Genomic DNA, 144179 nt, shown 5'->3' with positions numbered 1-144179 from the left:
TGTACTCAATCTTGTTTCTATAGAGGGTACGCCATTTCGGTAGCCGGGCTATCTTCTATTTTATGATCTCAAAAGTTCTTTGAAGTGTGTGGTTGCCAGTGCCGGAACCTTAGTCCACAAAAACTCTATTTCAGAACTGAGTATAAATGTCTTCTGCAAAACGAGTAAATGTGCCTGTCGGTAAACGATGGGTACCTAAAATTTCACTTCCTTCCTTCTCTTCCCTTTTTTACTCTCTGCCTCACGAACTTCAGCTAATCATTTGGTGTAAGTCTCACTCATCACGAATAGGGAATGGTCGTAGTACTTTTGCTCGTAAATGACGTACGCGAAAGATGGGATGGTGTATGCATTGTCAAACACCCTTCTGTCCAAGTCTTGACTTCCTATCCGATACTAGCCAGTTTAAGGTATACTTTTGTCTGACACCAGCTGCGCATGATAATCTTCGTCACCGCGCCGTTTCTCCCACGGGTTGGGAATCTTCTTGAAAATCTGGCGTTAAAAGACTCGCAAACGTCTTGAGAATCTGACATTAAAAGACTCGATTCGTCTTGAGGATCTGATGGTAAAAGACTCGATTCATTTTGAGGATCTGACGTTAAAAGACTCACCTTGTAGATATGTATATATTGTTGCCTTTTATAAAAAAAAAAAAAAAAATCCCTGTGCATTAAGTTGTGCACATAGAGATTCATGTTCAACCTCGGATATTGCATACTTGGAATACGAACGGGCAATGGATTCCACCAGACCAACCCCTAGAATTGGTTACTTTGAGTTCCCTTTGGGGCAGTTTGAGGATAGTCGTATGTAATAAGGGCAATATTATTAGACCGTAGCGCGCACGGTCCAGGATGGTATCGTCCTGCACCTAACCCCATAATACATAAAGGTAAAACCACAGTCTGGCTGGATTGGGTTCATTCCAAAGTCGACATGACAGTTGCCTATGAAATTAGATGGTAACTCTTATGGACATCCAGTGTTTTTCACGTAAATCTCCCTTGTGTATAAATAAAAACTTTGTTTATAAATAAAACACCCCTCCTTCTTTTCAAAAAACTCTTATGACCTTTGAGAATGACTCATATAATTGGATATCATTTTTTGTGCCGATCATTTCGATAGCTTATTCATCCAATTCGGCGTCCGAACGAGTTTTGTGTGAGCGTTTACATTTTTTAGGCTTATTTCGGGCTTTAGGCTCGATTTGGGCTTGAGAAATTTTTTGGGCCCAACCAAATCTCATATTCTCGGTCCATTTAAACTCGAGACAACCCACCACACGCGTCACCCTTACAACCTTCGTCTTCCCGAAAATTCAGATCTAGTCCCCCTCCGCTTTAGTCTCGCACGAGACAGGCCCACGTTATATCCAGGTCTCGCGCGCGACCCCTACAGCTCCGAATCCAATTCCCTTCCGTCAGCAAGTCCCATTTCTCCTCTTCATCTCAAATCAATAGCCAGCCTCTTCGTACGAGCACTAATAGCCGGAAACAGGCGAATTTCGGTGGAGAAAATTTTTGGAGTTCTATTCGAAAATAGGATGTTTGCTCCATTCTTTGATAATGAAATACACTTTAGAGGATGGGAGTGCTTGTTGTATGCTAATGGCGGGCTATATTCTAGGGATTTGGTGATAAAATTTTACGACAATGGGAGCTTTAATGGCGACCATTTTTGGGTTATCGTCGACGGTGTGCGCCACGAAGTCACACCCGTTTTGATCTCCGAGATCACGGGTATTCCTTTGGTCGACCACGTGCTAACTCAGCAGCAGTCCATGTACCCTCAGACTTACGACCTAATCCTCGACATGCTAATTGAGGGTGAGTACAACATAGATGGGAAATACGCGTATCAGCACTCGGTGCGACGGAACTAGCTGGCTGTGACTCAATGGCTGGGACAGAATGTCATTGGCACCTCGAAGCCCTCGGACATCAACAAGACTTCCTCCACTTTCTCTGGATCCTCCAAGAGCGCAAGGGTAACTTCTGTATAGTTACCTTTCTTTTTTATATTATTATGCATGCCACTCTCAGGTCAGCCCCTCTTGCTGTTCTTGTAACACAAGTTATGGTTAATTTGGGTTTCCCGTCTGCCACCCCGTTACTCCATATGCCACTATATGAGAATATGCTTGTTTTCAAGAAATGCATACTGGCCCCTTGGAAACGCACAACACCAATGACTGTTAAGCATGCTAACGTAGGCCCATCTCACCCACCCTTCTTTGATGAGACTGCTATGAGTAAGATGAGCCACCTTATGGATGCCTTACATGCTATGAACAGTGGCATGAGAGACATGTACATTCGCTAGGTATCGATGAAACATGCCTTGGGCGAGTTAAGGACGGATATGACCACTCGCCACGACTCACTGACAAACAACATGGGCAAATTTCAGCAGGAAATGCGAGCTTCCATGAATGTATTTCAGGACCAAATGACAATTCGCCAGAACAAGTTCCAGCGAATGGTCATGGCGAACCAGCATCAGTTTCAGGCCCAGGTGATGGATACTCTGGGTGATATCTAGGAGCAGTTAGCCTCCACAGGAACTCGTCCTGCACACCGTCGCAGGACTCCTGGTTCTTCTTCTGTAGCCCCTGAGGATTCTCCTGTAGCCCCCGAGGATTCTCAGTAAATAGTTTATTTTCACCGTTCTTGTATATTATTTATGTCAGATATTTTATTTACGTGTTTGCATTTTTATTTTCGAACTTGGGACGTCTGTTAATTCCTACATTCTCCAAAATTTCTGCCTTGTTAAATAGTATATTAGTTATCTCCAATATTATATTATATAGGTAGAAACATATATAATAATATTAGTAATAATAATATATATAAATATATAAATATATATACATATATATTTTTAACGTCACACTTAACGGCAAATTTTACCGTAAACCAACGTTTTGCAAAACGGCTAGGAAACGGTCAGAAAACGGTCATGAAATCGCATCCTAAAAACGGTCAAGAAATCGCTTCCAAAAATGGTCAGAAAACGGCTCAATTTTCTTCTATAAATAAGTTGAACACATTCTTCACATTTCACTCCTTTCATCTTCTCCCCTCTACACTTCTTATCTAAAAATCATTTTTGGATCACTCCAAGTTTCAAGATTCATAGATGCACTAGAAAAGTTTGAGCAGCAGCAAATTAAATATGCTACTCAAGTTTTCATGCTCGGTTGTTTTATTATAGTAATGTTGTTTATGTGGCATATAGTTCTATCTAATATTTAAGTTTGTATTTTATTTCCCGTGTCATTATGGGGTGTTTTCACATCTCTGTACGTTGTTACATCTTATTGTGATATTATATCTACATTTTCCTTGTCCTTCTACTTACGCTATTTTATGCAAAAAAAAAAAAAAAAAGGCACTCCATGTTACTTGCCTCATTCTTCTCATCCACACTACATTAACGTTTGTGCCATATTTTAGAAGATACACGTAGTCTAACTACCCTATGACACCTTGATCCCTATTTTCTACATCTTCGGACTGGTGCCTATTTATAAAAAGGATAGACACCTCTAAACACCAACTTCCCTTTTTCCGCTAAATTTTCTTCACCACTCCATCTTTAATGGCCCTCACTCGAATTTTCGTGCCTGAGCAAAATTTTATGTAAAATTTCCAAAACTGTCTTTTTCATCCAATTTTTGACACTGAAATTTTACGTCGAGGATGGTACCCTCTTTTACATCATAAGTAGGCATTTTTTTTCCAGAGAATTGGTCCTGCTGTTCTATAAATACGGTTATTTCCAAAACGGGCAATTCTTTGTCCATGCAAACGGATGTAAGCGTGAATTGACTATGGAACTTATCTCTGAGGTACTTTAAATTCCCATTACAAACCAAGGGGTACACCTTTAGGATTCACCATTCGACAATATTAGGCATCTGATGTTTGCAACTATCCTTCACGGCGAATACAACTGGAAAAATTGTGTTGTTTATCAACGATCCTTGCAAAGAAACCAATTATCTGTGATCCAATGGTTAGCTCATAATGTGGTCGGAACATCTAAAACTTCCGAAATAACAAAACCCCTTCTCCATCTACTGTGGGTCTTGCAGACTAACTGCAATAATTTTTGCATTATTAAATTTCTCTAGAACGCTATGGCACGTGCCAGAAAAAAGGCAGCTCCTTTGCCAACCATTGTGACACTTATCATGATGCGTTGGGGTTTTTCTAGTACTTCTCCTAATACACCTCTCAGAACAGCTAACATTCTTACCATTCACTTTCGGTTTGTAGGAATGGTTTTACGGAATCCGACGCGTTGCAAAGAACCATGCCAAGATAGAAATCGAAGAAGCTTGTTCGGTGACAACATCTTCGAAAATGCATTAAGCAATGTATTTAATCCTATGGAAGGCCTTCGTTTAATTCAACAAGGACTGATGACATTATACAAATGTCAGAACATTATCATCACCAGTCTCCTTGAATTTTACGACCTGCGGACAATACAAGAAGAGGAACAAGCACAATTCTTGCACAGCCACAACCTATTCTCGGCAAATCACACTCTCATAATGGAGAACCACGCCGAGATTTACCAGACACAGAGTGAAATTATACAATGAGCTGTTGCACGGATTGACGGCATCGAAGATCTTATAAATGGATTCCTCTCACAAAAGGATCCTCGCCGTTACTTAGGCCCATGACACAATTTAAATTTTGCAATTTTATGTTCTTTGTCATTTTCTTTTTAGTTTTTAAATATAGTGCAATTTCCCTATGGTAATTTGTTTTTACTTAATCATTCTCATCATATTCTAATATTTGTTTATCTTTGTCTAACAGGTAGCATCTTTCTTCACACATCTTCTACAATGGCAGCTCAAAAGATGATTCCAGAACAATCTTTCTATTCGTTGCTGAATTCTCCTGCATATAGACATCTTTTCAGAGACTTCATCACTCGAGTCGGTTGGAACTCCCTTATTCTACACCCGAAGTAGACATACTCCCTAGGTTTGTCAACTTATTTTTACGATCATATGGAAGATCTACCTGCTGTACATGGTTTCCCTTTGACGGATTTACAATCCGTATTGGTAACACCCGACACCCTTTTTACGAGCCAACAGTTGCTATGGCTTTGGACCTTCCTCCTCTTCAGCCAGACATCCCCATTCAATACATGATAGAAAACAACTTTAATGACTATTCTCGAGAAGATTTCGCAGCCCGTTATGGCGATGGCCTTGCCCAAGTCAATGAAAGTGCAGAAGCTGACCGATGGCCAGACATCACTATTCCACTAGCCATTATGACCATGAATGTTGGAACTGCCATGTTATTTATTCTTCTGAACATCATGGGGGATTGACATTTTTCCACTGCATCAAAGTCAGCTTGTAAGACATCTATGCACTGGCCCAGCAACATACCGCCTTCGACATCACAGACTTAGTAATTGAGAACCTTAAGAGGGCTCGGTCTTTTCGGCAACACTATATCACCTTGCCAGTTACAGCATGCAGGATAGTGAGGACGTACTTCCCACAGTTTGCGGCCACTTTTCAGGACTGGGTAAAGGTCGACTCTATATGTGTCCAACAAACAAGATAATTTGTTTTTGCGATTTCGGACATGGCGGCGCCCTGCAAGGTATCTAAAGAAAGTTCGTTCCTTCCCTGCTGATGATAAAATGATAGCTCATCTCGACACTGCAAAGAAGAGGAAGTGGAGCGAAGTCTGGAAAGCTATGATAGATTGGCGTGACGCAAAGGAATGACATTTCTACAGAGACGAAGTAAGGATGGACCATCCCCCAGTTCGTAATTGGGACAATGTGAGTTGATGCATGTACATATTTGTTTTATGTTTTGATGTGAAATAAATAAATAACCTAACAATGTGCCAATCGAATAGTGTGCTTTCACTTTTATGATGTATAATATATAGTATGTTACAATAAATTTATGTGGAAGATGTCAGCTATATATTTGCTCAAAGCCTCTCAGGTATACTCTTTCTTCTTCTTAACACTTTGAGGACACAACGTTCGTCTGTTTGGGGGTGGTGAGAACCTTTCACAAAAATTAAGCATGCATAGTTGTATATAGTTTACTTTATGTCTAAATAAACGTATTTAGTGATAAATTCTCGTTTCTTTTTCTGTGATGAAAAAATATTTAGAAATCTCACCCTAGCATCAGAATTAGGACTTGTTCTTAGAAACTTAATTTAATACGTATGCAATAGTTTTTACATCTTTTCATGAGCATTCATGCACTGACTATCATTAAATATACAAAGCAGTAAGTTTCTAGGACCCACGGTTAGACAACTTAGTTTCCATATCCTGTAAGAATCTAACCAAAAAGCCTCAAAATGTGTGATATGTGAGTAATGACACAGAGGAGTAGTTTTTCCGAATAGAGAAGTTCACACGTCTATTTACTTGATCACTACCCGAATCCTAGGCAAGAATTTAGGCTTTCTTTGGATCGATATAGCCAAAAATTCACACCTGTAAAAAAAATTTTACCGCTAGTCGCCCCACTGAATCTTTCATTAATCCTTTCTATTTCACCAAAAAAATCATTACCCATCTATTAGCCACAAATAAATAAGCCTACCTAGATGATGAGTATGAGAAATAGGATGAAATGCAGAAAAATGAAGAGAAAAACCTTGTCACAAATCAAAATCAGTTACCTGCTTCAGAAGAAAAGAAAAAGAAAAATAGAAATATGTTTCCAAAAATCAAAAGAAATATCAAAGTTAGAATTCCCCCCAAAATCAAATCAAAAGGGAATACAAAAGCTTGAAAAAGCCAAGTATGGAAACCCATGTTAGAAGCAGGAAAGAAAATAAGGATTTCTCTAGTATAAATATCTCGAAGACCTTATTCTCTCATACTTATCATTTTTTTGAATTTTCCATTCCATTTTCTTCTACACTACCTCTTAAGCCCCATAACACCTAATAAAGACCTCTAGTTCAATTAGGAGTAGGATAGTGTGATAATAAGTAGTAGTTGTGACTTCTCAACCTCGGCTCCTCTGACTGTCATTGAGTATGTGAGGAAACGTGTGCCCACTGCACAATGGAGTTAGCAAAACTTACGTAGAAAAATAAGAGAGGAATTGTGTTTCGACACATACCTGTGAGAACCTACTTAAGGATGCTATCCAAAGGATCCAGAAACGGCCCTGCTCGTACATTTCATTATAAAATCACTGCATGCATGCTCATACGTAGATGTTTTGATTATTGTATGTATATTAACTTGAATTTCAAAAGAATTAAATCCTTGTTTCCCCTGCAAGTGAGATGCATATATATCTGAGATTAATTAAGGAAACAGGCCTTTGTTACTGAGTCGTTGTAGTATAAATGAAGTTTGTGAGTATCTTTCTAGAAAACTCTCACGAGGCTATAACTCGTCCACTAGGGAATTCCTAGTGGTTCAAGGCCTTGTTGCATACGGTCAATGTAACCACACTCTGTGAAATGAGACTTAACTTAGGACAACACATTTTTTGCCACTTATCATTTTAATGTTTCTTCTTTGCTTGAGGACAAGCAAAATGCTTTTTGGGGGTGGTGTGATAAGCACCCAAAACTATAATATTAAACCCCGAGAGACATAGCATTTTGGTCGATTATGTGTTCAATAATCATGTAATAATTATATTTTCGTACTTTTGCAGGTTTCCACAGTTAACATGAATATAATGATAAAACATGCATCGAAGTATGGGAATACTGGAATATCTGAAGTCTTTCCACTCAGCCCAGTGAAGCCTAACAAAGCCTGACTAGAGCCGAAATTCCCAAAGGAACAAAACCAGTGTAGAACGGGTCCACATATACAGAAGCAGCAAACTTTTGAAGCTCACATCTTATAAATCTGAATGCCGACGTTGGCTAGTGAACTACGTGAGCAACAGTATGACAAACTCTAAAAAAGGCAGAAGTTGTAAAACGCCAAAATCGGCGCCGCCACTAGACACACCACGTGGACCCACTCTACGGGCCCAAAAGGCATGACGAGTCAGCATAGGCAGGTGGCAAGTAATGGTCACAATTTGGTGCCACCTTGCAATAGGAGAAGACATGTACCAATTCAAAGTAGGTGGTTTAAATTGAATTTGGCTGAAGACAAAACATTAATAAGGAAAAGACAAAAAGCAAATTAAACCAGGTAAAGCCAAAACTTTGTATTTCAAAGTTTTGAATGTTTCAATTAACAAAAAGACAAAACCAATTTAAAGGCTTCACGAGGGTCTCCAGCCTATATATATATGAGGGGGTCTTCAATATTCCTCCTTCAGCATTTTATGCTTTAGCCTTGCTCAGTATTTAGTTAGCTTTAATTCCAGTACTTTACATTATGTCATTTTCTCTTCAGCAGCTTCAATACTGTAAGTTAAGTAATTTCTTTTCAAGTTTAATTCTTGTCCTGCATTTACTTATTTATTGTATACAGCAAGTTTAATTATTCCTTCAATGACCATGAGCTAATCCCCCCCCCCCCTTCAGGGGGAGAGTTATGCTGCTCGTGTGAGAATCCGGATTGACTCATTAATATTCTAGAATCACTACTTAGGAATTAGGTGTAGATTATACATCTAGCCCAAAATGACGGAGACTGTACAAATTTGGAGTGCTGATGCTCCAGAACAGTCTCGCGAGAGACCCAAAATGTCTTGCACGCTACTCTATAGTGTCAGACAGCTCTCCAATTTGTCCAGCTGATGTAGAATCGAACCAGGAGCTGAAATGATATTCCAGAAATGAAATATTAGTTCAACTCCTTATGCTAGTGCGATGCGACTAAGAGTTGTGGGCATTTCGCTAGGGATCAATACTCGACGTCGTCTCGGGTTTGTCTATGAACTCGAGACGAATTAGAGCTGTAGTGATGTGGTAATATAAACTGTTGAAAAATAATTCTTGCATGAGTATGATTAACCCTCTCCCTATTTCTCTATCTTTGTTTATTTACATCGAAATCACCGTTAGTAATTTACATTATTTGCATTACCGTTAATTTAATTAAACCAACTAAAAAAACCTAAAATCCTTCTCAGCAAAAGTTGTAATTCCAGTTGTACACCTTACCGAGCCCTAAGGTTTGGACGATCCCATACTCGACCTATCCTACCAAACCCACGTGAGTAAGGTAACTTGACTAAACAGACGACTATACGGACTTTGGACTTGGAATTTGGTCTTCGGACTTCGGACTGTGGACCTCGGACTTAAGTAAGAATAAAACCAAAATGTGGATTCAACGTTTTCTCAATCTAGTTTCGATCATTTAGTTATAAATCATTTCTTAGTGCTAATTTAGTTTCAATTCTTGTTTAATTCGATTGGAATCATTAGATTATTATTGATTAGATCAAATAAGTATATTTACAATCTTTAATATTATGCTTTGTTTAAATTCAATTAGAAATGATAGTTTGATGACTCTAGGCTAAATCCTCCATTAGAGGGGTTTGAGGAAGCCTTGACGAAAGCTTAATTGTTGTTAGCGTAGAGTAGTCGTAATTTCTATTCCAATCTAGAAAGTAATTAGTTCACCATGAGAATAGGTTTGATTGCTTCACATGCTAGTTGTTAGTTGGTAGAGATTACCATGAACAATTAGGGATTAGAAACACCCAATTGTTGTAATTCGGATTACGACGAATCTTCGCTAGTTAATTAAGTCGAGTTAAGGTAGAATCAATCTCCCCTAATTCCTTACCATATAGTCAAATTAGAAATTCTGTAGTTTAAATTATTATATCTTGTTAGTATAAGTCACATCATAGTATAATTCCCATCATTACTCTCATTAACTTTGGATAGACTGAAAATGCTAATTCTAAAGAACTAAGAGTGGAACGAATCTTCTGCTCCAACTCTATTGTGATAGCATCGAGAGTAGAAAACTTTGATAATACAATCTAAAATAGTTCTAGTTTTACTTGCGTTGAGTTTAATCGCTTATTTGTAGGTAAAACTATCGTTTTATATTTTATCAAATGGCACCGCTGCCATCTTAGTTCCCTTTAGTATTGTTTGTCTTCCCAAAGTCCCATTAAACCCACCCACCCACCCTTGTTTGTTTCTAACAGTGATTGTTGGGTTCAGAAAATAAAAAAATTCAAAGAACAAGCTGGCGAGCGCCGCCCTACAACAAGGATAACTTCGAAATTTCCTAGGCGCTAAAGCACTGGAACTTCGACTTGACTAAAGCGCAACCTGCACCCTAGCAAGACCAAATTTGAGCGCCCCCGGTGCTGAAGCGCCTGGAACTCAAATTGGACTTGAGCGCGACCCGCGCCCTACCAAGGCAAAGTTCGAAGCGCCCCCCGCGTTGAAGCGCCTGGAACTCGAGTTGGACCTGAGTGCGACCCGCGCCCTACCTAGGCAAATTTTGAGCGCGCCCCGCGTTCTCTTTTTGAACCACCCAATTTTCACTGGTTAGTACAAACTTCCATTACTTCAAGTTATTCAGTGTTTCTAACTTGTTACACACACTGAGCTCGCGTATACAAGACGTTATTCATAAGCGAAGCAATGAGGCATTCTGGTACTTCTTTCTTCCACTCCTCGCATATCCTGTTAGAGGTTTATACTAGCATATCAAGATTGTTTTGAGTGTTTTCGTGTTTAGTTAAGATTGGTCTTAGCCTTGCATGAGATTAAGGTCATGCCGAAGAAAAACGCCTAACATAATCAACCGACAACGTCAATAAACACGCCTTTCTAGTATACCACTCACTACACCTCTAGCTAATATACCACACACTCCACCTGAAATAATGGCTGAAGAAAGAGAGTCTCCTCTCTCTGACTTTTACAAAGCCTTGAACGATAGCCCAAAATCTTGCATCGTTCTATTAGACCCAGTGGGAGATTTCTGAATCCCCCCAAATATATTTAATTTGTTACCCATTTTTTATGGGTTAGACCGTGAAAAACCTTATCAGCACATGCGTAGGATTGACCAAGTCCTTACTACATTCTACCATCCTCTAGTTGGTGCTGAACAAATTAAACTGAGGGTATTTCCTTTCACCTTAGCCGATAAGGCGGTATCTTGGTTAACTGCCCAAGCGCCTAATACTGTGGACTCATGGGCCAAACTTGTTCAACTATTTATGGAACATATTTACCCACCATTGAAGACAGATGAAATGCTTTCCAAGATTCATTTCTTTCGACAGAATCCTCATGAATCATTTTCAGAGGTTTGGAATCGTTTCACCAATCTTCTTATAGAGTGTCTACACCATAACGTCGTGAAAGACACGTTAGTTCGTGCCTTTTTCAAAAGACTTTTACACCACCATAAAGAAGTCCTTGACATAATGAATGGGGGTAGTTTCCTCAGTAAGGGAGCCTCAGAGGCTTATAAATTTTTAGAAGATCAAACAAAGCGTAATAATAACTGGGGGTGGTAGTGACGATATCTCCTGTTTCGCTAGTTCTTCTACAACAGTTAAGGCCGCCGGTATGTTTGAGATGAAACCCGATCCTGAGCTTAAAAATTTAATCGAATCTCTCATTAAAAAGGTAGAGGCTATTTCTGTTTAACAAAAGCCTATCCCCGTCATGAATGTCAACCCCAATCCATGTAATTTCTGTTTGAGTCCAGAGCATCCCGACTCCTATTGTCCTCTCGCCTATGAACAACAACAATCACAACAAGATAATGTTTGTTCCATTAATAGGGAACCTAACACACCTTCGCGACAAAACCCCAACTTTGGTTGGCAAAATAATCAACAACCTCCAAGGTTTAATAACCAAAATGTTAGGCCAACAAACAATTACAACCAAGCTCCACCGAGGCAAGGGCAAGGATAAGGGAATTATAATAATTATAATAATAATAATTATAATGCTAATAGAGGTATCGTTCAGGTAAATAATAACTATTAAAATCCACCCATTAATAATCAACGTGACATAGTTCCTGTCACAGAACCTATAGTTAACACTCCTCCACAACCGGATCGTTTTGACGCCTTTATGCAAACCCAACAACAGATTTTACAAGTTATCCAACTTTCCTTACAGTAGTTAGCACAAGAGAAAGTGCAACCCAAAGGTGTGTTTTCAGGTTAAGCAATACCTAACCCTAAAACAACAAACACAACCTTTAAAGTAAATGGTATTACTAGTACAGAAATGCAAACGTAGGTGAGCTAAATTCCATCACCACTCTCCGTTATGGTAGAGTGATTGATAACAACATAATTATGCCTATAGTTACCCTGCCAGTGGTCCTTACACCAGATATTGTATTAGATACCGACGTAGAAACTAAAGATCCTACCCCTGTAGAGGTACCAGTTAAACCACAACCTAAGAAACAGAAAGCCAAGGTTAAACATCCTGTTGATCTATATGCTAAATATAGAGAGAAACCACCGTTTCCTTAAAGATTAGCTATATTAAACAAGGATACAAATTTTGATGAGATTAGGGAAGCTTTTAAAAGTCTAATGATAAACTTACCTTTTCTTGAAGCAATTAAAAAGGTACCTCACCATGCTAAGTTTCTCAAAGGGTTGTGCACTACTAGGCGTAAGACAAATATTCCTAAAGACGCCTTTTTAATTGAACAGTTTCCAACTTTAACTGAACACATGGAATTGTTAAGTACAAGGACCCTGGTCGTTCTACTGTACAATGCACTTAGGGGATACTCACACGGCCACTGCTTTATTAGACCTGTAGGCGAGTGTTAACTTACTCCCTTATTATTTATATAAACAAATAGGTCTACAAGAGATGCAACCTACAAAAATGACGTTGCAATTAGCTGATCAGTCTATCAAGTATCCTAAGGGTGTAGTTGAAAATGTGCTTGTTAAGGTTTGGGATTTCTACTATCCCGCGGATTTTGTTATCCTCGATACAGAAGTCGCTGACGACTCTGTTCCGATCATTTTAGGGTGCCCTTTCTTGGCAACTGCTAACACGTTTATAAACTGCAACGATGGTTTGATGTCCTTGTCCTCCAGCCATCTTTCTGTTGAGGTTAATGTTTTTAAAACGATGAAACATTTTTCTGATACGAATATCGATGGAGAAGTTAGCATGATAGAGAGCTTAGCTCAAGAGTATTTTAACAACACGTTTCCTGAGAATCATATGATCCAATTCATTTCCTTCGGAAGTTCTAATTTCGACAAGGACTCCCTGGACGTAGATGAAATTGAGGAAGATTTCCTTCAACTTTTTTGCAACTCTTCTTTGCCACCTCGCGAGTCCCCACTTATCAACATGCATTCATCCCTCGACGCCATGACAGAAGAAGAATTTTTCACCCTCTATCCCAGTAATTCTTCTTGCCCACCTATTGAGGAATGTCTTGCATATCTTAAAGATTCTGATGATCTAGAACTGAGAGCAATAGGTGAGCGTCATTTACCTACTTCATATCATCCAGTCACTCATTCACCTTCCATCAATGTTCCCCACCCTACACCTTTTCAAAGGAACCTTGAGTTTGTGCTTGGCCCTCGTGCTTCTTCTGTGCTTAATGATTTTTTAAATCCTCCTAATACGGAAATAATTTCCAAGGGAAAGGCACTTACCACTGTCATTTTCAGAATTGAGACAATTCCTACCTACACCATGAATGAATTTTGTGCTAAACCCACATTCTCATTTCTTCAATTCCTTACTTCTAAAACTTATCCATATACAACATCTCTTCCATAAACATATATTTTCTCATGATCATTCATTTGGACACCCCTCTCGTTCAAAGATGAAGATGAAGGTGCATTCTCGGTTACGTTCTAGATCTATTAAACTTCGTTTTTATTTCACTAAGTTGCGTCGTAGAAACTCTTGGTGCTTGATTCTGTTTGGAGGTGTATCCCATGTTATTTATTTATGAAAAGACCCACAACTTTTTAGGTTGTTGATATATGGTAAACTGCATGTTCATTATATACATATGTTTTAAATATAGTCTTGAGTATCTGACTATAAAAGACTCATTTTGATGTTTGGTGTACTTCCTTTCACTTCCATATATTAGTAAGTGCACCATTCAGATAACCGGGCCCTCCCTAGAGAGTGTGTGGCTGTAAGTACCGAATCCTAAGTCTACGGTTAACATAATTCACGTTTTCCACTCTTGCATATTTTCTCAATTTTTGAGTCATGTTTCTCTATGGTGTGAATTATGCATTTATTGCTTTATTAATTTTCTTATATTAAATCTTATTCATAAAAAGTAAAAAATATCAATACCATAAAAATAGTAATCTAGGAAGTCTCGGGAATTTGACTTTAAAAGACCCACGTTCCAAACAAATTTCCTAATCTTCGTTACCAAAAATTTGTTTGGGGTGGGGTGTTGGTTTTCCATCCGTGATTGCTAAACTTACCATTTGTGTTGCTTATACCATTTTTCGATTTGGGTTGACATTATCTATTAATTTAGATTTCATTCGTTCGCATAACTTACGTCACGCTCGCACTTTGAGGTATTTTCCATCTTCTTATATGTCACCCACAGTTAGAATAGAGTGTTTTATGGATCATTGGATTGGAAATTCTTTCCTGATCGTTTCCATATCTCATTTGCAAAAAATAGACTGGTAACGAATCGGAAATTTTAGTTTGAAGTTGCGCGAAAAATCGGAAAAAATTCGGAAAACGAATTGGGCTTGGGCCCAAATACCGCACGCACGTGCATCTCCTTCCTCAAGCCAAAAACAGATCGCGAGTTTTCTTCTCACTTTCGCCATTACCAAAGTTTAAACCCTAGCCAAAATAAATTAAAAAAAAAAAAACCTAAACTCGACCCCGCCAAAAAAGTTGAACCCACTCCACCCTCCCCCCCCCCCCCCCATTTCCTTCATTTTGCACCACCAAAACATAACAAAATTCATAAAAACTTGAACCACCACCGTGCCTCCTCCTAACTATTTAGTGAGTTTGCTTCAAACTCGACTCCTCCACCTTATTCATACCCACAAATCGTTTCAAAACTTCAATGGCTCTCAGACGAAGAATTTTGGCGGAACAAGCTTTTATTGCCGCCCGCTTTGCACCATTTTTTTTTCGTGATGAGATGATTAGGAGGAATTGGAATAGGTTGTGGTACTCGACAGATGATTTCTACCACTCCGATTTGGTCGAACAATTCTATAAGAAGAGAAAGTTGGAGGGTCATAAAATTTTCGTGAAGGTGGCTGGGACTAGGAGAGAAGTATCGAGAGAGTTGTTGGCTGAGATTTTAGGCATTACGCCTGAACACCACCTCGAAGCCACTTTGCAGGAATCCCAGTATACAGGGGTTCCTGTATTGATGAAAGACACTTTCATGGAGAGTCAGTACAATTCAAATTCTAATTGTGTTCGACAGTCATCTCTGCGAACCAACCAACTGGCTGTAGCTCAGTGGATTGGTAGGAATGTCACGGGAAAAGAGAAGGTCAGTGACATCAGTCTGAACTGTCTTCATATTTTTTGGGTATTGCAGGAGAAGAGGTATAACTTTTGGATCCTCGAGTTTATTTTAACTATGATTAGAGGCGTTGGAAAGAGTGTCGCGCCTTTTTCGGTCTTGATCACTAAGATCATGCTGTCTTTTAGAGCTAATACAAAATCTGTTCGTATTATGCTAAAATTGCATTCAAATGCAATTATTTATAAGGAGTGTATCCAAAAGACTTGGAAGTTGCCGGAGGATATGGTGGTTGATTCGGATGAGGAAATGGAGGATATGACATGTTTGGATGAAGATGCCTTGGAGAGGTGTACTTCTGATTTAGAACTCATGTCAATGCTGCATACTGGCTTGTGTTGTGTTTATGGTATTTGTGAAGATGTACGGGATAGGCAGATTATAATTCGAAATAAACAAAAGAACCTTCTGACGAGTTTTGAAATGCTCGACAAGGGTCAGGAGGATCTCTTGTGTAACATGGAGTCTCTCGTACAGCGTCAGAATGCGCATTATACAGAGATGAAGGCAGAGATGGAAGCACAACGCCTATTCCGAGTAGAGATTCTACGACGCATGCCACCCCTGGGGGGTTCGGTTTCAGATGAGTCTGAGAGGTACGAGCGTCATCGCCAAAGGATGGATGGCTCAAGCCCTTCTTCATCTCAGGCCCCATTTTCATCCCAAGCTCAATCTTCATCTTAGGGTCCATCTTCATCACGTGGCTAGTTGTTTAGAAAAATTTGTTGTTTTGATGTTATTTAGTTGTTTTATTGTTTTTATTAGTTTGGATATTAAGTGGTTGAATTCAGTAGCTAAATTTGAATTTGGTAGTTAATTTTAATTTGAATTTCGATTTTAATTTAATGTGATTATTTTCAAATTATGCATTGATTTTTGTGTTAATCCCACCTTCCCGAATTATTAGGGGGTGATATTATTTCTTCTAGCATGATTTTTATATGATCCACAATTTTTAGAAGTAGTTTTACGGTGATTGTTAGGAATGCTGCCAATATTGGCATGCCTATGATTAGATTTTGTGGTAGGATGAAATTTCAAAGAGTTAGGAAGTTACTATTCTAAAGTCAATCATTAAGATATTAGGTTTGTTTTAGAATAATGAATATGAGTTGTTTCTGTTTTAAGTTTTGGAAATATTTTGTTTCCGAAAACTGCCTTAAACCTTTTTGGTAACTTGTCGATTCGTTTTAGTAACTAGAACCCTATATAAACTTCCTTCATTCTCCACACAAAACCCACACATCTCACTTTCATCTATCACCTTTCACTCCCAATTTTTCCTTTTTTCTTCTTCACTTCAGCACTTAAGCTGCATGGAGCGCGCCTGCGCCTCAGTTGAGCGCCACCTGCGCTTAAACCACCTGTAACTCGATTCAATGCGGAGCGCGACCTGCGCCCTACCCAGACCAACTCTGAGCGTGCCCCACGCCCAAAACATTATAACTCGAAATTAACCTGAGCGCTACCTGTGCCCTACCCAGACCAATCTGAGCACGCCCCACGCTCTGACATCTGTAGGCACGAAAAGTTTTGATTTTTGGTGGGTTGTTCTAGGATCATTTGCAGTTGTTCTAGAGAGTAGTCTGGTGATGACATCCCCTCGTATCATACCGGAACAGTCTTTTGAAAACTTGTTCCAAAGTGACACCTATGGTGCGTGGTTTCGCAAAGTAATCATACAAGGAGGATGACAATTTCTAATGGTAAGTTCTGATGAACTTTACTCTCCTACACTTACCTTGTATTTTTATGACCATTGTAAATTCTTTTACTCTCCATCAACATTGATGACAAAACAATGGAAATAACCAAGTTCTTGTTGGCTTTTGTTGTTGAGCGTCCTATACCTGCTGAGATTCAAGACCCATGGGGCTACATAGTTGATAATTTCTCTTCCTACAACTATGCGCTTTTGCATGAGAATTATGGGGCCGGCATTTTCCGTATAGAGGACCAAGGGACATATAACGTAGCCCTTGGTAGCTTGTCCCTTAATGTGGGCACAGTCATATTTTTTATCATACTAAACATATTAGGGGATTGACATTTTTTTTCTGCGAATGACGCCACTTGCGATGTTTTCCTTGCTCTAGCTGAGGAACGCCTGCTATATGACCTTCCCAAGACATTAATGTCTAGTTTAGCACGAGCCCCGAGTATGAGGCATAAGTACCTTCTTATGCCTGTTTTAGTTTGCCGTATTATGCTATGTTTCTTCCCTTGTTTTTGTGCCCGTTTCACAGATTGGGTTGGGGTCGACATTGTGAGACCCACCAATTGTATTATTCGATCTTTCCGTGTTATGACTTGGTCGGGATGGCAGGTGCAACCTCATTGGGTTGCCCCCTACACCCCATCCGACCAAGTGGTGCTAAACAGGTTAGCGATTGTAGATGATAAATGGCGTGAAGCTTGGCAAATCACCATGGCGTGGCAGGATGCGAATGAACCTCATTTCTTTATTGAAAAGGATGAGGGTGATGCTTAAACGCGGGAGATAAAGTAAGTTTTTAGTTTCAGTTAGTGTCTGCTTATGTCCTTAGCAATTTGATTCTTGTTAACCCCATAACGGGTGGAACTCATATAAAGTTGCATCTATTTTTATTTTTTCTATATTAGTATGTTTTAACCTTGTTTTGCAGATATTCCAGAATTTCACGCGTTTCTATAGTATTTTTCTACCCTTTTTATTTCAATACTTTGAGGACAAAACATGCTTCTTGTTTGGGGGTGGCATAGAAACACGTGTAATTATGGCATCTGTTAGGACATAGATATGTACAATATGCAGTTGTTTTCTAGTAAAACATCAAAAATTTCAAAATTTCAAAAATATAAATAAAAAAGTTTATGCTATACACTTAGGAATATTGGTACTGTTTTCTTTATATATGCTCTTAATAATCTAGAAGTCTCACGTAACTTTTGCATTAGAATAGTTTTTGGAAACTTAGGTTAATATGTAGGTAATAATCTTTGTATCTATCTATAAATATATTACATGAGTATCTATGATTGTTTGACAGTAAGTTTATGAAATTTATGCTAGAGTACTTATTCTACAAATCATGTGAGAATATAGCCTAAAGCCTTATATGAGTGAAATATTTGAGAAATGACACAAAGGAGAAGTAAAATCCGGATAGAGAAATCACACGTCCACTTGCTTGATCACTATACCATATCCTAAGCGAGAATTTAGGCCCCTTTTGGATCGATATAGCCAGTAATTCAAACCTATGAATTATTTTCCGCTAGTCGCCCCTCTGAGCCTTTATTTAGCCTTTCATAAACCGCAAATCCTTTACCCTGTTAAAAAAAAAAAATTAGCCTAGCCATTATAGAATGAGTCTGAGAATAGGATGAGTGAAGAAAAGAGAAAGGAAAAACCTGTGTAAACAAAAATTAGTTTGTTGCTTCAGAAAAGAAAAAGAAAAGAAGTTTCCATCCAAAGAAAAGGAAAGAAAAATAAAAATATAAACAAAATAAAAACTCCAAAAATAGAATTAAAGGAGTCAAAAAACCAAAATAAAAAGGCTAAGGATGGAAATAAAGTGTAGAAGCAAAAGAACAAGGGTTTCTCTAGTTACATAATATGAAGACCCTATTATCTCAGAAGACTGGTCTCCTCCATTTGAAGACAGAAGACTTAACTCTTAAGCAATCTAGTTTGTAGGTAGCCATTAGCGAATAATTTTTAGATCTAGTTTTTAGTTTCCATTAATTAGTTTTTTATATCTTGTTTTAGATCTAGTGATAACTTTCAATTAATTAGTGTTAGAATAAAAGTAGATTATTATTTTAGAATCATGATTAGTTTTACAATAAAGTATTAGTTTTTAATTCCAATTAGTTTAGTGATTAAATTCTTATTAGTTTTAGTATTGTTAAATTCATAAATTAGGTTTTCTTCATTTGAAAATTAGTTAATCATAATCTAGTTTTAATTATTAAATTACTTAGATCTAGTTTCGATCATTTAGTTATAAATCATTTCTTAGTGCTAATTTAGTTTCAATTCTTGTTTAATTCGATTGGAATCATTAGATTATTATTGATTAGATCAAATAAGTAAATTTACAATCTTTAATATTATGCCTTGTTTAAATTCAATTAGAAATGATAGTTTGATGACTCTAGGCTAAAACCTCCATTAGAGGGGTTTGAGGAAGCCTTGATAAAAGATTAATTGTTGTTAACGTAGAATAGTCATAATTTACATTCTAATCTAGAAAGTAATTAGTTCACCATGAGAATGGGTTTGATTGCTTCACATGCTAGTTGTTAGGTGGTAGAGATTACCATGAACAATTAGGGATTAGAAACACCCAATTGCTATGTGAAAGCATTGCAATTCGGATTACGACGAATCTTCGCTAGTTAATTAAGTCGAGTTAAGGTGGAATCAATCCTCTTTAATTCCTTATCATATAGTCAAATTAGAAATCCCGTAGTTTAAATTATTATATCTTGTTAGTATAAGTCACATCGTAGTATAATTCCCATCATTACTCTCATTAACTTTGGATAGACTGATAATCTTAGAAAATGCTAATTCTAAAGAACTAGGAGTGAAACGAATCTTCTACTCCAACTCTATTGCGATAGCATCGAGAGTAGAAAACTTTGATAATACAATCTAAAATAGTTCTAGTTTTACTTGCGTTGAGTTTAACCGCTTATTCGTAGGTAAAACTATCGTTTTATATTTTATCAACAACCTACGTGGAGGTGAATAATAGTGGCTTGCATTGGGAATGCTCTCAAGATGATATATTTTTCTCTTATTTATTTATACAAATGCACCCAGCCACCTACCTTTCTATTTATAATTCAAATATGAAAATTTTACCTATCACATTCTTATATCTATAAATACAAATGCCGAGTCCTTTCAACTCAACAAAAACAGAATTACAAAACCACCTACACATGAAATGTATTCTACTCTTATAATGGTCGGTTGGAATTCCGAAACAAACACAAAGTACTTAATAAGATTATTTTTCTCATGTTGAAAAGAAATGGTGGAGAAAACACATTCTATCCCTAATGTAGATCTACTTGAATGGCTTCTAAGATGTATAATAAAATATTGGATACCGTTAACCACATAAATTCTAAATAATGTATTATTATAAATTGCAAAATGTCTTCGTTCATATAGAGAGTGATGAGTCGACGGAATGCTTAGACAGTACTGAGTATAGAGTTTAGTTATCAGTGTTGTTTGTGTGTTATGAAAGAAAACATTGTAATGATAGGATCCTCGAAGAAAAAAAAAACACACATTGTAATTTGCCCATTCTTAGAAGTCAACTCTACAAGTCTACTTGTTTTAGAGACAACAATTTTGAACTAATCAAATAGACTATCCAATTATGTGTCACCTTCCCTAAACAGCTAGACCACGATCTATCAGATGACCTCCTCTCTGATCCTTGTCAAAGCAGCAAGCTAGATAAACTACGAGAACACACCTTGCAAACCTTTGACGTTAACAACATATGCCTGGATCATATCTTCGTATATAATCCTGTGAATTTTGTCCTGCACTTTTTCTTACTTCCAATCGTAAAATCTAGAATTTGAATATAATAATAATCAATCAATTGTTGCATAGAAGCAAAATCACCACTGGGTCTTGAAGTGGCCCAATAATGAGAGGTGGACTAGGTCCACAGGACAATGAATGGGATGTGATATAATAAGGGAAGTCGAGGAGTATGGGATCGTGACTGCGGATGTGGCGTAGGTACGGTGAAAAGAGGAACCGAGGGATGAAAAGACTGATGGATGATCCAGATGAAGATGGGAAGGGGTATAAAAAGAAGAAGATGGAGAGAAGAAAAGAGGAGGCCGCACAGTGAAGAGAGAAAGAAGGGAGGAAAGGGAGAACGAAGAAAAGAGAGAAAAGAGAGACTAGAGGAGTTTGGGTTTTGAACTCTTCGGTTCTTACTTGTAGTTTTTAGGTTCATACATTTGGCGCCGTCTGTGGGAACCGGAAAGATTGCATAAGGCAGAAATGGCCCCGAAAATGAAGAGAGCGGTAGGTAGACCAAAGAGGGCAGTGGTGCAAGAGCCAACACCAGAGGCGGTGATTGATGAGAAGGGAGATCAAGAAGAGGAACATGAAATAGAAGAGACCCGACTTATGCGAGAGGAGATCGTGAGATTGAGAGAGGAGAACGAGGAACTGAGGAGAGAAAAAGAAAGAGCGGAGGAAGAAGAAGGGGAAGAAGCAGGTGAGGAGTTTGACGATAAGGAGGGTGGACCGAACCTTGTCAAAAACCCGGTGGCTGGCTTGACCATGGAACAAGTTCAGGAGATGATAGATAATGATAGAGAGGCGAATCGGTGGCAGGCAAAGGGTCGTGGGGGAGTTGCTAGCCAGGTGGTAGTTGGACTGAATCGCAATCCTTTAGCGGACAACATCTGGGTGTCAGAGGTGCCGAAGCGTTTCAATCAACCTAGGTTCAAAAGATACGATGGCAAAGGAGACCCGGCTGACCACATCCATCATTTCCGACAATAGATGCCTCTCTAGCAAGAGGCTCGGTATGATGGACTACGGTGTATAATGTTCCCAGCTAGTCTGAAAGAAAGGGTGTCGGACTGGTATTACCGGTTTCCAGTGGGAAGCATAAGTAATTTCCAAAAATTGGAACAGGCGTTTATAGATCACTTCATACACCAGAAAAGGCTAGTGGTGGATATCGCGGCATTATTCAATGTACGACAAAGAACCGCGGAGTCAGTGAGGGAGTATCTGTGTCGATTCAAGGCTGAGACATTGAAGGTTGAAAATCTGGATGAGAGAACCGCATCGATCGCATTTGAAAGAGGGTTGCGGCCAGGAATAGGAGTACACCAGTCTGTGGCAAAGAATGAGATTACAACCTTGCATGAGTTATATCCACAGGTGAAAAAATATATCAGGTATGAGGACACCATATAAAAGAAGTCTAAGAGGTCAGTGAAAGCAGTGCTATCGTTGGAGAAGGACAAGGAACACTGAAGGGTGGGGGCGTTTGAAAAGGGAAGTGGTGGGTATCATGGATACCCCCCAAGGGCAGAAAGAAGCTGGGAGGGGATTCGAAGGGGGAACAGAGAAAGGAAGCCATACTGCGAGATAGAAGTGACGCCGCTGATTAGACCTCTGAGCAAAATATTGTCGTTGATTAAGAACCTGTAAGGATATGAAGGGCCGTGGAACACACCAATAGAACTGCTTGATAAACTTTTCTATGCCTATCATCAGATACGAAATCATGAGACCGATGACTGTTATGCACTAAAGTGGTTGGTTCAGCGATTGGTGGAAAAAGGGAGGATGAGGGAGTTTGTGAGGGGTGCACAGAATGAGGGGCGCTAGCTGCGCCAGGACCGAATACTGGGAACTATTAATGTTATTTTTAGTGGAGAGGTACTAAGTCATAATGCTCATAGAGATAGGGTATGGAGAACCGCGAGCATCCAGCAGATCAATGACAGGACAGACAGGCCGCGACCAAGGGTAGGATCAGCGGAGGACAGAGACAGGATCGCCTTTAGCAATGCAGATCTACGGGCAGTGGATTCTCCCCATGAAGACGCGTTGGTCATCACAGTAGTGATGGGCAATTACATGGTGAAAAGGGTGTTGATCGATTGTGGTAGTGCAGTGGATTTGTTGTTCAAAGGAGCTTTGGAAGAAATAGGGATTGATCCTAGGCAGTTGAGGCCTCCGTGAACTAACTTATACGGGTTCAATGGGAGTATGACGGAGCCTATAGGAGAACTCGTATTGCTGGTAACCATGGGTCCAGTGACGGTCTTCACACGGTTTATGGTGGTAGATTCTTCTTCTCAGTACAACGTGATTTTAGGAAGGTGGTAGATTCATAAGATGAAGGCTGTCCCATCAACGTACTATCAAGTGATACGATTTCCCACCCCAACAGGTATAGTGAAACGGTTGATCCGCGGACCAAAAGAAGAGAATTCAAACCCTAGGAAGAGGCAAGCATAGCAATTACATTACGCCTCGGTGGAGGGGGAGGAGGAGTCAATGGTGGGTCCGGAGACACTCGATGAGATTGAACCAATGAATATTGGGAAAGGGGAGGAAAAGAGGTTCACATCGGTAGGGTCTAGTTTGCCGGAAGAGTGGAAGAGTAAGTTAATACAATTCTTGTCAGAGAACAAAGATGTGTTTGCGTGGGTAATTGAGGATGTTATGGGATTAAACCCAGAGTTCACGTGTTATCGGCTACACATGAAAGAAGATGCCAAGCTAGTGAGGCAAAGGATGCGGAGGGCATTCGCAAAGAGGTTGAGCGGTTAAAAGGAGCTAGAATAATACGAGAAGTGGAATTCACAGATTGGCTATCCAATGTGGTCGCGATACCAAAAAAGAATGGCAAGGTTTGTATGTGCATCGATTTTACAGATGTGAATGTAGAGTGTTTGAAGGATAGCTATCCCATTCTGCGGGTGGATGAATTGGTGGATAGTACAGCAGGATTCAAAATATTTTCGCTCATGGATGCATCTATGGGGTATAACCAGGTCGCGATGTACGGACCGGATCAGGAGAAGACATCATTTGTCATAGAAGGCGGCACGTATAGCATTGCTATACAAGGATGCCATTTGGATTGAAAAATGTCAGAGCCACTTTCCAATGGTTGGGAGAGAAAATGTTCGAAAGCAAGATTCGGAAGGGGATTGAAATATACATTGATGACATGGTAGAGAAAAGCATGTCTAAGGAGGAGCATTTAGAGGGCTTAAGAGAGACATTCGAGATACTGCAAAAGTACAATTTGAAGTTGAATCCAGATAAATGCACATTAGGAGTGACCACGGGAAAATTCTTAGGCTACATTGTTACTCATTGAGGGATAGAGGCTAATCCTGAACAGATAAGAGCCTTGGTGGAGATGCCATCACCACAGAATGTCAAGGAAGTGCAGCAGCTTGTGGGTAGGGTTGTGGCTTTGAATAGATTTATTTCCAAATCATCTGACAAATGTAGACCGATGTATCGGTTACTGATAAGCACCCTAGATTTCTTGTGGACATCAAAATGCGAGGAGGCGTTACAAGAGTTGAAGAGGTATTTAGGCAAGGCTCCCTTGCTATCACGACCAGAGCATGGGGAGAAGTTATACCTGTATTTAGGTGCTACTGAGTATGCAGTTAGTTCAGTTCTTGTCCAGCTAGTCGACAGAATGGAGAAGCCAATGTATTTTCAAAGCAAGACATTGTTGGATTCAGAGACACAGTATAATAGAATAGAGAAGTATGCCCTTGCTTTAATCTTCTTGGCCCTAAAGCTGAAACCCTACTTCGAGTCACACTCAGTGGTGGTGGTGACTAACCTACCTCTCAAACAAGCATTAAGGACAGAGAAATTGGGCAGAATGTTGAAATGGGCAGTGATGCTTAGTTCATACGAGATATAATACCAGATAAGAACCGCGGAGAAGGAGTAGGCTGTAGCAGAGTTTCTGGCAGAATTCCCCGCAGAAGATCCCACTTGGGGAGAAGAGATGGTCATGGAACCGGAGAGGGATGTAGAGCCTGACCTATTAGACCCTTGGGATAAGAGGAATGGGTGGAGAGTATTCGTAGATGGATCTACCACGGACGCATGCAGTGTCATAGGGGTTGTGTTGGTTACACCTGATAATAACATAATAGAGCAGACCATGAAACTAGGGTTCGCGGTATCAAGTAACGAAGCAGAGTATGAGGCAGTGATAGCGGGATTCAGAATGGCCGAGGGCTTGGGAGTAAGAGAACTGATCGTGTATTCCGATTCTAATCTAGTGGTGTGTCAGGCAAATGGAGGGTTCACTGCTTGATGTCCGCGAATGGCTAAGTATTTAAAGGTGGTGCACAAAAGGTCCAACAAGTTTGCGAAGCTCAGATTTGTACACTTGGGTCGCGGTGAGAATAGGCATGCGGACGCCCTGGCGTACGTGGCTGCAGCCATACCTGGGTCCAAGGAAAGAAAAATACGGGTAGGAAGATTGGAGAAGCCAAGCACAGAGGAGGTGATAGAGGTGTGTCAGATTACAGAAGAAGAAGGAGGATGGATGGATCCCATTAAGCAATTCTTGGAGGGAAAAAAGGTGACAGATAAGAAAGAAAGAAGAAGGTTGGAACATGCTTCTCAGAGATATGTTCTGTTGGAAGGTGAACTGTACCAAAAGAACTTTAATGTGCCATTGTTAAAATGCCTAGGGCCGCGGTTAGCCTTAGAGGTGTTGGCAGAATTGCATGAAGGGGACTGTGGGAGCCACTCCGCTGGGAGAACTACGACACACCGACTATCGACGCAAGGCTACTTCTGGCCCCACATGAAAAGGGATGCGGTGGAATTCGCTAAGAAATGTGACAAGTGCTAGAGATTTTCACAGCTGATATTCGCTCCCACAGAACCTCTGCATAATGTCTCAAGTCCGTGGCCTTTTGCTATATGGGCGATGGATATCGTAAGATCACTGCCCATGGCTAGCAGCAAACGGAGATATATGCTGGCAGCCATGGTCTACTTCACCAAATAGATAGAAGACGTACCTTTGCAACAGGTGAAGGAGACGCAGGTGATTAAGTTTCTATGGGAGAACATCATATGTCAGTTTGGGCTGCCATATGCCATCATTGCGGACAATGAGACACAGTTCATGAGAGCAAAGGTGACTGAGTTTCTGCAGGCATACAAGGTGAAATAGGGGTTCTCTGCCCCCTACAACCCCGAGGGCAATGGACAGGCTAAATTTTCCAACAAAATGATAATGAACAACCTTAAAAGGAAGTTGGAAGACAAAAAGGGCGCGTGGGCAGACGAGGTGAACCATGTTCTTTGGGGTAATCGAACTACACCTCGGACTACCACCAAGGAGACCCATTTTGCCTTAACCTACGGCGTCGAGGCCGTGATTATTTCGGAGATGGTGGAAGCTACCATGCGAACCAAGGTCATGGAGGAGGGATCGAATTGGCGCATCTTGGTAGGGGATTTGAATTTGGCAGAAGAGAAAAGAGACTCAGCTCGCATTCAATTAGAAGAGTATCACAGGCGATTACAGAGGCAATACAACAAGCGGGTCAAGTTGCGGCAATTCAAGATAGGAGAGTGGGTGCTACACCGAGTGACTCCAAGTACAAAGAGGGAAAAAGATGGGAAGTTGGGTCCAAATTGGGAAGGGCCATACACTGTGGTGGAAGTAGGAGGTTCTGGTACTTATAAGCTAAGAACAATGAAGGGAAAACTGATAGAAAAGCCTTGGAATGTAAGAATGTTGAAAAAGTTTTACAATTGAATGTAATGAAGTTACAAAGCAATGTAGTGATAGTCCAGAGCAAAGGACTCGAGCTATTTGTAAATATATAAGACCACAACACTTTTGTGAAAGGAAATTTGTTTGTTATGTGTGATGTCAAAATAGGAATGCGGATCGCGGATCAGAGATGCGGGAGACACATGGGGCAAAGAGAGTGACCCCTCTCAGGCTTCCACGCCCATCAGAGGGAGAGGTAGCGTAGGGGATGAGCCTTTCCCTGACACCAGAGTTGGAGGGAGCCTGGATTAAGTTGAGTTGTTCCAGCAGGCTTCATGGCCTGATCGAGCACACGGAGAGGGATGAGCCCTTCGTGGATCAAAGATGCAAGAGACATATGGGGCAGGAGAGTGACCCCCCTCAGGCTTACACACCCATCAAAGGGAGAGGCAGCGGACGGGATGAGCCCTTTGCTGAGACCAGAGTTGGAGGGAGCCTGGAGAACAAGATAAGTTGTTCTAGTAGGCTTCATGGCCTGATCGCTGACACTAGAGTTGGAGGGAGCCTGGAACAAGATGAGGTGTTCTAGCAGGCTTCATGGCCTGATCGAGTCCGTGGAGTGGGATGACCTCTCTGCGAATTAGAGATGCGAGAGACACATGAGGTAAGGAGAGTGACCCCATTAGGCTTCCACGCCCATTAGAGGGAGGGGTAGCAGAGGGGATGAGCCCTTCGCTAACGCTAGAGCTGGAGGGAGTCTGGAACAAGACGAGTTGGTCTAGCAGGCTTCATGGCCTGATCGAGCCTGCGGAGTGGGATGAGCCCTCCGCAGATCAGAGAGGCGAGGGAACTCATGGGGCAAGGAGAGTGACCCTATCAGGCTTCTACACCCATCAGAGGGAGAGGCAGCGGAGGGGATGTGCCCTTCATTGAAACCAGTGCTGGGGGGATCCTGGAGCACGATGAGTTGTTCCAGTAGGCGTTGGGGTCTGCGCTAGTCCATGGAGTGGGGTGAGCCCTCCATGGACGAGAGATGTGCGAAACACATGGGGAAGCGCTAAGGAGAGGGCAAAGGACTGACCAGAGACATGAAAAGTTACATGTGGAGATACTTTGCAAGTTAAACAAATAGATAAAGTTCAAAGATAAAAAGACAACATGCACACTGAGCAAAATCAAACATCATAATCGCTAAACATGGAGCGAGAAAAATTACGAGTTTGTAACAGTGTCTTAATACAGAAAAGTTCTTAGGGCATTCCCAAGGTGGGCTCATCAACAATCATCTCATTAGTAGATCCCTCGGTGGCTGCAGCGGTGGTGTCATCAGTGGCCGCCGCCTGGGAAGGGTTTCCTTCTATCACAAGGTGTTATGAAATGACATCAGGGGCCAACACTTCTTCCCTTGCGATCTCAGGGGATTTGACCACCGGGGTAGGAGGCCTTTCGGGGAGAAGTCGACCTTCCTGGGTAAGCCGCGCATGTTCCTCCTGGATCTTCTTGGCCACCCTCTTGTCGGCCAGAACCTTGAAGCGGTCGCGAAGAACAATCATGTCCATTTGGTGCTGCTGCAGCAGTTCGGCGGTAGAATCCTAATGCTTCTAATTGAGGGTGTCCACGGCTGCCTGGTGCTGTTGAGTGAGGGCATCCAAATTAAGCTGGTGTTATTAGAGGAGCACTTCCCTTTGGTGGCTCAGGCATTCGTTGACCTTATCCATATATTGTTCGTGAGATGACTCTGTGGACCTGAGCTCGTCTTGTGCCTTGACTTTAGCCAAATTGGCAGCTTTGAGATCGGATTGGAGGCCGGCATAGGCAGCTCTTAGTCCAGCAGGACCATTAAGTTCTTGCTCTAGGGCTACCACCTTATTCTTGGCACTGAAAAGGCCACGGATCATGAAGGAGATGTCCAAGCTCACCTAGGATCAAAGAGAAAGATGGATAAAAAAAAAAAAGTTGTACCCTCTCCCAGTTGATATACAAAGAAGTACGGTGCTAATCAAACGAACCCCCGTCAGCATATGCTATGTCCTTGGGCAAGTGAGCATTGTAAAATAGAGAGGAGGCTATGGCCGCATTGTCCAGAGCGGAGTCCGCAATGTTTACCTTACGATTGTACACCTTAAAAATCGGACAAAAGTCCTCTGCAGCTGCAAGTTCAGATGCCGGGGCAGTAGGAGGAGCTAGTTCTTTGCTAGGCTGGCGTGTGCGGGGGGAGGAGACAACATGATGAAGTGGTGAAGTGGTATGGGCTGGCTCTTCAGATGCGGAGGTCCGCTGAGTGGAGGGGGCAGGTTCTTCAGATGCGGTGGTCCTCTGCCTTTTGGATGGAGTCTGGTCAACAGGAGCCCACACCTCTATGGAGGGAACCTCCATCACCTCATCCTCGTCGAAATCACTATCGAATAGTTTTTGTTTACGGACATCCATATCGTTGGGAGGGGAGGAGGGTGAAGTGTACTAATCGTCCCAGTTAGAGATAAAGCGGTATGAAGGGACGTCTTCAAGAGCCGAGGAGTAGGGAGGATCGTGAGATTCAAGGGAGGTGGGGGAGCGCGAGGAAGTTCAGGGATGATGGCGGCGGGAGGTATGGGTGCGAGGCCTTTTCCTTGGTGGAGGAGATGCTCTGGGTTTTCGCTCTTTGGGAGGGGGAGAACGATAAAATGGAACAGAGAAACCGCCAATATTGTGTAGATCGGATATTAGCAACAGAGGAGTAGTGGTAGTGGGATGGATACCCAGGCGGTCGGCTTGAGCAGGACCGAGTTCGCGAAGCCTTTGGAAGATGGGACAAGAGATGCTGGAGTAGATTCTGGACTTGGAATATGGCCGCCAATCTGTAAAACAAAGAAGAACCGCAGTTTAGTGACAACAGGAGCAACATATCAAGAGAGAAGGGATGAGATAAGGCACTCACCACGTTTTATGAAGGCGAGGTAGGTAAGAGTGAAATCAAAAGGAATGTCTGTGGAAAGAAATTGACCTGACACGTATAACGGTTAGTGGTGCCACACCTTGTCAGAGGTGGTGACACGGAGTACAAAAGATTGCTTCTGAGGGCGTACACAAAAGGATTGGTACCCGACACTGACATCTTTGGTATTGGTTTTGATATAATATTGAGAGTAGATGTCGTGGCTCGTAATCTTGGGTTCGCTGGTCTTATTGTACTAGTTTACAGCGTACATAATTCTCTGAAAATTCCCTATACCTTGGTAGGGGGAATATTGAAGTGATTGCACACCTCAACATCTAGAAGGGTGAGAGGAAGCCGTAGACCTGCGATAATTTGACCTACAGTGATTATAAAGTATCCCGGACGTCGGGGAACCAGATGTGGGTAATGTGTGACAGATGGCACGTGTTCTAGCACTATATCGGATAGAATACCATAGGCAGCCCTAATTGCGGTCAAATTAGGTCTACGACATCTAGATGGGGTTGGTAGTAAAGGGGCCTGACGGCCGGAGGTGGAAGGGACCGCAGCAGGGTCAAGAGCGGGTGGAGAAGCTACTCTGTCGGGTTGGGAATAGGAAGAGTCACCGGTTTTGGAGCCCGACATTGGGTAAGAAGATGAACAGACGCAAGATATCGAAACAACTCAAAAACACAGTACAAGCAAAAGATAGTAAGGCCTAAAAAACTTACCGAGGGGAGTGAAGAGAGAAGTGATAAGCCCGAAGAATGTGCTGGAAAGAATAAGGAGCCATCGGAGGAACGGTGGGAGTGAATGCAAGTTGGAGGTTGGTCGGAAAAGGAGAAGATGGCAGAGCAGTCGAAAAGTAAAGGGAGAGGGGGAAAACTAAAATGAGAAAGGGAAGAGAAGGAGTTGAGTTTAAATAGGGGAAGGGTAGAAGAGTAATTTCTGGAGATTGAGAAAATTGAAGAGTCGGATAGTAGACCCAAGCAGATGGTGACGCGTGGAAGCTCGAGGTACGAGGGGCTATAGAAAATGCGCATGATAATTGCCATCAACCTCACGCGTGGAAGCAAACCGATGAAGAACATGATGAGCTGTAAAGGTAAAAAGAAAGTGGTGGGAGTTCTCGACCCCGGGTCCATTAACAGAACCACAGAGTCGAGAAGGGGCATTTGTAGTGGCCCAATAATGAGAGGTGGACTAGGTCCACAGGACAATGAATGGGATGTAATATAATAGGGGAAGTCGAGGAGTATGGGATCATGACCGTAGAACCCTAGACCACGGATGTGGCGTATATCACACCCCAAATTTCCAGACAATATTTAAAATAATGATATTCAATCATCTGGAAACCCGAGGTGAAACAAAACCCAATACCTTGTTATCAAACACGATATAAAAACTGAAATCAAAAGAAAACTAAAAGAAACAACTCTTCATCACATTATTAAATTACAAAGAAACTAACCAACTCTATTACATCTGTCTCAAAACAAAACCGTACACTTCAGAAAAACTTAAACCAGAAGACTCCAAGAGCAACTCCAAATCACGTGTCCTCATCCATTGCACTCCACCATCTATGTTTCCAAGAACACACCCACATTGCAAAACAAAGCAAACATGGGTCAGCAAATTGAATTTGCTGGTATGAGTAAGACTAAATATAAAATTTAGGGCTATCATTTTGCAACCCCCAATATACAATTCCAACCCCCAATATACATTTCCAATAAATCTCAGATAACAGTATTTCCAAGAAAATTTAACTAGAGCTCCCCTAAAAAGAAAACATGGTAGGTTATCTAGTTAATTTGCCAAAACAATAACGTTTCCTATAGCCATTGATAAGAACCTAAAACTATAGTTTTAACCCCCTTAATAATACTACTTTTAGACCAATTATGCGAGTAATAAATAAGAGTTAATGCTAATTACGTGCTTTTATGTATTTCAGGCATGGAACTCAATTATGTGCAGAAATGTGCCACTTTGGCAATATAAAGGAGCAAAGGGTTGGTTGCTAAGAAGTTCTGTGATAAAGGCCAAGATTCAAGGAGACAAAGCCTTTATATAATCCCGGTCAAAAGCTGAAAAGTCAACACGGGCAGAAACAGTGCACAAGTCAGCAAAACATTCGAAGACCATATCTTTGGACTCAACCTCAGATTTGGGCCTACCTTACGTCAAAACGACCAGCTCGGAAAGAGATTTCCAATGGTCCAAGACTTGACCCAATCAAAGGAGCAAAAGTGAAAGAAAAGTCTACTGAAGTCAAATCCAGCTGAAACGGGCTCAATGGACTGAAGAAATTGGGCTTTGGGCTCGATTTTCCGGCCCAAAACATGGCTCCTCAGCCCATACACGAAATTGTGGATCTGGTCTCCTGCTTTACATAAAATAGGACTTAGCTCTTAAGAAAGATATAGATAAATAGCTTAGAATAGAAAGTAGCCATTAGAATAGCTTGTAGATCTAGTTTTTGAATTTCAATTAGTAATTAATTAGTTTCATTCCTTGTTTTAGATTAATTATTTTAATCATTGTTCTTCATTCATTAGATAAATAAAATAGTAGTTCTTGTTAATTTCGATTTTGTCATTTAAATTTGTTTAGATCTAATTTCAATTATTGTTTGTTATTCATTTCCTAGTTATTAATTTGGATTCCAATTCTAGAGTAGTTAAATTAGTAAAGTTCAAATCTTTATATTATGTCTAGTTTTAATTCAATTGGAAATGATAGTTTGATGAATCAAGGCTAAACCTCCATTAGAGGGGTTTGATGAAAACTTGATTGTGTAGTATAGAATCGTTGTAAGAATCTATTCCAATCTAGAAGGTCGTTGATTCGCTATGAGAATGTGTGGACGACCTCACATGCTAGTTATAAATTGGTAGAAATGCCATGTATAATTAGGGATTAGGACGACTAATTCTTACCGTAAGAACGTAAGAATTGGTTTACAACAAATCTATGCTAGTTTATTAAGTTGGTAATCAAGGTGGAATCAAATTCCCCTAATTCTTTATCTAGATTCAACTCTTAGCATTCCGTCATTCCGTTATTTGTATCTTGTTATTTGAATTCACATCGTAGTATAAATTCCCTTCGTAAATCTCTCATTAACCTTGGATAGACCATCAATTATAGAAAACTTGAATGCTAAAGGACTAGGAGTGGAACGAATCTTCTATTCCAACTCTACGTCAATAGATTCGAGAGTAGAAAACAAATATCTTTGATAAGTCTAGTATAAGCAACAGTCTGTAGTTTTACTTTCGTTTAGAGTTCATCGCTTTATTCATTAGTAAAACTATCTTTTTACGAATATCAAATGGCGCCGCTGCCATCTTAGTATTCTTTAGTATTGTTTTCTTTAGAATTGATAGTTTTTCAAAGTCCCATAACCCACCCACTCTTGTTTGATTCTCACTGTGGTTATCCGTTTCAGTACTGAAATTTTCCTCGAAAAATTACTCGAAGCACGACTCATGCCTTGGGCAAGCCAAATTAGAGCGCACCCTGCACCCACACGCCTGGAATTCCATTTTTTGCCTGAGCGCGACCTGCGTCCTACCAAGGCTAACTTGGAGCGCGACCTGTGTCCACACGCCTAGAATTCCACTTCAAGCCGGAGCGCGACCTGCGCCCTCCCAAGCCTAACTTGGAGTGCGACCTGCGCCCACACGCCTGGAACTCCAGCTTGACCTAAGCGCGACCTGCGCCCAACCTAGGCCTATTATGAGCGCGACCGCGCCCTCTGCCAAAATTGCCCAATTTCCACAGGTTTGATTCAAACTTCCATTTCTTCAAGATTTTCAGTGTTCTAACTTATTATATACACTGAGCACGCGTAAACAAGACGCTATTCATAAGCGAAGCAAGGAGGCTTTCATGTACTCTTTTCTTCCACACCTCGCATCTTCTATTAGAGGTTCATACTAGCATATTAGGATTGTTTGGAGTGTTGTTGAGTTTCATTCAGATTGGTCTTAGCCTTGCATGAGATTAAGGTCAGGCCGAAGAAAAATGCCTAACGTAATTAACCGACAACGACAACAAACACGTCTTTCTAGTATACCACTCACTACACCTCTAGCTAGCATACCACACACCACACTTGAAATTATGGCTGAAGAAAGAGAGTCTCCTCTCTCGGACTTTTACAAAGCCTTGAACGATAGCCCTAAATCTTGCATCGTTCTATCAGACCCAGTGGGGGATTTCTGAATTCCCCCAAATATATTTAATTTGTTACCCGTTTTTCATTGGTTAGACCATGAAAAACCTTATCAGCACATGCGTAGGATTGACCAAGTCCTTACTACATTTCACCATCCTACGGTTGGTGCTAAACAAATTAAACTAAGGGTATTTCCCTTCACTTTAGCCGATAAGGCAGCGTCTTGGTTAACTGCCCAAGCACCTAATTCTGTGGACTCGTGGGCTAAACTTGTTCAACTATTCATGGAACATTTTTACCCACCACCGAAGACCGATGAAATGCTTTCCAAGATTCATTTCTTCCGACAGAATCCTTATGAATCATTTTCAGAGGCTTGGAATCGTTTCACCGATCTACTTATAGACTGTCCACATCATAACCTCACGAAAGACACGTTAGTTCGTGCCTTTTTCAAGGGACTTCTACACCACCATAAAGAAGTCCTTGACATAATGAATGGGGGTAGTTTATTAAGTAAAGGAGCCTCAGAGGCTTATAAATTTTTAGAAGATCAAAATAAGTGTAATAATAACTAGAGGGGTAGTGATGATATCTCCCGTTCCGCTAGTTCTTCTACAACAGTTAAAGTCAACGGTATGTTTGAGATGAAACCCGATCCGAAACTTAAAAATTTAATCGAATATCTAACTAAAAAGGTAGAGGCTATTTCTGTTCAACAAACGCCTATCCCCGTCATGAATGTCAACTCCAATCCATGTAATTTCTGTTTGAGTCCAGAGCATCCCGACTCCTATTGTCCTTTCACCTATGAGCAACAACAATCACAACAAGATAACATTTGTTTCATTAATAGCGAACCTAACGCAGCTTGGCGAAAAAACCCCAACCCCAACTTTAGTTGGCGGAATAATCAACAACCTCCAAGGTTGTTTAACCCAAATGTTAGGCAAACAAACAATTACAACCAAGGTCCACCAAGGCAAGGACAAGGTCAGGGTAATTATAATTATAACAACCAAGATCAACCACGACAAGGACAAGGCCAGGGTAATTATAATAATTATAACAATAATAATTATAATACTAATAGAGGTATCGTTCCGATAAATAATAACTACCAAAATCCACCAATTAATAATCAACATGACATAGTTCCTGTCACACAACCAGTAGCAAATACTACTCCACAACCGGATCGTTTTGATACCTTTATGCAATCCCAACAACAGATTTTACAAACCATCCAACTTTCCTTACAGCAGTTAGCTCAAGAGAAAGTGCAACCCAAAGGTGTGTTTCCAGGACAAGTGATACCTAATCCGAAAACACCAAACACAGCCTTTGAGGTTAACGGTAATACTAGTAACAAAAATGCAAAGGTAAGGGAGATAAATTCCATCACCACTCTCCGTTTAGGTAGAGTGGTGGATAACAAAGTAACTATGTCTATAGTTACCCCACCAGTAGTCCCTACACTAGATATTATACTAGATACCGAAACAGGAACTGAAGATCCTACCCCTGTAGAGGTACCAGTTAAATCACAACCTAAGAAACAAAAAACAAAGGTTAGACATCCAGTTGATTCATATGCTAAATATAGAGAGAAACCATCGTTTCCTCAGAAATTAGCTATGTTAAACAAGGATACAAATTTTGACGAGATTAGGGAAGTTTTTAAAAATCTAACGATAAACTTACCTTTCCTTGAAGCGATTAAAAAGTTATCTCACCATGCTAAGTTTCTTAAAGAGTTATTCACTATTAGGCATAAGACAAAGATTCCTAAAGACGCCTTTTTAACAGAACAGTTTCCAACTTTAACAGAACACAATGGAATAGTTAAGTACAAGGACCCTGGTCGTCCTACTGTACAATGCACCTTAAGGGATATTCACACGACCACTACCTTATTAGACCTTGGGGCATTGTGTTAATTTACTCCCTTATTTTGTATATAAACAAATAGGTCTACATGAAATGCAACCTACAACAATGACGTTACAACTAGCTGATATGTCTATCAAGTATCCTAAAGGTGTAGTGAAAAATGTGCTGGTTAAGGTTCAGGATTTCTACTATCCTGCGGATTTTGTTATCCTCGATACAGAAGTCGCTAACGATTCTGTTCCAATCATTTTAGGACGCTCTTTCTTGGCAACTGCCAACACACTTATAAACTGCCGCGATGGTTCGATGTCCTTGTCTTTTGGCCATTTTTCCATTGCGGTTAACGTTTTAAGACGATTAAACAGTTGCCTTATACAATTATTGATGGAGAGGTTAGCATGATCGAGAGCTTAACTCATGATTATTTCAAAACCACGTTTTCGAATTACCAGAGGCACAAATTCCTTTCCTTTGGAAGTTCCAACTTCAACAAATACTCCTTGGACGTAGAGGAAATTGAGGAAGATTTCCTTCAACTCTTTTGTAACTCTTCCCTGCCACCTCGTGAGTCCCACCCTGCCAACATCCCTTTATCCCTTGATGCTATGACGGAAGATGAATTTTTCACCCTCTATCCCAGTGATTCTTTTGACCCACCTATTGAAGAATATCTGGCATATCTCAAGGCTTCTAATGATCTAGACCTGAGAGCTCTAGTTGACACTCATTCATCTTCCCTCACTAATATTCCCCACCTTCCACCCTTTCAAAGAAACTTAGAGTTTGCGCTTGACCCTTTTGTTTCTTCTGTACTTAATGATTTTCTAAATCCTCTTAATACAGAAATAATTCCCAAGGGAAAGGCACTTGACACCTTCATTTTCAGAATTGAGACAATTCCCACCTACACCATGAATGAGTTTTGTGCTAAACCTACATTCTCATTTCTTCTATTCCTTACATCTAAAATTCATCCATATCCACCATATCTTCCATAAACATCCATTTTCTCACGATCATTCACTTGGAAACCCTCTCGTTTAAAGGCGAGAAAGAAGGTGCATACGCAGTTACATTCTAGATCCATCAGACTTCGCTTTCATTTAAATAACTTGCGTCGTAAAGAATCTTGGTGCTTGATTCTGTTTGGGGGTGCATTCCATGGTAATTATTTATGGAAAGACCCACAACTCTTTAGGTTGTTAATATATGGAAAACTACATGATATATATATTAATATATCCAATTAATTGTTAAAGGTCTCGGGAATCTGACTTTAAAAGACTTATTGTTAAAACAAATTTTCTAAACTCTGTTGTCTAAAATTTGTTTGGGGATGGGGTGTTTGGGTTTCTTTCATTGATGGTCAAACTTTCCATTTATGTTGTTTAGACCGTTTAATCGTATTTCGATCTGGGTTGATATTATCTATAAAATTAGATTTCATTCGATCGCATAACTTACATCATGCACGTACTTTGAGGTATTTTCCATCTTATTACATGTCATCAATGATCGTACTAGAGTGTTTTATGGATCATTGGATTGGAAATTCTCTCCTGATCATTTTCATACCTCATTCGCAAAAATTGGACCGGTAACGAAGTGGGAATTTTAGTTTGAAGTTGCACTAAAAATCAAAAATTCATTTTGGGCTTGGGCCCAACGCACGTGCGTGCGTTTCCTTCCTCCAAAACAAACAGAATCGCGATTTCTTTCCAATTCCGCCATTACCAAATTTAAAAACCTAACCAAAAATAAAAATAAAAATAAACCTCAATACACCTACGCCCACAATACAATTCCAACGTCAAATCTTCTCCAAAACAGTCCTCCACCAATCCCAAAAATTTCCACCACCGAAAAACACTCAAAACTCAAAGAAACTCGAACTGCCGCGCCACCACTACTGTTTTGTTAGTAAGGGAGTCTCAAACTCCATTCCCACAGCCCAATCGTTCTAAAATATCAATGCCTCAAAGACGAAGGTTGTTGCCGGAACAAGCGTTTACGGCCGACCGTTTCGTGCCGTTTTACGGTGACGAGATGATTAGAAGGGGTTGGAATCGGTTGTGGTACTCGACAGATGATTTCTACCACTCTGATTTGGTCGAACAGTTCTATAAGAAGAGAGAGTTGGACGGTCAGAAAATTTTCATGAAAGTGGCTGGGACTAGGAGAGAATTATCGAGAGAGAAGTTGGCTGAAATTTTAGGCATTACGCCTAGACGCAACCTAGAAGTCACCGTGCAGGAATCCCAGTATACTGGAGTTCCTGCATTGATGAACGACACCCTCATGGAGGGTCAATATAATACGACTTCTCATTGTGCTCGACATTCATCTCTGCGAACCAACCAACTGGCTGTAGCTCAGTGGATTGGTAAGAACGTCATTAGGAAGGAGAAAGTGAGCAACATCGGGTTCACATGTCTGCACGTTCTCTGGATATTGCAAGAGAATAGGTATGAATTCTGTATCCTCGAGTTTTTGCTAAATATGATTAAAGGAGTTGGGAATAGTATCGCACCATTTCCTGTTTTAATTACGATGATAATGTTGTCTTGGGAGAATAAACCAAAAACTGAGCGGAGGATGTTGAAATTGCATGCAAATGAAATCAGTTATAAGGAGTGTATTCAAAAGACTTGGATGTTGCCGGAGGATAGGGTGGTGGATTCGGATGAGGAAATGGAGGACATGACATGTTTGGATGAAGATGCCTTGGAGAGGTGTACGTCTGATTCAGAACGAATGTCATTATTGCACACTAGCGTGCATTGCATTTACGCTATTTGTGAAGATATACGAGATAGACAAATTATAGTTCGAAATAAACAAACGAACCTTCAGACGAGTTTAGAAGTGCTCAAAAAGGGTTATATCTTATGTAACATGGAGACTATCCACCCGCCACCGTGCCCAAGATACTGCGGAATAACGGGCCGAGATGGAAGCACCTGGCCGGGTTCGAAAGTAGAGATTCTACGACGCATGCCACCCTTGGAGGGTTCTATTTCAGATGAGTCTGAGCGGCATGAGCGTCGTCGCCAAAGAACGGATGGCTCGAGTCCTTCTTCATCCCAGGCCCAATCTCCATCTTAGGATCCATCTTCATCACGTGGTTAGGTTTTCTAAAAATATGTGGTTTTGATGTTATTTAGTTGTTTTTATTGCTTTTCTTAGTCCGAATATTAAGTTGTTTAAATTCAGTAGTTAAATTTAAATTCGGTAGTTAATTGTATTTGAATTTCAATTTTAATATACTTTGGTTCTTTTCAAATTGTGCATTGTTTATCGTTAATTCCACCTTCCCGAATTGTTTGGGGGTGGTATTATTTATTCTAGCATGATTTGTTATAGGATCCTCCATTTTAGTAGTTGTGTTGGAGTAAGGGGTGAGAATATTGCCGATATGGGCATCACTATGAATAGATATTGTGATAGGATGAAATATCGATGAATTAGGCAGTATCTAACCTAAATTTAACCTAAAAGATATTAGGTTTGCCGGCCGAAATACAAGACTCATGGGCCTATTTAGTAGATAATATGTACATGTATAACTATGATGATTTGCATGAGCATTACGGGGCATGAATCTTTAGGATAGAGGACCAAGGGGATTATAACGTCACCCTTGGTAGCCTGTCTATGAACGTGGGCACTGTTATGTTTTGGATTATGCTAAACATTAGAGGGGAATGGAGTTATTCTTCTGTGAATGACGAAACTTGTGATATTTTCCTTGCTTTAGTTGGGGGACGTACACTCTATGATATTTCCCAGACCTTAATGTCTAGTTTAGCTCGAGCCCATGCCAAGAGTCATGAGTACCTTCTTATGCTTGTTTTAATTTGCCGTATAATGCTATGTTTCTTTCCTGTTTTTTGTGCCCGTTTCACGGATTGGGTTGGGGTCGACATTGTGAGACCCACCAGTTGTATTATACGATCATTCCGTGCAATGACTTGGCAATGGTGGAGGATACAACCTTATCAGGTTGCACCAAGTGGCGCTTGGCAGGTACCTATAGTAGACGATAAGTGGCGTGAAGCCTGGCAAATCACCATGGCATGGCAGGATGCGAAGGAACCTCATTTCTTCATTAAGGATGAGGAGGAAAATGTTTAAATGGGAATTAAGGTTAGTTTTTATTTCAGTTAGTGTCTGCTTATGTCCCAAGCAATCTATTTCTCATAAACCTCATTTCGGGTGGAACTCTTATAGAGTTGCGTCAGTTTTCTTTTCTATATTAGTATGTTATAACCTTGTTTTACAGATGTTCTGGAATTTCACGCGTTTCAATGGTATTTTCCTACCATCTTTATTTAAAATACTTTGAGGACAAAGCATGCTTCTTGTTTTGGGGGCATAGAAACACGTGTAATTAAGGCATCTATTAGGATATAGATATATATAATATGCACTTGTTTTCTAGCTAAAAAAATTCAAAAATTTTAAAAATATAAATAAAAAGTATGCTATACACTTAGGAATATTGATATTGTTTTCTTTCTCTATGCTCTCAATAATCTAGAAGTCTCATGTAGCTTTTTGCATTAGAATAGTTTTTAGAAACTTAGGCTAATATGTAGGTAATAATCTTTGCATCTATCTATAAATATGTTACATGAGTATCTATGATAGTTGACAGTAAGTTTCTGAAATCTAGGTTATAGTACTTATTCTACAAATCCTGTTAGAATATAGCCTAAAGCTTTATATGAGTGAATATTTGAGAAATGACACAAGGGAGAAGTAAAATCCGGATAGATAAATCACACGTCCACTTGCTTGATTACTATACAATATCCTAAGCGAGAATTTAGGCCCTCTTGGATCGATATAGCCAGTAATTCAAACCTATGAATTATTTTCCGCTAGTCGCCCCTCTGAGCCTTTCTTTAGCCTTTCATAAACCACAAATCCTTTACCCTGTTACAAAACTAAACAAAATTCAAAAAAAAAAAAAAAAAAAAAAAAAAAAAAAAAAACAACCTACCCAATTCTTTGAATAAGTCTGAGAATAGAGATGAAAAATAGAAAAGAGAAGAACCTTTGAAATTAAGAATTCGTTAGTCGCTTCAGATAGAAAAGGAAGTTTCCATCCAAATAAAAAAAATATAAATAATAAATAAATAAAAGAAAATAAAGAGTTAGAACTCCAAAAAAAAAATATAGAATCAAAAGAGTCAAAAGCCAAAGAAAAAAAAAAGAAAAAGAAAAATATGGCTAAGAATGGAAACAAAGTGTAGAAGCAAAAGTAAAGAACAAGGGTTTCTCTAGTTACATAATATGAAGCCTCTATTATCTCAGACTTGTCCTTTTTGAATATCCATTTCCTTCCTTCTTAAAACCATCTCCTAATCCCCGCAACACCTAATAAAGACCTCTAGCTCAATTAGGAATATGTTAGTGTGATAATAAGTGGCAGATGTGTTTGATCGACTCCGGCTTCCTTGTGTGTCATAGAGATTGTAAGGTAAAGTGTGCCCACCGCGATAATTGGAGTAGCTTAAACTTGAGCGGAAAAATCAGAGTGGTTTTTGTCTTGACATTTATGTGAGGACCTACTTAAGGACGTTATTCCGAGTTTTTAGAAACGGACCTGCTAGTTCATCTCATATTATTACTCATTGTATATATGTTTATTCGTAGATGATAGATTATTATGCATATATTAGCTTAGGTTTCGACTTGATTATTCTGTATTTATTGCTAGTGAGATGTATAGATAATTGAGACATAGATAAGGAAACAATAGTTATTTCTGAGTCGTTGTAGTATAGATGAAGTTTGTGAGTACCTTCACTGGAAAACTCTCACGAGGCTATAACTCATCCACTAGGGAATTCCTAGTGGTTTAAGGCCTTGTTGCATATGGTCAATGCAATCGCACTCGGCGAAACAAGATTAGTTAGAACTACATTTTTGGTCACTTATGCTAATTTCTCATATTTGCTTGAGGACAAACAAAATGCTGTTTAGGGGTGGTTTGATAAGAGCCCAAAACTGTAGTTTTAACCCCTTAATAATACTACTTTTAGACCAATTATGCGAGTAATAGATAAGAGTTAATGCTAATTACGTGCTTTTATGTATTTCAGGCATGAAACTCAATTATGTGCAGAAATGTGCCACTTTGGCGATATAAAGGAACAAAGGGTTGGTTGCTAAGAAGTTCTGTGATAAAGGCCAAGATTCAAGGAGACAAAGCCTTTATATAAGCCCAGTCAAAAGCTGAAAAGTCAACACTGGCAGAAACAGTGCACAAGTCAGCAGAACTTCTGAAGACCATATCTTTGGACTCAGGCCTCGGATTTGGGCCTACCTTATGTCAAAATGACCGTCTTGGAAAGATTTTTCCAATGGTCCAAGCCTTGACCCAATCAGAGGAGCAAAAGTGGATGAAAAGTCTACTGAAGTCAAAGCCAGCTGAAACAGGCTCTGTGGACTGAAGAAATTGGGCTTTGGGCTCGATTTTCTGGCCCAAAACATGGCTCCTCAGCCCATGCACGAAATTGTGGATTTGGTCTCCTACTTTACATAAAACAGGACTTAGCTCTTAAGAAAGATATAGATAGATAGCTTAGAATAGAAAGTAGCCATTAGAATCGCTTGTAGATCTAGTTTTTGAATTTCAATTAGTAATTAATTAGTTTCATTCCTTGTTTTAGATTAATTATTTGAATCATTGTTCTTCATTCATTAGATAAATAAAATAGTAGTTCTTGTTAATTTCGATTTTATCATTTAAATTTTTTAGATCAAATTTCAATTATTGTTTGTTATTCATTTCCTAGTTATTAATTTGGATTTCAATTCTGGAGTTGTTAAATTAGTAAAGTTCAAATCCTTATATTATGTCTAGTTTTAATTCAATTGGAAATGATAGTTTGATAAATCAAGGCTAAACCTCCATTAGAGGGGTTTGATGAAAACTTGATTGTGTAGTATAGAATCGTTGTAAGAATCTATTCCACTCTAGAAGGTCGTTGATTCGCCATGAGAATGGGTGGATGACCTCACATGCTAGTTATGAATTGGTAGAAATGCCATGTATAATTAGGGATTAGAACGACCAATTTTTACCGTAAGAACGTAAGAATTGGTTTACAACAAATCTATGCTAGTTTATTAAGTTGGTAATCAAGGTGGAATCAAATTCCCTAATTCTTTATCTAGATTCAACACTTAGCATTTCGTCAATTCCGTTATTTGTATCTTGTTATTTGAATTCACATCGTAGTATAAATTCCCTTCGTAAATCTCTCATTGACCTTGGATAGACCATCAATTATAGAAAACTTGAATGCTAAAGGACTAGGAGTGGAACGAATCTTCTATTCCAACTCTACGTCAATAGATTCGAGAGTAGAAAACAAATATCTTTGATAAGTCTAGTATAAGCAACAGTCTGTAGTTTTACTTTCGTTTAGAGTTCATCGCTTTATTCATTAATAAAACTATCTTTTTACAAATATCAGCCATCCAAATGATACCCCACTTGATTATTTGAAAACTAGGATAGATATACTTAATTTTTCATGTAGAACTCAAAGTCCCAATGTCATTCTATCTCGGACTAAAAATAGTTCAAAGTTGGTAAAAATTCTAATTTTCAGCAAACTAGATTTCTGATGGACTATCTTCTGAATGACACAATACTTTACACAGGTGTCCAAATGCATCGAGGATTTTTTATTTGAAAAGCTAACACACATAAATTATTTTCTTATGTTTTACAAAAATACTCAATCTCATTCTAAATGTTCGAAAAGTAGGCTCGAACACAATGCGCAGAAACTGATTTCTGACGCATTATTTTTTGCCAGTGAAACTTCCAGACATCATAATTAATTCCACAGGCCTCAGAATGCGATGAGGCCAATTGGAATAGAAATCAGACATCCAAATATTACTTTTTCATGTTTTTATAAAAATCTAGATCAAACTCTAACTAAATTAAAATTGGATTTGAACACAGTGCGCAGAAACTGATTTATGACGCACTGTTTTCTGTCAACGAAACTTTCAGACATGATATCTACCACCACAGACCTTGGAATGTGATGAGACCAATTGGGTTGGAAAGAAGACACAGAAAAATCACTTTTTCATGTTTTGGCGAGTGTTTGAATCTAACCCTAACTATGTGAAAACTCGATTCCAAACCAAGCACAGACTCGGCCCAAAAACAAACTCTCACCCAAAGCCCATTTTAAACAAAACTTAAGCCCACCATTCAAATTCGGCCCAAGCCCAATTCAAAAGACTTTAGAGCCCAACCCAACTTTAGGTCGTCTTCTACCTCTTTCCTCCTCAACAGCTCAACAACTCCATCAAACTTCCACCGATCAACCACCACACTTTGTCCTCTCTAAACCCATCGGTTTTAACCCTCACCAAAAACCCAACAGTTTGATATAACAAAAACTCGATTCCCTCACTCCTCAAAAATTGAGTTCGACTCCATTAACACCTTACAGAGCTTCAACAGTTCAACCAAAATAAAATTCAACATACCCAACTCAATCAACAACCAATAACCAACTGACATAAATCAACAACCCATTCAATCAACCAAATCAATTGGTTCACACAACCAAAACACAGGAAAATTTAATGACCTGCAAACTCAATTAATTTAACCTAACAAATTATCGACAATATATAACCATTACATTATAGTCAAGTAATTCAATTTGTTATGAATACCCTTGGTTCAATCAGTGCGAAAACAATTTGACAGGGCATGCATCAAATAACATAGCAGGATAACGCATGTAATGTCTAAACTTATCAACAATTTCATTCTAATACTAACACATTTATATATAACTAGTTTTATCAAATTAGTAAACATTCACTACTAAAAAAAGGGTTTATAAGCTAAGCTAAAAGGTGAGATATTAGAGTTTTTACTTCGGTTTTCTTGGAAAAAACAACCGAGGTAAAATCCACTTAGGTAATAGAGTTCTATAAAACCGAGATAATAAGCTACAAAATTATCTCAGAAGTCTGACATCTTATCTAAATATATTATCTCGGTTTTCTAAATAAAACCGATATAATATAGAATAAAACCGAGATAAATTGTTGATTGAAACCAATTAGTATAGAAGAAAACTGAGATGTTTTTTTATTGAAACCGAGATAATATCAAAAAATAACCGTGGTAAATTCTTTTGGAAAAGGAGATTGTTGGACAACCTTTTATCTCCCCTTTGTCATTTTTTATCATTTTTTACTGGTATTGCTCATGACAATTAACCAGGAAATAAAAACCTGTCCCAAACCACCACATCCCCTTTCATATTCATAAACATTAACACCAATTAACAATTCCCTTTCATATTCATAAACATCAACACCAACACCAATTAACAAAAGCAACCCAACATAAGTAAATTATTTGAAAAACGTATTTCATTAAGATAAGAAAGAACAATGTCGAACATGATCTTAACTTTCAAAGAGTACTAGTGATCAGCCATTTATTTATAGAAAGTCAAATATTGTATCAACTACTATTCTTCGAACTATAATAAGAGATTTTTTTAACCTTTCTCTATATAGTTAAGAACTGAGACAGATGGTTCCTGCTGAATTTCCTTCTTACAGATGGTTCCTGCTGAATTTCCTACTAAAAAAAAAATTGAGAATCCAAAGAATATCTCCACACTCTGGAGCAGAACGCTTGGCAACCGAGGACTCAACTTGAAGTGCATCTTTAGTGGAGGCCCCTACCTTAACAGAATTATTTGATTGCTCAAGGACATCATTACTATGTGTGTCACTGGAAGCTATCTCACCCTAATGAAGCTCTGGTAGGATAGATGCAGGGTCCTCACATTGCTTAATCGCACAATTGCTCAATTCAGATATTCAGATACCGAAGGTGCTATAAAAGAATGTTCGTCCTCCATATATGGGTTGTTCGTCCAACAAGGCCCTTCCTCTTCGTCCCAACCAGAAACAACATATGAAGCCCCTGCTTCCTCCCAACTAGTACTAGGCTTAGCATCAGAGCCATGAGTCTCTTCGAAGAGAGAAGCCCATGTCCGTGTCGTAGGAGGGGTAAATTCAGCTCCAACTGTTGATGCTTCGTTAAGGAACTCAGCAGAAGCACCGTCGTCTGAAGTTAACTTCGGTCTGTCTTCGTTTCTAGGAGCATATCTTTGAAGAGGTCTTCTGATCGGTGCATTGTAGGGGCTAGTTGCAGAAGAAGACTCAAACAAGGAAAGGAGTTGAGCAGTTTGTCTGTGATCAAGTTCAAACTGAAAGCACAGCTCATCCATGTAGTTTTTCTCTAGGACCTTCTTTTACTGGTCCTCTGGCAAGGACTTGCATTGCTTCCTGATACGAACAAGGACCTGGGAAAATCAAACATCATGTGATTAGAATACAGTATATATAGAGATATCACTAATGAATTAGGGAAAAGAAGTATCTTGCTACCAGATTTTCAAGCAGGAAATTGAGTCCGGTTAGAACCGTTATTTGTCCATGCATGTGGGTTGATGTTTAATCGCCATGACTAGTTGCCCGTAAATGCCCGTGTAATTTCCTACCATTGTAGTTGAATAGGAATATCGGCAACCCCGCTCAATATTTTTTATATACAGAAATGCCGAATTGGTAAGCCCGCACAAAAGTTAATAGAGATTTAATGAAAGTTCAAACCAAAACATAGTATAAGTTATTAGAAATGAAAATAAATTAATATGAAAGTTAGATATGTTAACAAACTACAAAAAGTGTTATTAATAGAAAAATCTGGGATTTTAAACAAACAAACTCATATCCTGAAAATTCCAAAATCGCTATGCACCTATGTGTTTTTACTTAGGCCACTACAGAGAGAGCTCGACAATGTCATTTAGTGGATTATCGTGATAATTGAAGAAAAACGGTATGTGTGATATTATTAAGTGGAAGAAAGCCAACAACACACACTTAAGAAAATCTGCCGCAGTTGGTGCCGTGATCTATTAGTTATGTCCGAATTAAAAGATATGAATGTTCTCCGTGATGCTTTCTTTTTCTCGATCAAGCGACTCTCTCCAATAAAATGTTATGGATTATGTCTAAAGCTGAAAATCAATCCGAATACCCCTCATTTATTGATACCCAAAGTGAAATAATGGAACATGTAAACATGTGTGGCTCTCTTCTCCGGGTCTCGAATCAAAGTAGCTTTTCGGGTCAAATCCATCAGATCAACCAAGTCCAATCCGTAAAATGTTAATAAGGGGTGTGTCCTTAATTATTAGTTATATACGTTATCTGTTTTTTATACTACGCATAATTGCATAAACATAATTGAAGATCTACTAGAGAAGTAGTTTAAAAAATCCCAATTTTGGGTAGGCTTGTAGCTAGAGACAAAATAACATGCTTTAAGTAATATGCAGTTAAAAGCTGAAGTACTACTATACTAACCAAATAACAGGTTCCTTAGGCACTCGCCCATTGTCTCATGTTTACAGCCAAATATTACCGCACCAAGCTGCTCTTTCGCATAATGATATGCAGGTGCACTGCTATTAACACCAGGGGTATGTGGAATTCTGTCTCCCAAAGTGTGTGTTTCGTTCTTCTTTTTCTTTGAGTGTGTTTCATTTCTCCGTCCACCTGCCATTCTGTTAAGCCACAGATTGATATAAGAAACCATGACTCCCATACAAATTGAAGCATAACACTTAGAGATACTCAGAGGCAGACAAAAGAAAAACCTCGATCACATGTACTTTTTTTTTTTTTTTTTTTTAGGCATGGAACAAGCAAAATGCTTATAAATTGAATAACAAGAGAAGCAATAATAAATTGCATGAATTTTACAATCGCAGCATTTATCCTTTACATGCAAGATTATGCAAATATTGTACCAGGAGCATCATCTCCTTCACTAATAAGCCATCAATTCAGCAATCGGACCATTTGCTTCACATGACAGAATCGGACCTTCGGTACACATGAAGACCCATTAGGAAGGTCATATACTCCAATTCAGCAAGGCTTGTCCTTATCCATTTTCAAGTGAACGTTGAACCATTTGCTTTTCTTCGGCCTATCCTTTGCCCAATGTTTTTTACGACTGGTTTGGCGTTCTTCTTCCTTCTTGGATTCTTTGAAGGAATCACTGCTTTTGCTACTACTCGAACTTCGTTTCAGAGGAGGAGCAGTTGAGTAGGAGGCATGGATTGTGTTTCTTTGTTTAAGTAGTTCATCAATCTATATTAGTAAGTAAATACGTAACGATCAAGTAAAAATGTAGTTGCTCCAGTTCAATAGTCAATGATGTGGAACAATTCATAAGACTATGAAATCCAAGACGAAGAGTGAAGCTAAACTCACAGCTTGCATTTCCTGTGCATATCTAATCGGGTCATCTCTGTGAATTGTGCCAACACCGCTATGAGAACAAATGTGAGAATGAACTTATCTATACAGGGATAGAAGGAGTGCCTACACAAAAAATTTAACCTCTCTATACTCGGTTTCAAACTTGATACTTCCACCCTTTTAGTCAAGATTCGAGCTTCCACGTACTCGAAGTTTATCCTTTTCTTAAAAAAGGTCCAAAGACAAAGAACTTCTATTACGTAGCTTGCACTTTTAAAGAAGTTGTCACCTGCATGTAAAGAATAAAGACCGAAAAATTTCAGATACCATTCCAAAAGATTAAGAAAACGCCAAAAGGCTAAGAATACAAAAGTAATCGCTTCAATCCAAAAGTACCATTTCCCAAAGATCAAGTAAGCGTAATCCGACCATAAATAGAAAATACATGGGTGCCTGCTTTTTAGCTCGGATATTTCACATGGCTGAAACTGGCCCAATTTTTAAGGAAAGCAAAGATCGGGATCCTTTGTTGCCGCCACCAATTGACCGCTTTGATCCAACCGGGTAAACAAGAAAACCAAGAAAATACATCCTAGCCGAGGTACATTTTCCTATTTTTGCGCTCCTCCTCCGCAATGCCAGGCTTAATCCACTGTTATCCTCCCGGTTCAAAATACAATAGCTTAAACTTGCTCTTGTCCGATGATTGGACTCGATTGCACAAGGCCCGCTTTGTGCTTCTTGTTCGGTTATGTCGACAGAATAAAAGTGAGCACATTGTTTCTCAACCTTCTTAGAACAAGATTGTCCCAGCTAAAGTGGATGAACAGCATGTCTTGTGACTCAAAATTAGCAAGGAATACCAAATGACTTGAGTAAATAAAGAAGGTAAGGTAAAGACTAGAACACAGTATAAGATGGGTTGCGAAAATTTGAAAACATGCAACTTAACACACCATATGACCTTCAATAGACTGGAATGGTGGAAGATGTCTTGTAAAGTAAAACATAGATAGGTGGAATATACTGAATTAAAGACCACATGAGGAGAAATCACATCATTCAAACATAGAGAAATTTGATAACAAGTAAAACTTGCCTTTTTCTGAAGTTCCGACAAATAGTTTTCAAAAAGATCCTCGCGATCTCTAGGACGTTCAATAGCCTTGAATCGCTCATCATCCTCAAACATGGATATCGCTTTGCTAGATAATAATGAAACAATTCATATAGAGCGTTAGAAGTGACATTACATTTAAATAGTACTCTGCTTATGCCGTCTCAAAATACGAATAACATTATGAAATACGTTGAAAGGTTTCAATTTTATAGCAAACTTTACTATCAACACGAAAAATCAGTGCTACTTAAGAGAGAAGACAAACCTCCATCTTGTAGACGATGTTAGTTCTTTGGACTCTTGTCAAGCAAAAGTATCAATTAGTTTCTCATCTTATTGTTGAAAATAATAGATTTGGGAGTACTATCCGTCTTACTTCTAGCATTTTCGTGAATTCTTCTCGAGACTTTTTTTGTTTAATGCGTCTTTCGTTGGCTTCCTGTTTTTTCCTTTGACCCAAGTACTAAAATACAAAAAGTACAAGTAATTATGATATCACTGATGACGAGAAACAAAGAGAAGCGTAGAAGAAAAAGAAAATGAAGAACCATCATTCTGAAGGCTTACCTCATTAAACGCTTTCTTTTTTTCTCCAAGTGTTCTCAAAGTTGCATATCTTTTGTCATTAACTATTACTCTCATGGCCTGTAATATTTTGATTTCATCATTAAATCAAAGTGCATATCTAGAAACTGAAATATTGGGAAGAGATAAATATACTGCTCTCCTACCCAATTAGGCTCAACATTCACAGATTCCAAAAGTTCTTTAAACGCAATTTTTGCCTCCTAAAAGGATACATAACCAAAACTTCTTTTAGTCTGTACAAGTCAACTATAAAAAGGTATTTTCTACTTTATTTTTAATTCAGTACTATAAAAGGAGAATCCTAAGAAAGCACCTGTTTACTAGCATAAACCAAAGGTTCATCATCAACTGACTTTTCCTCCAATGGAGTAATATTTATTTTTCCAACAACCGCCATACCCTTTTTGCTTCCTCGCTAAAAGTAAAAACATCAAAGATGATACGCAAAGGCAAGTTAAATTAGCAAACTAATCACTATATAACTATTAGATTAATAGGATCAAGTGCCTTAAACTCCATTGCAAGTAGAGAAATAAAAGATCCATATGAAACCATATACCATCCCTAAGAAGATTGTACAAATGATGCTTCTCTATTTTGTATACTTATTGACTTCGCAAAGGGAAACAGAATTTAATCAGTTTTTTTCTCGCATAAGAAGGCATCCGATAAGAGAGCTTAACCGAGTACCTCCGGATCCCGAACAGAGGCTACATCAGCAGAATTTGCAACATCTTGAGGAAGTAAATTCACGGAAGTATTCCCGAAACCATTGATAGCGTAAACAACAAACTACGATTATCCAAAATTCACTTCCAACAAATTGTGTAAAATTCAAGAGGACTAAACAGTCAATACGCCAATGTAGTGTTTGCCAAAGACAAAGAACAGAAACTCCATTCCCCGGTGATCGAAGCATGTGAGGGAGAGGACAGATGCCACAAAAGAGTGACCTCCAACAACATTTGGTGCCACAAAAGGAATAACTTGAGTAGATTGTGATCCCAAGGACGCTTTACATGCAGCTTAACTCACAGCAGCAACAATCAATGGCTCAAACGGATGAGGTAGATGGTCCTTCGATTGTAGAAACATTTACTATAATCGGGCAGCTTGAGCGGTCACATCTTCGGGTTGAAATCCCCGACTAGACAAATTTTTACGCTTGCTCACGAGCCAAGTGGAAGCATTATATAGCAAGATAAGAAAGAACGGAATAGGTAACTAAAAATTATTTAGGAGGGGGAAAAGACTACGATATGTGGAGAAACCACAAGAAGAAACCTTCAGTCATCGTGAGGAATCGCCCACTTAGATTGCTATGTGACTTTATTGTAATAGTACCTAAAAAATAAGAGACGTTTAACATCTGGATTCGGACTAAATAGTAAACATAAATAAAGTAAAGAATGCTGAATCAATTAAAACCAGTATAGAATGTCACCCACATTTTTCCATCTGGGGTTGTGAATTCCTTCCAGACAGTGGATGCATCTGCCCTCTGCTAGACCCAAGCACATTACCGAGGCAGCCACGCAGATTGATAACCTAGGTTTACTCAAAGGAGTTACGAAGCAAGAAGTAAATAAACTTAACAAATATATACAGTTATTTGTACGTCTGTATAGATATATTTTTTGATAGGAATCGTCTGTATAGATAAATGCATATGGATACTGTGATGCATGTATACATGAATTAATATAACCAACAAACAAAATGCAGTGAGAAGGAGATAAAGAATGCCTCACAGGATTCACAGGTCAGAAATGAATAAATAGCATAAGAAAGCACAGGATGCACTCTAAACGTAATTAAGTAAAACGTAATGCAAAATTGTTAAAGAGAAACATACTTCCTCAATGCAGAACAAGGAGGGCGCGCTGATAAAAGTAGCAGGGACAACGATCCACCTGCAGTCGTCCCAGAGTATGACCGGAAGGGTGAGATGCCAAAGCACTAGAAACCTTGAGGTCAAGCGAGTGTAAGAGAGAGGAATTGGGATACCAATGAGCTGTTCACAGATAGCAATTCCTTCATGAAAACAAGTAAATTTGGATTCCTGCAGTGCATTGAGCCTACCATAAGCCAAAGCATAATCAAATCGTATGACTCTAATGAAGTGCTTTGCTAGGCCAAGATGGATATACCAAGAGGTCTCTCTTTGAATCCTCCAAAGGTAGCATTTGAAGGCTCTGAGAAATGAATTCTATGATGCAGCGTGGACGATCCTTTGAGTCAAGAACAATGGCTAAGTCATCTTCTTCATGCAAATCCTTCAACTAATACAATGCAAAACACTAATACAATTGACACAAATGAAAATGTTAAAAGTGGTTGGAAACTTGTCAAGTATTATTCAACTTATAAACAGTATGGGAGTCACAACAGGATTTGTGGAAAACTGGAATATTGCACTTAGAGCAAGACCTAAATAACAACATGCTATCATTTTTTAAGCCATTGGATATATTGCTGGCTTAATGCAAGTGCTACCCAATAAAATAGATAACAATTTGCATCTTCAGTGAAACCACTGCCACACCAAGATTGAGAACATTACTAATTTACTGTAGCCAAACTTTAGAAAAACGTGTTACTCAAATCAATATAGAATATGGAGCATAAGTAAGCTGCATCCATTGGAAGCAAGTCTTTCAATACAAGAATGCTCTGAGAACTTGAGAAGGAAGCTCATTTGAAGCATAGTTGCAATTGCTTCTTCAACATAGTTAGGCCGATACATAGTAGGGCGGCTATGTGTTGTCATCTTAAAAATTGCTATATAGATAGTTCAGTTAGTGCATTTAGACATTTAAGACATTTTACTTTCATTACTGTATAAGTTCAATATTATTGCCGAGGGAGTGAGTGTTTTATACTAAAACAGGGGAAATAGGCCACAACTGCCTAGACCATTACATCGCCTTTAGTGGCTAAGTGCCATCACCGCCATGGATTTTATAAAAGGAATTGACAACTGTTAAATATAGTTTATTAAAAACTAGTACTCATTGGAAATATGATTTACGGTAAATTCAATCTTCCTGCAAGCAATCAAACACATCACAAGTGTGCAATTGCTTGCTTATCTTTTTAATGGAGAAAACATGTTTTTAAGCAGTTAAACAGTTATATAAAATAATTTTTACTCCAATAACATGTTACAGGGACTTGTGTTATTGATAGGACAATATGAACCGAAAATCTGTTTGCTGGAGAAAAAGTAACTGTATCCCCCGAAATATGACCAATCAAATAGATAACAATTTGCATCTTTAGCAAGCAACAGTTCACACTTATAAATTATGTATAATTACTTGAATATGAGTGTCCATAGACATACATTCTACCAATAACATCAGTCTGTATACTGGTTAAATCAACATAGTATTAGTCGTTCAAGCTATGAAAGCATAAAAGTCATGTTTCTCCACCAATATTGTTTCCAGAATAGCGGCAAGATAAAACTCAATACTACCCAGGAGGCACAACAACCCGAGTTTATACAAAATGAAATAACTTTTCCTCCTAGTCGTCCTAGAACCAATTTAGATTGTTCACCAAACTCTAATAATAATTAACGGAACATAGTGTTTGATTACCAATGTACTAGTTTTACTTATTTACTAGATTAACCTATCTAATGCTATGAGTGCAGTCTTTAACATTTCCCCGCCTTTCATTGGTACCTTCCTCTATGTAAATTTACTCTTTTAATCTTTGGGGAATGCTAGAAATGAGATTGTTCCTAGAAAAACCAATTCTTCTTTATGCAAAAGTCTATAAATAACAATTAGTAAATATATGGGATTATGATCATATGAAATAAGCTAAATAATTGTGGAGTACTAATTTCAAAGTTAGGCAATGCCTTCTTACTTTTAGCCACAACACCAAAATCTTTTATCTGCATGAGTATAGTAATAAATCTAAGTCATATATTAAAAGTACAAAATGCATATAAAAATACAATAATGTAAACTTTGACATGTTTGCCTTTGTTATCCTTTCTAGCCTTCTCTGATCCAAGTAAATCATGTTTTTCTTCCTACATGAATAAGGAGAAAAAAAAAATTAGTGTATGCATGTCAACACCAATAATCATTACTTTTTGTCTAATAGTTTACCACATTGCCGATTATCACAAATTCTTTTGGTCACGCCACAAAACTATGCCATGCATCCTTAACAAATCTCAAGTCACCAACCGGTACTGGGAGAGGGAGGTCAGGTTTGATTACAGTGTCAATTTGTACTCGAAAATTGGCTTCTCCTAAGGGAATATCATTAATATTTTCTTGAGGTCGAGTATTCTTGAAAACTGAGCCTTTAGCAACGATGTTGCTTTTCAAAGTCAAAGCCAAACTACACTTCACACCCTACAAAAAAAAAATAGTAAATCAATATATAAATATATGTACACTAAAAGCACGAAGTGTTAAGAAGATAAAAATGTTGACCTGTTTATTTGATTTTTTATCGTTGCTAGCCTTCTCGGGTGCATTAAAATCACCATCTCCTTCCTACATAAATAAGTAGGGAAAACAACATAATGAATCAAATGAATGAACAAGTGTAAATCAACCAAATACGTCATTAATCTTTCTATGATTCTTTACCACATCGCCGACTATGACAAATTCTTTTGGCCATGCCACAAAGCTGTGCCATGCATCGCTAATAACGCTCAAGTCACCACTTGGTACTGGTATTGGGAGGGGGAGATCAGGTTTCATTATTAAGTCAATCTGTACTGCATTACATTGTGTTCTCCCAAAGGAATGTTGTGGACTTTTTCTTCTGGTCCAGTCTTCTTGAAAAGTAAACCTTTAGCAACAATGTTGCCTTTGGATCTCAAAGCCAGAGAACACTTAATAGCCTATAAGAAACATGGATATGAGTTAGAGCTTATGCATATATTGTGATAAGAATTATATCAATTTAAAGGATAAGTACCTTGGGTGTACTGAATTCATGATTGGTCGGAGTCTTCTTCATTTTTGGGATACCAACATCTTTCACCTGCATGTTTAATAAAAATAAATCAATATATGTACACCAAAAGTACTAAGTGCTAAGTGTTAAGAAGATATCGGTGAAAAACATAAAATGTTGACCTGTTTCCTTGATTTTTTATAGTTTCTAGCCTTCTCGGATGCATCAAAATCACCATCTCCTTCCTACATAAATGAGTGGGGAAAACAACATAATGAATCAAATGAATGAACAAGTGTAAATCAACCAAATACGTCATTAATCTTTCTATGATTCTTTACCACATCGCCGACTATGACAAATTCTTTTGGCCATGCCACAAAGCTGTGCCATGCATCACTAGTAACGCTCAAGTCACCACTTGGTACTGGTATTAGGAGGGGGAGATCAGGTTTCATTATTAAGTCAATATGTACTCGTACATTGTGTTCTCCCAAAGGAATGTTGTGGACTTTTTCTTCTGGTCCAGTCTTCTTGAAAAGTAAACCTTTAGCAACATGCCTTTGGATCTCAAAGCCAGAGAACACTTAATAGCCTATAAGAAACATGGATATGAGTTAGAGCTTATGCATATATCGTGATAAGAATCATATCAATTTAAAGGATAAGTACCTTGGGTGTACTGATTTCAAGATTGGGCAACATCTTGCTAAGTGTATCCCCATCTTCTACCTGTATGTTTGACAGATCTAATTAAGTCCCACAAAGAAAAAAGAAAGAAATCGAATGCGTAACACAAACATGTCATAATCAGATGCATAACTAAGTTGATACCTGTTGGTTTACTCTATTATCACTTCTAGCACTATTAGATCCAACATTCTCAAGTGGTGGTGACTTATGCATCTCTTTCTTCCTTAATGCACTTTCCTTTTCTAGAAACCTCACCCTTTCTTCTGCTTCCATCCTTCTTGCTTTTTCTTCATGTAGTTGGGTCTCAAGCTCCTCTCTATTTCTCTTCCAAGTACGTCTAGGAAGTTTAAAGTATGTTGTTGGAGTTACAAACCTCCCCTCCCCCCTAACTCTACCATTATGCTCCGGGGTTCCTAAAGCCTGAGTAAGTATATCATTCTTTCCCTTAGTTACTAAATTCCCCTCCTTCTCCTTCAGTTTCAATTGAGCCTACATGACAGAATTATGTTAATACATTTCAATATTTTATATGTAAAAGTAAAAAAGAAATTAACAAAAACTTCAAGAAAACTCACAATTCTTTCTGCAATTTCCATAGTAGCATCATTCACAAATTCACCATTCTTCTTTTGATGAGCTCTTAGCCATTTGACACTCTGATCATCATGTTCTACTGAGGAACCGAACTCTTCTTTCTATTAAACATAAACAAAAAACTGTATTAGACTAGAGTATATTCATTGCTACAAACAGTAACATATAATAAGACCTAGAGTATTGGACAAGAGGTGAGGTGATAAACCTTGGACCTACAGCCACCTAATCGGACATAGAGAATTGATTTGATAACCAGATAGTAAATCAATTAATAGCCTTATCCTACATGAACCAGACAGCAACCTAAACTCATGAAGTCAATTAATAACAGAAAATTCCTTCATCAGCTGGATGGCATTGAAAGGAGGGCTCAAGACGTTGCAGAAACTAAAAGAGTGGAAGAAAGTAGCAACCGATGTTTGTGTGTCCGTGTTGGCGGGAAACTGAAACTGTAGATCATCTCTTTCATACATGTACTGATTAAGCAAACATTAGGTAGTATCCGCCTTTAAGATATAGGATTCAGCAGGCCCATGGCCAATATGTGGCAAGAAGAGGTACAATGGGCTGAAAAAATTACACGAGGTAAAGGCTGCATACAAGATAGTCACAGGTTTACATGGAATGCTTTTGTATAATGGATATGGAAAAACGAAATGACAAGATTTTTCAGAATAAGCAAGTTGACGCAGACCAGTTAGTAAACTCAGTGATCGGAGATGTAAGAAGACGACTACTGGCTCTTAACATAAGAATGGAGCAAGGACCGGAAGCACAGAACTTCATGGAAATGTGGGAGATAGAGGTTGGAGTAAAATAGAAAAAGTATGAGTACTGTAAGTGGATGAGAGCAGAGAAGGAGATACACAATCTGAATACTGACGGGACTTTACAAGGAACAGAGGGAGAATGGGCAGCAGTACTACGTAATGATAGAGGAGAAGTACTTGTAGCAAGCCAAGGCAAGTCAAACATGCAGAATATTGCTTTGATAGAGCTACAGGTCGTAGAGCAAGGAATGAGGATGGCATTAACACAAGGAGTATGTAAGATAGCGGTACAAACAGACTCAACAAATGTTATAGCGTGGCTGAAAAAGAAAACCAAGTACCCATGGGCAGCAGAGAAGATGATCTGGAAAATTCAAAATATGAAGGAAGAGATGGAGCAATTCAAAGATCAACCATGTATATAGAGAAAGTAAAAACCTAAACTTTACCCGACAAAAAAAACCAAATTAATAACAGAAAATTTAGAAAACTAAATGATTACCATCTCTTCTTCGAGACCAACATAGCCCGATCATCAAGCGTGGGTGGCTATACACATTCTTCTTTCTCCTCTCGATTGCAGGCTTGCTATACTCCTTTGAATTCAAAAGACAACAATAACTAAGTATAGTAGGGGATGAACATACATAACTAACTATCACTATGCAATTTGAATTTCATTCATCCCGAAGTTTAAACAATTACTATACATACTGAAACTCATCCGTCAATCTTGACTTCACAAACTGTTCCCAGTCATTTTGATTTAATAAAATCATAAATTTTTGGTGGTTTCTCCAAGAGGGCTGCGGTCATTTATGTAAGGAGTAATATATTTCCTAGTTAAATTGGTCTTGAAAGTCCTCCATCTTTCCCCAATGGATGATATGACTTTATCCATACAATTTGGATCAATATCAAATATTTGCTAGACATAAAAAAGCATGTAAGACATTAGCTTTAGGAAGAAAAGCAAAAAACAAATTGTTCATAATATAAAGTACATAGAATTATACGATTACGTACCTGCATTGCTTCCCATAAATCATCTCTCAAAGGTTCTGGTAAATCATGTCAAGTTTCAAATTCACTCAATGGTACCTTGGACCTTGCCAATGCACCTTCCATACAAGCAAGTTTTCTCCGTACTACCCGATTATTTGGCCTTCCTTTTTCATCATAGACAACTCTAATTTTATTTCCATCCCATTTCTTGTTAAGCTCAATCATTATTGTTGTTCCTCTTTTCGTGTTTCCCTTTTTCGATTTTTCGGTTGCATCATTCCTTTTTTGGTTGTCATTTGATTGGCCATCTTCTTCTGTACCCATGATAACCTACATGGCAAAAATAAAAATGCACAACACATGTTAAATCTATGTAGAAATTTTAGGGTATGACAGATTAGCGGTCAATTTTCTAATTTCGGAAGAAAATGGAAAGTGAATCAACAATCTAAACAAAAATATAGGAAACTAATGCATCCCATAAGCATTTTCAACAGCAAAGGCAGAGACTATCTTTACCAAAAAAAAAAAAACAGCAAAGGCAGAGAAGTGCAAAATTAAAAATAAAAAACCTGCTTCAAAATTATGACCAAGCAATGACATGAAAATAACAAGATAAACAAGACAATTGAATATAAACAAAGGCCTGAAAGCTTTATTAGTTTTATTCGGATCATCTCAAGATTCTCCTAAATACGAAAATTCAAGCTACACTATTAGAACTAATGAGAAAAGAAAAAAGAAAATAAAAGATACAATAATCAAATAAATAGAGCTGAAATGTTTCATTTATGGGCTTTTCTTTTCTTTGAAGGCTTGTGAGCAATCCAGATCCCCTCACAATCTTCACGTCCATACATTGATTGTTCATCGTCATTCACATCTAGAGATTCCATATCTAGAAATACTTCGTTGCGAATGTTGTCTCCAATACCATCATCAATGAAGTCATCATCTTCATTCTCATTATCATGATCATAATATCTCTGAGGAGTTGCTAGGGCAACTGACCATTTAGGATCGATCGGATCCGGTACATAGAAAACTTGCTTCACTTGAGAGGCAAAGATGAAAGAATCAGATTTAATTCTACCAAGATAAACCAGTATAAAACCCAAGTCATCTACCTTGATGCCATTCCGATTCTCAACCCAATCACACTTGAATACTGGGAGTTTGAACTTAGTGTAATCAAGCAACCATATTTCGGTAATAACACCATAGTAGCAACTTTCTAAAAAGAGTGGATTTTTATCTCTTGCACTTGTTATCTGCATTCCACTCGGCAACTAAACTCACTCCACTATTCTGATTGACTCATGACGCATCACGATCCTTTGTGGAGAAACGGCAACCATTAATCACATAATTGTGATATTTCAATACATGTATATGAGGACCTTGAGCTATCCAACGAAGGTTTTCGGAGACATTGTTACCGGGGATGCTCCTTTTTCATCTGAAACTTGTGTTCTTTATAAAATTAGTTACGCTTATTAGAGTAGTAAATAAAAAATTCAAGTTGTTTAGTAACTCACCCTTTTTCTTAACCAATCACTAAAAGTGCTAATATGTGCATCATGTAACCACTTTTGGCTTTTTGATTGGCGGGGATGGTTTTGTCTTAAGTAGTTCATATGCTCCCTACAAATTATGAACACCAACTCTGGTTAGATATGATAGAAAAATTAGAAAAAAAATTGAACTCCTCAAATGTATTTGAAATGTCATTACTCGATATAAGGTTCAACAACATTTGTATTGTGCAACATATAACCATGTGCTTCCTCTAAGGACTTCCGGTCGACAACTACCAAATCACCACCTGATGGAGGCTTTCCAGAAACAATCTCCTTGGCTGTGTTGCTTTCAACATGTGGAGTACCAACAGCACCCAAATCAGATAAAAACTCACTACAAAACTCAACTACTTCTTCTGCAATATAACATTCAGCAATGCAACCTTCTGGACGATTACGATTTCTTACATAGCCTTTTAAAACCTTCATGTACCTTAACAAAAAGAAAAGGAATATTGATAGAATTTCCTATATTTAACTTGGTATAATTTGAACTATAAATGATATTCGGCAAACTTACCTCTCAAATGGGTGCATCCATCGAAAGAAAACTGGACCACAAAGTTGGACTTCTCTCACAAGATGTACGGTTAAATGAACCATAATGTCAAAGAAAGATGGTGGAAAGTATTTCTCCAGAAGACATAATGTGATTACCAATTCTTTCTGAGTTTCACGTAATTTCTGCAAATCGACTACTTTCGCACAAATGGCATTGAAGAAGAAGCAGAATCTAATAATTACATATCTCACATGCTTTGGCAACACAGATCTTATTGCCACCAGAAGCAATTGTTGCATCAGCACATGACAATCGTGGGATTTCAGACCACCTAATTTTAAATCTTCCATTGAAACAAGTGGCCTGAAATTAGATGAGTAACCTTTCGGGGAACTTTTAGCTCATGCAAGGTTTTGCAAACTCGTAATTTCTCCGCTTTGGATAATGTGTAACAAGCTGGTGGCAGGTATGTTCTCAATCCTTTTCTTTCTGGTGCCAATTCCTTTCTCAAACCCATCTCCTTAAGATCACGACGAGAAGCAACCCCGTCCTTCGTTTTCCCCTTAATGTTAAGCAAAGTCTCAATAATGCTATCACAAACATTTTTCTCAATATGCATGACATCCAAGTTGTGTCGGAGAAGTAAATGTCTCCAATACACAAGCCTGAAAAAAATCGACCTCTTCCTCCAACAACGTGTAACATCATCATGGACAATATTTGCTCTTAACCTTTTTAACTCGTCACTTTTGCCCCAAAAAGTTACAAGTGTTTTAACCTTCTTCCGTATACGCACACCGGTGGGTGGTGTTGGTGCGGATCGAAACTCACATTTACCATTAAACGCCTTTTTTTGCTTTCGATACGGATGCTCTTCCGGAAGATATCTTTTGTGAGCCATGTACTCATTCTTCATGCAATGCTTCAATCTGCAAGAATCTGTGTGTTCACCACATATCGGACAAGCGTAATAGCCTTTAACACAAGCACCGGACAAATTACTAAATGCAGGAAAATCGTTAATTGTCCATAAGAGAATAGCCTTTAGTGTAAATTTTTGTCATTGGAAAGCATCATAAATCTTAACCCCTTTCTTCCAAAAAAATTTCAAGTCCTCGATCAAAGGTGCTAAGTATATGTCAATGTCATTTCCAGGTTGATGTGGACCCGAAATCAACATTGTCAACATCATAAACTTCCTTTTCATGCACAACCACGGAGGAAGATTATAAGTGACCAACACAACAGGCCAACAACTATATTTACTACTAAGAGAGCTATGTGGGTTGATTCCATCTGCCGAAAGTGTTTAAGGTTTCTTGGTTTTGCTCCAAACTCGCCACTTATCATCCACTAGCTTCCATGCGGGTGAGTCTGCTGGGTGACGTAGTTGCCCATCAACTTCTCTCTCATTGGCATGCCATGTTAAATTTTTCGCTGTCTCTGCTGATTAGAACATCTTTTTGAATCTAGGGATCGGTGGAAAATACCACAAAACTTTTGCAGGCGAACCATTACTTTGCTCAATCATATTATCCTTCAACTTATATCTTGAAAGTCCACATGTAGGGCATGTCTTTCTGCCACTAAACCCCTTCTGATATAGTATGCAATCATTGGGACACACATCTATCTTCTCATATTTCATTCCATACACTGCCAATGTCTTTTTAACCTCACGATATTTTTTGGGCAAAAGTATATTCTCTTCGGCTTGGTTGCATGTCTCTCATCATTTGTAACATCTTTGTGAAGTTTTTGTCGGACCACCCACTTCTTCGCTTTCAGATTGAACAAGTTAACAAAGGGCAGATAACTTCGTGATACTTTGAACATCCTCTATACAAAGGTTCCTCAAAGCATCTTCAAGCAACTTCTTAATCATTTCGGGTTACCCCGATATCGATCTCGCGGCCTGAACCAATTTTGTTGTTTCAGCCAAGATCCTCTACAGGCTCCCACTCAAAATGATGATGGGAAGGCTCATCCAGTATCCATATACGAGGGAGCTGCACTTGTTGTTCTTTCCCATGCCATGTCCATGTAGTATAACTTTGGCACATGCCATTGAAATACAAATGATTTTTAACGCCGAAGTTCCATCAATTTCTTGACATTCCCAAGATAGTTTGCATGGACATCATTATAGGATTTCCCTCACCAAAGATGCCCCCGTGTAAACCAGAGAGAAAATTCTGAACCCCTACTTGAATTCAATAGATAACTTATCCTTGGACATCCAACCCTTATCCATTTTGAATGTGTCAAAGAGTAATCTGAATGTAAATAAAGATTGTTCAGGTTAACAAAGTAATCAAAAGGCATTTTTAATCCCCACCTAATATGCGGATATGAAATCTAACAAGAACACTACATGACCAGTCTTTATTTCTAATAAAACATTAATAATGCTACGTATTATATGGTCATGGGTTGCTCGGTACTAGCTATTTAATACATATAGACAAATAATGAGGTGAACAAACTAGAATTCATGCGTAACCATGTTACTTCTTCATTTTATAGCTTAACTAGACGTACAAAAAACAGGTTTTCCTCTTTTTTAGGTAAAACTATATATCAACATCATTGAAAGTAAAACCTATGCTATGAGAATCAAAGTTAACTGACTGAATTAATAGATATTCATGCATATACAAGAAAGTAAAAGTAACAATACTTGAATTCAATAGTGCAACATTTTAAGCGAAAGTAACAACTAAAACTATAAATGTATGGACTATTGACCAATAAAAAAATGGTTGTACTATCCAAAACAAAGGTGCATAACAGAAAACATGTTTCCTCACACTCATGTACACAAAACAAAATTGATAAAGTCATATACACATGAACAAAGGTTAACCAAAAAGATTAAACTTAATCAGGATAAAGAAGATAGAAGTGTACCAACTCTAAAAGCAACCCAAGTTGGAGCAAAGCAATCGGGACCTTCTCTTGTCCAATTCGATTCTAACAAGGACTGGGAAGTGATAAAAGATCTGCAAATAAATAAATAAAATGTTTAGCTAATTCACTACTCAGGATATAACAATGGCAATAAACAAGCTGAAAAAACAAGAGTGAACCTATTTACAATTGAGAAAGCATATCAAATGGTTCTACTACCCAAATACAAAATTTCATGATGAAAACCTTGCATTCTCAACTTACGTAAAACCAAGTTGCAAGGGCAGAAGTCTACCCTGAAAGCTAAACTTATGAGGGTTGCAATTTTAACAGATTGCAATAAAGTAACATAGATTGCAAAGCTATGAATTACCAAGCAAAATGCAGTTTACCAAGACCACATAAGAAGACTAGGGGGTTGTGCAAAAGGTAGCTTTCGACATTTAAAAGTAGTATTTGACTTTGGGTGGCCAGAACTCTAAATTATCAGGTGACCGACCATTTGTACATCAATGCCTCATTGCTTCCACTAGCAACCAATGTTTATGTTAATCATGTTATTAGACACAAAGTTCGTTTCGTCTTATGGAGGGCAACTCATTAACAAGCTTACCGATAGCGCTATTTGTTCTAATACTACAGGCCTGGATCTATTCTTAACTCTAGTGGGTGTTACAGAAACTGCGAGTTCAAATACCAAGGAAAAGGCACAGACGAACTCGAAATAGAATGAATGATTCTTATTTTAAATAATGAAGACAATCCAGCAAGGAAAAGGCACAGACGAACTGGAAATAGAATGAATGATTCTTATTTTAAATAATGAAGACAATCCAGCCGGTGGAATAAGTTCAATTCTGGTTAATCGGAAGAATCTATTTGGTCTCATACTCTCATCAGCTATTTGTGTGCAATCATGTTACCTTAAATAATAGCACTAGCTTGATATAGTCATAGATACAAGAAAAAAGTTCGCTATGTACAAGAAGGCCTTATCTGAAAAAAGATAAGAGTAATACCTGCTCAAAAGCAAATCAAGTTGAGGCAGGACGACTAGAACCTCCTCAGATCCAATTTGTTTTAACAAGGAATGAATAGCTGATGGAAAAACTGCAATCAGTTTATAAAGGTTAGGCACTAACTTATTTATACATGAATTTTCAAAAATCTGACTAGTTTTGAACACTATATAATCTCCTAGCTTAATCTAAGATCATTTTAGTACCTGAAAACCCAGAAGAGTTGTTGAATTGCTGTGGAGTAGAAATGGGTAGTGGAACTTGTTTCTGAGTCGTTGGTGCGAGAGGTGAAGAGGGCAAAATACACGAATAGTGGAGAGCGAGATAGTTGGGATTAAAAATACACGAAGAGATAGTAGAGAGCGAGATACTTGGGATTAGAATGGCAGTTGCCATTATCGTGAGTTCGTGATATTCCTGAGCTAGAGAGTACTGTAGAGCGGGAGTTCAATTTTTTTTGGACTTCTATTTTTTTTGGGATTTCTGTTTTCTTTAATTTATTCCGAGATATTTGGTATAATAGCTATTATATCATTTTAGTGCGAGATATTTGGTATAATAGCTATTATATCATTTGAGTGCTGAGATATTTGGTTTAATATCAATTATATCAGTTCAATGTGAGATAAATGAAATTTCCTATTATATCAGTTTTAGAATGGTGAGATAAATGAAATTTCCTATTATATCAGTTCCTATCCACCAGTGGTAAAATCCATATATTTTATTTCGGTTAAGTAAGAGACGAGATAACAGATTTATACTCAGAGTTAGTACCTAAATTACAGGACATATTATCTCATTTACAGGACATATTATCTCTCTTATCAGCAGAACCGAGATAAGGCTAATTTTAGAACCGAGATAAAAACCCTTTTTTTTAGTAGTGATTTGGTTTCGAGAGAAAACTTCAATTGAAGTTCGGTGAAATATTTAAAATCTACTCACTTCTGTTGTGTTTACGAGTGGCATGAAGGAATATAAACTTGAGAACAAAAAACGCTACGCAACAATCGTCAGAAAGTAATCCCAATAAATCTTCGCCTATCTATCTTTTTCACTCTGTGTAAAACTCCCTCTCTCTGTTAAAACTCTCCGTATAAACTCCTGTTTTTTCAAAACCCCCGAAAATTAGGGAATGGGGTTTATCCTCTTTACACCATCTCTTTCTAATCTTTATCCTTTTTATTTTTGCCTATTATTATTATTATTATTATTATTGTACTAGTAACATAGAAAAAAAAAATGGGGTGTTATAGCGAGGTACGACAAAAAGGGGAACCGAGGGATGAAAAGACAGATGGACGATCCATATGAAGATGAGAAGGGGTTTAAAAAAAAGAAGATGGAGAGAAGAAAAGAGAAGGCCGTACAATGAAGAGAGAAAGAAGGGAGGAAAGGGAGAAGGAAGAAAAGAGAGACTAGAGGAGTTTGGGTTTTGAACTCGATCTTCTGTTCTTACTTGTAGTTTTTAGGTTCATACCAGGTCTCTCCATGATAATTAACCAAAGTTCTCAGTCAGATCTCCCAGTGAGATTCGGACCAAACTTTAACAAAGGGAAGACTAGTATTCCACGATCCTGCTTCTGAACATCATGCGCATAATCTGGAAGCAATGTTAGAACGTCCTCAAGGTTTTTAAGCTTATTTGAGGCCTCCTCATCAATTTCAGCAGGAAAACCAAAACGAATCTTGCACCAAACCACGTAGATTTTTCTTCTTGCCTCTTCTTCGATTCCAATAACCCTAGCTAACATTCCAATACAAAGTTCAAGACTTCGCAGATCGTTCATGAATTTGCCACGTGCAGGAGGTTGCTTTATATGAATAAGCCAGTATTTTGGACTCAACTAAGGATTACATCCGGACAGAATAATAACTGAAGTCTGAAGTTATCATTAAGCCGGTAATTCCTGTTAATCGGAGTAAACAACAGAGGAACATATTGAACGGGATTCTTGTGCCTAGCTTCAAAAAAGCAATCCTTGAAGATATATCTAACACCTGACTGAACTTTAAGCTTATCTTTGGTGTGCTCGTCTAGTACAGCGCCAAAACTAAAGCACACGTCACATGAAAAGGTAAATCATCCTTTTTGCTTCCAACGATAGTAGGCAGAATTTTAAAGTAATGTTGAAAGTTGAAACAACGCTTTCACTGATTTAAAATCTAGACCAAGGGTTTCCAAGAAAACATCGCAACGTTGCCATGCAATAATGTGGTACTCAGCAGCCGAGCTGAGATCAACTACTTTGCCATGCATCATATCCATGCAGCAACAAAGGTCCGATCATAGGTTATCATTTGGATTCCACGGAATGTCAATATTTCTAGCTAGACATGATCCATACAAAAAAAAATGAGCATTCACATATACCATAACAGTTTCCCAGCTAAAGTGATAAAACAATATCAATCAAATTATAACAAGATGCCAATTCAACAAAAAAGTAACTGAACGGTCCTTCGTATACTTGAAATTTGACAGAAATGAAAATGTACTTAAAATTAAACTTATTCATGGTTCTAAATCTCTTTTTAACAACAAACATGGCCACTTCATCCTCCTCAATTTGGCTGTTCATTGCTGTTTGGACTTCTGATGTAGTGAATCTGTCACGACTTCAACTGCAACAAGAACTGTTCAATGAGATCTTGTTCTCTTCGGTCTGTAGGATTTGGGCAAGAATTCCCTGCATATATGGTTTCTGTAAACATTATCCAATTCAATCTGATTGCATATAAAATTTTAAATGACTCAGAAATATTTTTGGTATTGGCAAATATGTATCATATGGCAGATCAACTCGATATTTGTTGCCTTTTCATCCGAATCCCGACATATATTTGCTAATTATGTATTGTGATCCTTATTTCCTGAATGGTTGGTCTGGGCTTGAGTTGAGTGCTCAAAAAGTTTGGTTTTCTGTAGAACCAGAGGATTCAATTCAACTCAGTGTATATTTAATTGATTGAATTCTAAAGAGATTACAATTGTTTATATAGAGTTTACAAAATATGAAACAACACAATTCGGTGGCTTGAGAAACACGGGGCGCGGGTCGCGCCCTGGTTAGGCTAGAGAAGGGTATGGGTCGCGCTCAATCTATTGGGCATCCCGAACGTTTGAGCACGGGTCGCGCTCTATACACACTATATCTGAGCGTAGGTCGTGCCCTATACACAGAAAGCAGAATACATCTTTCTACACTCCTCCTCAAGTTGGTGCATAGATGTCAATCATGCCCAACTTGTCAACTGAGCTGTCAAACACCTTGTGGGATACACCTTTAGTAAGAACATCAGCTAATTATATTGCTCCTTAGAGGTTACAAACGGAAAACGAATAACCTTCCTATCAAGATTTTCTTTAATAAAATGACGATCAACCTCCACATGCTTTGTCCTATCATGCTGAACTGGATTATGTGCAATTTGAATGGCGGCTTTATTATCACAATGTAAATCCATAGACTTTTGAAGTTCGAAGCCCAATTCCATCAAGACAGTACGAATCCATAACAATTCACATACTCCCAGTGTCATACCTTGAAATTCAGCTTCTGCACTCGATCTGGCAACAACTTTCTGCTTCTTACTACGCCAAGTGACAAGATTTCCACCGACAAAAGTGAAATATCCTAATGTAGACCATCTATCAGTTTTATCACCAGCCCAATCTGCATTTGTGTATCCAACAATATCCAATGCATCATACTTTCCAAATAGTAAACCTTTGCCAGGTGTTTTTTTCAAATACTTCAGTATACGAAAGACTCATCCATATGTTCTTCACTAGGACAATGCATAAATTGACTAACCACACTCACAGCATAAGCAATATCAGGTCTAGTATGAGATAGATAGATTAACCTTCCTACAAGACGTTGATACCTGCTTTTATCAGTAGGAACTTGGTTAGAATGAATGGCGAGTTTGTGATTCATCTCAATGGGTGTCTCCATCGGTTTGCAATCCAACATCCCGGTTTCAACAAGCAAATCAAGGACATACTTTCTCTGTGAGAGTGAAATCCCCTTTTTAGACCTTGCAACTTCAATACCCAGAAAGTACTTCAGTTGTCCTAGATCCTTCATTTCAAATTCCTTCGACAAATACTTCTGCAATTCATTTATTTCCTTCGGATCATCTCCTGTAACGATCATATCATCAACATACACAATTAGAATTGTAATCTTACCATCCTTGTGTTTGATAAACAAGGTATGGTCAGAATTGCTCTGTTTGTACCCAAAAACTTTTATTGACTGTGTAAGTCTTCCAAACCAAGCTCTTGGAGACGGTTTCAGGCCATACAAAGCCTTCTTCAGTTTACACACCTTCCCAACATCTTTGGGATGGTTCTTCACACCTGGAGGCATATCCATATATACTTCCTCCTAAAAGTTCCCATTCAGGAATGCATTCTTCACATCAAGCTGGTGCAATGGCCAATCTCTATTTGCTGCAAGTGAAATTAAAATCCGAACTGTATTGATTTTCGCTACAGGTGCGGAAGTCTCCTCGTAATCAATTCTATAACATTATGTGTATCCCTTGGCAACCAATCTCGCCTTATATCTATTAATAGTTCTATCTGCATTAAGCTTCACGATAAACACCCAACGACATCCAACAGTCTTCATCCCAACAGGCATATCAACTGCCTCCCATGTTACATTTTTTTGAAGGGCTTCCAATTCTTCATTCATTGCTTTTTTCCATTTTGAATCTTTCAAATCATCCTGGACGTTACTAGGAATAGATACAATAGACAATTGATTTATGACAAGTGCATGGGTTTAAGAAAGGTTATGATTAGACATAGAGTTAGCTATAGGGTATTTAGCATTGGCCTTGATGTCTGGTTCATATTGTTTCTTAGGAACTCCCTTACTAGCTCTTTGTAATTATCTAGGTTCAAGACTTTCTACCCCAACAGACTCATTAAAGGTTATAGGAGGTACCTGAGGCAGAGCATTCTGATCGAGATCTTCAGTTATTAATGTAGAAGGGGAAATGTCGTGTACTACAATGTCAGATACATCTAGATCATTTGCTTTTGTCTCTACTATTACAGGATCAATTTCTGCTTCAGGAACTTCAAATCATTCCTCCAAGTGTTCCAATTCTTCAAAGACATCAGGATTCCCTTCACCGCCACTCTCCCCCTGAAGGGAAGACTGGGAAACTCCCCCTGAGTAATACGGGTCTGATTCATGGAATGAGACATTAAGATATATATACATCTTGACATTAATCTGATCATAACACCTATACCCCTTCTGAACACTACACCATAACAGGCTATTTGCAACGGCAAAAAAGCGTTGCTAATAATTTTCATAACGCTTTTTAAGCGTTGCAAATATGGCGTGGGTAAAGTAATGGAAATATTTGCAAAAAGAAATTTCCAACGCTTATTAATAAGCGTTGCAAACAGAACTTTCCAACGCTTATTATAATTATTTCGTACACATATTTAAAACCTTTGCAACGGTTTTTTATTTCACAAACGCTTTTTAAGCGTTGGTAATTTGTTAAATTTTTTACCAACGGTTTCTAACCGTTGCAAAGTTAGTTAATTTAAAAAAAATAATTTAAATTTCGTTTGTAACGGTTATAAACCGTTGCTGATGGGTTGCTAATAAAAAAAAAATTCTCATATTTTGTAGCGAGACCAGCTAAACCTACAATAAACAATGAATACAAGAATACAATAAACAATGTATCATAGTTGCCAATTGAAATAACTGAGTCCACAACCATAAATATTAAAAATTCTTTTTCACCACCAATCAGATTTGAAGAGATGGAGAGGTCTTTCCTAAAAAAAAACTTTGAAGAGAGTGTGGTAGCAGCACACTTTGCCAACAAACTCTTCTTTTCTTCCATACTTTTCTCCTCTATACTCGCAACAAGTTCCTTAATTTTGCTAATTGCCTAAAATACAAGTAGCAAACTCATGGCTTCTAGAACAATTTCTCATGAACATATCCATCCAATCAAACCAAAAGATCCAAATTCCTTACCAAATTAGAAGCAGCTCGAAAACTACGTATAAGACTTTGAGTGGACACCATAAATGAAAAGTTTGGCCTCCTTTAAAAACTCTTCCGCAAAAAGAACTACTCTAGCGGTTCCATCACCCACCTGTAGACAATAAATCCGGTCATTAAAATTACAAGTGAATTCCAAATTTATCTCTAAAACCTAACCAATACAATTATTAATGATACCCTCTCAACTTTTTCTGAGACAATGTCCTTGTTAATGGTCATTATTTTCTCTAATGTATAAGCTGTTAAATGTTGTAGTAATGCAACCATCATAACCCACTCTAAGATAAATATAAACTTTAGCATAAAAATTTCACTCTTTTAGTCAGCCAATCACTAAAATTAGTAAATTTGTTTTCTATTGTATACCTTAGATTCTTGAGACTTGGCAATATCGACAAGAATCTTAGCAGCAGGATGAACAACATCAAGAAGTTTCATAATAGTAGCACCATCATTAGAAATAGTAGCATTGCCCTTGTCATCATGAATCAATTCATCCATTCCTCAATAAGAAACATATACGCAAGCCAAAGTTGCATAAAAGAACGACGTAATATCATAAATATGAAAGAAAATAGATCTACCTCGATTTGTTAAGAAGATTAACTTGCAGAAACTTGCTGGCTTTTACTATCAATTTGCAACACTATTTGCTTGCTGCTGAGAGAACCATCTCTTTGCAAATCAATGTTGATGGGAGCTCGAGTTGCACCATTTTCTCCTGTTGGCTGAAGAATGGACACATTTCAAAACCGCCAAATGAGATGAGAACAAAGTGGCTAGAGGTATGAGTTATGATGTTGAACGCAAAAGAATTGAGTTGGTGTGGGCTACTTACCAAAACAGGATGACCAATTAAACTATTTAAAAACGGCTGATTTACGCACCACGACAATATCAAAGCACAAGCAAATCAAGAACCTAACATCTCCATAAGTGTACACTACTTAACTCCAACATATATATATATATATATAATATATATATATATATATATATATATATATATATATATATATATATATATATATATATATATTGGAAGAGGTCATGTCGATAAAACATTCTAATGTGCAAGGCATCCAACAATTGTATAAGAAATCTATAAAACAATTAACCCGATTAATTTATGGCGTGAGACTAATTAACGATTAAACATAATGTCTACTCGAACCTACATTTTGCATCCGAAAAAGAAGTAAACTACCAGCAACAAACGATCTAACAATATAAAAGATCTAATAGCAAAACAAAGTGAAGCACGCTTATAATTGAAGGAGTTACAAGCACTGAAACAACTCATCGAATGTTCAATTTGAACTTGAAGGCCGGTTTACCACTAATAAAAAGGAAATGATGCATTTGATATTTCTATCATCCAACACGGTTTAATATGGGCCCATTGTTCTATGACATGAAGCTATTAGCTACCAGATTTGAACTTCCCACATTGTAACTTTTGGCATATAGGAGTACTCCCCAAAACTTCACACGTAAGAAAACGGGGTTGTGATCTGTGCTGCCTTTCATTCATATATCCATTGCCTTCCATGAGAAAAAAGAAAGAAGCGTACTTACTTTGCCCATTCCATGGCTTCTATTTTCTTGGTTTCTGTTTCCATCCTCTATGCTTTGATATTCTTTATCATCTCCAATTTGGAACCCGCCAAGGGATCCTTGTATGACGGGGCATTTCTCTTTGCCCTAGCCGTTTTGGCTCTTCCTCTCATGCCCTTAATCATTATAAACTTCCTTTAATTTTTCTTCACGGGACTTTTCTGCGGACACAGATCACCACTTGGCCTTCTCCCGGGTTACCGCTTTTAAGCTCCAACAGGTGTCCCATGATACTTTTCCAGAGCAGAGCATACACGTTCACGGTAATCCTAACAAAAAACAGAGAAGAGTCAAAAGACAAATAAGGCAATTCCATAACTGAAACAATGTGCACTAAGGATGCTTAGCGGGTTGGGATAGATCCACCGACCAACCATACTAAACCTATACTTAGTTGATTTGGATCATTAAGGTGGATCTTAAAATTAGGATTTTATCCCAAATGAGATTCAACTCTGGTTTGGAAAACTAGACAATTCGATCTAATGCACACTGAATGTGTAAAACTGTTATTGATGGATCTTTATGAGCAATTACACTTTGGTTGGGCATGGGTATAGGAGTCATGAAAGGAGTCTGGACAATTGTGTCGATTCGAGGAGGTATATCTTTGAATCAATCCCAATTGAAAACACTAATGTCACGTTAGGTACTACATGTAGACAAAAGATTGATCCACAGATGTTAAACATGCATAGCATCTTCATTATATCTTTACCAGAAAAAAGAAACAGAGATACAAATGAAACCTAAAAACAAAAGGTGGGGCAATCTTACCGTTTCTGTAGCAAACAGGGCCTTTATGAGGCCCTCCTGGAAGAGAAGCTCCACTAATTCTTTATCGGTAGAAGGCCAGAATGCTCAACATTAACTCAATAGCAGGTAAGTTTCTGTCCTCTTCAATTAAGCATAGAATTGCTTTAGAAAACCTGTTCTACAACGTCCTTTTCTTTGTCAGTATTAAAATCCAGCTAGGACATAGACATTGCATGTTGCTCACATTCTCTTCTGCTGAAGCTGAAAATGATGACTGGTTGAAATCTGAAATTACAACATATATGTACCATATATTTGTGAGAAGAAACTGGACTAGCCAACGACATTAAAAAACTTGAAATATTGGTCTAGTTGACAGGTAAAGATTACGTAGAAAGTATATTTTGTCTCTAAAGAAAGGGAAAGAAAAAGGCAGGCAAAGAGCACCCAAGAGAAACTGCCACACATGAGAACCATGACTGGAAAACCTTAATGGAGGAGATAACCAGCAAGTGATTCGAAGTTATTCCAAAAAAAAAAACATATATAAAAGAAATATATAAAAGAATTTTTTTTAAAATGTAAAGTGTCTACGGTCGATATTCTACAAATCATACCCTTAAAATTGAAGAAAATGCCCCCATTCCTTGTAAGCTTCAACTTTTTCTTGGTTTCTGTTACTGGGAGACCGGGTAAACTGGAAGAGTCTTGAGTGCGTAACTGGGAGAGAGAGGCATATGATATAGCTTATTATGCAATACTTCATATATCTTCCTTAAATGCCGTATTGCGATTCGACCATGGTACAGTTCACTCCTAACAGGATGATTTACTATAGGGTGATTTACTTGCACAGCTAGGGTGGTTGTATGGCAAATTTACTACATCCCGTGGGTTAGTTTAACACTTTTTTTTTTGAAGGCTCACAATGGACAGACAAGATCTGTATGTCAGCAAGGCCTCTGTGTAAAATTCCTCATGGAGAAGTGGTTATGTAAGGTAGTGGTTTTGCAACTAAACATGCCACAAATCTGATGCTTAAAGTGTTTTCCTTGAGTTTTTTGTACCTCACGAAACGTTTAGCAAACATTTTCAGCGAAAAGCGGTACAATGAAAACCCACTACTATGTAAACTATTTACGATGAAAACAAAGTTCCACCAATCAAATGCAGCCTCTAACTTTCTAAAAGTGGACAGAAGAAAAACATAACTATAAAGATAATTTTGACAGGACACGAAATAAAAAATGAATAAACCAAACATATAAAATCAATCGATAAACAAATACAGTGTGGTATTTAAGTTATATATACCTCTGTGCCTCTTTACCAAACGATAAGCATGCTTTTGCGCCTCTGCTAGGTGGTCCTCCAGCTCTAGTATGTAACGCTTGAGTTTTTCATATTCAGGATTCGATTCTTCCACCGGTTTTTCCTTGCCAAGAACAACATCACTGACTTTGGACTGTACGTCCTGTCAAACATTCCAACGAGATCATATAAATGCATTAGTCCATATTATAAGCACAATTTCTCATAAGGAAGTTACTATTTCTAGCACCATCTTCATTTATAGGCAGATTATTAAAGTAACATTTCACACAACAATTCTAGGACCATGACAAATATCTTATTTCATGATTAAAACACTACCTTGAAAATTTGCATCAGATCAGCTGGTTTCTTTTTGAATATACCAGTCTCTTGGAACCTTGCTCTTTCCATTGTCTAATCAAGAAACACAAGATCCATAAATAATTAGTAATAAGTTATATGTTTAGGTAAAATCAACTGAAATTACTTAATGATAAACCTACAGCTACAGACCAATTATTTGATAAAAAATTATGACCACAAAAAACTTTGAACACATCACCTCTTCTTCTGCCTGCAAGAAAGTCCTCAAATCATGACTTTGTTGAAGCTCAGGATGAGAAGCTATTCGGTTGACAAATACATCCAGCGCTTGACGCCTCATTTCGATGAACTCAGCGCTAGTTAATTAAGTTAGTAACTAGAAAGAAAATAAAAGATTATTACCTCAAACTGCAAGAAAATACGACTGTGTCAAAACGGACTTCCAAACTCTTTGTTTTCTTCTTCTTCTTCTTCTTCTTTCTTTGATTGAGGAGTGCGAAAATTAAGGATCTTAAGATAATGCGGCGGTGAGAGAGAGAGAGGAGAGAAAAAAAAATTATGTTTTATATTTCAATATTTTTGGTTTCCCTCATTCGCGAAATTTTTAAGTTTGTAACACTTCTCCAACGCTTTTTAAGCGTTAGCAATTAATTCCAGAAATTCACCCAAATAAAGCAACGCTTTACAACATTACCAACACTTATTTAACGTTGAAAACTTACTAACGCTAAATAAGTGCTGCAAATCAAAAAAAAATGCGTGTTGCAAATATCCTATTATGGTGTAGTGGAAACTCAGCATAACCCACAAAAATACATTTCTTCGCACGAGAATCAAGTTTACTTCATTTTGGTTATGGGATAAAAACATAAGTTGTACATCCAAACACCCGAGGCTCCAAGTTAGGCATAGATAGGATGGACAAAAGTGTGTGGAGTTTCTAATAAGGATTCTAGAACTCAATTACCCGTGAGGGAGTACGGTTGATAACATAGGCTGCTGATTTCACTGCTTCACCCCAATAGGATCGAGGTACATTCATGCCAAACAAGGAAGCATGAACAATCTCCAACAACTGCTTATTCTTCTGTTCGGCTAAACCATTTTGTTGGGGGGTACCAGAATTGGAGGTATGATGATGAATTCCAATTAACCGGCAAAATTTAGACATGAGGCCATTCACAAATTCTCTACCATTATCAGACTAAAAACCCTAATAGATTATTGATACTGCGTCGCTACCATTTTGTAAAAATCAGTAAACATCCCATATACATCACTTTTGTTTTTTAGTAACAATACCTACGTCATGCAAGTGCAATCATCAATAAAAGTCACATAATATCTAGCTCCAGAAAATGAAGAAACTTTGGCAGGACCCCAAACATCAGAATGAATTTTCATAAAAGGAACATGACATCTATTAATACTTGGTGAATATGAAATTCGGTGGCTCTTGACCAGTTCACAAATGTCACAATGAAACTCAGACTCACTAACAACTGAAAATAACTGAGGTTACAACCTCTTCAAATAACTAAAAGATAGATGACCTAACCTACGATGTCATAACCACACAACTTCTTTTGCATTCTCGGCCCTATTAACCTGATTATCTTACCCCAGAAAATTCTTTTGTTTCTCGCCAGTTTCTGTCAAGTCCAGGTAGTACAGCCCTTTCTAACACCATAACCAAGAATCTGTTGAGTCAGAATGTCCTGAAAAACACAGAAAAATGGATAGAATGTCACAGTACATGCAAGTGCGAGGATAATTTGACAAACAGACAATAGGTTATAAGCAAGGGATGGAATAACTAAGACAGATTCAAGAGTGAGGGTTTTAGATAACTCAATAGACCCTTCTCCGCTAATCGGAGTTGGAGTACCATCAGTAGTAGAAACAGCGGTCTAAGGTGAAGGTGTAAGACTTTTCACAAGGTTAGGGTCATTTGTCATATGGTCAGATGCACCTGAATTAATTATTAATGTATTATTCGAAATAACCTTACCATTCATACTTGATTGCGCAACACTAGTTGAAGCATTGTCACCATTCACAACATTAGCAATGGCGGCCTTGCTTAAATTCTTTCGTGGCCTCTTCGAGAAGTCCTACCAATCAGGATAACCAATCATTTTATAACATCTCTCCTTGCTATGACTCAAATCTCTGCAAACACCGCACTTTTTATCTGCAAAAGGATTTGATTTACCTTTAGGATAGCGTAGAGGACCAGAAAAAACTGGAGGAGTTGTCTTGCTATGAATAGCCAAGACAGAGGATTCAGTTCATACAGAGCTCCCCATAGCCTGTTTCTCAGATTGTACCTTACAAATGTAAGCATAGCTTTGTTCCAAGGAAAATTTAGGTTCTTTCCGAAGGATCTCTCCACGCACCTGATCTAGGCCACGTAAAAACATATGAACACGCATTCTGGACATCGTGGATGTTTCATGGACTACAGCTTCAACACTGTTATTCTAGGAGGTCACCCTCTGATCAATCTCCTGGAACATTGCCACCAATTCGTTGTAATAGGAAGGAATAAGTCTCACATTCTGCTTCGCTTCAAAAAACGTTCGTATTCAATTCAAAAATTCGAGTTTCATCAGAGTCATCATAAAAGGTCTTCTCCACAGCCTCCCAAATATCTTTTGCAGTATAGAGGGGAAGACGAATATAACGGTTCATAAGATAAATTTCCATAGAATCAAAAAGCCAGCTTTTTACCTTTTCATTATCTGTTACCCAAACTTCATATTCGGACGAATTCATAAACGGTTCAACCTTTGCGCCAGTCAAATAACCAAGCTTTCCCCTTGCTCCAATCCGCATTCACATGAAAGGAGCCTAGATGGTATAGTTTGACTCATCTAATGGAACAGTTTTTGGGAATCCTGAGTTGTCTTGTGGGGTGTAGTGGTGATGAATGATGCTTGAAGAATTATTGTCAGATTCAACCATTGCAGAAAAAAAAACAAACAATTTAGGTTTTTGAAGAAAATAAAAAATAAAACTTTGTGAGAGGCAAGAATTCAATAATTGGTTTAAGATTCAAGGATTCAAGGCAGCAGATTTTAATAGTTTGGCTCCGATACCATGTAAAACTAGAGGATTCAATTCAATTCAGTGTATATTTACTGGATTGAATTCTAAAGATATTACAATTGTTTATATAGAGTTTACAAAATAGGAAACAATACAATTCGGTGGCTTGAGAAACACGGGGCGCGGGTCGTGCTCAATCTACTGGACATCCCGAATGTCTGAGCATGGGTCGTGCTTTATACACACTATATCTAAGCGCAGGTCGCGCCCTATACACAGAAAGCAGAATACAACTTTCTACATTTTCTACTTTTCTTCTTCCACCTTTTTCGTCTCCTACTAAAACACAATGATTCGTTTGTTTTTCAACCTAAGCTGCTTTGGTTAGTGTTATAGCTCGAGCTATGTATTAGTATATACTACAGACAATGTGTCATTAATTACGAGAATGACATTTATTAGTCCTACTTCTGGTTGCAAATGGTTTTGTAGTTTGGTTTATGGACTCGAGTTGAACTAAAGGAACCGCGTTTCCTTTCAGGGACTATGAAATGACAGTTTGCTAGGTCTCCTCATTGGTGGTCTGGGAGTTCGAACAAGTTAGTTAGCTGAAAGCCAGGCAATTGTTCAAGGAATAACATAAGCCATTGAGTTGGGTTGGAACTAGGAACTAGGAACCTGATTTGGGTTGAGACTGATTCAGTGGATGCTCCAAAGGCATTCCAAAGGGATCGGAGAGGGTGCAGTAGAATGTTAGAAATCTTGGAGTCAGATCAAGCACAAGGACTGTTGGATCGGTGTTACAAAAGCTTAAAGAGAGACCGATTTTGGAGAAAATATTTGTGCACGACAAGGGTAGGCTACGTAAAGGAATTAAGGACTAATGGTGGAATAGAGGTTCACCATTCTTAGCGTTGACGACATACACCTATGTGTTTATCTCTCATAGTTCTGTATATAAAGTAGAGATGAAAGAGATATCAAGATCTAGCGAAATTTAACTGTTCATTAAAAAGAAAGTTCAAATATCTACTAAAAAAGTAAAGTATTGAACCTGTTGAATAATGTTCTGGCCAGTGAGATGGGTTGAAGTTAGCTATACCTCCAAGCACAGGTGAACACACAGCTCTCTCCCACTGCACTCTATTGCTTGAGCTCATACCCGCAGTGTCACGATTGTTCTCATCAATGAGTGCTGAGGGTGATGGTAAGTGTTCAGTTAACGGTTGTGTTTGGGCCCTGCTTAGAAAAAAGGGCTTTTCAATATAGGTATCAAAATTAAGGGAGGCTAATCAATATGTTGGTCATAATTGCAGAATATAAAACCTTAAGGGCAGCAGGCAATTTGGACCCAAAAAGTTCAGTATCTGAACTTGTGGATCTCTTGGGGAAAAAATGTCCGGAAAAGGGAGTGAACTACCAGTGATGGATTATGTGGCTGCAGGTATATACATAGACATTCATAAGGGTGGAATGCAAAATAGATTCAAATTTAAGCACATGATTTAGATATGTTGGCAAAAATAGAATATATAACAATCCACGTTGAATGTATTCCTGACGACTCAAAGAGTGTATACCTGTGTACCTAGCTGGATGTTTGACAAGAGATACCTTTCCTCCAAGGTGTCTTGCAGTTCATAGAGGAATATATGCAGAGAGGTATGTCTTACGAACTTGGGACAGAGTTACAAACTAAATTTCATCAGCTCATGTCTCACCTTTTGAAGTCGAACAAGATTCAACGTCTCTCCCAAGAGATGCCCATAGGATTCAGCCTCACGCAATGACGTGACCCGAATGGGAAATCCTTCAAACATTATGCAATAAAGTGATCTAGATATTCATAACAATCTCTCATGCTATAACCCATTTATTAACATATATATTCGTACAACTGGGAAACTATTAAGAATGAAATGTAAAATAAAAGACTTCAATTCAATTCTATTCAGTATATTATATAATTCATTCCAAAACATGTGTTTATATACAAGTTAGTTTCTTGTCTACCAAGACACACTATTCTAAATATATCCTGAATATATTGTTTCGTATTTAGAATATATATACAGCTTTCTACACTCCCCCTCAAGTTGATACATAAATGTCAATCATGCCCAACTTGTCAACTGAGCTGTCGAACACTTTTTTAGATGCACCTTTGGTAAGAACATCAGCTAATTGCTCCTCTGAGGTTACGAAAGGAAAGCAAATAACATTTTTGTCAAGATTTTCTTTAATAAAATGGCGATCAACCTCCATATGCTTTGTTCGATTATATATGCAGAACTGGATTATGTGCAATTTGAATGGCGGCTTGATTATCATAATGTAAATCCATAGGCTTTTGAAGCTTGCAGCCTAATTCCTTCAAGACATTACGGATCCACAGCAATTCACATACTTCATGTGTCATACCTCAAAATTCAACTTCTGCACTCGATCTGGCCACAACTTTCTGCTTCTTACTACGCCAAGTTACAAGATTTCCACCGACAAAAGTAAAATATCCTGATGTAGAATGTCTATCAGTACGTTTTATCACCAGCCCAATCTGCATCTGTGTGTCCAACAATGTCCAATACATCATTCTTTCCAAACAATAAACCTTTGCAAGGTGCCTTCTTCAAATACTTCAAGATACAAAAGACTGCATCCATATGTTCTTCACTCGGACAATGCATAAACTGACTAACCACACTCACAGCATAAGCAATATCAGGTCTAGTATGAGAGAGATAAATTAACCTTCCTACAAGGTGCTGATACCTTCTTTTATCATTAGGAACTTGGTCAGGATGAATGGCGAGTCCATGATTCATCTCAATGGGTGTCTCCATCGGTTTGCAATCTAATATCCCTATTTTAGCAAGCAAATCAAGGACATACTTCCTCTATGAGAGTGAAATCCCATTTTTAGACCTTGCAACTTCAATACCTAGAAAATACTTCAGTTGTCCTAGATCCTTCATTTCAAATTCCTTCGACAAATACTTCTGAAATTCATTTTTTTTCCTTCGGATCATCCCCTGTAACGATCATGTCATCAACATACACAATTAGAGCTATAATCTTACCATCCTTGTGTTTGATAAACAAGATATGGTCAGAATTGCTCTGTTTGTACCCAAAAGCTCTCATGGATTTTGTAAATCTTCCAAACCAAGCTCTTGGAGACTGTTTCAGGCCATACAAAGACTTCTTCACTTTACACACTTTCCCAACATCTTTGGGATGGTTCTTAACACCTGGAGGCATATCCATGTATACTTCTTCCTCCAAATTCCCATTCAGGAATGCATTCTTCACATCAAGCTGGTGCAAGGGCCAATCTTTATTTGCTGCAAGCGAAATTAAAATTCGGACATATTGATCTTTGCCATGGGTGCGAAAGTCTCCTCATAATCAATTCCATAACGTTGTGTGTATCCCTTGGCAACCAATCTTGCCTTATATCTATCAATAGTTCCATCTGTATTAAGCTTCACGGTAAACACCCAACGACATCCAACAGTCTTCATTCCAATAAGCATATCAACTACCTCCCATGTTACATTCTTTTGAAGGGCTTCCAATTCTTCATTCATTGCTTTCTTCCATTTTAGATCTTTCAAAGCATCCTGCACGTTACTAGGAATAGATACAATAGATAATTGATTTATAACAAGTGCATGTGATTTAGAAAGCCTATGGTTAGACATAAAGTTAGTTATAGGCTATTTAGTATTGACTTTAATGTCTGGTTCATATTGTTTCTTAGGAACTCCCTTACTAGCTCTTTGTTATTTTCTAGGTTCAAGACTTTCTAACCCAACAGACTCATTAAAGGTTATAAGAGGTACCTGAGGCGGATCATTTTGACCGAGATCTTCAGTTGTTGATGTAGAAGGGGAAATGTCGTGTGCTACAGTTTCAGATACATCCTGATCATGTGCTTCTTTCTGATCGCTTGGAACCGAATGGTTGATTGTATGCTCATGATTATTCTCTACTGCTACAAGATCAATTTCTGTTGCAGGAAGATCAAATCATTCCTCCAAGTGTTCCAATTCTTCAAAGACATCAAAGTTGTCAATAGACCAAGGATTCCTTTCACCGCCACTCTCCCCCTGAAGGGAAGATTGAGAAACTCCCCCTGAGTAATACGGGTTTGATTCATGGAATGAGACATCAAGAGATATATGCATTTTGTCAGTAATTGGATCATAACACCTATAACCTTTCTGAAACTCTGCATAACCCACAAAAATACACTTCTTCGCATGAGGATCAAGTTTACTTCATTCTGGTTTTGGGATATGGACATAAGTTGTACATCCAAACACCCGAAACTCCAAGTTAGGCATAGATAGGATGGACAAAAGTGTATGGAGTTTCTGATAAGGATTCTGGAACTCAATTACCCGTGAGGTAGTATGGTTGATAACATATGTTGTTGATTTCACTGCTTCACCCCAATAGGATCGAGATACATTCATGCCAAACAAGGAAGCACAAACAACTTCTAACAACTGCCTGTTCTTCCGTTCAGCTAAACCATTTTGTTGGGTACTAGAATTGGAGGTTTGATGACGGATTCTAATTGACCGGCAAAATTCATACATTAGGTTATTCACAAATTCTCCACCATTATCGGACTGGAAAACCCCTTATAGATTGTTGATACTGCGTCGCCACCATTTTGTAAAAGTCAGTAAACATTCCATATACATCACTTTTGTTTTTCAGTAATGACACCCAAGTCATGCGAATGCAATCATCAATAAAAGTTACATAATATCGAGTTCCAGAAAATGAAGAAACTTTTGCAGGACCCCAAACATCAGAGTGAATTTTCATAAAAGGAACAGGATATCTATTAATACTTGGTGAATATGAAATACGGTGGCTCTTGGCTAGTTCACAAATGTCACAATGAAACTCAGAATCACTAACAACTGAAAACAAATGAGGTTGCAACTTCTTAAGATAACTAAAAGATAGATGACCTAAACGACGATGCCATAACAACACAACTTCTTTTTCATTCTCGACCCTATTGACCTGATTAGCTTGCCTCAGAAAATTCTTCTGTTTCTCTCCAGTTTCTGTCAAATCCAGATAGTATAGTTTCCCCTTTCTAACACCATAACTAAGGACCCTTCGAGCCAGAATGTCCTGAAAAACACAGAAAGATGAATAGAACGTCACAATACATGCAAGTGCTAGAATAATTTGACAAACAGATAATAAGTTATAAGCAAGAGATGGAACAACTAAGACAGATTCAAGAGTGAGGGTATCAGATAACACAATATAACCTTCTCCGCTAACTGGAGTTGGAGTACCATCAGCAGTAGAAACAACATTTTGAGGTGAAGCTCTAAGACTTCCACAAGGCTAGGGTCATTTGTCATATGGTCAGATGCACCTGAATCAATTATCCATGTACTATTCGAAATAACCTTACCATTCATACCTGATTATGCTACATTAGCTGAAGCATTGTCTAGATGTCCATTCACAGCATTAGCAATGGCGGCCTTGCTTATATTCTTTTGTGGCCTCCTTGCAAAGTCCCACCAATCAGGATAGCCGATCACTTCATAAGATCTCTCCTTGATATGACCCAATTCTCCACAAACACTACACCTTTTATCTTCATAAGGATTTGATTTACCTTTAGGATGGCGTGAAGGACCAGAAAAATCGGGTGGAGTAATTGTCTTGCCATGAACAGCCAAGACAGAGGATTTAGTTTATACAGAGCGCCCCATAGCCTGTTTCTCATACTGTACCTTGCGAATGTAAGCATAGCTTTGCTCCAAGGAAAATTTAGGTTCCTTGTGAAGGATCTCTCCACGCACCTGATCATACTCCGAATCTAGTCCACACAAAAACATATGAACACGCAATCTGGACATTGTGGACGTTTCATGGACTACAACTACAATATTATTATTCTGGGAGGTCACCCTTTGATCAATCTCCTGGAACATGTCCACCAATTCGTTGTAATAGGTAGGAATACGTCTCCCATTCTACTTCGCTTCAAAGCACTTCGAATTCAATTCAAAGATTTGAGTTTCATCAGAGTCATCATAGAAGGTCTTCTCCACAGCCTCCTAAATGTCTTTTGCTGTAGGAAGTCGAATATATCGGTTCATAAGAGAAGTCTCCATGGAATCAATAAGCCAACTTTTCACCTTTTCATTATTTGTTGCCCAAACTTCATATTCAGGAGAATTTATATGCGGTTCAACCTTTACGCCAATCAAATAACCAATCTTTCCCCTGGTTCCAATACGCATCCGCATGAGAGGAGCCCATATGGTATAGTTGGACTCATCTAATGAAATAGTTTCTGGAAACACCGAGTTGTCTTGTGGGGTGTAGTGGTGATGAATGACTTGTGAGGATGATTGATTTTCTGACACAATTAGAATTTCGGTAGCCGTTGCATAAATTTGTTGCAGAAAAAAAAATGGTATGAGATTTAGGTTTGGGGAAGAGTTTTATATTTGGGTTTGAGATTCAAGGAGTCAAGGATGGTTTGATTTCAATGGTTGTAGTACGCAGCGGATTCAAGATTCAATAAGAAAAAATAAGTTCAAAGGATCGAACAGACTCTAATACCATGTAAAATAAAAGACTTCAATTCAATTCTATTCAGTATATTATATAATTCATCCCAAAACATGGGTTTATATACAAGTTAGTTTCTTGTCTACCAAGACACACTATTCTAAATACATAATATTCTAAATATATCATAAATATATTGTTTCCTATTTAGAATATATATACAGCTTTCTACATGAAAGATACACTAATTATACATAATAAACATCCAGAACAGTTGCCTGCATCTGCCACTTGTGTTAATTACGCTATATGAAACTGTTTTACTGGTATGACTGGCTCATACAAAATATATAGGTAGTACATTCTACATACCAACATTGTAGACTTCTCGGTAAGCAACAAAAGTTGAATTGAACCTCAAGCTAGGAAAATCTTTAGACTCAAACGAAATGAAATTTAAATATTCCTGGAAAGAGCAAGATTACATACCTTAGTCGTATCTCTGTAGCCTCCAGCTGACATTGACATCTATAAATTTCATTCTGGAGATCCTGTAAAAGAACACGCATGAATTTGCATATGAATGAACACAAATGTAAGAATTTTCGTGTTAATCAAAAAGCTTCAAATTGACAAAAGTTCACACTCAGGGATATTACTGGTAACACCATCAGTATGCATGGTTGAAGCTTATATAAGTATCAAGTGTCATTGAACAATGAAATTGTATGCAGGTACGGTTAAAAGAAAAACAAAATAGAAACAAAAACCTGGATGATTGATAGGCTAAATTGTGCTCACTAATGCTAAGCTTGTCGAGAATCTTTAGGATAGACTGTCAATAATCAAGTGAATTGTACGTATTAAGTAAATAGGGAAATAGATACGACGTCTAATTTAAACGATAATTTACAGCTGATGAAGTATGTAAATTATCCCACGTTTCTATAAGTTTTTATAAGTGTGGATACATAATTAGTAGTTGTTATTTTGAGTAGCTTGACACCCAAGTAAGTCAAGTAGAAATATATAAACTAAGGTGTTGAGAAATAACTCTCTAACCATATTATTCTCTCATTTGGTTTCCTCATTACAATCATGTTTAAACTCTCCTAGCATCACCACTAATATGGTATTGGAGCATTAGGTTCAAATCTAAGTTTAGTGGTATGCTAGGAGTGATAACCCCCAAAATAAGTATACAAGAAAAAAATCAATTCTTTTTCAGTTTTTAGTATAGTATTTAATTCAAATTTTAATCTTTCTCACAAGAAATTTCCTCTAGTGTTTAAAGTTTGTTTGAAGAATGATAGGAGAGAGATCCGAAGTTTCTCAGTATTGGTTTCTTAGTATTGTTTCACTTCCGCAGTCTCCTTTTTCCGCAATCTCTCTGTCTTAGTATTGATAAGAGGGGCACAACCTCTCTGTATCTCACAGTTTCTAGTGGAAAGTGTGCACGCACTTGGTTTACCCTTCTGCTAGGCGCGCACATGCCCTGACCTCCAGTAAACTTGATTTGTGTTTTCTTCAATTTTCTATTTTGAGAGCACATGCGCCCGAGTAAAAAAAAATAATAAAAAAAAAATTAAAAAAAAATCCCAAGGCCCAGCCCATCAAGATGTATCCAAAACCACTCGAGAAAAAGTTTCTAAATTTTTTTACAGAGCACGCCCGCACCCTCTGAAGCGATTATCAACCCTTTTACAGTTTCCAGAACTATTGCAGAAGTTCTCTTGGTATATCGTATGAGTATTTGAAGTTCCCACTTCTGTTTCATCTTGGTTTTCTCAGCACCTTGCACGTTTCAGGTACTTTATTGCAATAGTTGGGTTTCTTGATTGAAAGTATTGGTTTGCAATATCAATTTCGACGACAAGGAGATTGCCATCACGTCCTTGTAAGTTCCACATCGTTAAAGAAATTGTTAGTTGTTGTTATGTGCTTGAAATCAGTAATTGGATTGTTTGATGAGAAGTTCGAAAAGATTGTCTGTTTTGTTTTTATTGGATTTCTCTGGAGCTGTATGTGGAAGAGACATCATGCAAGGGGAGTTCGCCCTCTTTCAGTGCTTCTGTGAGGGGCGCCCGCCCTCCTTCCTCAAGCACTCGAATTTTTTTTTTTTTATTTGGGATTGCACCTATGGGAGCAGTCAAGCCGTTATGGATGTTTGAGTTTCTAACTTCCGCAGTTGGTATTGATGAACAAAGTATTTGTCATATGTTTCAAGATTGGGTATTGGTTGGTTGTATAACTTTGGGGATGATCAGTTTATTTATTGGGTTAGTATTTGGTTTTCTCTGTTTCAAGTTCAAGTCGGAATAGACAAGTCTTTGTATGTTCCAACTCAGACTTGTATATTCCAACTTGAGGGGGGGGGGGGGATAGGGAGATATGAAGACATTCAGTAGTATATGAGGCAAGGAGAATATGGAGACGTATGAGGAAGAGTACTCATGTCTCCATATCCCATCATGCCTTGGTGAACTCACTTCATGAGGGCATGCGCCCCTCATACAGGCATATCCTTGGGCTTGCGCCCCCTTTGCATCTCAATAGTATGATATCCCCACTATTCAGTATTCAGGTAGCACTCAAGCCTAAACTGCAGTCGATCTTCAGTATTCAGGTAGCAGTCAAGCCTAAACTACACTCATCAGTATTCAGGTAGTAGTCAAGCCTAAACTGCACGTATGTTTCAGGTAGCAGTCATGCCTAAACTGCAAGTATGTTTCAGGTAGCAGTCACGTGCTAAACTGCACGTATGTTTCAGGTAACAGTCAAGCCTAAACTGCAAATATGTTTCATGTAGCAGTCAAGCCTAAACTGCACTCATCAGTATTCAGGTAGTAGTCAAGCCTAAACTGCACGTATGTTTCATGTAGCAGTCACGCCTAAATTGCACTCATCAATATTCAGGTAGCAGTCACGCCTAAACTGCAAGTATGTTTCAGGTAGCAGTCATGCCTAAACTGCAAGTATGTTTCAGGTAGCAGTCAAACCTAAACTGCACGTATATTTTATGTAGCAGTCACGCTTAAATTACACTCATCAGTATTCAGGTATATAGCAGTCAAGTTTTAACTGCACCAGTATTCAGTATTCAGGAGTACCCATAATAGTATTTTGTTGTCGTCAACAGTAATATTGATAGTAGCAGCCAAGAAGTGCACATCAAATCAGTATTATTGTTTTCAATTTATAATATGATAGCCATAACAGCGAATAGAGTGAGTAGTGGCCAAGTAGCGTGCCACTAAACCGGTGTTATGGTTTTAGTTTGTGCCTGTGGTACACCTTCAGTATTCAGGTTAGGCCATTGCCTACACCGACAATTTCACTTCCAAAACGTCTCAACAGTTGTTCGAGTTCTTCAACTAAAGACAGTTCTATGCGAAAGGGAGAGCAGTATTCTTATCTTTTATTTTTTTTGCAATCCTAGCTGTAATTTGCATAGTTTGCGTAATTACAGCTTGAGGGGGAGTGTTGAAGTATGTAAAGTATTCCACATTTCTATAAGTGTGGATACATAATTTGTAGTTGCTGTTTTGAGTAAGTTGACACCCAAGTAAATCAAGTATAAATATATGAACTAAGGTGTAGAGAAATAACTCTCTAACCCTATTATTCTCTCAACCTTCATTCTTCTCCTTCTTGGTTTCCCCATTACAATCATGTTTAAACTCTCCTAGCATCACCACTAACAACAGCCAATGCGACAACACAAATAATGAACTGAGTTTACCTGTTGATTAAGAAGTCTTTGTAATTGCATGGTACACAAAAAAATAACACACATTTCACCACAATAGCAAATAGATCGATACCATCAGCATCTGATAGGCAATATATCTATAAATTAAGGAAAAAACAAAAACCCGTATAAACAACTTGATAAATGACTCACCGCCCTCGCTCTTGTTCTGGGAGGTCCACAAGTCTCATTAATATCTCTTCAATACTACATCAAATCATCATTACAAAATTTCTTTCAAATAACTCATACCAACAAAAATCATAGCACTCAATAGTACATCATTTTCAAAAAGGTATAACTGTTTGTGGAGAAATTAAGTAAGGATATATACCTTATATTCCCGGAGAAAAGATTAACTCTACCAGCTGGAGTAAACATAATGACCGCAACATCAACATCGCAGAGGGTAGAAAGTTCATAAGCTTTTTTGAGAAGGCCATTTCTTCTTTTGGAGAAAGTAACCTGTCTACTAGTTGGATTCTCAATCTTCTTTATTGGAACCTTTGCTCTCCCTATATCTAATGTTATTTTTTTCTTAGAAACTGATTCTTTTTTAAGAAGGACAACAAAAGGAGCTAAGAATGATTAGGAAGTGAATCAAGAAATTAAGAAATCAGTCTGGCAATAATTGTCTCTCTAGCTAGCTAGCTAGCTCTATATATCTTTATATTTATAACCTGAAAGTAATCATCATTTAATGCATCTATATGAACAAGGTAATGAATTGAGGAAGATAGAAAAGTAAGGAGGAGGCCGGAGAGAGAGAGAGAGAGAGTATTGAGTAGTTTTGTCTATGTCAGGTAAGTTACAACAGTAGATGACGAAAAGAGAAGAAAGATGGTGCAGTTTGGCTTAGGGTTTCAGGTGAGTCTGTTTTCAACACACCAATGGTATATCAGCACACGCACTCTCTTTGCATGAACAAGATGATTTAGGTGATCATAGTAGTCACTTACAGCCAAGGTTCAAAATATCGATATCGATGAATATATCGGTGTACCCAAAAACCGATATATATCGGATATATCGGATATATCGGATATATCCATTTTTTTGGTGATCAGTCCAAACTATTTAAAATATCGGAAATATCGGATATATCGGAAATATAATATCGGAAATATCGGAAATATATTGGAAATATCGGATTTATATTAAAAAATGGTCAAAAAGTCAAACGATATATATCGTAAATATCGGATATATCGATTATATCGGGCGATATAAACTTTTATATCGGAAATTCCGATATATATCGGAAAAAAGTGGGTACTATATTCGGTGGATATATGTCGGAAATATCGATATCGGTGTACCAAAATACCGATATATATCGGCGATATATCGGATATATCGTCGATATTTTGAACCTTGCTTACAGCCATGTCAAAACTTGTTGTGAATTGTTGGATGACCGTAATTACTAGACATAACTACATACGGCCATATCTATTTGGATAATGTGCTTTATTAGCTGGTAAACTATGTAATAATGGAAACTAATCTCAAAAATATATGAAACATGGGTATTCCAAAAAAATTATCACAAGAAATTGGGAGGACTAATTTTGGGCCAAAATCACTCTAGAGGATAGGGTTTTTTAGAAATCACTCACAAAACCAAATTCCACGTTTTAATAACCCACAGACCAGTGTTTTAATTAAAATAACCCTCAAGGACAAAATAAGTTGTCCCAGTCTTTTTTCTTTTCCTTAAATACTACTTCTACCCTGTATTTTATATCTAAGAAATCACACACACCCTTCGCAGCTTTATATATAAGAGAGCTGGAAAACCAATTTTTGGGTGAAAATAACCCAGAAGGACTAATTTCTATTCATACTCCAAATAGGTATGAACTAATTAGTCACCAAATTGTGAAGCGGGAGCGAGAGCGAAAGCGGAAATGGGAGCGTCAGAGCCCTTAACTTGAGAAGCTCTACAATTGAGCGTCTATGGAGCGCCAATATTATATATTTAAATGTGTATATTATATGCATTCTTATATAGTTTAATTACTTAATTGGTTGGTTTCCTTAATTACAAAAATAATAAGCACCATTTTCTTTCTACAAATAAAGTGTAAGTGTGTAACACGTGTTGTTGTCATTGTATATGCAAATAGGTTGTTAAAAGTTGAGGGAGAGCATGATATCAAAGCTTTAATTAGGAAACGAAAGAGGCTTCAAGAAGAAGGCTGACCAAATTATATAATATGAATAATGGTTACCTTCTTCGTTATCCTATCTACCTTTACTGATTCTGTAACACCCCAAATCCAAAACAATTATATATACATAAGATCCATGACTTTTCTAAAAAAAATTCGGCAGAGTTTCCTCTATATTTTCAACATTTCATAAATATAATAACCTGTCATAGTCTGAGAATTTAATAAAAATACATCTAAACCAAATATAAAACCTCACACCTCAGTCGTAAACCCAACTACTAAAAGATATACTGATTCGTAGGACCAACTACTTAACCATCTCGACCAATGCCAGTTAAGTCAAGTAACCAATAATCCTCGAATAAGAAGAAAATTATAAGTATGCAAACAACATTCCAGAAGCCCTAATATACAATTTATATAATGCAACTAACATACATACATCTCCACGTTACCAGAACAACCTCAACGAAACCATCTAACCATACATATTCCAAATACACCCATAAATGAAGGATTTACAAATGCTAGATCACTTGAGTACTAAACTAATATCGACTAAACAAATAAAGATATCTCTAATATAGCAATCAGGTGGATACAAACACGACTACAAATAATGACACCCATAGCAATAAATATCTAAGTTATAGTAAAACTTACTCTCAGTGCCATTCCTGCACTTGTCTATTTAATTTGTAACTAAATGATATACGTAAAACATTAAACTTGAATCACTTACTATCAATTCTTCCAAACAAAGTACGTGAGGATTCAATATTAAACAGATCACGCTAAGCACGCTCTAGCATATATAGTTACGAAATAAAACAACAATCAAACATCATAAACAAAGAACTCTATGGGGTGGGTATCTACCTAGGGAAGCGGCTGTGCCAGGTGGCTGCCTACGTACCCTTTCAGGGATCAAGCCATACGTAGTTCTTCCATCTCATACTAATATACAAGGCTACCAAATCCAAAGAATACTAGGTCTCATGCGTATTCAACGCCAAGAATAAAATTTAACAATAGCCATGCATAAACTAAAACCTTAGCTATACAAGTCATAAACAACGAGCTATAATCTCCTGTACATACCATTAGAACATGAAAAAACCAAACTATGAGATGATTAATACAACTAAATAAACAACCCATCACCTATGCAGCCACCACTCGACTCAAATAATTAGTCGTACCAATCAAATTGATTTTAGCAGTTAGCTACATGTATTTCAAACATGCCACACGCCATATTAATAATAAAAATTATGAATTTGATAGCAAGAGTTGTAAATCTACAAGTATGCAACAAAAAATACTCACTACACATTTCTACTCGTAGAAGTTTCAAATTCTAATTAATCTTAAGAGATTTGAGGGTATAGATAACTTACCTAAACTCCTTTTGAATTAGCTCCCAATTCACTACCCAATCAAAACCTTAATTAACCTATAATTAACTTGTATCTTATGTTTTCTAGGTACCCAAGAAGCTGAATTCTATACCCCACCATTATTCGAACTCAATTGCGTCCTTTAAGGGCAAATAGAGAGCAGCGGTGAAACCCTAGATGGAACGAGATTTTTCCGAGAGGGTTTCCTCTGAGAGAAAGCCTGAAAGAGAGAGACTGAAGACCCCCTTTTTCTATTTTTCAGCCCACAAAATAAAGCCCAAAAGTTCAAAGCCCAAAGCCCAAAGATTTGGGGTTTTACATACTTCCACCCTTAAAAGAATTTCGTCATTGAAATTCAACGTACTCGAGGTTACACACACTTGAATACCTTTGAAGAGTCAAACTATAAGATTAAACTAGTTATGGTCATACATAAAATAATCACCAAGGTCCTCTGTCTTCCAAACAGTTAGCTAACGACACGCATAAAACAACTTAATCCCTCATCCCAACTTAATAACACAATCAAACACTCTAGCAACTCCAAAGGTTTAGACACACACCAAATCAATAAAATTCAATGACCAAACCCAAATTAGACTTGAGAGATAGAGATAAGATTTACTCACCTTCAATTTGCACATGAATTCCCTCAAATAAGAATGTTTTAAATAGAATTCGTCCTCTAAGAGGAATCTCTCTTTCCTTTGACGTTCCAAGATGATTACGAAAGTGTAGGTTGCCAAAACCCCTAATTCTCCTCATTAAATTCGGCTCTCACACTAATTTCCATTTCGCCAAGAAAAAGAGATCCATTGGGTACCACTGAGAACCAAGAGTTGAGAGAGCGAGATTCCTTTCCGAACCCCTTCCTAATTCTTCCCATCCTCTCATTTCAATTTTTTTTTTATATATTTTGAGAGATCCTGAGCCCTCCTGGGCCATCCACTAAAAAGCCCATAAAATGGGGTTTTACATATTACTTCTACCCTTAAAAGAATTTTGTCCCGAAATTCAACAACTTTGAGTCACCAAACGGGACATCCGACTCGAGGCATAAAGTTTAAAACACAAACACATACATAATAAAGATTACACTAAGAGAACTAGTAACCCATTAGTGCAGAAGGAAACCAACCATATAAAGAAACACCCATATATATACCTGAGGGTGGAACATACCATAAACACAACAAATGCAATAACACCAAAAATATTGGGGAACTACTTCATTCCCTAGCATAAACTTCCGTTCGCAAGCCATTACTCAATTTTGAGAGAAAACAAAATTTCAATAAAACAAAACTTAAAACGAGAATTAGACAAGTAATTAATTTCTTCGAAACATAATAAAGACGAGGTAAAGCATAATTGCCATTACACGCAAATTAATAATGAGTTTCTCATGGATTCATTTCTATGAACTAATTTCACTAAGCTTAAGAATCAAACCATATTAAAAACCTTGGCATTAAAACTATATCTAATAGAGCACAAGGATAGTCATTGTAATTACCACCCACAGTAGATTAGCGGCAATCATCTAGCACCAAGGTAGAATCAACACACAACACTCACTAAAGCACATAATTAATCACATATCCTGCTCTTGCATCAAAGCATACCATCTCAAAGGAGATGTTTAAAACATCACGACAACAAACAAATTGAAAAGAACAACGAATACGAGTCAATCGAAGAATCCAACATACTCAAGTTCAAGCAAAAGTCCTTTCAACTACCAGTGCTCCACAATTCTCAAAATTCTACGACACCCTCTAAGTTATTCGTCATGTACTCAATGAGTTTGACCGCCATGTGGATAATGGGTTCAACGTGGTTGCATGCCTTAACAGCCATGCCAACATCATGGGTTCAACATGGTTAAGTACATCAACCGCCGTTCCAACATCATGGGTTCAACGTGGTCATAACTCCACTAGTCACATGATAAGTTCTTCGCCATATACTCAATGAGTTTGACCGCTATGTGGATAATGGGTTAAACGTGGTTGCAGGCCTTAACCGCCATGCCACATCATGCGTTCAACATGGTTAAGTAAATCAACCGCCATTCCAACATCATGGGTTCAACATGCTCACAACATCACTTGAGTCATATGGGTTCAACATGAAGAACAAATTACGAAGACGTAACAAATAACTCTATGACACGTCATAAATAACTCATTGGATAAGTAAAATTTAGTTTTATCATAGCAACCATCAAACGGCAAAAGGGATAGACACACACACGTTCATATTACAATACACACTACAAATCCCATCCACACAACATAAGTAGAAAAAGTGTTTACAAACTTATCATACAAACAAATTTTACACAATAAGCACAAACAAATCAAATATCTACTGTCAGACATAAAAGGGGCGATCGTCACCATCCATTCTAAATACATTTAACAAACATGGATAAAATGCAAACCAATAAATCATTAACAACTTTATAAACCAACAACATCGTTGAACGTCTTCATTCATTTATTAACCCAAAGTTTAAACCTAAATGAGGTTAGGAGATATTTAGGATACCCAAGCCTGCTAGGACACTTGAACCTAAAGCTCTGATACTACTTTGTAACGCCCCAAGAATAGCTTTCAATGTCTTTTTTTCTTTCCAATCTCTGGTGAACATTCCACAACAACAAGACATCTATCACCAATAAAAACTGGTCCAGCTTCCAGCACTAGTCTTCTATCTTTTTCATTTCAGAATTTGAAATAGTATAAATCGCCATCAGCCACCATTTCAAGCTCACCCTTAGTTCTCCACTTATTATTCAAGAATTCTTTGATGACTTTATAGGGAAGACGATGCTCTAAGAAGAACCCAACTACATACTCACTCTAATCATTGAACCTTTTGTGCAAAACATCCATTGGGACTTGAGCAATCCCATCAACAAACTGTAGTTCAAATGTTTTGAAAACCACATCTGAAGAAACACTCGTATCTTATTGGAAGAGAGAACTACAATTTCTTCTTGTATGATTCGTTGCAGGAGGAGCTACACCATTACTCTGTAGTGGAGCTGGACCAGATTGTTGTGTTGTACCAGAACCTGAACCGTTACTCAAATGGGGATGAGTAGGAACCGATAGATTCTGACCTTGTGGAGGAGCAAAGGTTGAACCTTTTTGCTGGACATGAGGCAAGGATGTAAGAGAGGGCACTACTAAAAAAAAGACTTATGATGACGACTTTTAGCCGTCATGAAATAGGTTTAATGACATTTTTTTATTTTAAAAACAACCATCATTATAGAGCCCGTCATAAAAGTTAACAAAAAGCATCATAAATTTGATGATGGTTCTAGAGAAGCTGACATCAAAGCTCGAATTTAATATGACAAAAATTCATTTATAAATGTCATAACTGGATCATTTTGCATGACATATTTTACTTAACCGTCATAGTTTATTAGAAAAAACGTCAAGAACTAAACCTTCGTTTATGACTGTTTTTATTTAAGTGTCACCCTGAGAAACAAAAGCGTCAAGAAATTAACACTAAAAACTGTCAAGAATTGGCATGTAGCACGACAGTTCTTTGGAAGCCGTCATAACTTCTTTTTTTCTTGTAAATCTAAAAATAAATTCCTGTAAACCAATACATTCAGACACCTGACAACTGAAGTCCATTATGGAAACAAGAATCATACTTTTATTACCAACATAAATCATTCCAAGAACTTATTCATATTACATGATTTATTCACGGATAAAAAAAAATAAATAACTCAAGCACTTGATTCAAAATCAAGTATCATAATCCAACAACAATGCAATTTACATAACCCATCCAACATATTGTTAATCAACCAATCCATCTCATACAAACTTAATTGATCTACCATGTTATCTCACTTATAACCTAAAAAACAATATAAAGAATAATGTGTTAGTTTGTTTAATAAGTAAACTAAAAATATAATCATATAACGACTTCTACAAGAAAAGATTAGCAAGGATTGTTGCAAAGACCTCTTTCACCTGCGTGGGAAGCTGATTTGCACCAATAGTGAAAAGGTCCTTGACAAGTGAGGGCAGAATCCCTACTTCTATTAACACCTTTGCACTGGCATCAGAAGATGATATCTGATTCAAAGCCTTTAGTGCAACTTCTCTTGACTGCAGGTTGCCACTTCTCATGACGTTCACCAGTGAAGAACCCACCCTTCTAGCAACAACAACCTTTACATCATTGCTAAGAACCAGCTCACCAAGATATGTGATAAGAGCCCAAAACTGTAGTTTTAACCCCTTAACAATCATACTTTTAGACCAATTATGTGAGTAATAATTAAGAGTTAATACTGATCACGTGTTTTTTTATCGTTTTCGGGCTTCAAAGTCAATTATGCGAAATGTGCCACTTTGATGAGATAAAGGAGCAATGGTTGGTTGCTAAGGAGTTCTGTGATTAAAGGCCAAGATTCAAGAAGACAAAGCCTTTGTAAATCCCGGTCAAAAGGTGAAAAGTCGAAGTCCACGCGGGCAGAAACAGTACACAAAGTCCGTAGAACTTTCGAAGACCGTATATTTGGACTCAGACCTTGGAATTGGGCCTACCTTATGTCAAAACGACCGGCTCGGGAAGAGCTTTCCAATGGTCCAAGCTTTGGCCCAATCAGATGAGCAGAAGTGGACTAAAAGTTTGTTGAAGCCGAATCCAAAGCTGAAGAGCCCTTTTTGGACTGAAGAAATTAGGTTTTGGGCCCGATTTTCCGGCCCAAAACATGGCTCCAAGCCCATGCACGATTTTGGATCTGATTTCCTCCTTATCAAAAAAGAAGACTGAACTCTTAAGATATCTAGTAGCTTAGGATAGAAAGTAGCCATTAGAATAGCTTCTAGATCTAGTTTTAATGGTTTTTAATTAAGTTTAGTTTCATTTCATTCCTTGTTTTAGATTAAACCTTTAAAATATTGTTATTGCTTGATTAGATAAATAAAGTAGTTTATTATTGATCAAATTCGATTTTGTCATTTAAATTTGTTAGATCTAATTTCATTTATTGTTTGTTATTCATTTCGTAGTTATTGATTTCGGGTTGGATTATTGTTTAGTTAAAATTCATAAAGTTAGAATCTTTATATTATGTCGTATTCAATTTCATATCGAAAATGATTAGCGTAATGATTTTCGGCTAACCCTCCATTAGAGAGGGTTGAGAAGCCTTGATGAAAGCTTGATTCCGATTATCGTAGAGTCGTCGTAATTTCTATTCCACTCTAGAAACGATTAATTCACCATGAGAATGGGTTTAATCGTTCACATGCTAGTTATGAATTGGTAGAAGTGCCATGTGTAATTAGGGATTAGGAAGAACCAATTGTTCTCGTGAGTTCAATTTCATTCGATTACGATTAATTAAATTCGTTAGTAAGTTAAGTTGAGTTAAGGTGGAATCAATCCCCCCTAATTCCTTATCATAGAATCAACGCAGCATTCCATAGTTAATTAGTCGTATCTTGTGGGTAGTTACATCGTAGTTTATAATTCGTAAATCTCTCATTAGACTTTAGTTAAGATTGATTAGACTTAGAAAACATTACATGTGAAAGAACTAGGAGTGGAACGAATCATCTACTCCACTATATCTCAATAGGATTGAGAGTAGAAATCTTTGATAAATTAGACACGAGTTTAGTTCTAGTTTTACTAGCGGAAAGAGTTCTCGCGAGCTTTATTCATTGGTAAAACTAGCGTTTTACATTATATCAATATGCAGCCATTGCTAACTTTGTTTCAAGTTGACCAGCACCAAATTTCAACCGCTAAGACTGGTATAAAAATTTTATGATATATACCAATATAAAAAATTATGTTGTATTAACAAACTAAATTGACATTAAGGATGCTACTGGTGTACCTAAATCATTCAAAAAAAAAAAAAAAGTCAAGATAAACAAACATAACAAAGTCAAGTCAAGGCCAAGCCACATCTAAACAAGCCATTGACATAAATGTTAAAACAATGTAACTTTTTGATGTTTTATACCCAAGTGTTGAAAAAATCGTAGTGGGATATATGACACTAAAAGAGGGAAAAAAATGAAGGAAGCAGTGAAGCGAGATACTTTGATAAACAAATAATAACAAAGATATTATTACATAGCTATGACAAATGCAACCGAAATACTACAAACAACCCAGATACAAGGAAAAAAAAGATATATATGTATTCAAGTAATGCTTATTTACCTGGACACGCTGCCATTTTGGTTCCACTCTCTTTCCTTCACCCAATGCTAGTGTTTTGATCCCACTACAAAATCACTTTACAAAACTAGTTAAAAATTATGTTCGTGACAATAATAGCTTACTTGTTCTTTACAAAATAATAATATGGATGGAACTTGGAAGTTTTCCAGAGAGTCCAAGCCACGCACCATCCATCAGTATCGTGTCTTCTTAGATAGTTAAACTACCAAAATCACTTTCAACTCAGTATCCTAGTAAACGATTAAGTGCTTTGTCAGAGCAAAACATAAAAAGAGTTTCAGAGTTGTGATGCACGTAGGTGCACAATTGCGGAATCCCCATACTGGACAGCAATAGAATCCGCTTTAGGGCATTTGAAGACTAGGATGTCTCACTCTTCTATATACCTTAACTTTTCTCATTAATTAGAAACCACTCAGGAATTCAAACACCATTCACTTTCTTATCTAAATTTCAAGCAACTGATATCCAAATTTTATGCATTATTAAGATAAAGGAACGAATAACCAATAATAATTAAAAAACAAAAATCACCTCTTAATAAAAAAAAAAATCAAAATAAGACTTACTTGAGCATCTCTGCAAAACTCATAGCTTCATAAATTGCAAAACGCATAGCTTCATAAAGAGTCAGAGTCTCCTCTGTCTTAACAAAGAAAGATTTGTCAATCCTCTTAGGAATCGATCTAGACTAGCTGCCATAATGACCTCAAGACACAGTCCTGGAATGCGAACCCATGCTACAACTTTGGTGATAACATCTACTGCCAGCTTGAAGTTAGGCCGCCACTTCCTCAGTCGTGAGCGGATACTTCAAAATCTGATAGTGGTCGAGCTTGTTCATCGAGGTTGCATTGATACGAGGGTACTTGGGGTCTCTCGCCTTGTTCAAAGTCTTTGGATGATGAAAGGTAACCGAGGTACGGATCTTCTTGGCTTTCTTCGTTAGAGTTGACGGACCTGATTTCATTGCCTTGGCAGCCTTCAAGACCTGCGCCTTTGGGTCAGCCTTCTTTGTGGTAGAAACTGCGACTTTTACTGTGCGGCATTGAGGGAGGATGGAGAAGGGTCTGGTCATTGGAGAAGAAAGGTTTTGGGTTTTTCTCTATCTCGTAAGGGCATCACCAATGGGGCCTGGATACGGGCATTTTTCTTCAAATTTAATGGACCTGAAAAGAAAGCAGCTTCCAGCGCAGCCCCTAAATGGACCTCCAGTTTTGTCATCATGGATAACTATCTTCATTTCTATAGATTTTTTCAAGGAGCCAGAAGCCCAAACTTTTGAGTGAAAATCCGCACATGACTTCACTTAAGTGCTCACGTGACTTTACTTCCTCCAAATTTCTTTCTCTCTCACGCGATTTAATGGAGTGTTTCTATTTCCAGATAACTCTATTAGTTTCTCTATTGGAACACACAACTTTTATTGAGATTTAGCTCCTCTTTATGCTCCTGGTTAATCCTACGTGGCCCTCCAAGAAAGTGACGTGGATCTTGGTTTTAAGGGCCTGCATTAGTGATGCCCTAAGTTTTAATTTTCTCAAACGAATCAATCTACCGAAAATACCCTTTTAGGATTTGTATAAAGCGTGGAAATAATAATGTAACCGTAGATGCTAATAGAATCTTACGGTATGGATTTAGAGTGAGATTGGAGTCTAAATAACTGGAGTCTACCTAACGTCTACCATACCCTAATTGAATGCCATTTTTATTTGTTAAGTTGTTGACGGTTTAAGTGAAGGAGAAAATGGTCTAACCCAGCTGGTGCCCAAAAAATTGTGAGAAGGTTCACGGTTTATTCTATTGCTAATTTGACTGTTTTAGAAACACCATCATATTTTCTTGACGCTTGTGTCATACACGACATAATATTGCAACAGCAGTCATAAAATTATTATATTTTCTTGACGTTTGTGTCATACATAACATAATGTTGCAACAGCCGTCATAAAATTATTATATTTTCTTGACGCTTTATTATATTTTCTTGACGCTTGTCTCATACACGACATAATGTTGCAACAGCCGTCATAAATTTATTATATTTTCTTGAAGCTTGTGTCATACACGACATAATGTTGCAATAGCCATCATAAATTTATTATATTTTCTTGATGCTTGTGTCATACACGACATAATGTTGCAATAGATGTCATAAAAATATTACTAAAACACCTATCTTGACAGTTTTTAACAAAGTCGTCAAGATAGATAAAAAACAAGCGTCATAATATGTCATTTTTTAGTAGTAGGGGAAGGATTGAAGATCTAACGGAGTGTTGATCATGAGAGCCATCTTGTTTTGGTTTCTTTTTCTGAACTCAACAATGAGGATTTTACCAGAAAAGGAATAGAACTCAAGGAGAACGAGCATAAGCTGCTCTCACTGAACTAATTTAGCTAACTTAAGTAATAATAAAGGACACATGATCAGAAAATTAGTTTAAGTTATGTTACAACCAGTCGCCACAAGAATGGTCCCCATTGTTATGAAACTTTCTTTCTTTGATCGCTAGACTTTTTTAATATGATTAGTATTTGATTGGAACAAGATTAATGGTCCCTATTGTTTAGAAATATGTTGATCAGAATTTGATTGGAGAAATTGAGGAGTGATTGTTGGGTAAGGATTTTCGAAAAATCAACCATGGACGATGCCAAATGTTAATACCAAATTTCATCCCTAAATATTAGATTTAACATTACACCAAATATGATTAGTATTAGTTGATTGTGATTGTGATTGTGGGGAGAAGGTGTGTTAGTGTTAGTAGTGGCTGCCCTTCTATGATAGAGAAGGTGCCTACATATCCACCTCTTGGGAGGGTGTGGAATCAAGCCAAAATGTAGTTCTATGAGTGACTTTATAGTTGAGATTTAATGTAGAGGCATGGTGGAGTATGTGGTGTGGCTTGTGATTGGTGCCAAATTAGGTGGCTTGCATTGGCTTGTGATGAGAACAAGTGTGATGCCATGTGTGCAAGTGGAGCAAATGTTGGTATTATGCTGATGCCACATGTTACTTGAAGAGCATGGTTAATGTAGCAATGATGGCAATGATTTGAGTGATGTAGTGAACAAATGTTTGCTACCAATGGTAATGATGAGTTTATAAGGGGGTGACATCATGAGGTGAGGATCATGTAATGAATTAAAGTTGTGTTGATCTCAAGAGTCATGTGAATGTGATGAGTATCGATCTAGAGTTGAGGGTTGACATGTGTAGAATAGAGTCATCTGATGTCGTAGGTTGCAACATGTGTGGTGCGAGTTGATGTCTTGACAATGTAGTTCATTGTATGCGGGTCGTATTGGGGTGTCATGTGTTTATCATGTGAGTATGAAATAGGATGTCCCTTACAAACGTGATAGGATCTAGATCCTATATAGAACAATTGATCACTTGATTGGTCGATCCACCACCTTTGATCTTTTGATTAGAAGATCTAACTACCAAACCCTAAGGCTTAAAAGAGATATTATTTATTATCCTCTGTATTACAACCTAAAGCAACCTTATATAATGGTTGAGATATGCTAAATAAGGAATCCTACTATATTTAGGATTCTAATAATAAGAAAACTACTAAAATAAAGATATGCCTATAGAACACGGTTTGCATGCATAGACCTAGTGGTCATGGTGCGTGTCACACTGGCTGAGTTAGGGTTCCCAACATCCCCTTGCCCTTGAGAAGAGGCTTGTCCACAAGCCTTAAATGATGGATAACGGTTCTGAATAGTAGCAGCATCTTCCCAAGTAGCTTCTTCAACATAAAAACCGTCCCACTGAATTAACCACTGTAACTCGGATCCTTGGTATCTTGAGTCCAATACTATCATTGGTACCCAGCTAAATTCATCTGCATGTGCTGGTAACTCTGTAGAAACAATTGTTCTTACTCTTAATGATTGCTTTAATGCCGAAACATGGAACACGGGGTGTATTTTGCATGTAGTAGGTAGATCCAATTTATAGGCAACTGCACCAATTCTACTTACTATTGGGAATGACCCATAGAACTTTGGAGAAAGTTTTGAATATGATTGCGTTGCTGCAGTGATTTGTCGATATGGCTGGAGGCGTAAATATACCCAATCATTCACTGCAAACTCCCTTTCTGTTCTTTTAGCATCTGTATAAATCTTCATTCTGTTTTGAGCTTCAGCCATGTTGGACTTGAGTAGTTGAAGTGCGGGTCTCGTCTCTTAGAGTAATATCGATCGCATGAACTGCCATTGAGCCCGGTATATAGGCTAAAATGGAGGGTGGTACATGGTCAGACCGCCAGATGGAGTCATTTTAATTGCTGAGTGATACGTGGTATTATACCACCATTCAGCCCAAGGAAGGTAAGTCACCCAAGTGCTTGGACGTTCGCTTGCAAAGCATCTCAAATAACATTCTAATGTGCGATTTGTGACTTCAGTTTGTCCATCCGATTGAGGGTGATAGGCGGAACTGCGACACAGTTGTGTTTCTTGTGAACAGAAAAAAGCTTCCCAGAAGGTGCTGATGAAAATCGGATCTCTATCACTAACTATTGAGCGAGGTGGCCCGTGCAGTTTAATTATGTCTCAGATGAAAACATTAGCAATAGAACTTGCAGTGTAAGGATGTGCTAGGGCGCTGAAATGCGAATATTTGCTTAGTCTGTCTACTACTACAAGAATAACTGTTTTGTTGAGGGACCATGGAAGGCCTTCAATAAAATCCATGGATATATTGAGCCAAACGTCATCAGGAATAGGTAATGGGTTGAGGGTGCCAGGAGGAGAGATTGCTTCAGCTTTATTCTTTTGACATGTCACACATTGTGCTACAAAAATTTTCATAGCTGCTTTCATTCCTTGCCAGTAGAAACATGTTTGCAGTCGTTTGTAAGTACGTAAAAATCCAGAGTGTCCCACTGCTGGGGTAGCATGAAACTCAAAGAGAATGTTGTCGCACCATGCAGAGTTAAGGGCAACCACTATGCGTCCTTTATAACGCAAGATGCTTTGATCAAACGTAAAAAACTTACGTGCTGAGGAGTTGGCTTGGATGGCTGTAATGATTTTTTTCATTGTTGGATCGTTGGTGCATTCTTCACTGATATCAGCAATGCCTTCAAAGTTTGGAGTAGATAGCGCAAATAGAGTATTTTCAAGAGGGATCCTTGAGAGAGGATCAGCTGCTTTATTGAGGTTGCCTACACGATAGCAGATTTCGTAATCGTAGCCAAGTAACTTTGAAACCCATTTTTGCTGCTCTAATGTAGAAAGCCGCTGCTCTTGAAAATATTTTAAGGTAACGATGATCCGCGTGAAAACTTTGAAATGTCCGCCAAGTAAGTAAGGTCTCCACTTGTGGATCGGGCGACATCGCCATCATCTCTTTATCATAGATAGGTAGATTAAGATTTTTCCCTGCCAAAGCTTTACTAAAATATGCTAAGGGTCGCCCTTGTTGCATAAGGACTGCGCCTAAGCCAGAGCCACAAGCATCACATTCAATAGAGAATTCGAGTGAGAAATCAGGGAGTGCTAAGACTGGTGTTGTGGTCATTGCGACTTTGAGATTGTTGAACGCTTCTGTAGCTTCAACCGTCCACTTGTACGAGTCTTTCTTAAGTAACTGCATTAACGGTGTGCTTATTTTACCATAATCTTTAACAGATTTCCTGTAATAACCTGTCAAGCCAAGAAATCCCCGTAATCCTTTGGGAGATGTAGATACTGGCCAGCTTGACATAGTGCTGATTTTTTTCATTGTCAACTGATACACCTGAGGCCCCAATGATATGTCCTAGGTATGAAATTAAGGTTTGAGAAAACGAGCATTTAGAAGCCTTGACAAACAATGCATGTTTGCGTAGAATTTCCATGACTGCAGTGAGGTGCTGCAAGTGAGTCTCAAGGGATTTGTTGTAGACCAATATATCATCAAAAAAGACCAGAACAAACTTCCGTAAATAAGGTCGAAACAGCTCGTCCATTAAGCTTTGGAAGGTCGATGGTGCGTTTGAAAGTTCGAAGGGCATTACAAGGAATTCATAATGTCCATCGTGTGTACGAAAGGCTGTCTTATGTATATCTCCCTCATGGACCCTTATTAGGTGATATCCAGCCCGAAGATCTAATTTGGAGAATATTGTTGCACCATTGAGCTCATCTAATAGTTCATCCACTATAAGAATAGGAAATTTATCTTTAATGGTTATGTTGTTTAAAGCTCGGTAATCAACACAAAGTCTCCAAGATCCATCTTTCTTCTTAACTAGTAACACTGGAGATGAAAACGGGCTAACGCTAGGGCTTAATGAATCTGTGATCTCTCAGTTCTTGCACTATCTTCTCGATTTCTGTCTTTTGAAAATGTGGATATCTATAAGGTCTAACACTGACAGGATTGGAATTATCTATCAATGGAATTCTATGGTCGTGTGAACGTGAAGGTGGCAATGCTGGAGGAATACCAAATATATCTTGAAAACATAATAAAACTGCCCTGATAGCCTCGTGTTTTGAATGTGGTAATGTCACCTCTGTGTTCATCGACTCAGCTGCATGTAGTGATAGTAGAAATCCATGTTGTTCTTGCTGTAAAGCCTTGCGCATAGTTGGGTCATCGATCAAATGGGCTATTGGAGATCCCGTCCCAATAACTGGTCCTTGCTGGTAAACTACATGACGAGTTGTTTGAAGTCCCAAGTGATTCGACCTAGTGAGCATAACCATTGTGTGCCCAATACAACGTCACATCCTTTAATGTCTAAAACACAGAAATTTGTAGTGAATCTGTAACCTTGAAGGTTGAGCGTGACGTTCAAACATGAGCCATGGCACTATAAAAATCCTCCATTAGCAATCATTACAGCAAACGTCTGTTTTTGTGTGATAGAAAGTCCGCAGCTGCGAACTACCCTTGGGTGTATGAGGACTGATAAGGGCTTACTTATGCAGTAAACTATAGCACGTATCGTAGTTGAGCTCATGGTGCCTATGAGAGAATATAGTGAGATTTCTACTACTCCATCATCTTGTGGCTCGTTTGTGGTTGCATCATGATATTCTTCATCATAGACTTGGTGTGCAGCGTCCATAAGTAAGAGTTGAGGCTTTTGACAGATGTGCCCCGGCTTGTATATTTTGTCACAGTTAAAACATATGCCTTTAGCACGCCTTTCTTGCTATTCTGCCCAAGAGAGTCTTTTAACCCCTGTAGGAAGTGAATTTGTAGTGGCATTAGGTTTAGTGGATGGCTGTGGAATAGGGGGTCGATGGTACAGACGGTTAGGTGGTCTGTTGATGCTGTGAGATAGTGATGTGTTTGTGGTCTTGATTGCATCCTCGTGTTTGAGTGCAAGGTCAATACCATGACTAAGGCTTAAAGGATTGTGAATATGAACTCTAGCTTGAATCTCAGCTTTTAACCCGGACACAAAAAGGCTAACCTGATGTTGATCTTGAATACCAGGTACAAGGTTTATGAGAGTCTCAAAACTAGTAATATATTCACGAACGGTACCTTGCTGAGTTAGTTTTGACAAAGAGCTCATGGGATCAATATGCTTCCTGGAGCCAAATCTTTTGCACAAAGACGTAGAAAACTGTCTCCAAGTAAGTTCGCCGAGGGACTGATTTAGCCACTGGCCCGATACCATGCGATTGCGTCTCCCTTAAGATGAATAGACGCCATTGTCACTTTCTGCTCCTCAGAAATAGGGTTTAAAGTGAAGAATTGCTCCGCCTGGAATAGCCAACTCTCTGGGTCTTCTCCCTCAAATCAGGGAAAATCAAGGCATAACGGTCCACCTTGGATGATGGATTGCTGGTGCTGTCTATGCTAAATTGGATTAGTGTTAGATGAATTTGGGTTGAAGGAGTTCTGGTTGGGGTCATCAAACTTTGCTAAGAGGCGCTGCATGTTGGTGGTTAGGTCGTTGAGGAGGGTGGTGTGGTTGGTGAGCGTGGTGGTGTTGTTGTCAATAGCAGTGGTATGATTTGCGAGAGCGGTGTTATGGCGGCCAGTGAGTTTTTCGAGTTCTTTCACCGTCATGATGATGAAACCCGAAAAAAAAAATTGAACCTTGCTCCGATACCAGATGATAGGATCTAGATCTTATATAGAACAATTGATCGCTTGATTGGTCGATCCACCACCTTTGATCTTTTTATTAGAAGATCTAACTACCAAACCCTAGGCTTAAAAGAGATATTATTTATTATCCTTCGTATTACAACCTAAAGCAACCTTATATAATGGTTGAGATATACTAAATAAGGAATCCTACTATATTTAGGATTCTAATAATAAGAAAACTACTAAAATAAAGATATGCCTATAGAACACAGTTTGCATGCATAGACCTAGTGGTCATGGTGCGTGTCACACTGGCTGAGTTAGGGTTCCCAACAAAACGCTATGAAATGGTTCTTGATTCGACAAATCAGAATCAGAACCGCAAAATTAAATGGTTCTTGACTTTTACATCACTAGCTACGAACTGGACTAGAACCAGACTATTGGCACTCCTATTCTCCACTAAAAATGGATTCAATAATAAAGGGAGCAAATCAGGAAAGCAGCATAGACTATTTGTAATTAACACCTCAATCAAAAACCAAATACAAAATAGTATGTTTGAAAATCCTTCAATGATAAGAAGTATGCCATCTTAATCTTAGTAGCTAAAGTTATTAATGCACGGATTAGGAGCCACAAGCTCATACAGGGCTCTAAATACTTACAATATGATTCTAAAATTATTACCTTAAGCAGCATATAAAGGACAAATAAGTTATGGATAGGACCGGTACTGAAGAGAGATTTTTACAAATTGGATAACAATATTCAAATGAAATAGAAAACTAAGCTACCGAATGAGTGAGCAACTACATATGCACGGCGATGAAAGGACATTTTGAGATAGGTCTGGAGGGTTCTAGTTTTTTTTAGGTAAACACTATATAGTCCTTAGTCCTTCTCTAAAAAGTAGCTACTTAAGTTAACTTAAAATAAGTACATTAGTAAAACTTCACCTAGAAAATAAATTCAATCATAATTTTTTGTAGATATGATATACTCAACATTAAGATCATCTATACAAAATTTCATCTCATTTGGAAATCGCGTACCTCTAACATTGGCCAAAATGATTGCAAAAACTCGAGATTTCTGGACCGTTAAATTTCTTTTTAAAGATGACAACAATTTTTATTTATGTTAGAGGTTTCTAAATGAGTTGAAATTTCGTAGAGATGATCTTTATGGTGAGTGCTTCATAACTATAAAATATTAGGTCTGAATTAATTTTTTAGGTGAAGTTTTACTTACGTACTTATTTGAAGTTAACTTAAGTAGCTACTTTTTAAAGAAAGACTATGTGTGTGTGTGTATATATATATATATATATATACACACACACACACACATATATAGGGGTTGGCTACTGATCAGTCCCCAAATGTGTGTTTTATTACCTTTACAATGCTTCAAATATGCCCTTCTTATGCTTAATGAACATACAACTTATAGCTTTCGCTACAATTTGCAGGATACAAGCCATTTATGACGCATATTCCTAATACGTGCATTTTGCCACAAAAAGGATGGCTATTTACGCTGTTTGGGAATATTCCAGCTTAGGAGCAACAGTGCTGGAAAGTCAAAGTCAACTGTCAAAGTCAAAGACTCAAGGACTCTAGACTGAAAGCTACTAACCCAGGGACCTAAAGCCAATTTCAAGAATTCTAATATATGGGTTTAGGTCAAAAGCCCATGAGTTGTTTCTAGAAGGAAGGGCATAATTATAAATGGTGTCCTATATAAACAAAAGAGATGTAGAGAATTTCTTATCCAAGTTTTAGGGTCCAAACCATTTGGTTTGTTAGGAGTATAAACCCTAGATCTAATCTTTGGTCATTAGGAGTAGGTTAAATGTTTTTAAATTAAATTGTTATTTCCTTATTTTCCATTTTCATGTTCTTTAAGCTTTAGTGTAAACCAAAGTTCTTAATCAATTCAATACAAGTTTTCTAATCATTTCAATACAAGTTAAGATTGAGAGTAATTCCAAAAGCCAAATAGGAGAGAAGAGTTACAAAAGTTAGTGTTTTATCCATCACAAACTTTTTTCTAAACAAAGAGTCTAGGATGAACTTCAACACCCTTCTCACTACTACCAAATCATCAACTTCAGCCACATTGACAGCTTATTTTGACAACTTATCTTGACATCAAAAACCTAAAAGTGAATTTGTACATTAAACTAAGGGCTGATTTTTGGTAGAGAAGATCTTCCTATCTTGAATAGAATCTCCACTAAAACTCATCTCAATTGGATATGTCTAACTTTATTAAAATGAGTGCTAAAATTGTGGACTGTTAGATAAATATTGAACTTAAACACAACTTTTGACAGGGTTAGACATGTTCAAATGTTTTGATAATTTGTGGAGATGATCTCTATTGTATGGAGAACATATTCCCAAAATATTAGCTCTTAGTTCATTGTGTAAGTTGGAGATGTCAAGATAAGCTGTCAAAAGAAGCTATCAAGGTAGCCAGCCCCATATACCCATATATATATCGGGGCGGCTACGTCGACATACTATTCTAACATACCATCTTGACATACCCAACCAACCCTTAGATTAAACAAAATCTGACGTCCAGATCTACTTCTAAAAAACCAAACAAATAATTAAAAAAAATAAGGGCAAAAATAACATTTCATATTTTTCACAAAAATAACTGTCGTGGCTTTTCACATTCTTCTTCTTCCACGTTTCTTTTTCCCACCAAGAGCAAGACACAAAGAGTTCGCTCTAGTTCTCTACTTCTCTCTCACTTGAACTGTCCCCAAAGAACCTAATATAAGTTTTTTTTTTTTTTTTTTTTTTTTTTTTTTTTTTTTTAAACTTTTGCTTGGTATTCATTTTTATTTTTTATTTTCAATGATTATAACAAGCAAAGTTTAATCCTGAACATGATGACCACATTATATTTCTAGAAGATACGATAACTTAATGAAAGATGGATTATACTAGTGTAAAAAAGTATACTTTGTGATTTCGAGATCCCAAAAATTCGATAGCGTAAGCTCAGAAAAGAGTAAAAACAAAACATGGGGCTGACTTGCACGAAGCTTTTTAGCCGGATCTTTGCAAAGAAAGAGATGCGTATTCTGATCAGTGGTGGAGCCAAGGGGGGCCTAGGGTACACCCTGGCTCACCCTCAACTTCTTAAAAAAAAAGTTTTTTTTTTTTTAGATAATACTCAAAAAAAAGTAACTACCATATATATGAATACGGTTTTGTTACTAAAACCTCACCATAACTGACCAAAATAAAAATCCATTTCCCCTAACTAACGTGAGAAAGCTCATGATCTCTAATTTTATGTATTTTGATAAACAACACTTTTGGCAAGTGTTTTTCTTTGTTTGGAAAAACAAAAGAGATGAAAGAGAAAAAAAGAGTAATAACACTCTCAACTCTCAAGTCTCCGTCCCAATAACTCATATGTATATTTATTGGTATGTTTTCTAAACCTTAATTCCCCAATCTCTTATTTTTTTAGTTTTTTGTTAATGAATTTTATTAATTATAATTCAATTTTGTATGTAATGAATTCGATCTATCGAGCGGTTACTCGAGTCCATTACAATTTTAATTTGTTGCATAAATTTTTTTGATTGTCAATTGTAGTGAATTTATTACTTTTGAATCTACTTAAGGCAGTGATTGGAATTTCGGGATTGAATGAAAATGAAAACAATTAAAATAAATGCTAAAGTGACGACAAAAAAAATGTACTAGCAGTGTCTAAACATGTACAGTTTAAAACAATGGTGGGATCATAAACCATGTTGGCTCAACAAGCTAGCTTGAAAATCCAAATTTTGCTTACCCACTATAGATTTTTGACAAATCGGAAACATGGGAATTATATTCCCAATCTAGAATTTGTAAACGCTTTATAAGTCTGTAACACCATTTTTTGCTATTAATATTAATTACTTTTTAGCCAAAAAAAATGTCTTAACATTGTACAATATTCTTTATTGTGCCCTAAGTGCTTATGTTTTTTCATAATGCCTTTTAGACTATTTTCCTAACAATTCCAAAGAATTCATTGCTTTTTTTCATTTGTGGAATTTTAAAGTGGTTTTCATAAGCATATATATTTGTAAGAAGCATATATTTGTAGGCACTTTTTTCCCAAGTTCTTAATTTTCCAAAGCTAAATGTTTGTGTATTTATTTATTTTCTCCTAAATCATTTCATTAAGCAATCTAGTCTTTTGTAATTCCAAAATTTACATGTCTTTTGTGATGGGATTGGGATTCGAATTTTTTTTTTTTATAAATATGCAAGGGAAAACAAAAATTCTACAAATTGGGTGTTATCTTATTTTAGTTTTTTTTTATAGTGACTAGTTGTGGCTCACCCTCACCCAATTTTCTGTCTCCGCCACTGATTCTGATGGTTGGTCTTGATGCTGCTGGTAAGACCACCATCTTGTACAAGCTCAAGCTTGGAGAGATTGTGACTACAATTCCAACCATTGGATTTAATGTACATGGAGACTGTGGAATACAAGAACATGAGCTTCACGATTTAGGATGTTGGGGGTTAGGACAAGATCCGTCCATTGTGGAGGCACTACTTCCAAAACAAGCAGGGTCTCATATTTGTGGTGGATAGCAATGATAGACACAGAGTTGTTAAGGCAAGGGATGAGTTGCATATAATGTTGAATGAGGATGAGTTGCGAGATGCAGTGTTGCTTGTCTTTGCAAACAAACAAGATCTTCAAAATGCAATGAATGCTGTCGAGATTACTGATAAGCTTGGACTTCACTCTCTCCGTCAGCGCCACTGGTACATCCGTACATACAGAGTACATGTGCAACCTCTAGAGAAGGTCTTTATGAGGGCCTGGATTAGTTATCAAACAATATTGCAAACAAGGCTTGAGGCAAGTGGTAGAACTTGTTAGGATGGTTTGGGGTTTGTGTTGTGGCTTTTCCATAATTTGTTGTTTTTTTTTCTGTTCATTTTTTTCTTCTTTTAAATGTATGACGTTTTGGTGATGATATATTTTAATAGGGGATTATTTGATTTGGAAAAAAAAAAGTATACTTTGTGCGCTTGCCTCATCCAAAACACCATTTGTGTTTCTTCCTGTTTCCAAAAGCCCATCAAAGAAATCCCATGATATTTTTCTTTGGCTCGTAAGAGCTTTCTGAATATTCGTCTTTGGCTCATAACCAGTTTCACAAAGTAGCGCCACATAGCCATAGTTGCCGAAAATATTCGTCAGGACTCAAGAGAGCGCACTGATATTTTCTGGTTGTCACTATACTTGCAGGCTATTTGTGAAAAAGAAGAAGAAACGTGGAAGAAGATGAATGTGAAAAGCCACAACAGTTATTTTTGTGAAAAATATTAAATGTCATTTTTGCCCTTAATTTTTTTTAATTATTTGTTTGGTTTTTTAGAAGTAAATCTAGACGTCAGATTTTGCATGATCTAAGGGTTGGCTGGATATGTCAAGATAGTATGTTAGAATAGTATGTCGACATAGCCGCCCCGTATATATAGTGTTTCAGGCACCTGAGAAATACATGTATGTACTTAGATCATCCTGCAAATGTCTTTGTAACCAAAAGGGTGCTTCCATCTCCCAGAAAAAGTCATGAAGATGAACAACCCTGGTTGCTAACAGGTGTGCAACTTTATTACAAGATCTATCTACATAGGTTACAAGTAAGGAATCAAAAGAGGATTTAAATTCTTGTGCATCTATGATTATAGTACGGGCTGTCCTCCTGATGTTAATTAGCAGCTTGACTATTCTAAAAATCAGCTATATTCTTTAATAGCCTAAGAGGTATGCCCATTGGATGGCGCATTTGAGCCCCCTGCTCTCTCCCTCCTCGGTGTCTCGTCCACTTGTTCATGTTGTGCCTGTTAGTTGCTAAGAAATATTCACTGTCATCACGCATAACATAACCAATACCAATAGGTTTACATTTCGAAAAGAAAGCAATATCCACATTAAGTTTGACATAGGGCAATAGTGGAGTAAACCAACTATTCTTGCCAGGTAGAAGAGTGGATGGTTGTGGTGATTTTTTATATTGTTTTATGAGGTGGAATGATGTGAGATAGGTGGCTGTTTTTGGTAAGACACTTGTTTTTGTCGAGAAAATAAGAGCACATCTTTCTTTCCAAATAGACCAATATATGTAAAGGCATGTCAACTTCCATTCTTCTTATTCTAGAGGCCAATCCGGTGGTGGTATAAACTAAAGGCTAACAAAATCCTTAACAATTAAAATTGTGAAAAAGTCAATGCCTATATCCTATGCCAAGGAGTATCAAATCAAACCACCCTAGCGAAAAGACAAGCAATTAACAGATGGTGTAAAGTTTCAACGGGTGCTTTACAAAAAAAAAACTTTCTTAACATTTGGAAATCATGTGGAACCCAAAGACTGAGATTTTTGCTTGGAAATGTGTTTATGACATTGTCCATTTGTACGGACTAGAGGAGAGAATCAACCCCAATTTGTTGGCTTCCCAATTGTGAGAAGTATTGAGTTTAAATTTTTTTCGGTAAAAATATGATTCAATTACTAAATATCATTGGGCCTAACAAACCTTGGGAAGGCCCTCCCAATCATGGACCAAAATATCGCCGATATATTCGATATATCGCCGATATATATCGGTATTTTGGTACACCGACATCGGTATTTCCGATATATATCCACCTAATATAGAATCCTTTTTTTCCGATATATATCGGAATTTTCGATATAAAACTTTATATCGCCGATATAATTGATATATCTGATATTTACGATATATATCGGTTGACTTTTTGACCATTTTTTAATATAAATCCGATATTTCCGATATTATATGTCCGATATATCCGATATTTTAAATAGTTTGGAATGGTCACCAAAATAATGGATATATCCGATATATCCGATATATATCGGTTTTTGGGTACACCGATATATTGATCGATATCGATATTTTGGGCCTTGCTCCCAATTACGTCTGAAAACAAAATTCCTTTCAAAGCACTAGGAGGGCTACTACAGCATTCACTTGCATAATCCTCAGAGTTAGCACTTTTGGCTAGATTGCTCACAAAAAAAAAACACTTTGGCTAGATAATCAGCTAGCTACACAGTTCTCTTCTATATCATGAGATCGTGTAGTGAGATCATTACTTGTCACTCTTATCATTGTTATTATTAGCATCGAGCCTTGACCCGCTGTAATACTCAAATCAGTACCATCATTACACTTTTACCATCATGCTAGCTCAAACAGTCTGGTACTCGGAGCCACCACGCACATGCCACTAGTGAAGACGTATTGCTCATCATCCTAGTAGCACATCTGTGCAAACCACTACACGTGTCCTACTAACTGTTTGTTTACGACCCCTATAAAAGTCAACTCCACAACTATTTTGACTTGATTTCAGTCTCATTTATACAATGCTGGATACGTAGGCATCTTCTTATTCATGAAGAACAACTATTCTACTAATCAAAACTATCTTTTTTCTTTATCTAATTAGAGTTAAATCATAAACATTTGATGTAATGTCCTGCTCCTCGGATTTACAGATTAGATGAGAAGTGATAGTCAGTGGCAGAGCTAGGGGGCAAGGTACGCCCTGGCTCACCCTCAAACTTTTGAAAAAAAATATATAGTTTTATTGTGCAATTCAATTGCTCGAACTAAAAATGCATAACTGAAAAAAGAAAAAAACACATACACACCGAAACCAAACAAACAAAAACCCCATGTACATACTACATAGTACAGACGTCCTCTATTTTGGCTCTTTGCCCTCATTATCAAAAAGTAAAATAAAACCCACGACCCATGTACTCCACTTTTCCTCCCCTCTCTATTATTCTAATTAGGTATCTATAATTCCTAATAGTAAAGCTAATATTATTAAATTATTTTTCTTTTTTATTTTTTCATATTGATTCCTAGCTAAATCATGTTTTTTTAATTTCTTGTATTCTTTTTGTGAATTCATTAAACCACATATTTTAATTTTATTTTATTTTGTAAATATCATTGGTGGTTTATTTTAATTGGTGCAATTTCAATTAAGTTGATTAATGATTTATTTTAATTATTTAAACATATATGTTAAAGTATTTGATTAAAGGAAAGTCGTTGCCCGCTCAACCTTATTTATGTATGGCATGTCTTTATTGTAGTGAATCATTTGTTGCTTTCGATAAACAAAAGTTGATCCATTTTGCTCGACTTTATCCCGATGATTTTGATTTTTCATATATAAATTAGATGAAATTAACGGATCAGTTTGAGAATTATATCATTGATATGCGTTCCGATACTAAGTTTGGTAAAGTAAATGGAATTAGCAACCTAGCCAAAAAAATGGTTAAGACGAAGAAAGACATTGTGTACTCACTTGTTTATTTGTTGATTAAGTTGACGCTGATTTTACCTATTGCTACTGCCACCGTGGAGATGAATATTTCTGTTTTACCTATTTATGTATGAATGACGGATGAATAGTTGAATGATTGTTTAATAACATGCATTGAAAAAGATATTTTGATAGCATTGATACCAAGTTGATCTTACAACGTTTTTAGAAGATGAAGAAGGATGACGAAAAAGAAGGCAGCCGAAGACAACTATGAACAAATACTTATTTAGATTGAATTTTTTTTTTTCTTTTTTTTTATAATACATTTGTTGTAATCATTTTATATAATTTTTTATGTTCAAAATATACTTGTTTTTGTGATCGGGTTTGAATTTTTAGTGTATTTTTTTTTTATATGCTTGGTTTCTTGCTAGCTCACCCTCACTTAAATTCCTGGTGACAGTGGATCGCCCAGCTTATTCTTGCAAGGCCGGGTATTTTTCTTAACAAATTTTGTTTTGTTTTGTTTTGTTAATAGCGAGATTGTGGATATTATTGTGTGTATACTGTACTCAATTTCTTAATGACTCCTGTCATGTTCATATTTGAATTCCACCAGTATCCCGCTGTCCCCACACCGATAAAATAGACTACTAAGTTGGAATAGACTATTTCAAGATTATTCTGAAGGAATACGATGATCATTTTTCACTTGTCTACAAAAATATAACTCAATTTATCACCAAACACCCAAGCAAACAGGGTATCGATTCATTATAAAATACATTGCCACCACGAGTCTAGGACTATTTAAGAAACATCACAACGAAATCACAAAACATTCCTTCCAAGTTATCATTCAAAATTCACAAAAATACAGAGCTCATCACTTGCGTCACATTCATAATTCATCCATTCTCACAACAAAACAAGCTCAAACCAATTAATAACAAAATCTCGGCCGCAAAACTTGTTAATAAAATTTTTAATTCCACCAAAGACATGTTAATTAACAATTTAACGCGGGGCTAATGATACTGTAATCATATCTGTTGGAACTCTAATAGCATCAACCCACTTTCTAGACCTAAGGTAAAACTTCGACATCTTACCAGCCACGTGTCGCATATCTGGTCTCTTCTCAGGATCAAGGTCAACACAATCCAACGCTACACGTGTCATCTTCTCAGCAACCTCTAATGGAAATGAATCCTTCAATCTTGTATCAATCCACCTTCTCAATCTCCCTTCTTGTTCTGATTCAATTGCTTCTCTTGCTGTTTCAATCACTGAAATTCTCCTATAATCACCTTTCTCTTTATCAAATTTGTACTTCAGAGGTTCTTCACCTGAAAGCAGTTCTAAAATCACTATCCCGAATGCAAAAACATCAGTTTTCTGTGTCCCATTTCCACCAGATTGAAATTCAGCTGACATATAACCTCTAGTCCCTTCAAATTTCATATTTCTGCTATCTGATCTCTTCAATTTCGGTTTACTCACACAACTTTTTTCTTCATCTAGTACTTCTTCAATTTCCGAGATGTTTTTGTTACTCTGATTACTACTATGGTAATGGTCTTCCCTACTAATTTCTCCACAGAGTTCCGCAGTTCCAAAATGGCAGATTTTCGCATTATACGAAGGTTCCGTAACAATTAAACTTGTACTCTTGATATGATTATGAATGTGACTCAAATTCAATCCAGTATAATGATGAATATATTCCAGCCCCTGTGCAAGATCAGTTGCAATTTGCATTCTAGACATCCAATTAGACAAAACTGTAAAACCAGGATTTTTGGAGTTCCTCAAACAATCAGCAAGGTTAGCACCATTGACAAAATCATAAACAAGATAAATATGATCACCAGAAATTGACGCCCCAAGAAGTTTAATTACACTCATGTGATGACTCTTACATATAGCCGAAAGCCGTTCGCGAAGCTCTGGTGTTTCAATCATCCTCCGAAACTTACGTTGGAACACCAGTACATCTTTTCCTCTCATTAAACATCGCCAAGCAGAGGATGATGAAGACGAGTAGCGTTTAGCGAGGAAATTGTTAGTGGCTGTACATATTTCTGAGAAGTCGAAGATGTAAGCGTTTTCGGGTAAAGAATCACGAAGACTTGATAAAGAAGTTTTGCTAGAAACTGAAGTTCTTGATGAATCTTTGTAACTGGAACCAGTTGTGTAGTTATAGTTTCCGTAACTCGTTGAAGCATCGGAAACTGAAGGCTTTGTGTTGCTATTTGTTTGAGAAAAGGTTTTGTTAGTTCTTGTTGAAGATCGAGGGGTTCGAGGGGTCGTTGGTTTAGGCTGTGATGCGTTTGTACTCATTTTGGTTTTACACATCAAGAAATTGAGGAAGTGTTCAAATCTGCAATGGGAAAGGTTGAAAGAGGTGGTGAGGGGAATTGGTATTTGCTAAAGTACGCTGATTATGAAAGTGGTGTATGATAGTAAATTGTCACGGGTGTCGGGTGGGTAATGAGTAGCTGTTTTTTTTTTTTCCTAACAAGGGTCCTGAACAACTGGGGCATTGAGAAAGTAGGAAAAAATGTGGAAAATGCGAATAGACAAATTAGTACGGTTCGCGCGTTTTTACTTTTTTGAGGGGAAAGTTTGCAAAAGGAGACGTGAGACCGGTGAGTGTCACACTGTCACTGCCATGGTGAGATCGCGTGGCTGTTAGGTTGATTGATTCTGATTGTTGGAGAAAACGATCACAAAGGAAAAAGTAATGTGGACCGTGGACTTTGAAGGAGGAAAGAGGTGTGAATTTGATTTTGTTAACTAGCACAATCACAAATGGCTTGAATGGCCCGTTATTTAGCTGCTTTATTAAATTAATTAATCATGAGTCCCGCTATTGCCAAGGGCCAATTTGCTTTTGCCAATATGTTTTAACTTGTTTTATCCTTCCATTTACAATGTTAGATTAAAAAAGTACTTTTGAAAATTGAAATAGAAAGTTTATCGGAAAAAAAAAATTTGGAGACTAATAGAAGAAGTTCAAAATAGCAAGTGAATATATGATATATTGGATATATCGGACGGATATATCCATTTTTTGGTGATCAGTCCAAACTATTTTAAAATAGAAATATCGGATATATCGGAAATATAATATCGGAAGAAATATATTGTCAAACGATATAATGGTTTTGGCTAATAATTTTATACACCGGGATATATATAATATAGCCCATATATCGGTGATAAAATATCAGAATATATATATATATATCGGATATATCGTCGATATTTTGAACCTTGGTAGTAAGTAAGCCTGAATGGTTTTGGCTAATAATTTTATACACCGGCTCCACAGCCCTATATTAACTTCAAGTAAGTAAACCCTTTAAAAAGTGAAGGTCTTCATCAGCAGACCGTCGTAGGAACAGAACATCGGATATCTTTAGGCTACTAGTTGTCATGATAGAAACAGAATTAAATTTATTTAGCGAAGTCAATCATTTTGTTGAGAAAGAATACTTGTGGCTTAGCTAATATAGGTTTTTGAGCTGAAGTGTTACACGGTGGCTTACATTCAGTAAATGAAATGGACCAAAGTTGTAATTAATGTTGGACGAGGGCGATCTCAAAGTAAAGTGGGTTATTATACTAATATTCAATTCGATTTGAAATTTATAGCCTCGTCGACGATCTTGATCAGTTGATTTACACAGAGTCACAGAGCATATGTTGTTTTTGCGTTATACACGCACCATATCCTAGGGGCCATAGTTGTTATATTAACCTTGTTTAAAATTATTTCTACTTCAACTACTAATTCTAGTAAACTAAAACCTTCTAATTTACTAAACTCCTATATAATTTGATTCCTAAGATCAATTTAATGTTGACTTCCATTATCCGTCATGTCCTACGTAACTTTCATGCTTTTATACGAGAATGATCATTGGAGTTTAGAAATGTTGATTCTCACTCTTTTGGATAACGATGATCTGCATTCGTGTGATCATTTGTCCGTGAATGACTTCTCTTGCATTAGTGTACTAGAAATGCCAGTATGCCACATGATGTAAAAGACTTATCTAGCTGATCCTATGCCAAAAGTTAACACTAACAAAAATAGACAAAAAGTGAGACGGGCACACATGATATATTTGTTACTAGGTGTAGTTTGTGCTTTCGGCATGGAGTAATATAGTCATGTGTAGTATATCAATTTGAATTGAAGAATTTCTACTAAATAAGTTAGTGGAAATAGTTAATTGACTGTAACATAGTTAAATTAGTAAAAATTAATTTGTTGTAAAGCTGTTAGGGACAAACTATATATTGAAATAAGCGTTTTTATTGAGATTATAGAACATGATGTCAAGCAATATAAAATTGTTTAAAGTGATGAACTCAGTAGGATGAGAAAGGGCTTTAAGACATTTTGAAGTCATGAGGATAAGGAAGTTTCCTATTTCTATCTCGTTTGAAATGTATGTCATGTGGATCATTCAAGATTTTGTGTAATTGTCAAAAGCTTTTTTATCTGTTTTTGTAAATGGAGTCATCTAAATTGATTAGGAAACAATATTGGGTAGATGTTTTTTTTTTTTTTTAAATGGAGGTTACATAGTGTTGGATGTATAGTTAGATGAACATGTTGTTAGGAGTACATTAATTCTTTCGGAAGATGTGGATATTGTCCATGATTGAATGCAAGCGTTTGTAAGTCTAGTTCAACGTATTTGGACCGATTGTATTTGAGAGTTCTTTTTTGTCATAAAAAGACCCAAAGAAAAACAAAAATCGAAAGTCCCATTCGAGTCGAAAAAGGCAACAACAATGTTCAAAAACAACAGAATTCTATTCCTTTTTTTTTTGGCAAAAAACGAAAAAAATAATGTACAGCTCGGTAGATTTTGCATAAGATCTATTGAAATTCAGTGTCAGTGCTGATGTAGTTAGGCCATATGCACTAAAAATCAGTTTGATTACCGGTTTGCCGGTTTGCTTATTGTTCCTAGTCGTTAATGTGAAGGTCAGTAATAGCTTAAATTGAATGAGGTACAGTAGATGTATGATGCAACAATAGCTTTTCAAAGTACTATACAATGAGGAAATCATTTTTTGTGCTTCAGAGGTCTTCAAGATCAATTTCAATAGTGGTAGTTTAAAGATAATTTGAATGAGAATATATCAGTGGCAACGTCTGAATTATAAAGTGTGGATTATACCCATGACAGCAAGTATCAAAATCTTAGGAAAAAAAACACTTTAAAAAATCAATGGGAACTCTCACAGCACTTTTTGTTTAATAAAAATATGAAGACCAACTCAAGAGCACTATAATTGACACCTTATAAGATAGTAAATAGTCATGGTTGGGATTTTTTCTATTATTGAATATATATCAAGTAACCTTGAAATGCATGTTTGGGATTCCAGAGCCCACATGGAATACAAATAGTAAGAGTTTTTATTTATTTATTTATTATTTTTTTTTTGTTTTTTAATTAAGTAGAAATTTTATTAATAATGATAACGAGTTTTAGAAATAATTAGGACAGACGTGCAACAAGTTGCGCCGCAAGTCCTTTCTGAATAGCAAATCATATCCTTTGAAAAACAAACTCGTTAGTTGTGAATGGGGTCTAGAGTGAGGCGATTTTAGAAACCAAGGGGCATTACCGACTTTCTCCTTTTCTATTCCCCAATTATACATTTCATTTCATTTTCGAGCTTATTAATAGATAACCCTTCCTGCTTGGAGGAAATCTTTCCTCTTTTGAATGGGTTGACCGACCTGACCGGTGGTTGACCCCCCTTTTCCGAGTTACTAGAGATTAGAATTCATAATGGAAACTATAGTTTAGTAGTTAGGTTTAGTTAATTAGTTTTGTAGTAGCCTCTATTAAACCTTCTTCAATAAAAGTTTTAGTTAAATTCAATTCTTATTCTTTACTTTTAATGTCTTTAGTTCATTGTCTTAGTTTAATACATCCGATGACACAAGGCTAAACCCTCAAATAGAGGGGGTTTATGAAGCCACGTGAGGATGATTGATAGTTAACATAGTTGTCGTAGTTAAGCGTTTCAAGTTCATCGTTGTGAGATTCTAGAGATAGAACTCATAACAATGAACTAGAGAATAGAAACCTCATCTGTCACACCCCGAATTTCGACAGAATTCGGAAAAACATTATTTGTCCCCGACTCTTCGATCTCCGAGGTGTGACGCACTCTCCACTCCCAAAAACCCATCAACAGTTTAAATATGCGGATAATTAAAAAACCAAATAAAAGTTCCATTATACATATGTCCTCTTCATTACAAAAATTTACAAATGAAAATACGTAAAACATCGTCTAGACTGAAAATCTATACTACCTCAAGGGAAAACAAAACACAACCTGAGATGCAATGCTAACGCAAACCACAAGCAGCAACTAATCTTCTTCATCACTAAACCTGTCAAGACTTATCAACTATGTTCATTTAATGAACACACCCGATAAGCAAATATGCAAATCGGGTCAGCATTATAAACAATGCTGGTGTGAGTAGCCCTAAAATACAACATATAATATACATATATATACACAATCCACAAGGCAATTAGTTCCTCCACCGAGGCGCCTTAACTTTTAACGACTAATACAGCATTCTTAAGCACAATAATAAAGGCAGTTAGTTCCTCCACTGAGGCGCCTTAACTTCCCACTAACCACACAACAAACTATACGCATAATAAATAAGGCATGTAGTTCCTCCATCGAGGCGCCTTAGGTTCAACTAAACAAATAATCAACCAACCATATTACCATAATAAGATTATTTCAGACTTTCTTTGCGTGTCCCTAAAATCACGTCGTATCTATGTCTTACCTAGTTTCCCTGGCTACCACAATCGCTACCCAACGCCGAACATGTACATCCACATGCCTCCCTTACATAATGAGCCACTCCGTGCGTAACTACCCCTGGCGGGATGCGCGCACACAGGTAAATCCTCACACGGAAGCCAAATCTATGTAAGTAATGCCACTATATTCGCATAAAATATGTGGCGTCATCGTTCTATTTTTGCGAACGGAATAATCAAGCCACTATTCGGCTATGCGGGAGGGCCATTCAGTTTTCTCAAACGCCGGAGGGCCAATCACATTACTTACGCCCGAAGGCCATTCAGATTAACTGAAACGCCAGAAGGGCCGCACGAAGGCCATTCAGATTAACTGAAACGCCAGAAGGGCCAATCACATGAGTTGTGGTAGCTAGGTTCTAGGATTTTCGTTTACGTAATTTATTCAAGTGTCATACATTAATGACTCATAATAAATCCACTATATCACGTGCAGGTCAATTGCCTTATTGCACTAAGCCACAATATATAGAAATATCTCAATATATCTCATAACCATTTTCATACTTTCACGTGCCAATATATTATTGCACTACACCACACTCCCGTGGGCAAATATTCACCAATACTATGCTACCTCATAGTAGCATCTCACATATATAATAATGGAGCGTTTATATAAATTTCTCCAAGATATTACATTAATATATATATCCCAACATATGATATCATGTCATAATGCTTCAACGTATCGCATACATTTTTATTATAACGTATTAGGAATATAATGTCTCCTAACATCTCAATATCGTCACGTGTCAAAAATACACAACATCAATGTCAAATCTTTCTTAGATAATGACAACCAAATTTATACAAGCTTCCACAGCATTTTATTACTATATGTGTCCATATAATATACAACATAAAACGTAACACAATTAGACAGTCCACAGTCCACAATCAAAGCCCAATATATATATGCTTTACACACTACTCACGTCAAATCTAAATTAGATAATGACCAACCAAGTTATATAATATCGACAATATTTTATTACTATATTTGTCCATACAAATCAAATAGGTGAAAAACTGGAAAAGTCAACATTTCATAGTCAACGGTCAAAGGTCAAAGTCAACATGTCATGGTCAAAGTCAAAGTCAACCGTCAATTGTCAAAGGTCAATATGTCCTGGTCAAAGTCAAAATCAACATGTCATGGTCAAAGTCAAACTATTCTGGTCAAAGTCAACATGACATGGTCAAAGTCAAACTGTCGTTTTCGTGTTCGACAAGTCCAGGGTCATAGCCATGGTTCATGGCTAAGGTCAATGGTGCATGGCTCATGGGCTCATGACCAAGGTAATGGTTCGGACCCAACTGGCCAAGCCCAAACCTTAAAACCCGAAAGTCTAAAAGTTGAAAAACCCAAATAGAACTATTTTAAGTCCAATGGACTGCCCCAAGAAATATTAGAAACGGGCCCAAAAACTAATCCAAATTGGTCCAAAACTTAGTTGAACTGGTCCAGCCCAACAACTTAAAACAAATCGGGCCGAACCAAAACAAAACATTTCGGCCCAAAGTAACCAACCAAGCAAGCCCAGGAGAAACCGACCCAGGCCCAAGCCCAGCCGGTCATCTCCTTCCTCCAGCAGCTCCACCAGGCACCAAAATCTGGCCACCACCAAGCACTAATCGACCACCCCTTTTGATCAGGCGGTTTTAATCCCCATAACAAACCCAACAACATTAATGAAAGTGAAAACCCCAACTCATACAATCCAAACCTCACCAAACTAGATCTGAAATTTCTTGCCGCCATTAATGGTCGGGCCTCAAGCTTCCAATGACCCCACTCAATGCCTCACACAAAACTCAAACACACACCCTCACAACCAAACATCAACCCATTCATCCACAAAAAAACACAAAACCAACCATAATGATTCTTGGCGATTTCTTGGCTGCCATTAATAGCCGTTCAAGCTTTTACCAAGCTTCAACAGCCTACCCAACTCTCCAATACACCAACGCCCACCAAAACAAACGTCCTAATATAAGGGCAGTACGACCCATGGGGCACGCGCTCGCGCCTCCATTACCAAAGCTCCAGAGTTTTGAACCGTTCAACAGTTCAATACAATACAACAGAGAAACAAAGAAAAACAAATGACGATTTCTATAGATTATAGATTGGGCTTTAGCTGCCCTTAACCGGCCATAAAGTTCGACAGAAATACTGGCGATTTCTCGATGTTGGACTCGCGATGCCGCCATTGACGACTTCCGAGTTCCAACAGTTAAATTCAAATCTGAAATGTAACAAAGTTTAATAAAACAAAAGGCACGAAGTCCAATACAACAGGATAATGAGCAATATAAAAAAAAAACAGAAACAGTAGACCGTATACACCGACATACGAAAAACTACAAATCCAGTGAAATAGCAAAATAGCTACTCACCTTTATCCCAAGCTCCACGAATCCCTCGTAGTCCGAGCCATCGCGTTCCAACGCTCTAGCCAACGCGTTTCTAGCTCTGCCTCCATTTTTATTATTTTTAAAACCCTATTCTCTAGAACAATGTGTTTATATACTTGGGTCCGAAACCTAAGCCCAACACAGACTCGGGCCCAAAACTAGGCCCACGTATCCCGAATCCAATCCGACGAATTTTGAAAATAATTAATTTAATTAATTAATAAATAGATAAAATACGTATTTAAAAAATACGGGCGTTACACCATCAAAGAGATTGTGGGGGTGCTAATCTCTCATGCTAGTGAAGCCATGATTAGAGATAACTTGGTATTCACTATGGATCAAGAAAACCGATTCGATGACTAAACTAATAGCCAATTGAATCGCGTGGTGGATTACCCCTCTCTATATCCTTCTCATATCATTAAAATAACTGTTTAGTATATTAAGTTTACTGTTTTCATATCATACAAATATTATTCTCATTAGTAAATAGCTTTATTTAGTCTAGATTCGTATTTAAGTACGTGCAAACAAGAGTGGATCGAACACGATTACTCCTCTTTATCACATGATATTCGAGAGTATAATATATTGATAATAGTAGAATAAAACACTGTTCACACACACAAATTTAACAATTATCAATATACGCTGCACGGACCCCTATTAACACATATTTTGGGATGTGTCCATGATAGTTGGTATCAGAGCGTAATCTTTATTTGCCACGTGGTTGCGTACGAGTAAGCCTAAGTAAACCTCTCAACGAAATGTGTTAGTGCACAATCTTAATATGGGTACAAGACCTAAGGATCCATCAAGTGGATCGAGTTCTTGTATTTGGTGCTCATTGATGCTTACTTGTTTAGTACGATTCTACATGCAGTGTGGTAGCACAAAGACCTTAATGAGCAATATTGTGGTTCTTAGCAAAATAATGGAATGTTGGCCACACCATTTGATATTCGGTTTCACATCACAGAAAGAGCGATTGCCCGACAGATATTTCTCATGTTTTATGTAAGCAACGGATTACATGTAGGTTTTCTAGTGCTTGAACAAGTCAGTTAGCTGATTATTGGAAGTGGATGGTATGAGACTTCTTCAACCGAAGTTAGATGACTGATCGTGTAGTTGCTCTTAGTGGATTGATTGCCTTCGGACACATTTACACCTACAAGATGTTCGTTGAAATTGCCTAATGGCGAGGATATACGAGTCATCTCTTGATTGGACAACTGGGAGTCAAAATTTCACGAAAGGCAAAATGCAACTAGTGGATGAAACTTGACATTGTAGGAGTTGTTAGCCAAGTTTGTCAGTTGATTGATGCTCATTAGAATTCGGGTACTGGTGTGGATGCGAAATGGGATTGACAAAGTGGAACAAGCATCAAAGGGTAGCCCCACCAGAAGTGTGTGGACCTCTCGAACCATCAGTTGTTGAAACTGTCCAAAAGGTTGTAGTATTTGACCGCACGAATGCAATGTCTCTTTAGGAGGTCTCTGGACCTAGCTCATTCTTATTTAGGGACAGTAGTTTCCCTGGAGATGGCCGCGAATAGGCACTCCCTTATTTGTAGCGGCGTGATTGCAATATGACCGTTACCTAATTATGGCCCATGAGAGCGAAGAGTACTAGAGCTCCATTCTAGTATGCTTATGATCAACATTGGATTGATTTGTGTCCCATGTGTAGTTGTGAATGGAACCCATTACCCACAGGTCTAGAATCATCCAGATTAAGACCAGTGCATTGGTTTACTGAGGGAGTGATCGTTTGCATCCATGGGGTGAAAACTATTAGCTTCAAGTGCATGACTAATTTCTCAATTCACTCCTCAGCATTTCAAAGGAAGGACTGTTGCCACAATTATGATAGTGGAATGGCTCAAGATGCAATGGAGCATGCGTTTTAAAGTGCATTGGAAAACCCTGCTTACATGGACAAAAAATGTCTAGCAGGTGGATTTTAAGTCTTGATGATAGACTTATGTACTGATGATGAATCTCCTCATAGGTATCCCCATTTTTCAAAAATTGTAGAAGAAGCCAGCCGTGTCCAAGAACAAAAGGATCTGGGATTGTTAGTGCAAGAAGATGCACACAATTGCTCAATCTAAAGTAGGGTTTTTGATCTTCAGCTCTCGATGCAGACGTCGAGTATTAAGTGTGGTAGAGTGCAAGTGGTAGAGTACCACAGTTTCCCAGTACATAATGGTACATTCTATGGACATTTCAATTTTGTCTCAAGGTAAACAAAGATTACATTTTCACATTATCACAAGTTCCTTTCGCTTCCACAACAATGATCATACAGTTTGGTTCGCCTTGTTCGTATTGATTCAAAGTTGTGTTTGAAGAGAGGACAAGTTAACAGTTCAAGATCACAATGGTGTTCCATAGTGGTCCTTAATATGGATTCCTTCGTTATGGCCAAGAGAGTTGTTCGTGTCAGTTCAAAGGGGATTGTTATGCATCAGTACGCTACTACCTCTAACAAGTTTGAGTAACCATAGTTTAGTGGTACAACCTGTATTGCAGAGGAGAAGAGTAACAATAGTATGGATCAAAAGGGATCTGTGCATGGAGACATATTGCTCAAGCAGGAGGAGCACTTTGACACGTGTGGTTTTTATGAATGGAATGGAGATGGGAAGAGATGTGGATGATGATGGATGATGGGTGTCATTGGTTAAAGTAATATCCCTCTAAAGTAAAGGATGAGTGGGGTATCAATTCAATCCACTTCTGACTTGTATCACTTATGAAGGACAAGAGTGGAAAGGGGTGTCGAGGGATTAAAAACTATTATTGTAGAGATTGTGAATTATTAATGCTAAGCTAAACTAAACTAAACTAATGATTGATTATATGAGAGGGAATTCAAGAGATTTGAATCCATCGATACCTTCGATCCGCGACATTCTGCTTCGTGGTTGTTCTCATAAGTAGACTACAATTAGGCAAGCAAGCGAGTGTTGATGCCCTCTTGGATAAAACATTGTTAACACTTATTTCTACTTATGGTTCTTAATATGTTTATGCTATATTAATATCTTATTTCCTTTTATATAAGCTCGGGCAGCCTTATATAAGCTCGGGCAGCCTTTCAATGTATTACCAATAGCAACATCAAGGAGTGCTTCCTAGTTAGGCAATCATTCAATGAATCACCACTTAAAGGCAAACACAAATAATACTTCTCCTAGGCAGCCACTCCCTGCGCTACCCCTTCTAGGGTAACACAAAGAATATTTCTCTAACTCTAAAGAACTATACTACTAGAAGAAAAATAAATAACAATAGCATGATATTAATATTGCAAAACATAAACCCTATTTTATACATCCATCCCCTGGTGTGGGCAATGAGACTAATAACTAAAAATATAAATAGCTAACTTGATTGGAGAACACCATGAACCAGAAGAATCACCGAATCTTAAGCACCGGCTTCATCTCCTCACTTGAAGGAGAATATTAGCCTTTCATCAAGAAAGAAGAACACGAAGAAGAAGAAAAGAAGAACATAAGACTAGAGAGATTAATTTATTAAAATTTGGCTAGTGAAAACCGAATCTCTTATTATTAATCTCTCTCTGCCTCAAGTTCTGGAGACAGGAATAATGTTAATTGGCAATTACAACTGGCACTGAGGTGCTCTATTTATAAGGGTACAATGAGCTCTAGAAAGATTTAAAACATAGGTTTTTGGTCCAATTTCCTATTACATATTAACCTCCTTTCTATTCCAACTTTTGTTTCCAAAAAACATGTGAAAGTGAGGCTGTAAGTTGGTCTATGCATCTGGATTCACGGGATAGAACGATTTCATGCGTCTGGGATGCATTGGCTTTTTCAGCGCGACATGCAAATCTTATAAACTCCGTATCTTTTGAATTGTAACTCCGTTTGAGGTGTGTGACCTATCAAAATGATTACCATGATAAGCTATACGCTATGGTATATAACAATGCAATGTTTGATAAAGTACTTATGGCCGAATTCTTTATCAATGTCTTTGGCATCCAACAAAGCTTCTAAATAAGTCCAATGCCTTGGGGTCCCAAATAAGTTGTAAAACAGGTCTAAGTCCATTCTTTTCATAAGTTTATAATCCTTGGGTCTTCTCCATAATAATCCATAAGATCCATATGATCTTTTAATGCTCCAAATAGCTCTGTTTTGCCTATTTAACTCTAATATTTGGCAGTTACAAAAAAAAAACTATAATATTTGACAAAAGTCTCTTTTTCAAATATAAAGTCATAAAACACAACTTACAAGTACTATTAGTCTAATAAGATAGATAAACAAGAGGTATAATTAAGGGTTAAAATACACTTATCACACTTGTCTTGGCAGAATGGCAGAGTTGTTTTGGCGTGGAGCCACCTTATTGCTCAAGCAAGAAGCACATTTCCTGGCACTATGCTAGAGTTATTTTAGCGTGGAGCCATCTAGTCCTCCGGGGCAATGCTTCAATCATTTGAGATAACCACATAAACCATGAATAATTGGGTGACTTGGAGTTGTTTGCATGGACGAGCAGTTTCTCTTTTTCTCATTATACCGGTACTTCTTCCTACAAATATTAAACCAAGAAAAGTGCAGTGTTCGCATAGCCAAAGACCGGAGTGACAGTCTGTATGGTACAAGCTTGTTCTTCAGATATGACAAAGTTGATCGCCTGAAGTGTTTGAGTCAAGTTTTGTTTGGGTAGTCAGAATGTGATAGAGATTGACGAACCAAGATGGAGCATATGTACAGCAGAAGAATTGTTCTCTCAAGGAGGATGTTAAGAATTAAGTGGGGTAGAATATGATGGGGTCACAAATTAAAAGTGGACTTATATATGCTAAATGGAAAGTCCAAACCTATCCAAATATCACAGGCCGAGAAAAACCAACTTATAGTCAAACCATGAGTCGGGTGCTCCCAATTCCATTTCCATCTTTTAGTACGTTTCTAGACACACCAAATAGAGTGGTCGAACATCTAATTCGGAGCACCAAGCTAGGAGTTATACCTGGGAGAAGTTCATACCTAGATCTATGTTCCCTTTTGGTTATAATAGAAAATACTTATTGACTATATTAGGGAGGGATGCGTTCCCATCACCCCTCATAGTCTCCGGACTATCAGCTAGGAACTTATTTGGTGCAATACCGGGGTGACTTTTATAGAAAGTGGAGTAAGAGTTTTGTGTTGTTCATCTTAAATCTATGTAAAGGGGGATGGTTTAGATGATGAAATTTCTCACTCTCTAAGCTTTTTTAATCAACTTTAGTTTGTTTATCAAAGTAAAACTATTGTTGTTTGAAAGGAAGCTTGAAGACTAGATTTTAAGATTGTTTAATGGTGAACATGTATGAAAGAAGTTGTTAGATTGCTTAGTCACCAAGTAACACTCATTTGAACTTGTCAAATGAGGGAACTTGTGTTGGGATTGTGAATGCAAATTAGAAAGAAGTAAAGAGATAAGAGTAATGAAAAACAAGATTGAAAACTTGTATGAAGACAAATAAGAACTTGATTTATTAACCAAAGCTTGAAGAACATAAAAATAGAAAGCAAGGTAAATAACAATTAAACTATTAATTTAAAACATATTAATCTACTCCTAATGACCAAAGATTAATTCTAGGGTAAGTTCTCTCTTATCTCACTTTGGCTTATATACTACACCATTTACATATTACAACTTTGCCCTCATCCTTTAGAATTAAGACACCTCATTAGGGTTTAAATATCTTCTTGGACAAGTCTTGCTAATGATGCCAACTTTTGAATTGAAGACATAATCTTTGGTCTTGTGGGTTAAGGACATGATATTCCGTATTTTGGTTTTGAGTCCCTAATTGTTGACCGTTGACTTTGACTTTGAGTTTGACTTTACGACACTTTTTCTCCTAAGATGGGATCTTCCCAAGCAGCGTCGATAACACTCCTTTTTGCACTAAAATGCATGTATTAGGAGTATACGTCCTAAATTGCCTGTATCCTGCAGAAGGTAGCAAAAGCTATGAGTTGTCTGTTCATTAATCATAAGAAGGGCATATTTGAAGCATTGTAAAGGTAATAAAATGTACATTTTGGGATTGATCAACTACCCCCAAACAGCATTTTGCTTGTCCTCAAGCAAATATAAGAGAGAAAAAACTAAGATAATAAATATGTGATTTATTATACTAGTCTTGTTTCACGGAGTGCGATTGCATTGACCATATGCAACAAGGCCTTAAACCACTAGGAATTCCCTAGTAGACGAGCTTAAGCCTCGTGAGAGTTTTCCATTGAAGGTACTCACAAACTTTCTCTATCTAGTATAAAAGGTTTTGTTTCCTTGTTTATTTTCAGAAGTCTATACATCTCATTAGCGGGGGAATAAAGAAAAGTTCCTTTGAACTCATAATAACACACAGTAATTTAAGCATCTAAAGATAAAAGTGCAAAACATGAGCGGTGAAATACAAAAGCAGAGTCGTTTCTGAAACTTTTGGAGAGCGTCCTTAAGGTGAGTTCTCACAGGGGTGTGTTGCAATCACAACTCTCTGATAGATTCACTCAAGTTTCATTTTCTCAAGTGCAGAGGGCACTTATATTCCTCACATACACGAATGACATCTAAAGAAACAAGGGTTGATTGATCACAATATCCACTTACTATCACACCATTCTATTCCTAACTAGTTGAGCTAGAGGTCTTTTATTAGGAATTAAGGGGCTAAGGTAGTGGTTTCGAAATAAAAAAGAAGGGAAAACAAACTCTGATAAGTTGAGAAATTGGGTATTCAGGATATTTGTAACTAGAGAAGAACCTCGTTTTGTTCTTTTGCTTCTGAATTGTGATTCATTCATTTTTTTAGCGCTTTGGGTTTGTGACTCCATATGATTTTGATTTTTTTGGAAGTTCTAACATTGCTTTTGTTTCATTTAAAATCGACTCTTTTTGATTTTGAACTTTTGGGAGATTTCAATTTTTGAATTTTTTCTTTCTTTTCTTTTCGAACCTTCTAACTATTCTATTTTTTGTACAAGGCCTTATCTTCTCTTTTTACTATTCATCAATTCTCAACTAGTCAGCTGGGTATGCTTTTTATTGTGTATAGTAACGGTTCAGGGATTGATGATGAAAAATAAAAAGACTTTTAGAAATTGGTGAAGGCTCAGGGGGTAACTAGAGGAAAAACTATCTTTTTGGATTTTTAACGTTTATTTGGCAATATCGATAAAAAAAAAGGGCCTAAATTCTCTCCTAGGATATGGCGTGGTGATCAAGCAAGTGAACGCGTTATCTTTATATCCGGAAATACTTTGTGTCATCACTCAATAATCATTCAGATGAGGCTTTTGGCTAGATTCTCACAGGATATGGAACTTAATTGTTATAACCTCGGCTTCGGAAACTTACTGCTATATACAAACAATGATGCTGATGCATGCCATTCATGAAAAGATGTAGAAACTATTGTATGTATATTAGTCTGAGTTTGAAGAACAAATTTTTACTCTGTTGCTATAATGAGACTTCTAAACCATTTGTTTATCATAGAAAAAGGAAAACTAGACTTTTAGTATTAAACAGAAAATTATTTTTGGTCTTTTTGAATTTTTTTACAGAAATAAAGAAATATAGAAATATACTTAATATATCTAATATAAAAGTTGCTATATAATAAATGCCTAGTTTTTGCAGAATGTTACTATACCACCCCCAAACAGAAATATGTTTTGTCTTCGAAGTATGAAGAAAAGGAAAGAGATTACCATAGGAACATAAGCAAAAACGGCTGTAATCTGTACTCTACTCTTCATGATGGGAATATACCACCCCCAAATAAGTTTGGAGAGCGGGTTAATAGATATAGAACGAGAAATACATGGTTTATTGTACTAGGGATTTACGTAATTATTCTACTATGAAATACTTAACATGCATGCAGAATTATACTTAGAAGTTAAGAAATAAAAAGATGGGAAATGCAAGTATGTAAACAATTATCTATATGAAATGTGTGTGTGTGTGTGTGTGTGTGTGTGTGTGTGTTTAAAATAATTATTTTTCTCAATCTAAATGTATCTCTAACCATATAAAGGTTTTAACAAGTAGATAAAATTATACGTTGATTTGGTGTCATTTTGGTTACTCCAGGGCGTATAATTTTCAGTTTTATATCCTCAGGTTTTGAAAACTATGTAGAGAAGCTATAAATATAGTCATACTCAAAAGTCGTGATTCTAAATGCTAATTTTTGAAAACAAACCATAATAGGTGATCTTAAGCAACTTTCGTGTCGGCTCTTTATTGAATCCAATCCAGTCAGACTGTGGCTTCAGTTATGTGTGTGTTGGGAGATTTACTGCGCACGATGTAATGGAAGGGTTTAGCTGATTGGACACTAGTAGGTGGTGGAACTAGGTCTCTTTGGTGGATTTTGGTAGTTCTAGTTAAAATGGGATGGAACCAATGCTCTGTTCTGATTGTTGTAGGTATCTTGTCCTTGTCTGAATGTATTTGGTGGTTTGATGTGCTTGGTGAATGAACCCTGGAGATGTTTGGGTTGTGAATTAGTACTCCATGTATAATTTGGGTGGATTACTTCTTCTGGTAGAAGTGATGATATATTGTTGAGTAATTGTGCCTAAAACAATGGCCAACCATCCGTAAAATTGAAGTCGTTTCGAAATACAACGGCTACTAACCGTAATATTATTTAAACATAACCACGGCTATTGACCATAGTTAATAAACCACGGCTATGGGCTGTAGTTAATATTAATCTATACAATTGCTGATGACTGTGGGTTTGGATATATCTTCAACGGTTAGTGGCCGTTGTTGACCGTATTTTTTATTTGCAGGAAAAGATATTTAAAACTAGGGAAACAACTGCTAGTGGCCGTCCTTTTCTATAGTTTTGTTTTTTTTTTTTTAAATTAAAAATTTGTTTTTCAAAAAATTTATGAACAAACCTGATAGGTATACCTGCGGCAGAAAATCACATATAAAACAACTTCACAACATATTCATTTTTCCAAAAACTTCCATATATATATATACATAAGTTGAAATTTACAAAAACTTGATAGCAAAAAAATAGAGATCTAGCTAGTAGCTGTTTAATCTCTAAAGTGATAGTCTTACGTACATAAGTTCCATAGCACCACATCTATACGTCCTTCCTTTACAAGACCATAGTTATCTTATGTATTTGACGTCTCAAAAGTAACAAAAAAGCACAAATAAACTCACTTCTATGGCAGGAGCTTCAAGGGGCTTAATCAAGAAATAAGTACATACAACCTTGACCAACTGTTGATATCACCAGGCTCGACATCCCCTAGCGTTCCATCTCCATCATAAAGCGGACTATCGTAGTCAAGTATCTCATCAATGCGGATGTTATAGGAAGCTGTAGATGATGCCATATCAGTACAGACTTGTCCAAGTGCTACCACCCTTTTTGTTACAAAACTTCTCACTAAACAACTAGCGGATGGAGGAAGGTCTACATGTGACTCTTCACGAACTGGTGGGTGTCGCATTGGCTGCTGCATACATTAAGATAACACAATAACTCTCTAAGGACAAATATACAATCAATATTCAATACAGTGATACACACGCTGCAAAGTATTTTATGCGTAAAAACATGTAAGATATATTATTATTCCTAACTTAATCCAAACGGCACATGGTCACATCCCCACACAATAAAAAACATAAAGAAAGAAAGAAAGAAGCAAGAACAACTGAGACACTTAACAATCTTACAACATGTCACATAGAACAACATAATCAAGTCATGAGTCATGACACCACCTCTGTAACGCCCCAAATCTCATGCAACTATATACCTAATATACGTGACTTTCCTAGAATTTTTTTGGCAGAGTCCCCTCTATATTTTCAACATTTCATAAATATAAAACCTGTCATAACCTGAAAATTTAATAAGAATACATCCAAACCAAATATAAAACCTCATACCTCAGTCATAAATTCAACTACTAAAAGATATATTGATTCGTAGAACCAGCTACTTAACCATCTCGACCAATGCCAGTTAAGTCAAGTAACCAATCCTCAAATAAGAAGAAAACTATAAATATACAAACATCCCAAAAATCTTAATACACGACTTATACAATGCGACTAATATATATACATCTCCACGTTACCAGAACAACCTCAAAAAAACCATCTAACCCTACATATTTCAAATACACCCATAAACGAAGGATTGACAAGTGCCAGATCACTTGAGTACCAAACTAATAAAGCCCACAAAATAAACCCTACTTCCCCCTTTTTATATTTTTAAGCCCACAAAATAAAGCCCTGAAGTCCAAAGAAAAAGAAAAAAAAGAGTGCAGCTAGCTAGGTGCAGCAGCAGAGATACACATATACACAAGAGTAAGAGGACTATACACAAAAGCAAAAAATATTTAATTTTCTTCCAATGCCTTAGTTTTTACCAACCTTACTTAGTAGTTCTATAAATCTACCTTCTAACCTATTTACTAAAGTTGCTACTCTGAATGGTTCCAATTTTTTAATATCAAATTTATGACTAGTTATGCAATAAAACTGCTTATGTAAGTTATTCATTCCCAATCCTAGCAACCTCATATCACATAATATCTATATCCAAGACTATACACATACAATACAAACTATTTTATAAGATAGCTATATCCAGTGTCCACTTTTGTTAAGCAATTATGACAAAATTAAGCTAGCAGTACAAATAATATATAATTTACCTGAGATGAACTGGCCCTAATAGAAGATTCTTGCCGCATTGTTGCTACTTCTTCCTCAAGTTTCTTTTGAGCACTAGACTCTTCATCAAGTCGTTCTATGATGGTCACATAGTTTGCATCAGTTGTCTCACGAGTTCTTTTCTCTCTTTGAGCGATCTCTTTGTAAGGCTTCAATGCATGGTACAAAGTTTTTGACACTCTAGTGCCTAGGCCTTGAGTACGCCCCATCCCATCACGACCACAAACCTAAATCAAGCATTAAAAAGTTGCACTTCATAAAATATTTCTTACGAAGGAAAATACAACGAGATAATGGTAATCAATACACACCAAAGCAACTAGATCATTATCTAAATCTTTTTCCACCAGATCTAGGTTGACGCTAGTAAGTCACTTGATTTACTCTTATGAAAGAATTTATATTCAAGTGCATATCCTGATTATTTATTAGTTTAACAATAAACAAGACATATAACAAGGAAAATAGTTCTTACCATAGTTTCCAGAGAATCAAGAAGGAAGCCGCCATCCTTTGTTCTGTGGGTGCCCAAAAATCCTTCTGTCCGAGTAACTGTACATTTAGGACTGTTCTTTTTCTACAAAAAGGAATTCGACTTTTAAACACAAAACGAAACTTTAAACTAAAATAAGACTATATCAGCTGAGATATAAATTACCAACTCCTCAATCACACAAGCCGAGCCCTTTCTACCAGTTGTATCCTTGTTTTTCATCTTCATCCTAGAAAACTTTCCATTTTCTCGCTTAGCCTGTTCTACTTCCGTGGAGCACAGGTCAACAAATTGTTCCCAATCTTCCTTTTTAACAAGTGGTGCTACATTTCTCTTTCATTCAACATCTATAGGAAACTTGTCATACCACTTGCAACGAAGACCGGATTTTCTTTGTTTCCAAGCTATGTTAAGCTTATGCAAAGTGGTGCCTTTTCGACAAGGTGGAAGATCAAATTCCTCCTAAAAAAGAAAGCAATTAGAAATGAGAAGGGTACTAGTTGATAAATGATATTATGAATTTAATAATTTTTCAAGTTAAAAAAATGATATGAATTAAAAAAATGATATTGATCGAACTTGTACATACCAAGATGCAGTCCCAAAATTTATCCTTGAGGTTTTTATCAATAGTATCAAGAGTAGGCCAATCGCAGCATGTTATTGGTATGTGCGTTCTAGCCACCTTCCCTATAGTTGTAACATACTTTGCTTTATTCTCTCCAATAGGTTGTCCATCGTCATTGAATTCTACTAGTTTTCGTGGACCTTGGTAATTAAAAAAACACTTTAGCAATCAATAAGAAGCATACATAAGAGAATTAATGAGTAGTGGTTTACCTCGTTCTTGTGTCACACTGCCTTCTTCATAAGGTGACTCGCCTTGTTCAAGCTGGTCACTTGGGTTCGATCCGTGTGACATGATGAGTTACTTTTATCTAGACGCGCAACAAAGGTAACGAATTTAACACAAATAAATACTTATAACTAAGAGAGATGTTGTACAGTAGCTTAAAACAATTATATGATTTCAATGTGAACTAACAAAGTGAAGAAATGACAACTAAACACATTCATATATTAGTTAGCGTCAGTACATCATGTCTATAGAGTGACCAAAAGAAACCAAAATGGACTAAAATGACAAAGTAATCAAATCCATTCTTCATCATCATCTACTAGAATGTCCTCCAATAAGTTTAGGGATGAAAAGTCTTCCTTTGTTCTGGCCTCAAAGACCAATGGGTCTTCATAAGCATCAACCTCCTGACTTAACCTCTTTAGTGCATCTAACACAACATGCCAATTATCTCTACTCAAATCTTTACAATAGAAGACTTGTTTAGCTTGAGAATCAAGAATAAACGATTCATCATCTTCACTTGTACTTTTCTTGAACCTCCCAAGATTCATAAATACCAATTTTGTTTATGGATCAATTGTGCATCCATTTTTTTTGTCTTCTATACGCACCCAATACAGTAGAATACTATTTGCTTGAAGTTTTCATAATCAAGTTCAAGAATTTTTTGGACTACTCCATAGTAAGTCGCTTTATCGTCTACAAGGTTCCTATCCTTGGCACTTGCTCTGTAACTAGTGACAACCTTCATGGAGACCGCACTATTTTGCGTTGTTGTACCCTTTTCAGAGTCAGCCGTGTAAAAGGCATACCCATTCACTGCATATCTATTATAAGACATTGCCTTAAAAGATGGACCATCAACAATCCTCTCTTAAACGCAGATTCTTTTTCATTTTGTAGTTGAAGTCTCAACCAAGGGATATAATCCAGCTCTTTTGGTTAACTACCTTTACGACTTATACCCGTTGATTTATGATCTTGCACATACTTTTGGTACTTCCTATAAAGGATCAAACATATTCAAGATAATGCAACATATGAATGTCCGAACTTAAATGTTAACAATCAAAAGAACTCCTACAATACTTACTCTTCCCAATCAGCATTTTCAAGAGAATGCTTCAAAACCCATTTGCGCACCTGTTGATACTCCACATTTGAAAGAATGTTCTCCTTTACCTTCTTTTCCAAGGGCACAACAAGGTGTATCATTGAAACAAAGAAGGAAGGAGGAAAATACTTTTCAAAGACACATAGAGTCTCAATAACACAGTTTTTTCATGGTTAAAAGCTCCACACGATTAATAACTTTGGAGCATAGAACATTAAAGAATATGGATAGCTGCCGAATAGCTTCATGTAATGGCTTGTGCTTCTTGAATCCATGCATCAACAAAACAGGCAATAAATGCTGTAAAAGGATGTGATAGTCATACGATTTTAAGTTATTGAGTTGAAAATCATCAAAGTTAATGTTATGCTTCCATTTACCACTATATCTAATAGGAACCTGCAATTGGTGTAAGGTCTCACAAATCATTTCTCTCTCTAAATGAGAAAGAGAAAAAGACCATCCTTGCCATTCTTCTCAACTACCCATAAATGTTTTTTCATTTTCATAGCCTTAAGGTCCAAACGGGCTTCAAGACCATCCTTGATGGTTCCCTTTGTATCCATAATTTTTGCAAATAGGATGGCAACAATATTTTTCTCAACATGCATCACATCCAGATTGTGACGGACAAGTAGATGCTATAGGAGTAAAAAATTTAAGTTATTACAAAAGAGAAAAAACCATAAATGTCTTATACTATGTTATGGAATAAATACTTCCCAATATGGCAGCTCAAACAAGATGGATTGCTTCAAAAATGTAGAATTTCCTTTCTCCTTAGTTTTTTTTTTTTTTTTTTTTTTTTTTATCTCGCACCAGCATTTTACTTGATTTCACAGATTTTTTCTTGTCTTTCGAGTTCTTTTTTTTTTCCAATTGGCACCTTACCATATATGGTTTCAATTGTAGTCATTTTCAGCTTCACCTCAGAAACTTTCAACCGAATAGGATGCTTACCATGCTCTTCTTTCCCATTAAATTGTGGCTTCTAGAACCTAAAAGGATGACTTGGATCATTTAAGAACTTCCTATAACCCATATATGAGAACTTCTTTCCATGTTTTAGACAAACGGATTATGTCTTCTCACTACAAATAGGGCAAGCATACCTCCCCACAGTTTTACAACCTGAAAGATGGGCAAAGGCTGGAAAATCATGTATGGCCCATAACCGGTTTCCATCTACTTTCACCATAAGTAGGGCAACTGACCATATTCTTATATTTATCTCCTCAATATATATAAAATACAGTCATTACGACATGCGTTGATAATTTCACAGTTCATATGCCAAGGTTTGATCAAGTTTTTAGCATCATAGGTTTTCTCTGGCACTATATTCTCTTATGGTAATACCCTTTTAAGAAATACCAATAGCTTATTGAAGCTACTATCAGACCACCTATTTCTGGCCTTCATGCTCAATAATTCAATGGTCACCGACAATTTTGAATCTTCATTTCGACATGATGGATATAACAGTCTTAATGCATCCTCCATCAACTTGTTATACTGAATATCTTGCTGAATACCATTCGGAACTTGGCCATCATCTCCCATATCATCTCCACCATCATCTCTAGCATCAACCTCATTAAGACAGGCATCTAAGTCAGTCGGATGACTTCTTTGAAATGTGTCATTTAACATCTCTTCCATTCGATTTTGAATACCTTCCTGATCCTTACTACTTGAAGTAGTTGGAGCTGCAACACTGCCACGCCTAGAAAATGACTCCCCATGGTGGACCCATGTTGTATATGACTCATCTATACTGTCACATACCAAATGATCAACATTACCACTTGTTGTTGCTTTCCCTCCAAGATTATGACAGTTTACACAAGGACAACAATACTAATTGAGTTCTTTTCCCAAGTTGTCTTGTGTGAACTGAATGAATGAGATAACACCTTTAAGGTATAAAGGAGATGGAGTTGGTTCCTTCATCCAGTTCTTGCTTGGGATTGTCGAAGACATTATCTACTTAAATAAATTTAAAGAAAAGGATGGAAAAATATTAATATGAAAGCAGATGGAATATGCAAGTAAAAACCATAAATGTTTTAGGAAAATCAGATATACTACAAAGCGAGTTGTCGGGTATAGAGGTGTTTCCAAACTTGAAAGGTGTATTGTTAGATAGAGAGGTGTACTGAATTATTTCTATAACGGCAGGCTCATACTTGTAAACTAGATTGGCTTGTGTATTAAATTCACATTTTCTATGTTATTCATTTGTAGTTCATAGCCATAATAGGTTGACTGGAGTTGTAATGTTGAGTTTTCCTTACACCCTGAAGGCTTCTACCAATCAAGGCTGAATATTATTTTGGTCCCTTAAGATGACTACCCTACTACCCTACTAGTGTTTTCCAAAGGACAGAATGAAACCACGATGTATATATCTTGGTACTAAGTCTAAAAGCATATTATAAATATTCACAAGCAAATATTAACATGCTAAAACAACAAACGTTCAATTCTCTTACTTCACAATTAGTCCTAGATAATTAGATAACTGGTACAAATACTAGATTTCAAATTAATCACATCCAAAATGCAGATAAACAACAAGAAAAAAAAAATAGTCTCAAACATGAGCAGTAAACAGGTCAGTGAACAAGGTGAAGCACACAAACATCTAAAACGAAGCTAGGACAGCGCATAAATAGAAGAATTCACACATTCAAGTACAATACTTTGATTAGAATAAATATGAAAGACATACACCAGATAAAAACAAGTTTTACAGTCAAGTTCCATTAGCTCAAAATCAGTTTTCTAAAGCAAAAATGACACATACACATTTAAGTACCAAATACCATACCCTATTAACAAATTAACATAAACTATGATTAGTATGGAATAAAATTCTGCAAAGGGTTGGAACTTTGGAACTTTATATATAGTCAATCTATACTTTGTACTTCTATAGTTTGTCTATAATCTATACCACGCCTTACAAATTTAATTGTGTGTTCAGTTCGCAGAGTCGCCTCACATGTTCACTGAACCAAGAGACGAGTCAAACAAGTCAGGGTGGTCAGATCCTTTCCTGGCAATCTCACAAAGAGAACAAATGAGATTGAATCCTAAGTTTTAACTAGGCATTCAATGATACCTTATAAGACTTTCATATTTACAGCTTTAAACGTGACCTTCCAAGGCCACATAAAGTGATGTAGTATTTCAACCTCCATAGCTTGATTTAGAAATAGAGAAACAACTGAATATTGAAAGTGAACACGTACATGTAGGCATTAAAGAGCCATTTTTGGTTGGAAAGCGAAATGGAACCTAACAAAATATGGTGTCATGGTGGTCAGATATTCAAACCGTTTAGGCTTGTAAATAAAGTTAAATTATGTGTGTACTTGGGAACTTCATATATAGTCTACTTATACTCTGTACTTCTACAGTCTGTCACTCTGTCTCTGTAGAGTTTATCACAAAATTCAACAAGCTAGTCCCCTCCCCCTTTTCCCCAAAACAAATCAATATTAATTAAATAAGCATAATAATAAATTGAAAATGTTAATAATAAGGTCACAAGATATATACCCACACAAAATAATTGAGTAAAATGAGAAAATTCAGCAACATATTAGGAAACATATACTATTTAATTCTCTAAACCAACTACAATAATCTTAGAGCACAAACACAAACATGGACAAAAACATATGACCCATGAATATTTCACTTGACAATAAAAAGTAAATACAAAAATTAGGAAACCCACTATATGATTTTACCTTCCATAGTTGAGTGAAAATGGTTTAAAAAATTTGTCAGACGATTTGCAAGCACCTTGACCTGTTGTAACTCCAAAAAAAAACAAGCTTCAACATTTAAAGATACAAACTTCAACATTTCCTACCGTATAGAGTGAAATAACTAACACAAATAAAATTACCAAATAGATTGATACTTATGAGTTTTAACTATGTGGAGAGTCACAAACAACTAGTTACAAGCTTCAAATGTTGTAACTCCACATCTCTGTCTTTGTCCAAAAAAAAAAAAAGCAAACGATTCAGTTGAGGAAGATGAAGAGGAAAACAAAAATAATCAAAAATATTTAAGTTTGAAAAGTTTTAATAAAAAGAGAAAGATCAATACCCCAGCTAAAAGTTTTATCCAACACCAAAGCAAAATGATTAATTTCTTTTGTTGAACAAAAGAATTAAGATAAGAGGAGTGAAATTTTAAGTTCCCCCTAAAATGAAATAGAGGCGGGGAGAGAGAAACAAGTGTTTTGGGGATGAAAATTTTGGAGCAGAAATGATCGACTAATTGAAGCCGTCCATGATTATTAAGACTGTGATGGGCTGTCCCTTTCACTTCTTAGGTCGTCAATAGTAATACAACTGTGACTAACCGTCCTTCCTCAAGTGTAGCCCATGTCCTATATTTCCCATTTTGACGTAGTAATTAGGTTTACAATTTCGTGCATGAGCTTTGGAGCTGTGGGTTGGGCCACTAAATCAAGCCCAAAACCTAATTACTTAAGTCCAAAAAGGGTTTCTCTGTTAGAAATTACTGCAATATCCTTTTTGTCCACTTTTACTGCCCTGGTTGGGTCAAGGTCTAGACCATTAGAAAGCGCTTTCTGAGGCAGTTGTTTTGACATATAATAGGCCCAATTTCGAGGTCTGAGTCCAAAGATACGGCCTGCGGAAGTTCTATTAACTTTTCTACTCTATTTCTGTTCATGTTGACTTTGACTTTTCAGCTTTGACTGGGATTTAAAAAAGTTTTTTTTCCTTGAAACTTAGGCTTTAACCATAGAACTTCTTTAGCAACCAATTTTGCTCCTTTCTCTTTTAAAAGTGGCATATTTCTTCACATAGTTGACTACAAGATCTAAAATACACAAAAGTACGTAAACAGTGCTAACTCTTATTTATTATAAACATAATTGGTCTAAATGTAATATTATTAAGGGGTTAAAACTACAACTTTGGACTCTTATCAAACCACCCCCAAATAGCATTTTGCTTGTCCTCAAGTAAAGATGAGAAATTAAAATAAGTGACAAAAAATGGAGTTCTAACAAATCTTGTTTTGCCGAGTGCGATTGCATTGACCATATGCAATAAGGCCTTAAACCACTAGGATTTCCCTAGTTGACGAGTTATAGCCTCGTGAGAGTTTTACAGAGAAGATACTCACAGACTTCATTTATACTAAAACGACTAAGAAATAAAATTAATGTTTTCTCATTTATTCTCAGATATCTATAAATCTGACTAGCAATGAATAAAAAATAATCAATTCGAAACCTAAGCTAATACGTGCATAATAATCAAATCTTCTATGGATACACATATCTATATAATGAGCTATGCTATGAAATGCAACAACAGATCCGTTTCTGAAACTTTGGAATAACGTCCTTAAGTAGGTCCTCACAAATATGTCAAGACAAAAATACTCTGATTTTTCTACTCAAGTTTCGCTCACTCCAGTGTGTAGTGGGCATATTTTTTCTCACAATCTCAATGACATACAAGGGAACTAAGGTCCATCAAACACATCTGCCACTTATTTTCACACCAACCTATTCCTAATTGAGCTAGAGGTCTTTATTATGAGTTGTGGGGATTAGGTGTTAGTTTAAGAAAGAAGGAAATTGATATTCAAATGGACAAGTCTGAGATAATAGGATCTTCAAAATATGTAACTAGAGAAAACCTTGTTCTTACTTTGCTTTAACACTTTGTTTCCATCCTTAGCCATTTTTTTTATCTTTTTTATTTTGGCTTTTGACTATTTTGATTATGTTTTTGGAGTTCTAACTTTTTATTTTATCTATATTTTTTTTTTCTTTTCTTTGGATGGAAACTTTATTTTCTTATTTTGAAGCAACTTAACAAATTCTTGGTTTTTCACATGTCTTTCTCTTTTCTTTTCTCTATTTCATCATACTTTTAGACTCATTCAAAAATGGGTAGGCTGATTTTTATTTTTATTTTGTTTTTATAAAAGGGTAAAGGATTTGTGGTTTATGAAAAAGCTAAAGAAAGACTTAGAGGGGCGACTAGCGGAAAATAATTTCATATAGGTTTGAATTTCTAGCTATATTGATCTAAAAAGAGCCTAAATTCTCGCTTAGGATATGGTATAGTGATCAAGCAAGCGGACTTGTTATTTCTCTATTCGGAATTTACTTCTCCCTTGTGTCATTACTAAGATATTTTACCCATATAAGGCTTTTAGGCTATATTCTCACAGGATTTGTAGAATAAGTATTCTAGCCTAGATTTCAGAAACTTACTGCCAATACAAACATAGATTCTCATGTAATATATTTATGGAAAGATGCAATAACTATTACCTACATATTAACCTAAGTTTCTAAAAAAATATTCTAATTTAAGAGCTAAAGTGAGAATTATAGACTACTATCATCACATAAAAAGAAACAATACCAATATTCCTAAGTGCATAGTATAAATACTTTTTAGTTATATTTTTATTATTATTATTTTTTTAATTTTTTTACTAGAAAGTAAAGTGCATATTATACATATATAGGCTTAATTACAGAAATATACAACATACTTAGGTCCTCTTAACAGTTGTATCAATGTACAATTTTTTTTAACAAACGTATCATTGTACTATGCCCAATTTCAAAAAAAATAGCAATCTATTATTAGCATCCGTCAGTTAAGTGATGATTTGTCCTTTTTTTTCAATTTTGTTTTATTTGTATTTTCCACTTGGCATACTACCACTACCAAATTGACGCCTCCAACAACAACTTATTCCTTAGAGACGGCCACAAAAAAAATTGAAGGCGGTGAAGCGTAAGCTTCAAAGAAATAGATTTCAAAGGTTCAAACTAGTGAAAGTTTGGGGAAAAAAGCTGGCGAGTTATACATAAAAATTTGTGGGTGGAATGGGGAAGCCGTGCATGAAGGAGATGTTAGCATTTCTGAACTGTACGTCTCTTAACGAGAACAATGATGAAAGGTGTGTCCTGTTCAAGGACAAATTGAATGCTTGTATGGATGCTCAGGCTAGGAAAGGTAGAACATCATGGGGAAGCATCAATCACCACTTACAGAGACTTAGCAGAGGCAGGAAGTAGTTATTTCGATTGCCCAAGTTTTTTATTTGTCTGACGTTTATATGGATTATTCTTTGATTCAACTTGCGAGAAAGAAGAATTTGCTTTAATCAGAGTTTATGGCCAGTAGATGCGTAGAACTCTTTTTCTTTTACAGTCACTTTGAGTGGCAAAAATTATGGTGTTATGGTATTGTTGTCTTGTTTACGTATTACTCACTGGGCTCCATTATTGGTTCACACAATTTTGTTTAACAATAACTTCAGACGTGTTATCTTGGAAGTAGTGTCTAGCTTGTTGTAAAATTTCTGTTATGATTTTCCTTCCCCCACAATCCCTATGAAACAGAAGGGGGGGGTATTGTTCAGTATGATATGAAGTACATTTATCATGATATGGATGTGGTAGAATCCAAGGTAAGTAAATCGATTTATTTTTCTTCAAAAAACCATCAAACACCCAAGAAAAACACCATAAAAAAATGGAACTGAAATTCAATTCCAACTATCAAAGATAAGTAGATAACCAAAGCTTATTTTTTGTTTTATTTCGTTTTATTTGTACAAATTTGATTTTGAACCCTAATTTGAGATAAATAGAGGGAATGGGTTCAAAATGGGTGAAAAAGATGATGAAAACGGGCTATATGGGTCAGTTTCGGGCGCTGAGGTGGTAGAAATGCTGAGGTGGTATGCCGAGTGAAAAATACAAATAAAACGAAATTGAAAAAAATGGACACATCTTTACTTAACTGATGGATGCTAACAGATTCCTATTCTTGTGAAATCGGGCATAGTACATTGATACGTTTGTTAAAAAAAATTGTATGTTGATACAAGTGCTAAGAGGACCTAAGTACATTGCATATTTATGTAATTAAGCCTACATATATATATATCCTAATAGGTGCTTTAAATTTCATGTGTTTCTATGCCACCCCCAAACAAAAACATGCTTTGTCCT

The 144179-nt window shown here is 37.2% G+C and overlaps 4 protein-coding genes, 1 long non-coding RNA gene and 2 pseudogenes across 8 annotated transcripts; 2 read left to right on the top strand and 5 right to left on the bottom strand.

The window, feature by feature from the left end:
- The first annotated feature begins 26276 nt into the window (after positions 1 to 26276).
- LOC147482242 (uncharacterized) lies at positions 26277 to 26810 on the top strand. Its single transcript, XM_086579246.1, has one exon. It carries the CDS (start codon positions 26277 to 26279, stop codon positions 26808 to 26810), a length of 534 nt encoding a protein of 177 aa, XP_086435372.1.
- Positions 26811 to 47785: 20975 nt separating this feature from the next.
- On the bottom strand, positions 47786 to 49313 carry LOC147482241 (chaperone protein dnaJ 16-like; annotated as a pseudogene).
- A 4392-nt stretch (positions 49314 to 53705) lies between these two features.
- LOC147482240 (uncharacterized) lies at positions 53706 to 54587 on the bottom strand. The gene is made up of 5 exons (XR_015203528.1): positions 54452 to 54587; positions 54293 to 54355; positions 53960 to 54211; positions 53821 to 53880; positions 53706 to 53739 (listed from the first exon to the last, which is right to left on the bottom strand). It is a non-coding gene; the product is annotated as an uncharacterized LOC147482240 (long non-coding RNA).
- A 640-nt stretch (positions 54588 to 55227) lies between these two features.
- Positions 55228 to 61562, bottom strand: LOC147482239 (uncharacterized). Its single transcript, XM_086579245.1, is given in 11 exon segments — positions 55228 to 55362; positions 55440 to 55499; positions 55602 to 55949; positions 56036 to 56155; positions 57929 to 58162; positions 58741 to 59103; positions 59371 to 59476; positions 59567 to 59845; positions 59933 to 60303; positions 60306 to 61210; positions 61433 to 61562. Coding segments are annotated over 11 exon segments (3051 nt in total).
- Positions 61563 to 66294: 4732 nt separating this feature from the next.
- On the bottom strand, positions 66295 to 78206 carry LOC147482238 (sorting nexin 1-like). Of its 4 annotated transcripts, XM_086580078.1 has the most exons (13): positions 78022 to 78206; positions 76650 to 76854; positions 76247 to 76485; positions 75928 to 76110; positions 74155 to 75634; positions 73932 to 74006; positions 73593 to 73752; positions 72300 to 72563; positions 71484 to 71791; positions 70490 to 70626; positions 70272 to 70379; positions 69876 to 69996; positions 66295 to 66536 (listed from the first exon to the last, which is right to left on the bottom strand). In XM_086580078.1, the coding sequence occupies exons 5-8, from the start codon at positions 74254 to 74256 to the stop codon at positions 72457 to 72459; spliced, it is 444 nt and encodes a 147-aa protein (XP_086436204.1). In that variant the 5' UTR covers positions 74257 to 75634; positions 75928 to 76110; positions 76247 to 76485; positions 76650 to 76854; positions 78022 to 78206; the 3' UTR covers positions 66295 to 66536; positions 69876 to 69996; positions 70272 to 70379; positions 70490 to 70626; positions 71484 to 71791; positions 72300 to 72456. The 4 variants fall into 4 exon arrangements, with proteins under 4 accessions (XP_086436204.1, XP_086436206.1, XP_086436205.1 ...); XM_086580080.1 differs by lacking the exons at positions 76247 to 76485; positions 76650 to 76854; XM_086580079.1 differs by lacking the exons at positions 76650 to 76854; positions 78022 to 78206 and having other exon boundaries at positions 76316 to 76565.
- Positions 78207 to 108226: 30020 nt separating this feature from the next.
- Positions 108227 to 110081, top strand: LOC147482237 (ADP-ribosylation factor 2-like; annotated as a pseudogene).
- Positions 110082 to 114381: 4300 nt separating this feature from the next.
- Positions 114382 to 116367, bottom strand: LOC147482236 (Protein kinase superfamily protein). The gene has a single exon (XM_086580073.1). It carries the CDS (start codon positions 115906 to 115908, stop codon positions 114568 to 114570), a length of 1341 nt encoding a protein of 446 aa, XP_086436199.1. The 5' UTR covers positions 115909 to 116367; the 3' UTR covers positions 114382 to 114567.
- Positions 116368 to 144179: the final 27812 nt, after the last annotated feature.

The sequence above is a fragment of the Coptis chinensis genome, chromosome 8 (assembly GCF_015680905.1).
Source record: "Coptis chinensis isolate HL-2020 chromosome 8, ASM1568090v1, whole genome shotgun sequence".
Classification (NCBI taxonomy): domain Eukaryota; kingdom Viridiplantae; phylum Streptophyta; class Magnoliopsida; order Ranunculales; family Ranunculaceae; genus Coptis; species Coptis chinensis.
This window is presented reverse-complemented; position numbering and strand designations above follow the sequence as displayed.

What these genes read in the sequence shown, in the direction of transcription:
- LOC147482242 (XM_086579246.1), top strand. Translation starts at nt 26,277, where the DNA reads ATGATAATGAACAACCTTAAAAGGAAGTTGGAAGACAAAAAGGGCGCG.
- LOC147482238 (XM_086580078.1), bottom strand. Translation starts at nt 74,256, where the DNA reads ATGAGGCGTCAAGCGCTGGATGTATTTGTCAACCGAATAGCTTCTCAT. An exon ending in TCTTGCAGGCAGAAGAAGAG is followed by an intron (nt 74,007 to 74,154) that starts GTGATGTGTTCA and finishes TTTCTTGATTAG; the next exon opens with ACAATGGAAAGAGCAAGGTT. An exon ending in ATCTGATGCAAATTTTCAAG is followed by an intron (nt 73,753 to 73,931) that starts GTAGTGTTTTAA and finishes AATGTTTGACAG; the next exon opens with GACGTACAGTCCAAAGTCAG.
- LOC147482236 (XM_086580073.1), bottom strand. Translation starts at nt 115,908, where the DNA reads ATGTGTAAAACCAAAATGAGTACAAACGCATCACAGCCTAAACCAACG.